At 43.5% G+C, this 144,179-nt stretch overlaps 2 protein-coding genes across 2 annotated transcripts; both read right to left on the minus strand.

Moving 5' to 3' along the window:
- Positions 1 to 38,736: 38,736 nt before the first annotated feature.
- Positions 38,737 to 64,622, minus strand: LOC136503931 (uncharacterized). The gene is made up of 8 exons (XM_066498850.1): positions 63,357 to 64,622; positions 63,225 to 63,272; positions 62,462 to 63,112; positions 62,349 to 62,362; positions 61,828 to 61,886; positions 39,235 to 39,304; positions 39,058 to 39,162; positions 38,737 to 38,938 (listed from the first exon to the last, which is right to left on the minus strand). The coding sequence occupies exons 1-8, from the start codon at positions 63,429 to 63,431 to the stop codon at positions 38,737 to 38,739; spliced, it is 1,224 nt and encodes a 407-aa protein (XP_066354947.1). The 5' UTR covers positions 63,432 to 64,622.
- Positions 64,623 to 66,701: 2,079 nt separating this feature from the next.
- On the minus strand, positions 66,702 to 74,912 carry LOC136504638 (uncharacterized). The gene is made up of 15 exons (XM_066499595.1): positions 74,652 to 74,912; positions 74,126 to 74,220; positions 73,907 to 74,020; positions 71,479 to 71,583; positions 71,318 to 71,389; positions 71,050 to 71,162; positions 70,808 to 70,942; positions 70,657 to 70,725; positions 70,466 to 70,553; positions 70,285 to 70,356; positions 70,114 to 70,214; positions 69,770 to 69,887; positions 69,616 to 69,675; positions 68,874 to 68,984; positions 66,702 to 67,050 (listed from the first exon to the last, which is right to left on the minus strand). Exons 1-15 carry the CDS (start codon positions 74,806 to 74,808, stop codon positions 66,943 to 66,945), a joined length of 1,518 nt encoding a protein of 505 aa, XP_066355692.1. The 5' UTR covers positions 74,809 to 74,912; the 3' UTR covers positions 66,702 to 66,942.
- Positions 74,913 to 144,179: the final 69,267 nt, after the last annotated feature.

Below are 144,179 nucleotides of genomic sequence, written 5' to 3' on the forward strand. Positions count from 1 at the left end.
TGACGGCAGAGGGCACGTGCGGGTGATACCAGCGGCTGCACAGTGACACCGGCGAGGGCACCATGGCCGGCGGCGTCGGGCGCTTGCGGATACGGAGTTCTAGCGCGCTAGTTGACGAACGGAGTACACCGGGAGGCGGAGAAGCTCACCGCGGGGTCGACGGTGGTGGTCGCGGCGTCCAGGAGGGCTCCAAAGCGGGTCGTCGACGGCGGCCACGACTGGAGAGAGAAAAGGCGCGTGGGTGAGGAGAAATCCGATCAAAACGAGACCAAAAAGCGAAATTAGCGATGCTTACGGCTGCGGAAGAACACGTCGGAACTCCTGGTGGCATCGCCGATGGCGTTTGCGGCACTGGAGCGGTGAATCGCAGCGGCGCTGGTGAGCTTGACTGCGGACGGGGAAAAAGGGAGAGATGGAGAGGGTCTGGCTGGGGCTTTATAGGCGGGCAGGGCTGCGGCGTAGAAGGAGAGGAATCTGGGCGCTCGGGCGGATTCGGAGCTTTCCTTGCAGGTGCGATGGACCGGCGGCTTGCCGTGCTTGCAGCGCCATTGGCGGGCAGAGGAAAGGAAAGGGGTGTGAGGAAGAAGGAAAGGGAAGGGGACGGTGGCGGCTGACGGGTGGGGCCGGCAGCGCGGTGAGGGAGAAGCGACGCGTGCGGTGCGGGTGTAGGCCAAGCAGGCTGCGTTGGTGGGCTGGCGCGCTGAGCGGGCCGCAGCGTCGAGCAGACGGGGCGCCAGCTGGGCCACGGTGCTATGGGCGAGCCGAGCGGTGGGCCGGGAAGGAGCAGGCCGGCGCGCTGGAAAAGGAGAAGGGAGGAGCGGGCCACCGAGCGGTGGGCCGGTGCGCTGGAAGGAAGAGAAAGAGGGGGGGAAGGGACTGGGCCGGCCAAAACCTATGCTGGGCTGGTTCCGAGGTTGAGCCAAAAAGGGCAGAAAAGAATATTTTTCAAATAAAAATCCTTTTCTATTTCTGAATTCTATTTCTTAATTCAAAACCATTTCAAATGTTATCCAAACAAGTATAAATATGATTTAAAATACACTTTCTAATTCCAACATAGATGAACCAATTTTTGGGTATGTTTTCCAAAAATAACTTTTTAAGTTCTTACATTTTCCAATTCCTTTTCTTTTTCTAATCTTCCAATTCTAAGCTAAATTCAAATCCAATTCGAGTTTGGTTTCAAATATACTTTCCGTTCAATAAAAATAGACAATTCTATTAGGCTTTCCAAGATAAACTTTACAACTTTAAAAATACTTTTATTTTTCTAATTTTCTTTCCTTTCTTTTCTTTTATTTCAAAGCCATTTTCAAACTCTTTTAAAAAACATTCCAATTTACTTTGGAGTTTTGAATCCACACCATCCATCACAATAAATAAGATGCAATAGCATGTATGCTCACACATGTTACTACCTTATGTTGAATTTTAAATTAATGAAAAATTTATTTCCTATATTTCATGTGCACAATATTCCAACTTAAATCATTTTAACTCTATTTCAAAAGAGGTAATTTTTAGGGTGTTACAATTCTACCCCCCTTAAGATGAATCTCGTCCTCGAGATTCGGAAGACGTCGACTAAGAGATGGGAATACTTTGTCCTTGGATTCTTCTTTACTTTCTCGTGCAGTTCCATTGTCTTGATAAAGATCCACTTTACCTTACATACCTGTTGACCTTACTCCAGGTAACCTGCCTAACTAATTCCAAAATTTTAACAGGTACCTTGAACAACTCTCAGGTAATCCCTAATCACTATGCCATAATTCTCTTTTACTCATATGTTCACCATCCAACAAGGCTTCCTTATGTTCTTGGTCCTAAAGAGAATCTACCACCAATCTTCAAAACATTAATGATCCTAGTGATGTTGCTTGAACTGGGAATACAACTCTTAATCCTTGGTGTTACTCAAACCTTCTTAGCACAATTCTCTGTTGCTAAGGGCATCAGCCATGACTTTGCTTCTCGAAGTGATAACACTTTTCCAAGTCACAATCAATCTCATTCCATCGAGGTTATCACAAGCTCGAGACCAACTTGGTGAAGGTATCCTATATATTCTTGTGATCCTCCTAGATATTACTTTTACTTTTAAGAAGATGGTACTTCCATGCATCGTAATGGATAACTCCAGATAATAGGTTAGTTCAACTCACGCTTATAAGGACACATCCTACACCTTCACAAGATGCATTATTATAGATACAAAGCTCTCATCCTGATCTACAAGCTAATACCTAGGTTTTACTTCGACCTCTTGGACTCCTTCAATCACTTGACTGCAGTCTCTTGATCCAAACTAACTTAAAAGCTTTTCCAATAGATTTATCAATGTCTTGCTAGTCTTGGATAGACCTTTCCTGGACTTCTAACCAAAACTCATTGAAACTCTGAGTTCTCTCTTACATCCTTGAGTACCACCACGCTTCCGCTGCGCACTCTGATTTCCGCTGTGCAAACTCGAACGTACGATACTTCATCTTACCAATTCAACTTGGCTACCCCCCTTAAGATAAGGTAAAGTAGGGGATACCAAAGTATAGCTTGCATCGTCTTGTGATTACAGTCTACTGTTGTTCAGGATTTCCTTAGGGTTTTTGATCGTCCAAACTCAGAGATGTGAACCGATAAAGACAGGCTGCTCTAAAGACAAGATAGGGTAAACAGAAGAAAATCGTAACCCAACTATTTATTTTAGTAATCCTTATACCTTAGGCCAATAAACTAAATGAAATTGCAGGAACACCCAACAAGATCATTGCAATCATTACAAAGATGCAAAACAAGCATAACATAATGACAAATCAACAAAGCACTTAAAGATGCACAACTCAATTATTGACTCACTTGCGATACTATCGTTTTTATTACATAAGGGGCACAAATTCCTAATTCTTATCTAAGGATCTTGGATAGTCTAGCATGACTTCTTCATTCACCACTCTCACCAGTTGCTTCTTTTAGGTTGGTTATCACTGACACTTTCTGATAACAGTCTAGTAGTGATCTGACTTTGACTACTTCCTTGGTGTAATTGTTGATTCTTCTATGGGCAAGATTTAATATAATGTCCTTTCTACTGATAATGATAACACTTTCTCTTAGCTGGATCCTTTGTGATGTCATACTCCACAGAATTGTTGCTTAGAGTATTATTAGCTTGCTGATTCTATAAGTTCATCTTTGTTTGACTAGACTGCTTTTTAGCTCGCTTGATCTTTCGGGGTTGAAACTCCATGTAGGTGATTGTCCACCCATCTATGCATACCTCATGTGGAAAGATGGAGTAACCTTAGCTTGAGAAAGTTCCAATTCTTTAGAGTCTGAGTTTAACTGACTAGGGATTGGAGCTGGATGTGACAATGTAATAGAACTCGAATGTTGATTTCTTCCTGATTCTGACTCTGGTGAGATCTCCTTTCTCTTCTTATCCACATTGTCCTCAGGTACAGGCTGAATACCTTCATACTCAATTCTTTCTCCTGACAGTGCGGTTAGAAGCACCGAACGCTGGGCATACTTGATCACTCCTTTACAAGCAGATAGCCATCCTATTCCAAGAATGACATCAATGTCCACTAACTCTAATACAATAAGATTTGCTTCAAATTTCACCCCTTTGATGTTAAGACTAACTGTTGGGCATTTGTGGTTTGCCTTCATTTCTCCTTCTGGGGTCTTAACTATCACTAGTCTCCTCATTGGAAGCATAGTTATCGTATGTTCCTTTACGTATGCACTAGAGATAAATGAATGTGAAGCTCTGGGGTCAAACAGCACTGTGGCGGAAGCTGAGTTCACTGAAATGAAACCATACACAACCTCCTTAGCTCCATGAGCGGTAGTCATATCCACATTATTCAGTCTTCCTTGGATGTAGTTTCTCTTTATTTTACTTCCTTGCTCCTGTTTCTTCTAGACCTTCTGTTCCTGCTTCTACTATGGTTGATCCTGGCATTCATGTGCCGTTCTTCCAATATCTTCATTGGACTTCGTATTCTTCCAAGCTTCTACTACTTGTCTCTTCACTAGTCCCTTTGGTATGTTGGTTTGACCTTGTGGCAAGCACTGCTGAAAACTCCTAGGTTGAGTCATACCTTCTGGTGCTTGTTGTTGTATAGCTACAAGCTTCTCCTTATTGAATGCAGTCAAGGACAACGTAGCTTGGTCCTCCTGACCTTTGATACCGGTGGTCTCCTCATTACGATCCATCTATATAGACAAAGATAGAGGATTGAGAATAGAGACAAAGTTTTCATAACAGACAGAGGCTGAAGTGAGCATAAATTTTAGCAAATAACAAGGTTGGAGAGAAAATAAGAACTAAGCAAGATAAAAGCATGCTAAAACGTCCAGTTCTATCTAGGCTTGCGTCCTACAGTCAGCATTGCTCTGATACCACTTTGTAGCACCTAGTTTTAAAGACAAAACCAGATACACACTATATGTGAGCCCCAGGAAGTCAAATCTCACATATAGCCACAAATAAGGGTAATATCAAAAGACAATACTTATTACATAACGTATTAGTAAAAGAAAAGTACCCTCAGAGTAAAGATAGCAGAAAGTTGACTCTGATCTTCTGGCGAAGACTCCAAATTCACAGGGACGACTGACTGGTTGACCACAAGCCTAACTCCTCCAAAACCAGCAATCTGGTACCCATCCAAGATTTTTATCCAAGTATAGAAAAATAAAGCAAGCATAAGTACATGTCGTACTTAACAATTATATCATGGGGTTTATGAGGCTCAAAAGGGCTGGCACTGGTTTAACTACAATTAGCTTTAATAGATCATGTTTTTAGCAATTGGCTGGCAACAAGTTTATCCATAAGCCCATAAACTCATGATCAAGTAAACATGAATAATGTATAGCATAAATGATTAATTATTAACATCATCATCCATTAGTGATCATCTCTATTCCATAAGGGTCCAAGGCCGCTCGTGTCCGTGAGCACGGCTGTTATAACAGTTTTATACTCTACAGAGTTTGTACATGTTCACTGTGAGTTGTGATTTACCCTTTCGCCCGAGGTAGCTATTCTCTTGACCCACTTCCAAGGAAGGTCAGCTGGGTTCACTATGAAGCCTTTCAAAGAATTCATCTAACATGTTAGGGCCGCCAGGCGTATGTGGCCCATCTCTAGGAGTGGCAAGCGTGGGCATCGCAGCACGGTACACACTTCCCAGCAGCAAAGGAAACATACCCCTCGCCTAAAAGGTAACCACTAACAAGCTAGAAAAGATCCTCATACTGAGCTAAAGCCAGAGCCATATGGCCCTTACAGCTGTACTGTAAGTCTCGGATGATCACTTACAGATAAGTCCTTAGGGAGAGGAATCTGAAGCATATAAACACTCCAGCCCCCTGTTTCCATGTTACTAAAAAGTCATATTTTAATGTTTATTGCATATATCATTAGTCAAGTTACAAGATCATGGTTTTGATTAAGCACTAGCAAAAACTATCCAATGCAATATCCTAAAGGTGTCAAGGTGCAAGATATCAAATATCTAGGATATCCTATTTGGCAATAAGGGAGACACATGCAATATGAATTAAGTGATTAAATGTGAATAGGTAACTAGGATAATCCCATGCTATACTTGCCTTACACACCGATCCTTCGGTAAGCTTTATTCTTTGATGTCTTTCTTCTTCTTCTGGATCACCATGTGTATCTCACCGACTGGACAATCGTAGAACACCACACAACATCCATACACATACATGCATAGCATACAATTGCATCTATACCAGAATAGTACACCAATCATAGAAAAATAAGTAAAAGAGATTGATATACGATTCTACGTATCACTACGAACACACAGTCGTGAGAAGCACGCTAATCGAAGCTACGATGAAAAAGATACATCTACCGAAAGATTTGCTTAATATGTGGAAAAGAAACAATAGGCTTCATTTATATTAACTATATGAATTCATATACAAAAGATATTTTATAAACAATATGGATTGAATCAAGTCAATCTTAGATTTAAATTATAAAACAAAAGTAAAACAAATCATATTTTATGTATAAAACATAGTTGCATAATTATTAATCAAGATATGATTTAAACTATGATTTTTATGAGATAGTAATATAGTAAACATTATTACTAATGCGTAGATCTCGTCGTTATGAAACAAACGCAACTTGAACGGACAATTTCGAAGTTGAAATGAGTAAGTTACGATTTAAACAAGTTTTACTTTAATTAAATAATAGATTAAATCTACTCATGAATTTCCAGTGTTGAAAACATGCCTAACAGTTGTATAAACACGTAGATAACGTAAATACGGTCCTAACGCAATTTGAACGGGTCAAATCGGACTTAAAACGCAAAAGTTACGCATGAAATAAGGTTCAGTGGCATTTCTATAAATATTTGAACTCAAATTTGAATTAAAACAATTAAAATTCTGAATTTAAATGTATTTTGGACTGGGCATACTATTTCTAGAAAACATAGGGACTTGAACGAATAAAAACAGGGCTGAAAAATAATTATTTTGAATTACACCATACTACGGGTTGATTACTGGTAAAAGCGTGGGCTTTTCTGCAAAACGTGCACGGTTGACTGCTGGTTGACTCGTAGCTGCTGACGGGTTGACACATGGCGGCACAGGATTGGTGCGGTGCACCACGTGGCTCAGTGGACCGGCTGACGCAGCGGGGTGGACCGGGTCTACGGCCCACGGTGGACCGGTTATGATCCAACCGGTATGGTTGGATCTGGGCCATTCCTTTTCAATCTGATGGCGGAGGGCGCGTGCGGGTGATACCGGCGGCTGCACAGTGACACCGGCGAGGGCACCATGGCCGGCGGCATTGGGCGCTTGCGGATACGGAGTTCTAGCGCGCTAGTTGACGAACGGAGTACACCGGGAGGCGCAGAAGCTCACCACGGGGTTGACGGTGGTGGTCGCGGCGTCCGGGAGGGCTCCGAAGTGGGTCGTCGACGGCGGCCGCGACTAGAGAGAGAAAAGGTGCGCGGGTGAGGAGAAATCCGATCAAAACGAGACCAAAACGTGAAATTAGCGATGCTTACGGCTGTGGAAGAACACGTCAGAACTCCTGGTGGTGTCGGCGATGGCATTTGCGGCACTGGAGCGGTGAATCACGGCGGCGCTGGCAAGCTTGAGTGCGGACAGGGAAAAAGGGAGAGATGGAGAGGGTCCGGCTGGGGCTTTATAGGCGGGCAGGGCTACGGTGTAGAAGGAAAGGAATCGGGGCGCTCGGGCGGATTCGGAGCTTTCCTTGCAGGTGCGATGGACCGGCGGCTTGCCGTGCTTGCAGCGCCGTTGGTGGGCAGAGGAAAGGAAAGGGTGCGAGGAAGAAGGAAAGGGAAGGGGATGGTGGCGGCTGACGGGTGGGGCCGGCAGCGCGGTGAGGGAGAAGCGACGCGTGCTGTGTGGGCGTAGGCCGAGCAGGCTGTGTTGGTGGGCTGGCGCGCTGAGCGGGCCGCAGTGTCGAGCAGACGGGGCGCCAGCTGGGCCACGATGCTATGGGCGAGCCGAGCGGTGGGCCGGGAAGGAGCAGGCCGGCGCACTGGAAAAGGAGAAGGGAGGAACGGGCCACCGAGCGGTGGGCCGGTGCGCCGGAAGGAAGAGAAAGAGGGGGGAAGGGACTGGGCCGGCCAAAACCTGTGCTGGGCTGGTTCCGAGGTTGAGCCAAAAAGGGCAGAAAAGAATATTTTTCAAATAAAAATCCTTTTCTATTTCTGAATTCTATTTCTTAATTCAAAACCATTTCAAATGTGATCCAAACAAGTATAAATATGATTTAAAATACACTTTCTAATTCCAACATAGATGAACCAATTTTTGGGTATGTTTTCCAAAAATAACTTTTTAAGTTCTTACATTTTCCAATTCCTTTTCTTTTTCTAATCTTCCAATTCTAAGCTAAATTCAAATCCAATTCGAGTTTGGTTTCAAATATACTTTCCGTTCAATAAAAATGGACAATTCTATTAGGCTTTCCAAGATAAACTTTATAACTTTAAAAATACTTTTATTTTTCTAATTTTCTTTCCTTTCTTTTCTTTTATTTCAAAGCCATTTTCAAACTCTTTTAAAAAACATTCCAATTTACTTTGGAGTTTTGAATCCACACCATCCATCACAATAAATAAGATGCAACAGCATGTATGCTCACACATGTTACTACCTTATGTTGAATTTTAAATTAATGAAAAATTTATTTCCTATATTTCATGTGCACAATATTCCAACTTAAATCATTTTAACTCTATTTCAAAAGAGGTAATTTTTAGGGTGTTATAACCATCAAGATAGTTAGAAGTGACAATGGTAGTGAATTCAAGAACACTAGAATTGATGAGTTATGTGATGAATTTAGAATTAGACATCAATTCTAGGCCAAGTACACTCCATAATGAAATGGCCTTGTTGAGAGGAAGAATAGAACACTCATTGACATAGCAAGGTCTATGCTTAGTGAGTACAATGTGAGTCAATCTTTTTAGGCTGAAGCAATCAACATGGCTTGCTATTGTAGCAACCACCTCTATTGTCACCCATTGAAAGAGAAGACACAATATGAGCTTTTGAATGATAGAAAGCCCAATATTGCATATTTTCAGGTTTTTGGTTGCAAATGCTACATATTGAAGAAAGACACTAGATGGGGCAAGTTTGACAAGAAATATGATGAAGGATTTCTAGTTGGCTACTCCACTACAAGCAAAGCATATAGAGTTTGGAATTTGGCTAGTGGTACTCTTGAGGAGGTACATGATGTTGAATTTGGTGAAACCAAAGGTTCTCAAGATGAAGATGAGAACTTAGATGATGTTAGAGGCATTAAACTTTCAATTACCATGAAGAACATGGACGTTGGTGATATTAGGCCAAGACAAGTGGAAGATGAAGAAGATGACAATGCTCAAGTGCTCTCTAACTCAAATGTGCAAGTTGATACAAATCAAGCTAGTTCATCATCTCAAGTGCAAGATCAACAAGTGGCTAGTACATCATCTTAACCGAATGCAAGTAATCAAGTGCAAGTGCTTGAACCAACAAATATTGCAAGGGATCATCCATTGGACACTATAATTGGAGATATTTCTAGAGTTGTACAAACAAGACCAAGATTGGCTTCATTTTGTGAGCACTTCTGTCGATAAAAGATGCTCGACGGTCCTCCGAGGTGTATCCCATGAAGGTAGATTGATCGGTGGAGGTGTGCGTGATAGGAACCGGATGGTGACACAAGGCGCAGAGACAGTGATTTAGACGGGTTCGGGCCATCTGATCGACGTAATACCCTACGTCATGTGCCTTTGGTGTATTGTATTGAATATGAGATCTATGGAGATTGATGTATCTGGTGACTAGGGGACCCCTGCCTCTCCTTATATACTCTAGAGGGGTAGGGTTATAAGGAAAGTATCCTATTTGGTACTATACAATATCTTGCGGTGCACTTCGACCAGTGCCGTGCACGCCTTAATCTTGTGGGCTAGGCCACCTCTGAGGGTGCGGCCCATGTCTTGTCTTGTGGATACTAGGGGCCATACCCCCATAGCTACTCCCCAAGCCTGATAGTAGGTGATGTAGTCACATGGTGTCAGGGTCAGAAAGTAGAAGAAAGGCAGAAGAGCGCCCGAATAGGCAACTGGTCCACAAGCGAAGCCTTGAATTGAAAAGAGCACATTCACCGCAAGGTGAAGTGTGCCCACTTAGTCCCTGAGCCTACTGGAAGATGAAGAATGAATCTTGTAGTAGGGTCAAAGAAAAAGAAGTCTGAAAGCTTGCCGACATTGTCTGACATGCGCGTATCAAGACCCCAGACATGCTGCCCAAGATCAGCACCCTGATCCGAACAGCATGGAGCAGCTTGATAGCATACCGATGAGATGTAGCAAGATCCGACCACCAAGGGAGTCCCCCGCATAGCTGGCGATGTTCGAGCACCGAGGAGTCCTCGGTGTAGCTAGAGATGTCTGAGCACCAAGGAGTCCCCGATGTAGCTAGCAATGTACGAGCACCGAGGAGTCCCCGGCGTAGCTGGCGATGTCCGAACACCAAGGAGTCCCCGACATAGCTGGCGATGTCCGAGCACCGAGGAGTCCCCGATGTAGATGGTAATGTCTGAGCATTGAGGAGTCCTCGACGTAGCTGACAATGTCCACAAGTTGAAGTGGGGTGAAGTGTGCCCACTTAGTCCCCGAGCATGAAGAATCCGAGCGCCGAGGAGTAATCGACATAGCTGGTGATGAAGCACGAGCGATGAACAGTCTAGTCAACTGGTCGGCGGCGAAGTGAGCATTGAGTAGAAGTGACCGATGAACAGTCTGATCAACTGGTCGGCGATGAAGTCCATGAACCTAGCGGTCTGACCAGTTGATCGGTGGAGAAGTCTGAGCACCAGGTGATCCGATCACCTGGATGATGATCATGCAATACAAAAATGTAGAATGGGTAGTACATGATGTAAAAATATATGAACTCCAAAGAAAAATCAGCAATGACAATGAAATAGCATATGCAGCTCGATGATCAGTTGGTGTGAAGATGTATTTATATTTAATATAAATAGTCCGACAAGTTAGTGTGTAGCTGAGTCTCTAGCCCTGGCTAGCCTGTTAACCGTAACGCGGAGCGCGGAGCCCGTGTGCATGTAGGAAGAACAAAGCATCGCTAAGGAGCCGCTGCCGACCACCCATAACATAGAGGGCAGACGCTCGTGCATGTGTAGGGAGGAGCCAGAGACAGGGCCGTCTGTGGGGACATCCGAGCGTCAACATGACTGTTCGAGGGTTCAAAAAATCATTTGGAGAGCAAACACGGAGAAAATAGCTCAGAGAAACATTATGGCGATATATGAAGATTGGAGAATATTTAGAAGAATATTAAAGCATGACTTAGCTTTAGACAAAATGTCTGGTCGGCGGCATATGGCCTTATCTAGTCGGCGTTGATGAAATTGCCCGGTCCTAGAGCTTTCCGAACTATCGTCATGGCGGTGGTCGTGGTTGTCACGATGTCGTTCTTCATGACGATCATCATTGCGACGCGGTAGGTGGTTGGAGTAAGTAGTTCGGACGACATCGTCCTTATATTAGTGATCGGACTTAGGAGATTCGGGGAGATCATTGACTGGTTGGAGAAACAATGTTGTATGGTAGAGTAGATGGGGCATGGCCGAAGCATGCTTGATGCGTGTGTTGTCTTCATAGTTGTCGTTGGAGTAGATAAATCCATGGCCTTGACGCTGAGTACATGCAGCATACATGCATGAATACATACAACTCTTGATTGCTTGCATGCCGGATTGGGTCATGTCGTGAAGACATCAGACTCTTGTCGTAGCGGAGGCAATTAACGCGGAAGCCAAAGCCCCCATTGTGTCTGAGTTAGAGTCGAACCCAATCGTCAAAGACAGATTTAGCAGGGTCTGGTAGTCGGATGTGGTTTGGATGACCTGTTCATGCGTGTATATACCCATATATGCCTTGGCCTTGCTTGCTTGTGAAAGCTATAATTAGCTTGCATGATGATCATGAACCCATGCATGCATGCTGGAATTAGCCAGCATGCCTTTCAGATCTTGAATGCTCCTTTATTTACTAGATGGATGATTCTAGAATCATCGGTTGGTGGCGTACCACGACGTGATGATGCGTACTTCCCCGTGCCGGATGCTGCATTCTCCAGGTGAGGACGCGGTGGATACTGAGCTGGAACCCATCGTGGCGTTGGATGTAGGAGCAGAGGGATGCCGTGAAGACCATGTGTCACATCCGCCGCTGGCCACAGCCGAACACCACTGCCGTGATGATCTAAGCCACCACGAACGACGTTGTTGGTAAAGAAATTTCCATCTGGTTTGCCAGGGATAAGCACGCACAGCCCCTATCTGGTGCGCCAACTGTCGACAAAATATGCTCGGCAGTCCTCCGAGGGGTATCCCACAAAGGTAGATTGATCGGTGGAGGTGCGCGTGATAGGAACTGGATGGTGACACAAGGCGCAGAGACAACGATTTAGATAGGTTCGGGCCATCTGATCGACGTAATACCCTACATCCTATGTCTTTGGTGTATTGTATTGAATATGAGATCTATGGAGATCGATGTATCTGGTGACTAGGGGACCCCTACCTCTCCTTATATACTCTAGAGGGGTAGGGTTACAAGGAAAGTATCCTATTTGGTACTATACAATATCTTGTGGTGCACATCGATTAGTGCCGTGCACGCCTTGATCTTGTGAGCTGGGCCACCTCTGAGGGTGCGACCCATGTCTTGTCTTGTGGATACCAGGGGCCATACCCCCACAACTTCTCATTTGTATCATTCATTGAACCAAAAAAGATAGAAGAAGCATTCAAGGATATTGATTGGGTCAATGCTATGCATGAAGAGTTAAACAATTTCACTAGAAATCAAGTATGGGAGTTAGTTGAGACGCCAAAGGGACACAATGTGATTGGAATCAAATGGGTCTTTCGTAACAAGGAATATCAAGATGGGATAGTTGTAAGGAACAAATCAAGATTGGTAGCTCAAGGTTATACTCAAGTTGAAGGTCTTGACTTTGGTGAAACATATGCCCTGGTTGCAAGATTGGAAGCAATTAGGATCTTGTTAGCCTATGCTTGTGCCCATAACATCAAGCTCTATCAAATGGATGTCAAGAGTGCATTTCTCAATGCCTACATCAATGAAGAAGTTTATGTTGGGCATCCAGCTAGTTTTGAAGATGACAAGAAGTCCAACCATGTTTACAAAATGAAGAAGGCATTGTATGGCTTGAAGCAAGCACCTAGAGCATGGTATGAGAGGTTAATGGACTTTCTACTCTTTAAAGGGTTCGTTATGGGAAAGGTTGACACCACTCTTTTCACCAAGAAGATTGGCAAGGACTTGTTTGTGTTGCAAATCTATGTTGATGACATTGGCCCTATTTGCTTCGCTGAAAAGCCATGGCTGAAAGTACTGTTCGTTGATCTGTTGTGAGAAAAAACACTATTCATTCACTGAAAAAGTATGACTCATAAGACAAGCGAACAGGGCCATTATCTTTGGATCAACTAATCAAGACTTTTGTGAAGAGTTTGGAAAGATGATGGCTAATGAGTTTGAAATGTCCATGATTGAAGAGTTGAGTTACTTCGTTGGTCTTCAAATCAAACAATTGAAGAATGGTACATTTGTGAGTCAAGGCAAGTACATCAATGACATGCTCAAGAAGTTTGGAATGGTTGATGCCAAGCAAATTAGTACACCCATGGGAACAAATGGCAATTTGGATAGTGATGCAAGTGGCAACATGGTGGATGAAAAGTTGTATCGTTCTATGATTGGAAGCCTACTCTATGTGACCGCATCAAGACTAGATGTTATGTTTAGCTTATGTATGTGTGCAAGATTCCAAGCCTCACCAAGAGAAAGTCATTTGAAGGTAACAAAGAGAATATTGAGGTACTTGAAGCATACACAAAATGTTGGTTTGTGGTATCCCAAAGGAGCAAAGTTTGAGATAGTTGGGCACTCTGAGTCGGATTATGCAGGATGCAAAGTTGAGTGAAAGAGCACATCGAGCACATGTCAACTATTGGGAAGGTTACTTGTATCTTGGTCATCAAAGAAGCAAAATAGTGTTGCATTATTAACCACCGAAGCCGAATACATATCCGCCGGTAGTTGTTGTGCACAAATTCTTTGGATGAAGGCCACTTTGAATGATTTTGGAATAAGATTCAAACAAGTGCCATTGCTATGTGACAATGAGAGTGCTATCAAGCTCACCAACAATCTAGTTCAACATGCATGAACAATGCACATTGATGTCCGCCACCATTTCATTAGAGAGCATCAACAAAAAGGAGACATTTCAATTGAGAGTGTGGGCACCGAAGATCAACTTGCTAATATATTCACCAAGCCACTTGATGAGAAGAGGTTTTGCAAGCTTAGGAATGAGTTGAACATATTAGATTTCCCAAATATGGTTGATGCACCCCCACTTCTATGACATGCCTCTCCTTCGAGCAATCCAAGGTAAAATTGTTTGGCATGCATACATTCTTTTCTAAGGATATGTTTAGTGCATCAAGTCATTCCTCATGTTTTATAGGCTCATTCATCAAAATTAAATGAATTTGATGCTTCTATGGTGCCACTATTGCTTCTATGCTTGACTTGATCTAGTGGTAGCATATGACTTGTTTGTGGGCATGTGAACCTAGTGTTTGATCTAGAAAATGAATTATAAGTGTTTAACTCAACATGGTCAAGATAACCCTTGAAACGAGGTGTGAAGAAGCTTGACCTTGGAGCAAACCAAGTTAACTATCTTTGGCAAGTGTTCTAGATTGAACCAAATTTAGGAAAATGATCCTCACCCTATTGATTGCTATTGACAATCTTAACCTATCTAAAATTGACCGAGGGACGATGTGGCTTTTGCAATTTCGCTTGGGGAAGCATTAGACCTATGGTGAGGGTCCAGATGCTGGGTCCAGAAAGAGTCCAAAGGGATTTTCCTGGAGCTCTCTGTATAAATCCATACCTAGAGTTGAGATGGTCTAGATCAGGGTCCAGTTGTAGGGTCTGGTTCCACGCAAACAACACAATGATTAAGTAACCGTTGGGATCTAACGGGCACGGTTGAACATGGGGACACATGGCATGATCCTAGGGTCTAGACCTTCACTATTGATTGTCTAGAACCTGGGTCTAGACCCTGGGTCCAGACCTCCCCGAGGGCATAATAGCTATAACTTTTCAGGGGCTCTATAAATAGAGCTTGGGCATGTTTGGCTCTCTCTTGGTCATTCTTACATGTGATAGCAACCTTTGAGATGAGCAAAGACCCTCCCACTCATCTCCTTGTTTGATAGTGCAAATCAAAGTGAGATTGAGTGATTCCAAGTGTATTTGCTTGAGTGATTGCATCTAGTGGCACTTGGGGATCGATTTGCTATGTTTTTTTGTTACTCTTGGCTTTTCTCGATGCCTAGATGGCTTGGAGCAGCAGAGGAGTTGTGGCAAGAGTTTTTTATTGTTCTTAACCACCTCCCAGTGATTTGTGAGGGGTTCTTGTGCCTTCCCCAGCAGAGCACCAAAGGTAACTCTAGTGGATTGCTCGTACCTTGTGGATCCTCATCTTGTGTTGGTTGTGTGGCACCCGATTGCGGGTTAGGCATGTGATGCCTATTAGCACGTGTACCTCTAAGTGGGTGAATCGCTACAACAAGGACGTAGCTTGCCAGACAAGCAAATGAACCTCAGGGATAAATAATTGTGTCATCTTTGTCTCTAAGATTCTTATTATGATTGATTGTATTTCTCTTGCCACGGTGGTATAAACCTCACTACCTCTCTTGTATTTACTTTCCTAGTGTGGCTAAGCTGTTTAGTGAAACTAGTTTTGAGAGCTAGCTTGTGTCTTGTTAGTGGTTAGTTAGGTTCTTTAGTTAGTCTTTGAGAGCTCACTAACTTAGAGTGTAGTGACATAGCCTTTGTGTGAATTAGAGATTATAGCAAACAGAATTGTGGATTGGTGACTTGAATTTTTAGTAGGCTAGCGCAACACTTGATTTGCCTCATAATTATCTAACCACTTGGCTTAGTGTTGTTTTAGATTTTTTAATAGGCTATTATCGAGGTTATAACCCTAGGATGTCTCAAGGCATCGATTAGTTAGAAGGCATTGCGGGCCATAACATATCAGCTAGCGAAAGCCCAAATGATCGAGGCCTAGCTAAGCCAAGAAAACCAGGCCAGACGATATGGCCAGGGTCATCCATGACCCCTCCTGCCTTAGCCACATGATGCTAGAAAGGCGCATGACCTCTCCCCCATCATGATCCTAGGAAGGAATGGGGAGAGGTCTAGCCTAGCCAAGCATGCCTACTCTGACAAGAACAAGCACGCTGCACTGACCCCACAAGGACCGAGGGGACAACAGTCACCTCGGTCCAGTCAGATGCCATCCCTATGCCACGCCACACAGACAAGACAATACCACCCAAAGCGATGATGACAGGTACGATGACCACTGGCTAGATACGGCTCGACGAGACGAGAGTACGATCCTACCCACTATGGGATGGGATCCACAACGAGGGCCTTGACTTAGAGGCCATCTAGGCTAGCAGGAACCATGATCCCAATGGTAGGAATCATGGCCCCCTACTCCTCAAGACCACAAGGTGATCAATGATCTAGGGGCGGCCACCATCTTCTGTATGATGTCCTAGAAAACTAGGAGACAATGATGAAGACCATGGCGAAGACCACGTCGCATAGGAGGGCTGGCGAACTACATGGTGACATGGCTACAAGACCATGATGAGAGCCATGCCCGGACGTGCTCCACAAGATGGCATAGCTTACAAGACAAGTTAGCTAGGCCCTCCCTTAGGCTCATGACCCTTTGGTCAGGAGAGCTATTTCTTTGTATGCGCTCTGGCCCCAAACTCTATATAAGGGCAGCCAGGGCACCCATCTGAGGACACATTCTCATCCTCTACCATTTCATTCATTCTCCATAGTAGTAGGGCTCCTAGAGCTTCTCTTCAGGCTGTCCATCTCCTAGCTCTAGCTCTCCATCCTCTTTCACCATTCTTGCACCCCCCACTATTAAGAACTTTAGAACATTCAAGCAAGGAACACGCACTCGATTATCTTTTAGACTGGACGTCGGGGCCCTAGCCTAAACAAGTATAAATCCTTGTGTCTTTTGGATGCTACCATCATCTTTCTAGAGTAGTGCGGCAATCATATAAATTTACTAGTCCGATTTACAAAACATCGACAGTTGGCACGCTAGGTAGGGGATAGTCGTGCACTCTCGTTTGTTGAGAAGGAAGCGACGACCTCTTGCACCGCTGGTGGACTCACTCACGGAATGGCCCACGATGGCTACATCCACCACAAAAACTATGAGTTCATCGGCATCAAAGGGCCAACACCAACGTTGACTTTCAGCCGTGGCCTGGACCTCCAACCTAGAGATCTAGATTCTGCGATCCATGGTGGACACACTCTTGGAACTGCCCTCGGGGGCTGCATCCCAGAGTCCACCTACATAAGGGGGCCAATAACCTCACTCATCACCGGCCATGGCCAGGTCTTCTATCTAGGAAACCAGAGGTCCATGGCTCATAATGAACTCACCCGAGGAATGGCCATGACCAGCCACATCCTTCTGGGAAACCACACGGTTAACCACGCCAAAGGGCCAGCGCCCACGTCCACCTTTAGCCATAGCCTGGACTTTTGCCCTGAAGGTCTGGATCCCATGGTCCATGGCAGACACACTCTCAGAACTGCCCTCGGGGGCTACATCCTAGATTTCACCTACATAGGGGGACCACCACCCTTTCACATCACTAGCCATGGCGGAGACTTCTATCCTAGGAGCCGAAGGCCCATGGCTCATGGCAAGCTTGCCCGAGGGGTGGCCACATCCTTCTAGGGAAACATGAGATCGCTCAAACCAATGGATCAATGCCCGTCACCGGCTCCTACCCCATCCAGGTCAACCGCATGGGAAACCTAGGTCCAACAGTAGAACCACGCCCTGAACAGCATCTCCACAACCAGCGGGACGCCCCGTGTCAGGGCACGCACGAGCAACAAAACTACCCACCGCCACACAGCATCGATGCTAATGATCCAATAGCTAGCTAGTGCCACGCCACTTAGACCCAAGCCTAGAACCAGAGCCCAGCCCTAGCCAATGGAGAAACCATCCATCATGCCCCAACGAACTGCCAGCTGTCACTCAGAGGCGCATGCATACAAGGAAGTGGGCCTCCTGAGCGCACCACACGCCACGACAAGCGGACCAAACTCAGTTGCACTCAGAACCCACTTCGGCAGCGATGGGTCACACTAGCTCCCCGTTGAGAGCTACAACTACACCCAAAGGCAGGGACGCGACAATCACGATGTCATCGTGCCGTGAGGGCTCAAGCACCACAATGCACAGGTCCTCCTGGCCAAAAGCTATAGTAGTCTAAACTCGAAGAAGTCACCCTTGGAGGCTCACAGGCCCTTCGAGGATGGCAAGCCAGCAAAGGTCAACCTAGAGCATCGGCTATGACTATTCCATGCACTGAAGAAGCGCCCTCATCAACTCGTGGCCCGAAGGTCGCCGCAGCTTTGCCACGAGCAAATGCTCGAGGGCTCACCGCACCCCGAGTGACAGCAATCAGTCCCGCTATAGCTTCTAGCACTTGGTCAGTCACATCCACTTTGACCTTAACCTCTCTACCTAAGCATGTCCACATACACACACAAGCCCACCAATAGTTTTGGAAACTTAGGGCCGACCCATAGAGCAATCCAGATAGCATGAAGCCCACGCACTGTATCCTAGTAGCGCTTAACTCCCAAGTGACTCAATCCGACTCACGCTCGAGGTCGGACACAACTCACTTGCGGGGCTACACACATGAGTATATAAGCGCAACCTACAGCACAACACTGCTTGTCATCGTCCCAGCGACCGGTCCATTTCAAACTCCTTCCAATCGTGCCTCTCGTCATGACTGTTGACGGTCGTTAACGTTCATCATAAACCGTCAACATAATTTGTATAAATGCATAAAAATGATCACCAATATAGTTTTAGGGGTTTAAACTAATAAATTACATAAGTTTTGGTGAATCTATGTTTTCAGCAGGGTTTATCCAGAAAACCATCAAGGTGGACCCAAATGTCAGACTTAATCGCGCTTAACCATGGCGTAAACAACTCTAGAAGGTTCCAGAGGACACCACATCGAAGAAGCTAGCCCCACCTATAGGTCGATCGGTCTATGGGGCCACCTATTAGCCTCCCCTTCGAATATCGGTTCTCCACTGTTTCCTAGATTGCATCTACGTCATTTGTCCAAGTCGGTTTGATCCGAGAGTTCATAATTGATGCTACCCCCTATATATATGGCCCTATACCCCCCTCCATGAGATCATATTATAAACCATAATTCATATCTTGGATTCAGATCAAGACACACCAAGAGGAATAGGTCTAGAACTTTCCAATGTAGTAGATTAGTAGCTTAGGAGTGAGGATTGAGTTGGGCTCATGCTTAAGTTCTGGATCTAGTCTTGGAGGCTTGGAAAAGCCTTGTATCTTCACTTCTATATCTTGTAAGACATTATGAATTCATCATATTCCAATCTACATGGCTATGCTTACTTTTAATATGTATCTTGCTTAGTTGAGGTTATCATTACTTTTGTGTGTGGGTTCATAGAGTGCTTAGCCTGCTAGTTTACCATGGTTGGGCTAAGTAGCCAAGCCGCGTGTAAGCATGGTACTTATATGATGCTCTGCTTATGAGTATACCATGTTCTCTGGTTGTATGGTAGCAGTGAGAGGTGATTACCCCATGTATCCTTCGTAGTCCATATCGAATTGAGTAGGTTCTTAAATTGTAGGACCGTAGCCGCGTCAGTAGAGTTATCCTTTTTCCTTGCTCCACTGTCTAAGCGGCATCCCAAAGTGCACAAGAGTAGAGTTAGTCTTAGCTATAGTCGGGTATATATATATACTTTGATCCTGTAATAAGAATATCATAGGAATCTACCTCACCCGTTGTTCTTCTGAGTTGACTAGTTTACATTATCTTAGTGATCTATCCCCTGAGTGTCATTATGCTTTATTCCTATCATTACATTCACCCCTACTCTAGCTATGGTAGTATGTTGATTAGTAGATACTCCTTTGTTATTCAATAATCTTTACTCCATTGTTTCCCTGTGGTAAAATATAAGTAACTATACCTGGAATACTCCTGGTAAAATGCTACAATGGTATTCTGTGCGCTTGTGGAATCCTTCATATTCTATTTGTGTTAATAAATACCAAGAAGCATTTTTGGCGCCGTTCCTGGGGAAATAATTGGCGTAAAGATTTAGATCATTAACATACCACTAGCTTTGGTAGGAGTACCCTTGTTCTATTGAATTGTGGAATAAGACATGCAATAGACGCTGTTTCGACCTTTTGGCAAGCTTCCATAAGAAAAGAAGAAACATTGAAGAACCCTAGGGTGCCTGAACATTCAAGATCTATCAACACTGGAACCCTGCCATCTAACAGGTTTGTATAGACATATATATTCTAACCATGTGTAGATTGGAGAAAAAGGTCAACATCGCAAAGATTCAAATCACATCTCAAGTGACGAATACAGACGCTGCACTACTCAAATTCCATCATGTGAGTCATAGTAAGTATGATCAAGGAAGGTGAGACAACCTTGCTCATGGACTTTAAACTTGATAAGTAGTTATCTCTTAATTTTTGCATACCATTGCATGTTTACTTTAAATGATTCATGCATCCACTCCATTTAGTTTGAATTCTCTCATATCAAATCCACAGCATATTTAGTTACCCACATATATCCATCCCATTTGCGTCTTTATTAAACAAAAAATATGGACACATGAAGGTCCAAGTATAGAAAAGAAAAACATGTGAGCACATGAAGGCTCATGCTTAGTAAAAAAATATGTCACCATGATCATGCTCTTTCATCTCTAAATTGAAAAAATCTCAATAGTGCTTTCATGCTACTTTTGCCTTCCATAGTAAGTTTTGGTTTTGAAGTACTACACATACTTCAAAAGGCTTTTTAAATTAAGCGTGGTGCTTAGGTTAAATAGTCTTCCTTAATCAAATTAGACATGGAGTTTAGTTTGGTGATTGAACTTAAAATTGCTTGTGTAGACAATGGATATTTTGTTGGACTAACCCCTACAGAAAACTCTCAAATTCAATCAGGGTAAGTCAAGAGATAAATTCACATCAAAGATGAATCAAGGCATGTGATAAACTCCAATAACTTTGCACAAAGAAGACCTAGCTCATTGTTCATGGAAGGAAGAACTGTGAGTATCAAAAGTTTATTCACTTATCTTTTGTTGCAAGTTACATGTTCCTTGAACCATGTTAGAATGTAGCAACCACATAAAATTTGCTAATAAACAAAATCTATGCTAAAGTAATCCTAAAACCATCCTTTCATTAGCATAGAGGAAAATTACAAAAGTTATGGACAACAACCCGTGTTTTAAGTTCATTGTATTCCCTCGGGTATGTGTCAACTAACATTTTACAGGAAGAATAAATATAAGCTATGCATGTTCAAGGTTTGGTATGAACCTACCAAATCACCACTATGGCTGTGGAAGTGGATGAACAAATCGACAGGCTAAGAGCAACATCAAAAGACAACCTAACATGAAGCTTTTCCAAGACTCAAGCTTGGATGCTGATGAGAAGCATGATGCAACCCACCTTGTATTATCCAGAATACGTCTACTCCCATCATCTTCGGAGACACTGATTCACACATCGACAGCAAGAACAAGGACAATGAGATGCTAGTACATCATGGCGTGCAATTTCGTGCCAACAAAATGTCATCAATTAGTGGTGGTCTATCGACAGTGTCTCGTGGAATCATGAACAACCATGGGCACGAGAAGACATCCCTAAGTCATTAGAGATGAAGCTTTCATCCAAGTACCAATGAGGTTCCTTCCTCGACTATCAAGATGACTGGCGTATCACTAACAAACAAAGAAGAACAACTCTTCGCCACGTCGTTAGACAATCATGGAGAAAGTTGAGTTTGCATTTCCAATGAACACCAATTCGTCAACCAAGAATCAACATAAATCAAAGAAGGGTTGACGGGAGAAGATCATGCAACCGTCCAAATGCTACAAAGAAAAGCTTAATACAAGAAAAGGTCCTGCTCAACGGATGACAAGCTCTCGCCCAAAGGTAAATTGGATAAGCCTCCTTCATGTATGTTTGTCACTAATCATTTGAATTAAACAAAGGAAAACACAAGGTATATCCAACCAAGCATTATGCAACATAAAATCACATTCACAAGAGAATTCTACCATCCAAACTTGATTCTGTATTATGCAAAATTCAAGTATGGGGGATGGAGTTCTTCAAAATCATCTCATGTCATGTTGTTAGTTTATCTTGGTCATCCCTACCTTTATGATGAGCTCAACTTGCTTAATCACTAACAAGTAAAAAATTAAATAATCATGCTCCTTTGGTTCACCATACATATTCTTGTTTCTACTTGAATAAATCTCTTAAAGCTTCCTTGTTCTGTTATAAGTATGCTTTGGAATACTATTCCAACATAACTATTGAATCAAAACATATTTGTATAGAATTTGGTTGTATATGTGGACTAACCCTTGTAGGAAAATATTCAAATTCTATTGGGAATGTTACGAGATCAATTGTAGAAACAAATCAAGGTTTGAGGTATTCTTCAGAACAATCTCACACATCTTTGCCTTAACCTTGTTGAAAATTTGAAGTAGTGGTGAATAATAAGGCACATTATTTAAAACATAGAATAAATATTTTATGCTAACTGAAAAGTTAAATCCAACTCTTTTTAGCATAGAGGATGACCTTTAGCTCTATGACAACATTATCCTTGCTTTGAATCATTTGTATATTCCTTCGGGTATGTGTTGTCCACTAATCTTTTGCAAAGAAGAAACAATGAGTAAAGCAAAAGGTCCAAACAGAATGACAAGATCCACAAAAGAAAGAACAAAAAGATGGCATGAGAAAAGAATGAGAAAGGATCAAAGGAGTATGACATAGGAGACAAGATGCTCATGAACAGCTCAAGCAAGGAAAGCTTCAAGCAGGAAGAGAAGACTACCACAAGTCATCTACCCTTCATCACATGGTGACATCACGCTCCAATAATGAAGGTAACATCTTAAGGTAAGTGGTCATCATTTTCCTCTTGATCTCGGTATGCACATAAATGAAGACACAAACACGTTTGAGTTACAACTTTGCTTGATTCAACTTGATTAACTCAACATGTTTTGTTCTTTAAGTTTGTGCGTAGCACCACTTTCTTGATCCTATAGTCTTAACGAAATGAGCTAAAATATTGCATATCTTATCTTTGGAAGATGATAGTTATAATCATGTAATGTTTGATACATTATAAAGATGGACAATCCTTCCATAGGTTAAGCAACTCCACTCTTTTTGTCGTCCTTCTGATCTTATCACCGATGTTATAAGAATAAATAATGCAGATAACATTAACTCTATCATGATTCAATGTACCTAAGGCTAGAAAAGAGTAAATAAAGTTTTGGTTCTATTGGTGTTTTTCCACCAACAGAGCCCATGCACTTGATCTCTACCTTGTGTTTATAAGCAGAACACACTTCTAGTAAAGTGTAGGGGAGTCAATCCCCCAAATTCTACAAGTGGAAGTTCTAAATTTGACAATAGACTCATAACCATTGATGAGAGGATAGCTGCCATCCAAGGTATGTTACATAATCACACACAATGGCAAGCTACTTTGGGACACGAGGTGGCAAGCCTCTAGCAACAATAGCAACAATGAAAATCAAAATTTGGAGACTCTGTTCCCACACCTTCACATCTGGCCACTTTGTTGAGCAACCACGACAACAACTAGCTTGGGGGAGAAGGCATCCCTATGTATCTAGATAAGTATTTCTTTTCCTTTTATTATTCTTAGTTTACTTTATATATATTAGAAAAAAATATGAATAACTAAAAACAAAATAAAAAGTTATCTTTATAGAAATATATATAGTGATAATGTGTGATCTAAAAAATGAAAACAAAATAAAGAGAGTGCATCTAGTTTGCTTTAATTTTTTTTAAGAGCTAAATAAATAAAAAGGGACTCTAAAGATAATTCTCTTAAAATGGAAATGATGAATAGTTGCTCTATTGTAATTCCTTTCAAGTACCTTGTTTTCAGCCTTCAATTCTCCTAAGTTTTGGATAAGATTGTTTTGATATAAGGATTTACTCTAAACTTGAAACTCGTGGGTAGCATATGCTTGATCTAAGTCTAGGAAATTGACGGATATGATATGAGAAGGTCTGAGATGTTGTTTATCTTAATCTAAGTGACACTAAAATTCTAGGGATTTATCTTTTGAAAACTCAAATGTTGTATGATGAGTTCCTGTATGACAAAGCTTGAATTCCCACCAGAGCCATACATGTTATTTAGTTTAGAAAAACTTCCACATATATGCTGCTTGTTTTGCATTGAGTTTTGTCAAGCTTTGTGACCCTTATGAGAGGTTTGTCATGCTCTTAAAATCAAGATCATGTACACACCACATATACCTGTTGCTCCTACACTGGGGGTAGGCGCAAAAACATGCCATTCCATTTAGATGCACCCAAAAATGTTTTACTCCTACACTGGGAGTGACACACCAAAAATATGCTTGATAGGTTTTTCCATCCACCAAATAAATGCTCCAAAGTTCTTATTTCTATCTCTCAAAAGTTTTGTTGCAGAGAAGAGATATGGGGCTATGCAAAAGTTATTCATAAAAAAAGAAAAAATGGACAAGTGTCCAAAATATTGAAAACAATGGGTACTCAGATGTCCGCTCGAAAAAAGAGAAGAAAGAAGAGATGAATAGGATAGCCCATGTTCTCTTGCAAAATTATTTCCAAATTTCAAGAGAGAGATATGTTTTCAAGGAGTAAAGTAGAATTAGGTTAGCCACCACATATATCTACCTCATATATCCACACACATGCACATCTTGATTTGATTGTATGACTCAACTCTCTTTAGATCCGAGGTCTGACTTTACAATATATGCATTGCAAGTATGCTCTAGCTTTCTCCCTACCGATTAACTCCATATAAGCCTTAGTGGTAGGAAGAGAAAAGGCATAACATCACTATTGCCTTGGTGAGGATCCACAAACATATATTGAGGGACTTGAGAGTGTCATACAATGGAATCTCTGAGTTTTATTTTGAAAACTTATAAAAACTCTAGAATAATGGTGGGACAAAGAACTTGAGACATAGTGCTTGACTTGATTGTTCTATCTTTCAATTACTCAAGACCCAAGTGAGGGCTAAGAAGCCCCTTGGTTGAAAGTAATATGGGTAAGTTTGAAAGTTAGATCAATTTATTCTAATCCGGAGGAGAATTTTTTATTAAACACCTGTGTACTTTTGAGGAGTGAAAACATTGTAGCAACTACTGATCCATTGTTGAGTTTAGCTTTGCTAAGGGACTAGCAAAGGTTAAGCGTGCGGGAGCTTATTGATGGTCGTTAACGTTCATCATAAACCGTCAACATAACTTGTATAAATGCATAAAAATGATCACCAACATAGGTTTAGGGGTTTAAACTAATAAATTCCATAAGTTTTGGTGAATCTTTGTTTTCAACAGGGTTTATCCAGAAAACCGTCAAGGTGGACCGAAATGTCACACTTAATCGTGCTTAACCGCTGCGTAAACAACTCTAGAAGGTTCCAGAGGACACTAGAGGACTCCACACCGAAGAAGACTGCGAGAGGCTTCTAGGTGGGGCCAGCCAACCCCACTTGCAGGTCGGCTGGCCAATGGAGCCACCTGTTAGCCTCCCCTTCGAATGACGGTTCTCCACCGCCTCCTAGGTTGCATCTACTGTATTTAGCCAAGTCGGTTTGATTCGAGGGTCCAAAATTGACGCTATCCCTAGATAAAGGAAAGCTCCTCTAGCGGATCCATCAAGGGATTCCATGGAGTCCTTGCTAAGACTCATGTAAAAATGTTGAAGAAGTATAGGGTCTTGAATGGCAAGGTCTAGGCCAGTGATGATGAGTTCATTAAAATGATCCCACGATGTACCAAGAGATTCTTCTTCTAGTTGTCTAAAATTTAGAACTTCTCTCCGAAGGCTAACCACTTTAGAGATGGGAAACAAACATAAACAAAATTTAGAGCATAACGTTTCCTAATCTCCTTGCATACTTCCTATGGTTTGACTGTACCAATGTTTAGTTCTTCCCGTCAACGAGAACGGAAACAACTTCCATCTTACAGTTTTGTTAGACATGCCAGCAATATGCAAGCATGCATAGGTCTATTCAAACTCTTGTAGGTGTGAGTATGGGTTCTCATCGCCTTCTCCTGAGAAGGATTATTCCTGAATTAGTTTTATAAAGCACGGGCGTAGCTCATAGCCAGGTGTTAGGATAGGCTCTAAAGATTTTGGCGGCTTTAGGCTTGCACTCATGGGTTTAGAATATTGATAGATGGGAGTGGAATCCATGCTAAAAGAAAAGGTAAAATAAAAGAAAGAATAAAAGATAAAATGTTAAGCTAGGCTCGAACTTAATTCAGCAATCGTTTCCCTGGCAACGGTGCCAGAAAGCTTGTTGGTATATTTTAACGGACACAGATAAATCCACAAGCGTATAGATACCGCTGTAGTTTCACCACAAGTATTCCAAGTATTGTATCCATAGGGAAACAATGAGACTAACTACGGTCTAACTTAACTAGGGGTAGCAACAAGGTTAGGATAAATAGGAGCGTAGAGAGAAAAACTAAGGTTCTCTAGTTCTGACTTGGGTAAGCTATGTCTTTTACTATTCAACTGGGGACATTACTAGGGAATGACACCAGCAGAGGATGCTTTCCTTCTTAACTGTGTCCTACTTGCGCCTATAGACGGGAGGTGGACTACAAAGGATCAATAAAGCTATATAGTATAGGCTATATAGAACTGATGTCACACACGTGATCTACCACCATTCGAAATGCAGGGTGCATCCACAATTAACCTAAGTCTAAGCACCACACTTATACCTACGATTAATAATTTAACCTAGAGCATCTATAGATTAAAGCACTCAAAAGAGAGTTGTGATCCTAATGAACAATATAAACAATTACTTACTTGAATCAGAAGTTAATTACCAGAGAAATCTCGAAGGCAAGCTCAGATATAACTTAGATCCACCAAGGTACAAGCCATAGAGAGGGCACCAACTGGCCGGCAGCTCGTCCAAACTCTTCCCTCACTCTCCATCTCACTATTATTTATAAGACTAGATCCTATGGAGGACTAATCTTCTCTTGATAGCTGGCTCTGATCCTGATGAGGAGAATATGAATTATGGTTTTAGGATGGCTCCCGGGGGGTGGCAGGCGCTGGTATATATAGCCTGGAGCGTCCATATAATATTTAGGTTCTAATATGAAGTATCCTAATTTCATGTTTTAGGTTTTAAATGTTACTTGCATTTGATTTTCTTGTACTGATGTTGTTGTATATGTTTGCTTCCCTATGCCCACCTCATTATTCTGCATTACACACGTTCTAATAATTTTAACTTGTTAATCAATACATAAATTTAGATATGGATTTTTTAATCTATCCTTGTCATTGTATCAGAATTGTGGCATCATATACATCATGGGTGTAATACATCTATCTAAGGGCACATAGATATTTATAGCATGAACTTAGATTTAACTACATAAAAAATACGAGCATGAACTTAGATTATGCTAATCTACCAGATGATGACTGCTTATTTAGAATTTTGGCACTAGTTCTTGTCTATTTGCAAGTAATTTACACGATGATTCATCATGTCTACTAGATTGTATAGATTCTTGAGCTTACTTGTGTTTTTTCTCCAGGTTCATCCGCAGGAAGCTGCCAGGACTGATCTAGTGGTTGCATCCTTCTTTCTCTTCTACAGTATTTTAGTTACATCTGATCTGTGCTCTCTTGTTGATGCTGCAGAGTGTTCTCTATTGGCTTCGTGTTTTAGAGTAGCAGGTAAGTATTGTCTTTTTAAAATTTTTGTCCTTTGTTTCCCTTTTCCCAGATTCCTTTTGATCATCTTGGTGCCTGTTTAGTTCCCAAAATTTTGCAAAATTTTTCAAGATTCCCCATCACATAGAATCTTTGGACGCATGCATGAAGCATTAAATATAAATAAAAAATAAAACTAATTACACAGTTTAGACGAAATTCACGAGACGAATCTTTTAAGCCTAATTAGACTATGATTGGACACTAATTGTCAAATAACAACGAAAGTGCTACAATACCATTTTCTAAAAAATTTCGCCAACTAAACGAGGCCTTGGAATGCAAGTCTGTCTGTTTTGCACTTTAACCCTTCTTTTGTTTCTGACTTAAAGTATTGTTTCTTTTGTCTTCTTTTTTGGCCTAGTATAGACGTGTTTCTGCGTTGGGCTTTTATTGTACTATATTAACTTGTTCAAACTCGTGGCTTTATTGCTTTTGGGCCCACTACAAGAATGTTTTTGGACTAGGACTTTATTGAAAGTCTGTGTTTTGTGGAACTAGTAGGATTTCTTTTATTTATGGGTCTTTTATGTTTTGGGCTATTAGATAATCAATATTCCTTGATATTTTGGTCATTTCTTTCTCTTGTTTACTCCTTTGAGAAAGATTTGTGCACGTATGTGTCTTTCATCCTCTGTTCACCCTATTTTTTCACCTTATTTTGGTTTCCTAAACTGCTTTCATCCGTTTGTTCCTGCCATGTTATTATTGATTGTGTATTACAACTTTGGCCCCGTTCGGCTTACCTCATATTCGGCTTGTTCGGCTTGTTTTTTCAGCCGGAACAGTGTTTTTCTCTCACAACAATTTAGCCAGAACAGTGTTTTTCAGCCAGTTTCAGTCAAGATTCAGACCAGCGAACGGGGCCTTTGTTGTAAATAGGTTGTGCTCTAGGCAAACCAATGGTTTGAAGGGGACTGCTACTTCAATACAGCTTCTAAGTAAGGAGATAGTTAAATTTGAATTTCATATATATGGCCAATGTGGCATTTATGTGCATTTTTTTTATGCTTCCACCATCACTCTAGTTACATTTCTTGAGCAAAAATATGGTGATTCCTTAGTTTGGTATTGAGCTTAGCATAGTTGTTCCTAGTATGCTGTTTTAGTTTTTTTTTTTTGCACAGTACATATAAGCTTGGTACTGACCATATCATAATGCTGCTATATATGACTGTGAGCATCAGATTATGATAAGAGGATCTATAATTGATGTGTTCATTGCTATTGTAACAACATTCCATATTTCTCTGTGGTTTTTGCATTGCATAGAAAAAATTTAAAAATATTTATTCTTAACTCCTTGCTGTTCGCCCAAGTTCTAAAGCTCTGAGATCCTAGCATAACTCAGCTTCCAGCCAAGTTCGCCCAAGTTCTCCTCGATATGTCTGAGCTATTTTAACTCCTAGTATATGAAATGTGCTTTTGCAGATGCAATAGTTGTTAGCCACCTGTGATCTGCATTCTTTTGCAAAATTTGTCTTGAAAAAATTGTTTATTTTCTGAACAATGTGCCATATTTCTCTCTGTGTTCTGCGTTCCACAGAAAAATTTGATAAAATTTTCAATATTTTGAATAATGTGGCGTATGTGTTATGTGATTTTGCAATACATATGTGTTATGTGATTTTTAATTTTTCTTATTTTAATTTTTATTCTTTTCTGGCCTTTTGTATCTTTGGACCTTGTTAAATCAAGTCCTTGTTATGTTGGACTTTTCATTGGGCCTTTAAGTAGTATATGGCCTGTTAGATCCATTTGTTTTGATCAACTCCTGGGTAGTTCCGCATTTACTCCAACCGTGTGGAGTTTCATTGGTCTCAGTGGTTTTTTCTTGATTCCCACAACATCCATTTACTCCAAACATGTGGAGTTACTTCATGTTTTCTCGGCTATCACGATGGCCATTAGGGTTTTGCCTTTTCAATCACTCCTTCCTTTCAATATAAAGCATTCACCTTCCTCTCACACTTCTGTTCTTTTATTTATGTCTCTTTCTCCTCTGGGATTCTCCGGCTGTTTTGGATCCTGCATGTAAATTTTTCCTTCTTATTGTGTATGTTTTTTTTTTGTTTAGTTCTTCAATCATTGTCGGTGCGGGACCCATGGGATACCCCGCAAGGAAGGGAGAAGATCTAGTCTAACTAGGATCCTTCCCCTGTAATCTTAGTAGTAGTATTATTCTGTAATCCTACTAGGAACTCTCACTGTAAACCGACTAGGATTCTGACCTCCTGACTATATAAAGGAAGGCAGGGATCCTAGAAACGCAACGCGACTCTAGCAACACAACACTTTACAATCAATCCAACGCAAAGGCTAACGCCGACTGGACGTAGGGCTATTACTCGATCAACGATCGTGGGTCCGAACCAGGATAAATTGACTGTCTCTTGCGTTAACCGTCAAGTTCCGCATACGCTAAAACCCAAACATACTGCCCCGGGGACCCCGTGGCAGGCTATCGGTGGTCAAACATCAACAGCTGGCGCGCCAGGTAGGGGCTTTTGGCGACTTTGCATCCAAGAGCTTGATGGACCTCGACAACATGATCTTCTCGATAGGATCAACCTTCATCTTCGGTTCATGGATCTACGAGGCAGGTGACAATGGCAAGCTCCAAAGCCGTCTCCTCGAAGATTCAGATCATCATCAGGACTTTTCCATTTCGGTGACAACGACAGATCAACTTGCTGGAAGATTCGCGCAGCTCGCAATGTCCGATCCAACTTAGATTTCGCGGCTTCATGCATCTGATTCAAACTCAGTTTCCGCTTCCGAGATAGAGTCTTGTCCGGGTTCTTTCGGAAAACCGAGTTCTTTTCTGACAAGGCTCCGGAACACGACATCAACCTATCAAGAATACAACTCAGAATACACTCAAAGTACTTTAAAGAAGTTGGGTCCTCTTCCATTCGGACTCCACAACATGGCAACATCTTATCGGACACGGCCCAAAGGATCCACCAATCTGGTGCTTAGAATGCCACTGAAAGGAGCCCAGGAAGGTCTCGTCTTAACTATAACATCTCAAGACTGCATCGTCCACTGGCCAGGTTCCGTTCCTGAGGATAGCGGCACCCAACTAGTCGACAATGCGACAACAACAATTCTACCCTACCAAGAAGGACACTCGATCTGCGACCTTGAAGCCTCTACTGAAGTTATCAACAACTCTGACAGTACGGAAGCCAACGCCGATGACAGAATAACTCATGCTCGAGAAGTATTCATGATTCGCCGTCCTCGATCACCATTGGTCCCCCCAGAAGCGCCCGATGTTAGGTCTTCAGATGAATCTGAGTCCAACATATCACCATTTACCCAGGGGCACGATGGTGAGACCAAGAATCAGAGGCAAGCCAGAGAAAGAACAAATTGAAACAAGGATGTTAGCGTCGTGCTAAGCAGCGCAAGGAAGCTTGGATCAAATATGAGTCAGACCTAGCCGAGTACAATAGAAGAAAATCAGAGCGAGAGGTTGAAGAAGGACGAGCAATGAATACACCCTATGATAAGATCCGAGAAGCACTAGAAGAACTCAGGGCGACTTCACATCCCAATGAAACACAAGAACAGCTCCGGGACTTCCTCCGATCAACAGTCCTAAGGACGCACGACGGAAGGGCCCGCTCAAGACTACCTGATAGATCAACATCTCATGAGCAAGAAGATCAAAATCAAAGGAAGTCCACTTTCGAGAGACTTGGACCAAGTGGAAGTCACAACAGAGAAAGTAGAAGAAATCATAGTCAAAACGACCGGGTCGAACAACCAAGAAAGGCCAGAAGCAAAGCACCTACTCGGATAGTCACGCAAAACTACTCTCGCCAAGACAACAGTTGGCAAGAAGGGGGCGCTGAATCAGAATACACAGAAGCCAGAACACACGATAGATTCCCCTATTTTGCAAACAGACTTGCTTCAATACGACTGCCTCACAAGTTCAAGCCATCCAACCACTCCAAGTATGATGGCAAGACCAAACCAAAGCAATGGCTCAGGATTTACTCACAATCGATTGAATTGGCCAGAGGAGATGATGACATCAAGACCTTGTTCTTTCCCATGGCCCTAGAAACCATGCCACTTCAATGGTTTGACAAATTGAATCCAGGATCAATCAGAAATTAGGAGGACTTGCAAAGAGCTTTCTGTGAAAATTTCGCGAGTATCATTACACACCCAATCAACCACGTAGAGTTAAAAGGACTCAAGCAGAAAGGAGGTGAAAGTCTCAGAAATTACTATCGACGATTTGGCAAATTACGAGCTCAAGTACATGACATCACCCAACGAGAAGTAATCGAAGCTTTCTCTCACAGAATCATGGCTAGGTGTCAATTTCAAGACTTCTACAAAGAAAACCCAAGAAACAATGAAGAATTTAGATGAATAGTGGAAAAGATGATTACTACGGAAGAAAAGACACGAGAAAGATTCCTGGATAGAAACAACCGAGGCAACCCGGACAAGCAAAATCATTGAAACAATAGACAACAGGAAAGAAAACGTGGACCAGACAACATCGTAGCAGTGACTGACAAATCAAGGAAGTTTTTCAAGCCAAGAAGGTATGACAACATCGAAAACATGCGTTGCATCTTGCACCCCAAAGGAAATCACACCATCAGAGATTGCTACACCTTCAAAGATCGATATACAAGGAAAGATAGTAAGGAGAATACCAAAGAAGGCAATCAGAAAAAAGAAGAAGACAACCACGAAGACAAGGGATTCCAAAAATCCAGGGGGCGGTAGAAGTAATCTTTGTCTAGGTTCCAGATTCCAGAAGCAAACATCAAGAAAAGCTAGCGTTACGAACCATCATGGCAGCAGAACCTGCTACACCAAGATATCTCAATTGGTCATAGTACCCAATCCAATTTTCAAGAGAAGACCAATGGACTAGCGTAGGAAACACAGGCCATTACCCACTGGTTCTAGATCCAACCATTGCCAGTATGACTGTCACGAAAGTACTAATCGACGGGGGAGCCGAACTCAACATCATTTTTTCAGAAACTCTAAGGAAGATGGGACTACAACTCGCCAGGATGATTACACCAACAAGCACACCTTTTTATGGCATAGTACCCGGCAAGGCAGCAATGCCACTTGGACAAATCACTCTACCGGTTACTTTTGGGACTCCCTCGAACTACCGTATAGAGTTCATCAAGTTTGAAGTTGCAGACTTCAATTCATCATATCATGTAATCCTCGGACGCCCAGCACTAGCAAAATTCATGGCGATACCGCACTATCTGTACCTGTTGCTTAAGATGCCAGGGCCTAACGGTATCCTTTCTCTTCGGAGTGATTTGAAGCACACTTTTGACTGCGATGTTTAGGCAATCGATGGATGAAAAAGCACAGGCCACCGATGGATGAAAAGAAATAGCCACTATTGCAGCAGAAATGAGCACAGAAGAGCTAGTGATACCGGCTAAAAAACCAAGCATCCTAGCACCACCAAAAGAAGCAGACATCAAGCAAATTGACCTGGGCACCGGTGATCCCTCTAAAACGGCAACCATCAGTGCCCACCTCTCAGCAAAATAGGAACTCGCGCTCACCAATTTTCTTCGGGACAACAAAGATATCTTCGCTTGGAAGCCGACTGACATGCCAGAGGTCCCAAGAGAGTTGGCTGAGCACAGAATTGATATCAATGAAGGCTCCAAGCCCGTGAAGCAACGACTACGACGATTCTCACCCGACAAGAAGGCAACAATTAAAAAAGAAATCACAAAACTAATGGCAGTCGGATTCATCAGAGAAATCCTCCATCTAGATTGGCTAGCAAACCTAGTTCTGGTACAGAAAAAGAATACGGACGAGTGGCACATGTGTGTCGACTACACAGATCTCAACAAACACTGCCCAAAAGATCCATTCGGGCTACCACGCATTGATCAGATAGTTGATTCAACAGCAGGATCTGCCCTCTTATCCTTCCTTGATTGCTATTCAGGATATCACCAGATTGCATTAAAGGAACAAGACCAGAGCAAGACATCTTTCATCACCCCATTCGGTGCCAACTACTACAAAACAATGTCATTTGGACTCAAGAATGCTGGTGACACTTACCAAAGAGCTATCCAAACGTGCCTCGGTGATCAGATTGGCGAAAATGTAGAAGCATACGTGGATGACGTAGTAGTAAAGACAAAGAACCCGGATACACTAATTGAATACTTAAAGCAAACCTTCAAAAACCTAAAAAGGTGGAGGTGGAAATTGAACCCAAACAAGTGTGTATTCGAAGTTCTTTCAGGACAACTACTCGGATTCTTGGTCAATCATCGCGGAATCGAAGCAAGCGCCAAGTAGATTCGAACCAAAATAGAGATGGGCCCTCCTCGAAGTGTCAGAGATGGGCCCAACTAACAGGCTGCATGGTGGCCCTCAATTGTTTCATATCAAGACTAGGCGAAAAAGGGTTACCTTTCTTTAAATTGCTAAAGAAGACAGACAAGTTCGAGTGGACAGAAGAAGCCAACGAAGCTTTCAAGAAGCTCAAGGCATACCTCACCTCCTCACCCATTCTCACACATCCGAAGAAATACGAAGACATGATGCTATACATTGCGGCAACTTCTATTATGATCAGCACTGCGATTATTGTAGAAAGAGAAGAAGAAGGATGTGTATATAAAGTACAATGCCCCGTATACTACATCAGCGAAGTACTGTCAGAATCAAAAATCCGGTACCTGCATGTGCAAAAACTACTCTACGCCCTCCTGATCACTTCACGCAAGCTTCACCACTATTTTGAAAGCCACAAGATTACCGTGGTGACAGATTTCCCACTCGGAGACATCCTACACAACAGAGATGCAACAGGGCGCATATCTAAGTGGGCAGTTGAACTTGGTGCTCTCAATATCGATTTCACCCCACGGAAGGCAATTAAATCTCAAGCCCTGGCCGATTTTGTTGCCGAGTGGATAGAAATTCAACAACCTATGTCAAATACCATCCTTGATCATTGGAAGATGTACTTTGATGGATCACTCAAGCTAGGTGGAGCCGGTGCAGGTGTCGTCCTCATTTCTCTAGATGGAAAACAACTCAAGTATGTCCTTTAGATATTATGGCAAGCTACAAACAATGAAGCAGAATACGAAGCCCTCATCCACGGGCTATGAGTGGCAATTACCCTCGGAATCAAGCGTTTACTCGTATACGACGATTCAGCAGTAGTCATCAATCAAGTCAACAAAGATTGGGACTGCACCAAAGAAAACATGGGCACCTACAGTGCTGAAATACGAAAGCTCAAAAAACATTTTCAAGGATTAGAAATTCTACACGTCCTACGCGATTCTAATGTTGCGGCAGACGTCCTCGCCAAGCTTGGATCAGACAAGGCGAAGGTCCCACCCAGTGTATTCATAGAGGAGTTATCAGCTCCCTCTATCAAACAACCCGATGAGATAACCCCTGAAATCTCAGCCAAAGGCACCTAGATTTTGGTAATCACCACTTCATGGACCTAGGTTTTTATTGATTACATCAAAGAGAATAAGTTGCCAGCAGAAAAAGAGGAAGCTACCCGAGTTGTTCGTAGAAGCAAGAATTACGTCCTAGTAGGAGACAAGCTCTACAGGATAGCCGCATCATCAGGAGTACTCCTAAAATGCATCTCATTTGAAGAGGGCAAAGAGATCCTAGACGAAATACACTCAGGATACTGTGGAAATCACACCGCTTCAAGAACACTAGTCGGTAAAGCATTCCGCACCGGTTACTACTGGCCAACCGCTTTGAAAGACACAGAAGAACTCATCAGAAGATGCAAAGGTTGTCAAATGTTCGCAAGACAAGCTCATGTGCTAGCTCACAACCTCATCTGCATCCCACCCGTTTGGCCTTTCTCCTGCTAGGGGCTGGATCAAGTAGGACCTCTCAAGAAAGCAAAAGGCGGTTTTGAGTACATCTTCGTAGCAATTGACAAGTTCACCAAGTGGATTGAATACAAACCACTCACAAAATATAGCGCAGCCAAAGCAGTCGAGTTCATCCAAGACATTATGCACCGCTTCGGCATGCCTAATCGAAACATCATAGATTTGGGTTCTCCCTTCACAGCCGTTGAATTCCAAAGTTGGGCACAGGACTATGGCTTCAGAATAGATTATGCATCAGTCGCACATCCAGAGGCCAATGGATAGGTAGAAAGGGCTAATGGACTCATACTAGCCGGATTAAAACCAAGATTGTATGAAGAACTAGTGGACTATGGATCAAAATGGATTGAAGAATTACCCAAGGTCATATGGGGGCTACAGACTCAAATAAGCAGAGCCACCGGATACTCACCTTTCTTCCTAGTTTACGGATCAGAAGCCGTACTACCTACTGACTTGATCTAGACGTCACCAAGGATAGAACAATATGATGAAGGAGAAGCAGAACGCACCCGAAGGTTAGAACTCGACAGTGCAGAAGAAGTCAGAGTAAATGCTACCCTTCAATCAGCAAGATACCTCCAAGGATTAAGACACCACTACAACAAGAATACCCAGTCTCGATCATTACAAGTCGAAGACCTAGTACTAAGAAGAATACAAAAAACTGACAGACGCCATAAATTACTCAGTCCATGGGAAGGTCCTTTTATCGTCACAAAAGTCACCGGACCAGGCACATACAAGTTGACAACCAAAGATGGAAAAGAAGTCAACAATACATGGCACATCAGTCAGCTAAGAAGATTCTACGCATGAAAACAACTCAAGGGAAAATATATATACAAGCTACAAGAGATCAATGTTCATGATCAATAAAGATGGTGCTCATCGACAACATATGTACTATTATGACTTATCAGTGTTCATGATCAATAAACATGGTTCTTTCTAGACAACATATGTCTTATTATGGCTCTCCCCGAGTTGTTTCCAAAGAGCATACCAGCCGAGAGCAAAAGAGCTAAAAACATGCTTAAGGCCACCGATGAGGGTAGCTAACAAGTTAACACCCGAACCAAAAAGTAAAATGGCTAAAAGACGCCTGAGCATACCAGCCGAGAGCAAAAGAGCTGAAAACATGCTTGAGCCCGCCGATGAGGGTAGCTAACAAGCTAACACCCGAACCAAAAAGCAAAATGGCTGAAAAGACGCCTGAGCATACCAGCCGAGAGCAAAAGAGCTGAAAAGATGCTTGAGCCCGCCGATGAGGGTAGCTAATAAGCTAACACCCGAACCAAAAAGCAAAACAATTGAAACTAAGCCTAAGCATAAATTAGAGCAATTTCAAGGCAAAACCCTCCAGCCCCTTGTTCCAAATACAAGAGGCTCGAGGGCTACACTCAGAAGATCCCAAGAAGCGCTACATGGTTTCACTCAAGAAAGCACTCGGACGACGATTGTTCCTGCTCAACAAGACTTGAAGGAACAAGACGAGGCTTCCAGAACTCAACCATGAAGTGCTCGAGGGCTTGTCGATCCTAGGATGTTTTTGCAACTAGAGATAGGACTAGATGCTAACCACACTCCGAGTTAAGCCAAAAAGAAGAAGCTGGAGATGTCCTAAGTCTTTTCAGTACTAACAAGAACACAAAGTTTGTCGAGACAACGATCTATACCAAGTTGTTTACAAGTCACAGACAAAAGCCAGACAAGCACTCGACAAATCAAGGAAGTCTATCAAGACATCAATCTACATATACCGAGTTGTTTACAAGGCACAAATGAAAGCCAGAAAAGCACTTGACAGATCAAGAAAGTTTGTCAAGACAATGATTTACCTAAGCCAAGTTGTTTACGAGACAAAGAAATACAGACAAAGAAGACATCAACAAAAAATAAAGAATCTCCACTCAGTTTTCAAGTATAGTGTTTTGTTACAGAAGCTGTAATACAAAGGTCGATTACATCAGGCATTGTCATTAGGAGAAGAAACATCTGTGTTAAGATTATCTACAATCTTCCTGGCTAAATCATCAACCTCAGGCTCCAACTTCTCAATAGCATCTAGATACTCTTGGCTCTCAGCTTCATCAGCAACCTTGGACAAAGGAAAGTTCGGAGAAAGAACCCAGACCTGGGCGAGAACATTCCTGGTACAAAGATGGGCACACCGCTTCATGAACTCCTGGAAATGGGTCGGCACTTGGGGAATGAACTGAGCCCAAGAATGACCATCATCTGCTGGAGTCCAGAGAAGGTCAGCTACTGACCGAAAAGACTTCCACAAAGCTTTCTAGTTTTCAGTAGCCGTTGCCAACTTGCCAGTCAAGTCCTCAATGCTTTTTGGGCCTGCACAAGATCTCTGTCAGCTCCACGCCTAATCAACTTAGCAAGCGCGAGTTCTTCTTCAGCTTGAGTAATTACCTCCTTAGCCTTATTGTGGCTAGTATGAACGAGTGTCTTCATCTCCTTGATACCCTCCGAGAGCTTCTGCTTTTCAACTCGGAGAGCTAGACCAAGCAACAAAAGACAAGTCAGCAGAAAATCAAATTTGAATACAAAGGCAAACGAAAAAGAACTCACGATACCATGGCACTCTTTCTTCATGGCCTCCACATTTTTCAAGGCCTCTTGGGCAGCTGCATCCCTCTATTTTTTGCCTCAACTACCCAGTCACGGAGAGCCTTCTCCTCATTCTGATGCGTCTGACGCTTGGTCTCCAACTTGGCCCAACAGAGGTCAAGCTCAGCCTTCAGAGTACTCACCTTAGAAGACAACTTTTTCTCATTCTCAGACGAGAAAAAGAAGCCGGTATGATCATGAGAAAAAGACTAAGCAAAAAGAGAGAGAAACAAGACATAAGGATAGAAGAAAAACAAACATCCAAAGAAAGAACTACAGAAAAACTTACCTGGAGCTTTTCCCCAAAAGAAGTCGCAAGGGTCGACAAGCTTCCCCAGGCGGTGGTTAGCTCCGACAATCGATGAGTGGCATCAAATTGTTGCACCACATCATCAGCCAAAGGCGGACCACCGGAAGCAAGAAGAGGAGAGGGAGAAGCCGGCCGAGGCAAAGAAGGCACGACCAGGGCAATCTCCTAGGAAGCCACGGCCAATCCCTCAAATGAACCCACCGCCATGGCCATAGACACCTCGGGAGCTAGCAAATCAGCAACTGCGGACTCTATCTCCCTCACAGCCACCTCAGCAACCGTGCATTCAGAGTCCTGAGACTCAATACGCAAGGGCGCACCAGAGGTTTGACAAGAAGTTGATTGGAGGCTTAGGGAAGACGAAGGCCTGAAAGTTGACAAGGAAACTCATCAATAAGAATAAGAAAAAAGGAGAACAGAAGCAGAGAAATAAAACCAGAATTCACTCACTCAGCTATCTTCTTCTTCATAAAACCAAAAGAAGACCTCGTAGGGGGAACCACGGCAGCAAAAACATCACCACCACCCTGCGACAGGAGCGGTGCGGCCGGTACTAGAGCCTCAGAAGAACTCGAACCCGATGTCCACTTGCTACAAGAGAACAAGACCAAAGTCAAAACAAAAAGAGGAGTTCAACAACAGGAAAACAAGAAAAGAACTCACCGACGAGTAACGAGGGCAGCATCATCATCCTCTTCCTCCTCACTCTCAACCAAGGCCACCATAGCTCCAGCTGAAAAGAGGACAAAAGTACTCGGTCAATAAATAAAAACAAACAGCAAAAGGACAGAGCATATTAATATGCTCACCTAAGAGCATGCTAGCTACAAATTAGACGCGATTCGAACCCTACAACCGTTACACCACTACTCTGTTGGTTATCAACCAATCACAACTTGATTGACCTCGCTAAGAAGGCTTTTCCTGCAAGCGAATCGAAGAGCACAAGCAAGAAGGTAAAACACGCAATCTGATATTGCAAATATGAATGACGCGAATATCAATAGAGGGTTCTAGAACTCAGTTCCAAAGGACTAATCGACATAGTGGAGGAGATCAAGAATGGGGGCCCTGGATCACTGTAAAAGGATTTGTCACCACAGTTACAATGAACGATTCAGTTTCTCGATGGAAAACTAAACTCTAAACAAAACCCAATTGTGTAGCAGCGGTGGCGGCTGTGTTTATAGTCTAAGACTCGACCTAGGGTTGGGGACGGCCAGGGGTTGGGCGCCCACAACTTGGGCTTAAGGCCCGACACGATACATGGCCAAGTTGGCCCAAATAGGTGACGCAGCACCTTGCCGTGGTCACACAGAATGATCCACGGATCTTCTGGAGCTGGGACCAGATCCAAAACGATGACGACATGTCTGCTGAATCCGAGGGTGACGTGGCAGCTGAGTTGGGAACGAATTGCAACTTGGGGAAGACCATGGCGTCGGTGTGTCCAGCGTGGCGATGTCCTCATCATCCTCCCCTTCTCGAATTGGAGTCGTCCTCGACTCCATCTTGGCGATGTCCTCATCATCCCCTCCTTCTGGAATTGGAGTCGTCCTCGACTCCATCCCATCATCAGCGAACTCCTGCAAAAGGTTAGTGACAGCAGGCAATGCACCAGACATAAAAGGTTGACAAAACATAGTATAACATGGTGCATCAGGATTATCACATAACTCAGCAGTAGCAGAAGTTGTAGCAAGAAAAGCACCTCCTTTTAACTTAATCCCATTATTTTTAGCAATGTCTGTTGGAGGTTTATTTTTAATCTCATTAGCATGTTTAATAATATCCGTAGGAGACAAAGGCAGCAATGTAATTTTCTTGTCCTTATGTATGATAGTGTATGTATTAGTTCTACCATGGTGTAAAGCATCATTATCAAATTCCCATGGTCGACCTAACAAAATGGAACAAGCTTGCATAGGGACAACATCAAAATCAGCAGTATCATGATAAGAGCCTGTGAAAAAGCTAATGCGTGCTGATTTAGTTACCTTAGTCTTACCACTATTATTGAACCATTGAAGTTTATATGGATACGAATGTTGTCGTGTGGTCAAGCCAAGCTTGTCAACCAAATCTGAACTCACCAAGTTGTTGCAACTCCCGCCATCAATGATAGTGAGAACACGACAACCCTGCACAATGAGATACATGTGGAACAAATTATGGCGTTGGATCTTCATCTCTTCTTCATGTCCCATACGTGTACTCAACACACGCTGCACAAGAAGGCTAGGGTAGTCCGCGGCAGCAGCCACGGAGTCAATGGTGATGGCCTCCTTGTCTTGATCGCCCTCGGTGGGATCTGCATCAATGTTAGCAGCAAGGGCTAAATCATCTTCAACATCACTAGCACTTACATATCCATCCTCGGTAGCAATGAAAGCGCGACGACTGGGGCACTCCTTCATGACATGTCCCATGCCTTTGCATCGGTGGCAAATGATTTTAGAGCTAGACGAGGAGGAGCTAGTAGAAGCACCCGGAGTTCCACCTTTCTTCAGCTGTGGAAACTGCACATTAGACAATTTACTTACCCCGGAAGGAAATGGAGGTGTAGATGGCTGTGGTGCAACAGGAAGCTTGGGCGTCTTCGGCTCGGAACGCTGCTGAAAATTCCTCCCATTGTGAGACCTGAAAGGCTGGTGTTGTTTGCGTCCCTGTACTTCTCGTTCTGCCTTAATAGCAAGATGATACAATTGGGAAAAATTGCGCCATTCTTTGTAATCAAGTATGTTCTGTATATCATGGTTTAAACCACCAAAAAATCTAGCACTAGCATCATCATCATCTTCATTTATACCACAACGTGCTAAACCAATAAGCAATTCTTGATAGTATGCTTCTACTCCTTTATCACCTTGTTTTAAAGTTTGTAGTTTGAAACGTAAATCACGTTGGTAATAAGGAGGAACAAAACGAGATTTCATACGTTGCTTTAAAACATTCCAAGTTTGAGGCACAGCAGCAGCATTATTAGCATTGCAAAGATCACTCCACCAGAACAAAGCAAAATTAGTAAACTCACTAGTAGCAAGTCTAACTCTATGCTCAGGAGGAACATTATGAGAATCAAATTTTTGTTGAACAGCAAGCTCCCAATCTAAATATGCCTCTGGATCAACATTACCAGCAAAAGGAGGTAGACTAAATTTAATTTTAGCAAAAGGATCATTATTACCATGATTATTACCTCCCATGCCGCGACGATTGAAGTTGAGGCGGCGACGGGCACCACCGTCAGCATACGCATCTTCATCACCAAAAGCATCCGCATCTTCATCATCAGCACGATAAGGCGGAGGGCGTTGCTCAAGCTGTTCAATGCGGGTGACCAGATTGTTCACGTTGCGCGTTAGCTCGGTCATAAGATTGCGTTGTTCAGTCATGAACGTTGCAAGCTCGCCCTTGGACATGCACTCATTGAAGTCCGTCGGAGTTCCTGCCATGGTTAGAAGATAGAAAAAGACAACACCAAAGTATTATCCCTATCAACTAAAAGGAAACAAGTGGTGGTGATGGTGGTGAAAGTGGAATGCAAAATCACAAGCGGCTTACCACCGTCTTGCCTGTATTCTTACCAATGCCAAACAGGAGCAAAACCAAAGTGGCGAAGCAATCTGTTGTGGAGCGTGGGTAAAAGTTGCAAGATGAACCTGTGCTGACAGAAGAATATGTGGAGCTATGGGTAGGCACACAATATGACAGCAAGGATTAGCAATTAACGAATGCAGATTAATGATTGTTCAATCCGGATCCAAAGTACAAATCACAGGTGCTGGCTAAGACGTGTCGAGACGTAGCGCAACAAGGTGAAAAACAAAGGACGATCGAAAGAACTCACAGAACAAGCAAATAGCCCGGATTTCTCCTTTTTCCTGAATTTTTCCAAACGGCACTAGTAGGAAACAAAATTTTTTTTACTATTTTTTTATACTTTTCTCTGAACAAGGATCACAAAAGATGCAACCACAAAAATTGGCACCTACAACTGAGGTGGGATGTGGTCTACAGAAATTCAGCACGTTCTCTGAAAAGCGTGCAAAAACTTTGACAATTTTTTTTCTATATTTTCCCGATTTTTTTTGGCAATTTTGATGAAACCAAACAGGGCGAAGCCGAGTTTGGGTCGGCCCCAAATGGTGTCAAGCAGCTGCTGAAAAAATTTCAGATTTTTCGGATAAACGAGCGAAAAGTTATGCCTGTTTTACCAAAGGTATCTCAAGGTAGGTTTTCCGGGAGGCACAACACGGCGGCGGCAGTTAGGGCAAAGCGTCCCTAAACTCTAACACCGATCACAGGATCGTCACTATGACTAATAGCAGTAGGTATTCGCCTGATGATGTAAGGAGGGTTGCGATGCAGGCAAAATAAGAGCGGCTGGCAACCTATCTAGGGTTTGCGCAGCGGCGAGAAGTTACACAAGGCGGCTAGCGGGGCAAGTCGAGTAATGTGTGGCTTCGACTTGTTGTTTGGAAACGGTGGATGGGATAGCGGCGGAAAACAAAAATCACAGCAACGGGCGATTGAACTACGACCACGAACACAATCCTAAACCAGCAACAAGACTCGACCACGGACACAAACTCAACAACACGAATCTGAAACGAAATTTCAAAGGCACAAAGGGCGATAGGACAGCGGAAATTGAAATATTTTTGGGCTTTTTGTGGACTCTAGGTAATGAACAAATATGAATCTAAGGCAAACGAGATTATACCTCGTGGTAAACCTGAAATATCTGATACCAATTGATGAGTACAGGCCCGATCTTCCGAGAGGTAGCCGATAAGTTTGATTTTGTGGAGATCTCGACGTTGGCGATCCGGCTTCAAATCAGACGCGATTCGAACCCTGCAACCGTTACACCACTGCTCCGTTGGTTATCAACCAAGCACAACTTGATTGACCTCGCCAAGAAGGCTTTTCCTGCAAGCGAATCGAAGAGCACAAGCAAGAAGGTAAAACACGCAATCTGATATTGCAAATATGAATGATGCGAATATCAATAGAGGGTTCTAGAACTCGATTCCAAAGGACTAATCGACACAGTGGAGGAGATCAAGAACGGGGGCCCTGGATCACTGTAAAAGGATTTGTCACCACAGTTACAATGAACGATTCAGTTTCTCGATGGAAAACTAAACTCTAAACAAAACCCAATTGTGTAGCAGCAGCGGCGGCTGTGTTTATAGTCTAAGACTCGACCTAGGGTTGGGGATGGCCAGGGGTTGGGCACCCACAACTTGGGCTTAAGGCCCAACACGATACATGGCCAAGTTGGCCCAAATAGGTGATGCAGCACCTTGCCGTGGTCACACAGAATGATCCACGGATCTTCTGGAGCAGGGACCAGATCCAAAACGACGGCGTCGTCGTCCCCTTTCCAACGCATCCAAGAATGGCCCGTTTCGATGTCGTATGAGAAAGTTATGACCGAAACAGTGACGACGTGTCTGCTGAATCCGAGGGTGACGTGGCAGCTGAGTTGGGAACGAATTGCAACTTAGGGAAGACCATGGTGTCGGTGTGTCCAGCGTGGTGATGTCCTCATCACACTTAGAGTAGTTTAACACTTTATTTTTCATTTGGCCATACTATTAAGGGGGTATGAACTAGTAGCTTGACCTAGGTGAGTCTAATGGGTTAGGTGTGGTGCACAATTATCAAACTTAGCACTAGGTAGCTCAGGAATAGCCTAAAGATCAATTCGAGTCAACCTCATTCACAAAGGATTCTGAATTGGAAGTGAATGGAGGGTCAAATGTTGACCGGACGCTGTTTTAGTGATGACTGGACTCACAAGTGCTACGTCCGGTCAGTGATCAAGGCACACAATAGAAGTCGAGGAGCGACCAGACATTGCATAGTGATTGGAACCGGACACACCTCTAGTTGTATCTATAGCAGTAGGGCCTTACTGTCAGGGAGGACTAGACGCTGAATAGTTAATGACCGGATGCTGAGTTTGTAGCATCAGATCAACATCAGAGAGGGTCCGGAGACCAAACTTCCTAATCAGACGTGTCTAGTGGATGTTGACTGGACGCTGGCTAGCGTCAGGTCACTCCTACAGCCTTCTTTGATAGGTTGATGCCACGTAGCCATTGCCTACTAACCAGACGCGTCCGGTCACTTCAACCGGTGCATCCGGTCACCCTGAAAACTGTTGAGTTGGACAACAATGGTCATGTTTTAAAGTGGGGAGTATATATGCTTCTCCTACTCGTCCAACTTAGCACTCTTGCATATTTGTTCAGCTAAGAAACACCTTTGGAGTGTAAGGGAGAGCAAGAGCCTAGTGGGGTGATTGAGATTTGATAATCCAAGATTAAGGACCTCATTAGTGCATGGGGAGTAGCAAGTGTGCATCCACCTTTCTCATTGGGCTTGTCTTGGTCAAGTGAGAGTTTGTGCTTGTTACTCTTGGTGATCATCATCACCTAGATGGCTTGGTGGTGATTGGAAACTTGGTGATCATCCGATGGAGCTTGTGGATGACCGAAGTCATGGTGTGAGCGGTTGTGGTGATTCACGATGATAGAGTGTCAAAGAATTAGCCCATTGAGAGCACTTGATCCTTACGTGGATCAAGGGAGAGCTATACCCTTGCGTGGGTGCTCCAACGAGGACTAGTGGGGAGTGGCGACTCTCCGATACCTCAGAAAAACATCACCGCATTTCTGTCCTTCTCTTTACTTTGAACATTTACATTTGAGCAATTCAATTCATGTCTTTACATTCTTAGAATTGCAATGCTAGAGTAGGATTAGAACCTAGGGTGCAAAAATTTTGTGTGGTAGAACAATAGAAACACTTCTAGGCACAAAGGGGTGAAATGAACTAAGTGTAAGGCTTAATTATTGAAAGAAATTTAGAATTAGCCCAATTCACCCCCTCTTGGGCTTCTTGATCCTTTCAATTGGTATTAGAGCCTCGTGCTCCTTAAATTAGGCTTAACCGCCTAGAGCAAGATGTCACACGGGGATGGACCCCCTCCCGTCTTTGACAAAGTGATTTTCCTTATTGGAAAATTCGCCTGAAGGCGCACCTAGAGGCTTTAGATGTTGGAGTTCTCAGAGCCGCCTCACAAGGTATCCCAACACCTAGGGATCCCGCTAACCTTCAAGGTGATGAGGTTCACTAATAGAAGTGGAATGCAAAGGCTAGAAACACTCTTTTTAGAGGCCTTTGCAAGGATGTCTTTAACCGTGTGTGGAACCACAAAGACGCCCATTCACTATGGTCAGACATTTGTGTGCTTCATGAGAGAACCAAGAGTGAGCGTGAGGAATGCTATCACCTTGTAATGAGGAAGCTTACTTCATTTGAAATGCTTCCTAGTGAAAGTGCTAATGAAATATATTCATGCTTGAATGTTCTTGTAGAGGAGGTCAATGGGTTTGGACTCACTCAAATGCAACCATCCGATGTTGTGAGAAAGATCTTGAGTGTCCTCGCCATTGACAAGTATGGGCATATTGTGATGGTGCTTCATCAAGGTGATCTTTCCATCACTATGCCAACTCAAATATTGGAGAAGATCAATGCACGTGAGATGTACATGCACATCACTCCACAAGATGGCTCTTTTTCCACCAAGAAGAAAGATTTGGCATTCAAGGGTAGCCAAGAGAAGAGGGGCAAAGCAAAAGTTGATCATGATAGCTCAAGTGATGATGAGATTGATGATGCAAGCCTTGCCCTCATGGTGAGAAGAACCGACAAGATGCTCAAGAAGCTGAGCAAGAACGGTGTCAAGTTTGATGGCAATAAGAAGAAATTCTTCACTAGTAGTAGAAGGAAGCCCATCTCTGAAATAGATTGCCACAATTGTGGAGATCTTGGTCATCTAGCCCATCAATGCTCCAAACCCAAGAAAGATGACTCAAGTGATGATGATGATGATGAGAAGAAGAAGAACAAGCCATACAAGAAGAAAGATGGCAAGAAGAAGGAATTTTACAAGAAGAAGAGGAATGGCAAGGCCTATATTGTTGGTGATTGGCTCATGGACATTGAATCATCAAGTGGCTTATCCGATGATGAAAGTGAAAATGAGAAGGAGAAGGAGGTCGCTCTTGTGATTGGCTCTTCACTATCTCCATTGACACCACCATCATCATCCTCTATACAACGAAAGGTACAAAAAGATGATGATAGTAGTGGTGATGACAATGCTAGTGATGATGAGAATGGTAGTGATAGTGATGAAGAATTTGAATCACCTTCTTATGATGATCTTGTCAAATTATTAAACCAATACACTAAAATCATTAGAAAGACAAGAGCTAAAAAGGAGAAGCTAGAACTTGAGAATGACTCACTCTTAGCAAAGTATGACATAGCCAAAAAAGCTAATGATGAGCTTAGAGAAGAGAATAAAATTGTGTCATCCAAACTCAAGGAGCTCAAAACCTCTAAAAGGGAGCTTAGAGAAAAATATGATAAACTTGAGGAGATACACAATGAGCTCACCACTAGTTACAACTTGCTAAAAGAAGAGTACACCAATCTCAAGATTAATCATGATAATCTTGTTCTTTCTCATGAGTTATTGTCCAATGAGCCACATGATGCTACTAACAATGTTTTTAAGATTGATATAGCCACATCATGTGATGACTTGATTGTTGAGAGCATTGAGCAAGGTTCTAGTAGCAAAGGCAAGAAAGTGGTTGAATCCGACAACTATGATGATTATGTCAAGCTCAAGAATGAAAATGAAAAGCTCAAGAAGGATCTTGAAAAGCTATCAACCATCAACACAATTGTGGTAGAGAATCTTGACAATAATCATGATATGGATCTTGAGAATGAGATGCTTAGAGAAGAGAACAAGAGACTTAAGATGGAGAAGAACCATGATGAACTTAGAGAAGAAAACAAGAAACTTAAGTTGGAGAAAGAGCATCTCAAGATCGGTTTGAGCAAGTTCACAAGAGGCCAATATCTCCAAAGTGAGATACTTATGAACACCGTGATGAAGATGGATAGAAGTGGTATTGGGTTCTTAGCAAATCAAGAGAAGAAAGCTCAAGCTCAGCACCAACAACAATACAAGTCAAAGCCTAAGCCAAAGAGATGCTTTGAGTGTGGACAAGAAGGTCACTTTGCTCATGAGTGTGAAACTCCACCACCACAACCCTTGCCCAAGCATGCTAGACCCTTTGACTTCAATGCTCACTACATGCTTAGAAAATATTCTAGTAGAAAGATGAAAGTCATGTTCTTAGGTCCACCCAACAAGAATAGGCCTAAGCAAATTTAGGTGCCTAAGTCACTAGTTGAGAAAGTCAAGGGCCCTCATCAAGTTTGGGTCCCTAAACAACAAGCTTGATCTCTTGTGTGTGTAGGTGAACTATAAGACCGGTGGAAGTCATTGGGTTATTGATAGTGGTTGCACTCAACATATGACCGGTGATCCTCGTATGTTCACCTCACTAGATGAAGAAGTAGATGGTCAAGAAAGGATTACATTTGGTGACAATTCAAAGGGCAAAGTACAAGGGTTGGGCAAAGTTGTAATGTCAAATGATCACTCAATATCAAATGTGCTATATGTTGCTTCATTGAGTTTTAACTTGCTATCCGTTGGACAATTGTGTGATCTTGGCTTTCAATGTTTATTTACCGAGAAGGAAGTGGTTGTGTCAAAGAAAGATGATGATCAAGTTATATTCAAGGGCTTTAGATACAACAACCTATATCTAGTGGATTTCACCTATGAAGATGCAAACTTGAAGACATGCTTATTCACCAAAACATCACTTGGGTGGCTTTGGCATAGAAGACTTGCACATGTTGGGATGAGTTCACTCAAGAAGTTAATGAAAAATGAATTGGTAAGAGGTTTGAAGGATGTGAAATTTGAGAAGGATAAGCTTTATAGTGCATGTCAAGCCAGCAAGCAAGTTGCCAACACTCATCCAACCAAAGCTTACATGACAACAACAAGAGTGATAGAGCTTCTCCACATGGATCTATTTGGACCAACAACTTATAAGAGTTTGGGAGGCAACCTCTATTGTCTTGTGATAGTTAATGACTACTCTAGATACACTTGGGTGTTCTTCCTTCATGATAAGACCGAAGTGGCCGCATGTTTCAAGAAGTTTGCCAAGAGAGCACAAAATGAATTTGAAGTGAAGCTGAAGAAGATAAGAAGCGACAATGAGAAAGAATTTGACAACACAAACATTGAAGCATATTGTGATGAAGTTGGGATCAAGCATGAGGTCTCCTCAACCTACACACCTCAACAAAATGGTGTAGTAGAGAGAAAGAACCGGACACTAATCACCCTTGCAAGAACAATGTTGGATGAGTACAATACACCTCAAGATCTATGGGTGGAAGCCATCAACACTGCATGCTATGCATCCAACCGCCTATTTCTTCAAAAATTTCTTGGCAAGACCCCTTATGAGTTACTCAATGGGAAGAAGTCGGGCGTCTCATTCATTCGGGTGTTTGGTTGCAAATGCTACATCTATAAGAAGTGGCAACACCTAGGGAAGTTCCAAAGATGTTGTGATATTAGTTTTCTTGTTGGTTACTCATCAAAGTCCAAAGCATATCGAGTATTTAATCATGCCACCGGCTTGGTTGAAGAAATATATGATGTAGAATTTGATGAATCTAACGGCTCCCAAGGAGCACATGAGAATCTTGATGATGTACGTGATGAACCATTGAGGGAGGCTATGAAGAACATTCTGGTTGGAGACATCAAGCCCAAAGATGATGAAGATGATGTTCAAGTGATTGATCCACCCTCTTCATCAAATGTGCCACAAGATGATGATAAAGATGAGAGAATAGAAAATGAAGATACTTATATCTCTCATGACCAAATGGTGACACAAGCTCAAGATGTTGATGCTCCACAACCTCCTCTTCAAGTAGTTGATAGAAGAAATTCTCCTATACTTCAAGCACATCCACAAGATCTCATCATAGGCAGTCTTTCTAAGGGTGTAATGACTCGCTCTCAAAAACTTGCTTCCTTGATTGAACATCACTCGTTTGTTTCTTGCATTGAGCCTAAGAATGTAGAAGAAGCTCTTTAAAATCCGGATTGGATAAATGCCATGCATGAAGAATTGAACAACTTCACCTGCAATGAAGTTCAGACACTTGAATAGCGCCCACAAGATGCAAGAGTCACTAGAACAAAGTGGGTGTTTCGCAACAAGCAAGATGATCAAGGCATCATTGTGAGGAACAAGGCAAGGCTAGTTACAAAGGGGTTCTCTCAAGTTGAAGGGTTGGATTTTGGAGAGACCTTTGCACTGGTTGCAAGACTTGAAATGATTCATATCCTTCTTGCCTATGCATCTCATCATGAAATGAAATTATATCAAATAGATGTTAAAAGTGCATTTTTAAATGGCTTCATAAATGAACTAGTCTATGATGATCAACCTCCCAGGTTTGAAGACCCTAGATATCCTAATCATGTTTATAGGTTATCCAAGGTGCTATATGGGCTAAAGCAAGCCCCAAGAGCTTGGTATGAGCGCCTTCGAGACTTACTCATTGAGAAGGGCTTCACCATTGGGAAGGTCAACACCACGCTATTCACCAAGAAGCTTGAGGGAGAGATCTTCATTTGTCAAGTATATGTTGATGATATCATATTTGGCTCATCAAATGAAGACTATTGCAAAGAGTTTGGTGAATTGATATCGAAGGAGTTCGATATGTCTATGATTGGAGAGCTTACATTCTTTCTTGGTTTTCAAGGCATGCAAATGAGAGAAGGGATTTTCATCTCTCAAGAAAAATATACCAAGGATCTTCTCAAGAGGTTTAAAATGGATGAATGTAAGTCAATCAAGACACCAATTCCATCTAATAAACATCTCAACCTAGATGAGGGAGGTAAATTGGTTGATCAAACTCTCTACCTTTTTATGATTGGTAGCTTGTTATACTTGACCAAATCTAGGCCCAACATCATATTTAGTGTGTGTATGTGTGCTAGATTTCAAGCTAATCCTAACGAGGCTCACATGGTTGCTGTTAAAAGAATCCTTAGGTACCTTAAGCACACACCAAGCATTGGTCTTTGGTATCCCAAAGGAGCTAGATTCCAACTAGTTGGCTATTCTGATTCGGATTATGCCGGTTGCAAAATTGATAGAAAAAGCACATCTAGAGGGTACCATTTGCTTGGTAGATCACTAGTGTCTTGGATCACTAAGAAGCAAAATAGTGTGGCCTTGTCCACCGCCGAGGCGAAGTACATTGTCGTGGGTGCTTGTTGTGCACAAATCCTTTACATGAAGCAAACTCTTCTAGACTATGGTGTAGTTCTAGAAAAGGTACCTCTTTTGTGTGACAATGAGAGCATGGTAGAAGTTGATAATAACCCAGTTCAACACTCTCACACCAATCACATAGATATATGTCATCACTTTCTTAGAGATCATGTTGCTAAAAATGATATATCACTAGAAGGTGTAAGGACCGAGGATCAATTGGCGGATATCTTCACAAAACCGCTAGATGAGGCTACTTTTTGTCAGTTGAGGAATGAGCTCAATGTGCTTGACCTAAGTAACTTCACTAAAAATGAGCTTGTGTTGTCTCTTGCATTGCATTGTAATATAAAACATGTTTAATTTTTAGTAATGCACTTAGGGCTTGTCTAACATGGTTAAGATAACTGCCGAAAAGCATATGAAAAAGCTTAACCTTGGATCAAATTTGATAAGCAACTAGATTTTTTTTCAAATATTGCATTGCATTGCATATGCATGTGTGTTGCTTTGTTGTTTCTTTTCGGTTATCTTTTGAGTATCCACTGTGTTCATCAACAAATAGGGAGAGCATTTGAAGCTCATATTGGTTATAAACCCTATTGAGTAGCCACATGTTGCTCCTTGACTCTCTTGTTGCCTATTTTTCTAGAAAGAACTATAACCGAAGGCAAATTATTTTGAAAATTGGAGGGTTTGAGAGAGGTCTCTCATATATGTCCCAATTGGTGTTTATTTTGGTCCTATCAAAGTTGGGACTTGATTGGGAAAAAACATCACGGAGAAAGGACAAACTACAGCTAAAGAGGGAATGAACACAGGGACCGGACTCACCCTTTGCAGCGTCTGGTCAGTACATCTGGAGGATACAGTAACTGATGAGGGACTGGACAAGTGTCTCACGTGCGTTCGGTGACAAGTTGAAATTCACATCCGGTCAGTGAGAGATGGAACACATGATTGACCGGATTCAGCTATGCGTCCGGTCATAGCGCCACGGACACGTCCGATCGCTGTCAACGACGTTCTAGAGCTCTCTGTTTGTGATCAGACTATGGAGGAGCAGTGTCAGGTCTTTTCCGTCTGCGTGTCTGGTCGCAACTGTGTTCACGAGCTCTGTTTCAAAACCCAATTGATGCATGGGGTCCACCCTCCTCTTTCTCTTGACCGCTCCATTTTTCTCTGCTTTGTATGTCATCCTACCATTGCTCTAACCCTAAACGCCGCCGCCATTGCGCCTCTCCAGTTACTGTGCCCTCTCCGGTCACCGCGTTTCCCCCATTGTTCCTATGCCGCCGCTCCACCGTGACCACCTACACCTGCACGCTCACATTTGCATCACCGTGCCATGACTTCACCAAGGTCACGCCATCTGCGTTGCAGCAGCATATGCCATCAGTGCCTCCCTCGCCATGCCCACGGCCACGCCCACACTCGCCGTGCCCGCAGCCACACTGCTCTGGCCACCATGCCAACCATCACCGCTCACGCAACCCTAGCCGACACGCTTGCCACTCTGTCCACTGCGCGCCATCACCAGCTCTACCCACCCCATCCGCACACCTGCAAGCAGCACCGTCACCACGACCACCTGTTCACCCCATGCTCGTGCCACCCTCACGCCCACGTTCTGCCGCGTCCCTGCTTATCATGACAAGGGCAGTCACCACCACCACTAGGATCCACTACCACAACTGGTCGTGCCATCTCCTTACTCGACCATGATAACTCAGTGCTCGTGTTCCCAGTGTCTGGTGCTCCGTGTCCGGTGTTTCCTCGGTTCACTGCCGATTTCTCCAGGATCCTTTGTCGTGATTGTGTGGTGCCCCGATGTGCTTAGTTCTCACCTTTTCATAGGTCTCGGCTATGATCTAAGGTAGCAAGTCATCTCCTCTTTTCTTATCTAATTGCTTGCTTATTCTAAGGACCATCGCTTCTCTAGAATATATAATGCTTATATACATCATTCCAATCTATCTTGTGCAGCAAGTTGGGCAGTGAGGCAGTGGAAGTTGAGTAGTGACAGATAAACTTGGGGCCAAGCCCGCGAGTAAGGATTGAGGCCAAGGCTCAGCAAGTGTCAGTTGGGCGGTGATTCTCAGTGCTAGGGGGAGTCCGTGATAGTTGGCCTTTGTCAGTGGCAGTTGTCCTTTGCTAGTCAGTTGAGTTCTTTGCAGTGTCAGTTATGGCTTATTGCAAGAATGTCAGGGGGTGGTTCTAGCGATGATGAGACATGTCCGCCTCTCCTGATAGAGTAGGAAAAGGGAAAGGGGCCGAAGAAGACCACTTCAAAGAACAAGCGTAAGAGAGGTGACATAGAGGCAGAGAGAGCAGCAATAGTGGCCACTGCCACAGAGCTTGCTGAGAGAGGTGGAAGAGGCAGTGGTATTCGCATTGGTGATCAATTGTCACCAGCTCAGAGGACCGTAGTTGAGCAGCTTGAGTCCAGTCTTGGTAGTCCACATGATACTATCATGCTTGGAGGTCGGTGTGTATCTCTGGAGGATGCACTAGAGGGTGCTCGGGTGGAGGAGATTGAGCCTCAGGAGGAGACCGAGCAGCACCAAGAGCAGGCAGAGCAGCCATGGCTTCGACCATCTAGTCGTACTTGCACCTAGGTGTCACCGAGTCCTGAGACACAGAGATGTGGTTCTCATCCACCTCCCAGACCATAGGGTCTGCCTCCAGTCGTACACTTGGACTTGCAGGCAGCCACAGTTAGATAGGTGCAGCAGCTCCATTTTGTGGACTTTGAGCAGTGGTTTCCGTCGAGGTGGGATGAGTGTGCTTCAGAGCAGTTTTACACAGTGCTACAGGAGGACTTCTACAATGCCTACCTCAATAGTGGTGTGGCATTTAGATCTCAGAGAGTATGCTCCTTAGAGGCTATAGTTGTAGTTGCAGGAGAGCAGATCTATCCCCACCTCAGCTACCTGCTAGATCTAGCAAATCTCCTAGGATGGACTGGTTGGTACATTCCATCATGGGTTAGAGAGTTCTATGCTTCTTTGTGGATTGACCTGGGGCATACGTATATTCACTTTGCTTTCAGAGGTCATCACTACAGGCTATAGAGCTCAAGGGCTAGGAGATATTGAGGATTCTAGAGTCTCTTGTTTGGATTCATGAGATCTGTTATGGAGAGACAGAGCCACCGAGACGCCCCCATGGCAGACTGGTACCACCCATAGACTTGGTTAGAACTTGCTTCACTAAGCCATTTGGAGAAGGATCGAGCCACACACCATGCAACCTTACACCTATAGCTCATTTCCTTGATGCAGTCATGAGGAGGTCTTTGCTCCTGAGGAGTGGCTATCGAGCGGGGTCGACACGTATTCAGCTTTGGCTGGTCCACCACTTGATCTCTTAGACTGTGTTTGATATTTGGGATGTGATGCTCTCAGAGATAGAGGACACCTTAGTAGAGGCTTTTAGAGGCCATCGTAGTTGCTATATGCTCACTGGATCACATTTCTTATCTTACAGGTAGTTTCATAGATGTCCCCAGAGATAGTGGCTGAGTGGAGTTGTGCTACTATAGAGTTCCCACAGTATGGCATGAGCCAGCTATTATGTCATAGTCATGGGAGGACTCCCAGCCAGCCTAGCCATATACTAGAGGTGCCAGAGACTGTAGCTGAGCAGGACGAGGCCATCAGGGCCATTGCTGAGACCGAGTTAGAGCATCTAGAGGCACAGCAGGAGGACATGGTTGAGAGTGACCCAACTAGTAGCTTAGATGAGGACTACTAGCCCATCATGCATATGCCACCATGTGCACACGATAGAGAGGCTGGTGCCTCCATCTTAGCTCCACCACAGCCACAACCATCGCAGACAGACCCCGCCTTCCTAGCTATACTTGAGCGCATGCGGTAGGACCAGGCTTGTCAGGCACAGGAGATAGTAGCTACCATTGCTTAGGTGCAGGCATGTTAGGATCAGCTCTAGCAGCAACAGCAGGCCATACAACAACAGCAGCTTCTTGGATTCATGCAGCATGCCTTTTCGGCTATGGGGATTACTCCTCACCAGCTCACATCATAGCTCGGTCAGCCTGCTACTACTACCCAGTGACTCTAGCTATATAGCCTAGTGGGCTTCAGAGTCAAGGACAGCCAGCTGCACAGTTTGCCTCCCCTACCGAGTAGGTGTCTTAGTGGTTTGCTTCACCAAGGACAGACTAGGCTCAGCACTTCACTATGGGTTTCACTCCTACTCAGTCCATGTCAGTGCTAGTGACAGACACCCCTATTTTCAGGAGTCTTGGTGCTACTTTCAGTGAGCACACAGGACAGCCTACACCTCCTGAGTTAAGAATCCTTGCTCCTACCACTATTGCTCCGATCATAGGGACTACTAAGATGATCTCATCCTCTGTTGCTTCATCTGAGCCGCCTCTGACAGTCTCTCCTACCCTTGAGGTTTCAGCGATAGCGACAGCGGCAGTTGTGGCTCCACTTCCCATATTGCCACCTTCTGAGCCATAGGATTAGGCTACTACCACAGCTTCAGCGTTACCACAGGTCGACCCAGCTATCGAGTCCACCGAGCAGACCTAGACCGCTTCACCGCCACTTCAGTGATAGAGGGTCCGACCACTCAGAGGTTAGGGTCCGAGGATGATGCAGCTCGGTTTCAGATCTCTCACCACACCTCAGTGCCGGGCTCGTCTGCTTCTACCCCGCCATCCAACCCTTAGGTCTTGGTGCTTGATGCCAAAGGATGAGAGGGAGCGAGTATGTTTGATTTAGGGGGAGCTTGTGGGATCTTTTGTGTGTGATACTTCATGCATTCATGTTTACTGTCAAGCATTGTGTTATATGTGATATATGTGTGATTGTGAAACTTATGTGACATATGTGCTCTCTACTTTGATATATATGTCATGTCGCTTTGTTATACTCTTTTGCTTTGCTTTCGTGTTTTACTCTGATACAAATGAGCTTTACTTTGTGTACTCATACGTATTTCATATCTTGTGAGTACATTGCGTTGGCTTGGATCATATAAGCATGCCTAACCCCTTTTGTTCTTATTGTCAATTGCTTATATGAACCAAGCATGTTGAAAACCTCACTCATCTCTTATATATAATCAAGGTTGTGTTGTCATCAATCACCAAAAAGGGGGAGATTGAAAGCATCTAGACCCCTAGTTGGGTTTCGGTGATTAATGACGACATGAGATTACTATGACTAATGTGTATTTTGTAGAGGCAACTTGAGTTAGGTCATAGTAATGATGATTGTTTGGGTAATTATGGTTTTCATGCCCCTATCGATGGAAATTGTTTCGATTTTTAAAGGATGGGCGACAAGGTTAAGGACGGACTAGTTCTAAGTGTCATTTGACATTGGAGAGACACTTAAAGTATTTTACGACTTTGTTTTTCATTTGGCCATACTATTAAGGGGGGTATGAACTAGTAGCTTGACCTAGGTGAGTCTAATGGGTTAGGTGTGGTGCACACTTGTCAAACTTAGCACTAGGTAGCTCAGGAATAGCCCAAAGATCAATTCAAGTCAACCTCATTCACAAAGGATTCTGCATTGGAAGTGAATGGAGGTTTAAATGTTTATTGGATGCTGTTTTAGTGATGACCGGACTCACAGGTGTTGCATAATAGAAGCCGAGGAGCGATCGGACGCTGCACAGTGATTGGAACCGGACGTGGCTCTAGTCGTATCTGTAGCAATAGGGCCTCACTATCAGGGAGGATCAGACATTGAATAGTAAACGACCGGATGCTGAGTTTGCAGCATTAGGTCAACATCAGAGAGGGTCCAGAGACCAAAATTCTTGATCGGACGCGTCCAGTGGATGTTGACCAGACGCTGGCCAGTGTCAGGTCACTCCTACGGCCTTTTTTGATAGGTTGATGCCATGTAGCCATTGGCTACTAACCAGACACGTCCGGTCACTTCAATCGGTGCGTCCGGTCACCCCAAAAACTGCTGAGTTAGACAATAATGGTTATGTTTTAAAGTGGAGAGTATATATACTTCTCCTACTCATCCAACTTAGCACTCTTGCCCATTTATTCAGCTGAGAAACACCTTTGGAGTGCAAGGGAGAGCAAGAGCCAAGTGGGGTGATTGAGATTTGATAATCCAAGATTAAGGACCTCATTAGTGCATAGGAAGTAACAAGTATGCATCCACCTTTCTTATTAGGCTTGTCTTGGTCAAGTGAGAGTTTGTGCTTGTTACTCTTGGTCATCGCCATCACCTAGATGGCTTGGTGGTGATTGGAAACTTGGTGATCATTCGGTGGAGCTTGTGGATGACCCAAGTCATGGTGTGAGCGGTTGTGGGTGATTCACCGCGATAGAGGGTCAAAGAATCAGCCCGTAGAGAGCACTTGATCCTTGCACGGATCTAGGGGAGCTACACACCTACGTGGGTGCTCCAACAAGGACTAATGGGGAGTGGTGACTCTCTGATACCTCAGAAAAACAACACCGCGTTCCTCTCCTTCTCTTTACTTTGATTATTTACATTTGAGCAATTTAATTCATGTCTTTATATTCTTAATATTGCAATGCTAGAGTAGGATTGGAACCTAGGTTGCAAAACTTTTGTGCGGTAGAACAACAGAAACACTTCTAGGCACAAAGGGTTGAAATGGGCTATGTGTAGGGCTTAATTATTAAAAGAAATTTAGAATTAGTCCAATTCACCCCCCCTCTTGGACATCTTGATCCTTTCTAGCGGGTTCGTCATGCTCTTGCGAGCTCGTAGAGCCTAAGAGGAGCAGTGGAGATGGCCGAAGTGACAAGATTGGAAGCTCGGGCTAGGATCGTCCATGGTGGCGAGGGCTGCCATAGGAGGCAGTAGGGAAGCAGAGGGAGTCCAAGAGAGATGGGGCGACAGCGACACGAAGATGCGATGCCGAGGCCATGCTTTTATAGGCCAGAGATGGAGCGGAGAGGGGCTGGGTCGCAAGCTCAGAGGCATGCCACCCATGGTGGCTGAGATCGACGCGCACGAGCGGATCATGTGGGGAGGAGCAAATGAGGGTGAAACAGGGACCGGGTAGGCGCGGTTGGGTCCTAGCGGGGCGCGGTGGGCATGGGTGGGGGCATGGATGGCGCTCGGTCAGCGGGTGCCGGCAATGGCGGGCGGATAGGGCCAGCGTACTGAGGTGGAAGATGGGCCTGATGTGTGGGCTCTATGCGTCAGCGACTGAGAGGGGAAGTGAGAGGTGGGATCTAGCTGTCAGCGACTGGAGGAAGAGCTGACGCGACTAATAGACGGGGCCCACATGGCGTTGAGAGGCAGAGGGAAGAGCTACAGGCTGGCTAGCTTCCATGTAGAGAAGCGCCTTAGCCCAGGTGAGGAAGGGAGATGGGTGCAGGAGAGATAGGGAGTGGGCCAGAATTGGCCCAGCCGCCTAGGACAGCTGGAGGTTTTGTTCTTTTTATTTTCTTTTTGTAAATTCATTTTGAACCTAAACTTTTAAACCCTTTTGAAATCCATTGAAGTTTGGACTCATTTGAAAATTTTGAGGTGTCAAAGATATTCACTTTTCAAACTTAGTTTTAAAACTTACAACTAAATTTATTTTTAAAACAAAACTTAATACTTAATTTTATAAATAGAACAAAACCCATTTGAGGCTTAACTTGAATTTTTTTCAATTCACTTTTCATGCAATAAAATTAAATACAAAGGCATGAATGCAACAAACAAACTAAATTAATTATAAAAGTTTTTATAAAATCACATTTTCTACTTGTTTACACCAAAATTTGGGAAGAAGAACGTGCGAACTCGAATCTTTCAAGATTGTGTCATCAAAGAATCGATTATATGTGAATCGGTATCAGCTGATTTAGATGCGACGTCAGAATTGGCTATTTTATAGATGACATCAACAGACGGCGTTAATGGGCTATGCTTGAATGGCGCTAGGAAGATGTGTCGGACTCTACAAATGAGGAATATTAGGGTCCAAGTAATTATTAAGTTAGGAAGTTTTCTTTTATTTCAAGAATTGTAATGAGTCGTATTTGAGTATGATTTATATTTAGGTTCCGAGTATAAATATTAGACCCTGGTTATTGTAAAAAAAACAAACATGCAATCAATACAATCTTTCAAGCTTTCGCCATCGCATTAAGAGTAGGAGTATTGTAGATTTCAGCGAGTTCTTCAGCAAACAGGGTTGCATCAACTAATCGACCTCCAGCTTGCTTGTGAGTACCGTCACGACTTGTATTATGCTTATAAAGCTGCATCAGCTGATTGATCTTTTATGAGCTATAATATAAGTTAGTTATCGATTCATATCGTTGTTTGTAAGGCTACATCAGCTAATTGATCTCTTATGAATCATAATATAGATCAAAGTTATCGATCTTGTGTTAAATAACTTGTTTAATACAATATCACCAGTTATCGAATCTACTAAGATTAGTAAGATTTTCCTTGCTGTTTTTTATTGATTCAGCAGTTATCGATCTTGTTATAATTAATATTTTATTAATTATAACAAAATCACCCGATTGAGATAGAGATAGATCTTGATCATATCATCTTAATTGGTCGTCCTTTGATCTGGTCACGCTTCAAATCTTATAATTAATGGCTTAATTCCGCTAGATCGGTTGTTTTATCTCTATTCCAATCAAACATAGTATGCATCCAAAGACATGTTTCAATCTTGAAAAAACTCACTAGTTAATAAGATCTAATCTAATGACACTACTATAGCTGCATCGATCCGGTCGAACCTTACTGGTAAGACTTTAGATTAGAAATTATCGATTAGTGGTCTTGTTCATGATCAAGATATGTACTCTGTTTATTTGCTATGACTGCATCGGCTATTTTAGCCGATTTATCTATACTCTCACGTATATAGCATATTTTCATGAATCTGTCGACATATAAATGGTTTTATAGATTTTTTGGCTTTAGTTTGTTATTATTATCATAGCTGCATCGATCTGATCTAACCTCACTGTTGATGATAATAGATTATATTTAAATTGTTTGTAGATTAATTTATATTAGACAGTCGATTTGTTCATATGTTATACTCTTTTCATCAAAGTTATCGGCTCGACGCTTTATATCGATCATGTTCCATTTAGCCGATGATGCTTTCTGATGTTCCATAAACATTGGTTATTTTGATTCATATCATTATCATTTAATATTAGCCGATAATCCTTGATTTAAAGATCTTCATTTCATGGATACGCCGGATATCGACTATTTAGTCGATAGCCTTATTGAATTGGTTATCTAGCCATACATTTGGAGCTGTCTGGTGCAACACCGATATATTCTACCTTAAATTACTGATAAGATTTTCTCTTCTTATCAATTGTAGGTCAAATTAACTGACACGTCATTGGGTTTTCAGAATTGGTTGGTTTTGTGTTGAAGCCAAGCAGATCTCTGGTCTCGTTACACTCAGATCATCTGGCTTGCTGTGTGTTGATCACATCGCCACATTTTTGTGTCAACATTATTGTTTAAATTGTTATCAATCTAATTAAATCTTAGAAATTTTAATAAAAATATGAATATTTTTTATTTAGTATTTTATATTCACAACCTAAAATAGAAATTTTGAGGTGTGACACTTCTCAAGAAATGTAACTACAGTGATGGTGGAAACAAAAAAAAGTAATGAACATAAATGCCACATTGGTCATCGTTGACGGTCACTAACACCAATTATAAACCGTCAACATAACCTGTATTTATACTTAATTCCATCACCAAACATAGGTATAGGGGTTTAAACTAATAAATTCTATGAGTTTTGGTGAATCTGTGTTTTCAGCGGGGTTTATCCAGAAAACCATCAAGGTGGACCTAGATGTCAGATTTAATTACGTTTATCCGCGGCGTAAACAACACTAGAAGACCCCAGAAGACTCTCCACCGAATATCGAGCGGAGACACTGACATGGGGGCTGGCCGGCCCCACCTGCAGGCTGACCGGCCTGTGGGACCCACGTGTCAGCCTTCCCTTCGAATGTCAGTTCTCCACCACTTAAGGATTGCATCTCTGTCCCTACCCCCTCCTTGGAGGCATCCCTAAAATCCTAATTCATATCCCTCAATCAGATCAACACACATCAGGAGGATTAGGTCTAGAGCTCTCCAATGTAGTAGATTAGTAGCTAGTTGGGCTCATGCTCAAGTTCCGGATCTAGTCTTGGAGGCTAGGCAAAGCCTTGTATCTTCACTTCTACATCTTGTAAGACTTATTATCAATTTATCATATTCTTATCTACATGGCTATGCTTACTTTGAATATATATCTTGCTTATCTATGGTTATCATTACTTTTATGTGCGGGTTGATAGAGCGCTTAGCCTACTAGTTTATCGATTGGACTAAGTAGTCGAGCCTCGTGTAAACATGGTGCTTATACGATGCTCTGTCTATGAGTGCACCATGTTCTTTGGTTGAGTGGTAGCAGCAGGAGGTGACAGCCCCATCTATCCTTTGTAGTCCACTTCAAATTGAGCAGGTTCTTAAATTGTAGGACCGTAATCGTGTCAGTAGAGTTATCTATTGTGGGTACTCTACTATCTAAGCGGCGTCCCAAAGTGCATAAGAGTAGAGTTAGTCTTAGCTATATATATACTTTGATCATGTAATAGGAATATCATAGGAATCTATCTCACCCGTTGTTCTTCCGAGTTGACTAGTTTCCGAGTTGACTAGTTTATATTATCTTAGTGATCTATCCCCTGAATGTCATTATGTTTTATTCCTATCATTACATTCACCCCTGCTTTAGCTATGCTGGTATGTTGATTAGTAGGCATTCCTTTGTTATCTAATAAATCTTTACTCCATTGTTTCCCTATAGTAAAATATAAATAACGATACCTAAAATACTCTTGGTAAAATACTACAATGATATTATGTACGCTCGCGGAATCCTGCATATTCTATTTGCACTTAATAAATAACAACAGCCATATGAAATACAAATCAACTCTCCTTACCCAGAATCTGTATTGAACTAGCAGTCCCCTTCAAACTATTGGTTTGTCCAGAACACAACCTATTTACAAAAAAGTTGTAATACGCAACCAATAATAACATGGCAAGAAGAAACACACGAAAGCAATTTAGGAAACCAAACTAGGGCGAAAAAATAGAGTGAACAGAGGATCAAGCTCGAGAAGGCAGGAATTTTATTACATAGAAAAAGACGAAGACAAGCCGAGGAGAGAAAAATAACTTACTAAATGCGTTTTCAGAACTTTACACACTCACAACATAAAGTCAAATAACAAGCAAACATCACATTATCCAAACGTTCGTCAAATTAATTTAGAAAATCTTGAAAAAAAATCACATTTTTTCTATAACTAAATTTGCAAAGACTTAAACCAATCTTGTCAAGTTTTATACAAATATTTAAATCATTTATTTTTTTTAGTGTTTTCTATTCACAACCCAAAGTTGAAAATTTTAGGGTGTGACAGTAAATAACCTTAGGAGAAACCAATAAAAGAAATACATTATAACCTGCACCTGATATACATACCAAAGACAGATAAGAAAAAAAGAAAGCTATGTTCCTAAGACACTATTATGACAAATTTGTTTACAATTGACAAAAAATAAACTTACCACAAGATAGTATATGCAACCTCCAAGAGCTTGACAGCGTCTGACTTTCTCATTTTTGCCTCTATTGAATGCTTTGATATGATGAAGCAACCATTGTAACACATAACCACACCAATTAAACTCATTGATGTGCTTAGTATCTTCGAATATACCAAAATATTTGGGGCTGGGAACAATATTCGAATTCAAGCATAAGAAACTGCTCAAAACAACTAACATAAAGCAAATAAACAAGTCTTCATCTGATAGATCTTCCTTCTTTATCAACTTATTAGCAAAGAAACAAACGAGAGGAATCTTATCCTTTCCAAACTTGAATAAAACAACATCCATGCCAGCACTTCTATCAGATGGGAATGCTCTTCTACCCATAGGAAGGTCAAGAACAAGATGAACTAACTCCTTAGTAAGCGAGATAACCTTTCCAGCACGTATAATATCACCAGATTTGCAGTCAACTAACCGTACAACCAACTTAGCAAACTTGTTCGACACAGAGCATTTATTGAACATCGGCAAAGAACCAAATCGATAGCTATCAATAACGACCTTCTTCTCAAGGGACAAAGCAGAGATCACATTCATGAAAGCAGTGGCCGAAAATCTTGTGAATCCCTCTGTAGTCTTCTTTTCAGATTTCATCCTCTTGGACTAAAATAAAATAAAAAACTTCACAAACCATATGTTCCAGAGCTCACAAAACAGTAATAAGCCAAAAACAATTAACATGATCCAATAACTAAACAAACAAAGAAACGATAACATTATGCTTCAATGCCATTTGAAGCCTTCTCTTCAAATGCTTAATCTTCTGATATTGAAAAATACAAAACAAAATTAATGCAAAAAAGAAAGACATTGTACATGGTACATGAAAAAAAGTATATAAAAAGACAAGTACATCTTTTAGACACTTTTGGTATAAATGATTCTTGATACTTGAATTATCGCTGGAAGAATCATCCTGCATTGACCAACAAAAAATAAGTACATGCAAATATAGAGCATATAAAAATTTTGGAAATACAATGAAAAAACCTGGGTTTCTGAAAATGGTTGATAGGAATCGTAATCCATAGAAGGAAGCTAAGAACACTGGACATCTTCAAAATCACCATTTTCAGAATCACCAGGGTAGATAAATCAACTACACTAGTAGGCCTTTTCCAAGCCATCTAGAAAATAGCAAACAAAATATGAACAAAGAATAAAAAAAAATATAAAACTTGATGACTGATGAACCAAGCAGTAAAACTGCAACAGACACATAAGAACCTGCTATCATAAAAAAAACTAGTAATTTAACATCAAACTAACAGACCATTTCTATGAACTATAGAACTGAGATAACTAGCAGACCATTTATAAGACTATAAGTAATTAAACATCAAACTAACATACCATTTATAAGAACATTCCTAAAAATAAATAAATAGCCGTTCCAATCCAAAAATAAGCATACAACTACAATCTAGGTAGGTAGATAAGCTAGAAGACTTACTCTTCAAAGCAGATTCATAATGAGTTGAACACACCTGAATATATCAGTCATGCTATAGGTCTCACAAAACAGTAACAGGCCTTACAGATAGAGAGTATCATGCTAGATAGGTAATGATTTGAACACAACTGAATATTCAGTCATGCTACATCAGGGAGAACTGCAACTATTTGCAGACTAAATACAGCTACAAATTGTACACCTACAAGAACTTGCTGTTTGGACTTTGGAATATGACCACACTATTTTCAGACTACTTATAGCTTGCACACAGATAGTTATTTTTCAGAAAAAAAAAAACAGATTGCGGCCTGTGCAAACAAGATAACATGTCACACTGGAAATATTAATCTCAAATGCAAAACAATCCACGAGCATAGAACAATCCAAGAACAGTAATAAAGATGTCAGATGATCATAGTCAGTTTTCTGACGTTGACTGCCCTGCTAGTAATGGTATCCACACCCACACATAGTAGAGGGATCAGAGAAGACACGGATGACGCGTTCAGTATGTGAGGGGAGCTGATGCTGCTGAGCCAGAGCAGAGGGAAGGCGACGAAGGACTGGGAAACATCTCAACAAGTCTGGGGAAAGAGAAAATTGACAGATCAGCGGAAGGGAAGCTCACGGATCCTCTCCTATACCTCTACATCCTCCCATCCCCGTCCCCCCCCCCCCCCCCCCCCCCCCCCCCCCCGGCCAACACAGGACACCAATGGCCAGCATCAACCAACCAACAGCCCTATGAATCGGGTCTCATGACCGCATACCCGCATGCGCAGAACACGGCGGCAGAGACCCCGCATCCGCGCTGGATCAAAACCTAGAATGAGCAAGGCATCCAACTACCTCCACCAATCACAGATTCAAAACAAATAAACACAAACCAATCATCCAAAGACATGAATAATGCGACAACCAACTCTAACAACAAAGATTTTCTAGCACCACATAGAAAGCGGACACAACGTGCCTCGCCAAACCCTAGAAATCGCCAGTCACCGCCAACAGGGAACAATAGTACCGAGAGGAAGACGAGAGGAAATGAACATGAGCAAAAAGAGAAACAGACACTACACATTCAGACACGACTCCCAAAAAAATCAAATAGTAGCGCCATGCGAACCCCACATGACAGACACAAAGCAGACCGCCGGAGAAAGATGAGGACCAACACGTGTCAGATCCAAAGGCCATGAAACCGAGCGTTAACGGGTGTTTGGTTTCTCCGTGCCCTCCTAAAATTCTTGTCACATCGAATGTTTAGGCACATGCATAAAGTATTAAATATAGACTAATTACACAACTTGTGACTAATTTGCGAGACGAATCTTTTAAGCCTAATTAGTCCATGATTTGACAACGTGGTGCTACAGTAACACATATGCTAATAACAGATTAATTAGGTTTAAAAAATCATCTCGTAAATTAGCCTCTATCTATGTAATTAGTTTTATAATTAATCTATATTTAATGCTCTTTATTAGTATCTAAATATTTAATGTGACATAAATTTTAAAAACGACTAAAAAACCAAACACCCTCTTCTTAGACGCCAGCAAAACAACCGAGTGTTGTTTAGCTTTTCTATTTAGTTATAGTAGATTATGAAGTTGGCCAATGTTTCAACAGGCTTTGCTCCTCGGCATAACCCGCCGCTGTGCTCATCCCTGGAGGGACAACTGCGATCAAGGAAATCAGTATGTGTGGGCCATGCAAATCTAAGGTCACACTGAAGCACGTGGGAACACTGGTGTCTGGTGGGTCCCTAAGACGAATGTGACTAGAACAAACAGCAACACCACCCACGATGTGTAAGGTTTAGCAACATTGATAGCCTCAATGCCCCCGCAGATTCATCTCGGGTAGAAATTAGACCAACCTCTGGGTAGAAATTAGACCAACCTCAACAGGGGTTTATAGAATTTCATAGACATTAAATATGCTGATATGACATTGTATTGATGAAGAGACAGATGATAAAAGTTTTATGATAAAACTCTTCCGCACTGTTTCTAAAATATGAGCATGTTGAAAACTGAAACATAAAACCCAATCATATTGACCTTAGAATCCTGAAAACGACGGCATCCACGTTTCGCACACTGACGGCACAACAAATTGAGTGTGGCCTGGGACATGGACATGAGGTCAGCATCGGGAGCCTCAGCAACGGCAAAGACCAAGGCGAAAGTATCGAACATGACAACTGACGGGTGGCACTAGTGGAAGTTCATGTCTCTAGGACCGCTCGGTTCCTTGTTTGGGAACGCCTCTGTTTCAGTCAATGTGATGACTCTTTATTTGTACTCTTAGTGCCATATGTGTGTCTATTGGGACTAGTTATCCCAAGCCTTTGTAATCTGGTTTCTTTGTCTTAGTTAATATATTTGAAGTTATTATAAAAAAAAGACTTACTGGGTCATCAAGTTGAGTTGGCGACGCACAACGTGAACCAAAGATTATCTGATTCCACTGGAATAGAGAATGCGGCTATGCAATTCTTCGGGTCCTTTGGATGGCCTTTAATTTCACGAATTAAGTTATGACACAGTTTTGTTTAATAAACTCGTTTAGGACACTGCCGTATGGTATTTATACTGAGGTGTAAACATAGCTTCGGAGCCGGAAATGGAGAATATGAAGTCGACGGCTGGTGCTAGACGAGATGCAGAGGAAGCAGATGCAGTATGTAATAAGAATGTCTCCCTAGAAATACTAGGGAGAGAGAACATATTTGTACTGTTACATTTTTATTACATATCATTGTTATGTACACATCCCCTGTACCATTCTTAAACTGCAACAGCCAACTTTGAAATATACACTCCGTGTTAAACCAAACGAAAGGGAACACTGCAACATACACATGTACAGGCGAATAAACTTCCGGGATGATCAGATGCTACCTTTCTGGTGCGTGTTTTGCACAGAAATGAGAGGAAAGGTACAACCCATCGTGACTTGGAAATTGAACCTACGAAGCAGGGCTCTGTTGCGCTCGCATCACCAGTTCTTCAGTCGTTGTACCAATGATCTCGTTCGCACGCTTCAACGGAACGCACAAGATCCTTCCAATCGAGTCCTGCGATAAAAGGAAAAGTCTTACTGGTGCATATGGTGAACTGTGCGATTTAGTACACCATGCAACTTACTTTGAATGTCAACTATACCTATCCATTTGTTATTATTCAGTTATTAATGCACGTATCATGCTATTGACACAGTTGTCTACCCAGGACACGAAAACTAGAGTGCCAAGAGCAGTGAAAATATAAGTTTGAGATAGTAAAAATCAGATATTGCTCCTGCTCATTCTATGCCCTGTTCACTTGGCTGATAAGCCATGGCTGAAAATAGTGTTGGTTGATTTGTTGTAAGAGAAAAATGTTGTTCGTTGGCTAAAAAAATACGGCTTATAAGCCAAGCGAACAGGGCGGGCTAGTCATTTCTATTTGGGGGTGGGCTTTTGTGTTCATGCCCCAGCTCTAAGGACCAATGGTGATTTTGCCCTTACTTTTTCAACTTGGTGATTTTACCCCTGCCTTTTCAAATTGAAGATTGAGTTTGCCCCTATACCGTTAGAAGGACCTAATGGTGTCAATTCGATAGTAAAAAAAAGACAAATTCCCATTGCGGATTTGCCCCTTCATTTCAAAGATCTTTGTATTTTTACCCCCTGTTTTGACTTGAATAATTTGGAGAAATATTGACATATTTAAAAAGATCGACAAAACAATTGACAGAATCTTGTATATATATTTAAAATTTGACCACATTTTGACAAGGACCATTGACAGAATCTTCCCAGAGACTCCAGAGTTTATCTATTAATAGCAACAGATGACCTGCAGGACAGTGCAGAGTGCTTCTGCACAGTGGCACGCTCATCTGCTGGAAGGCAACTCATGCTGGGACCTGGGATGGCACGAGGAATCAACTCATCCTAGCACGCGCCGCTGCCGAAAGGGCCACCACCTGCCATTGTGCGTGTTGGGCTGTTGGCGCTGCAGGACGCGCTGCTGCCAACCGTCCTGCCCCACCCACGCTGTTGGCTTCCGCTTCAGAGCCTGCCCCACCTTTGCCCACATGCCAGTCCCACCGACAGCTGTCGGTCGCGAGTTTGCGACTGCCGTGGCGCTGCGCCCCGCATTTCAGGGCCCCACACGCACTTGAGTCAGCTGAACACGCGGCACGCCATCAGGCACCTGCCCCCACGTAGCCCCTACGCCCGTCCCCGCGCCGTGCGCCCCCCGTGCGCCTGGCTGCCGCCCGCGCCGTGCCTAGCCAAGTCTAACGCATCACCCAGCTTCCTTCCCTCACCATCGCTCATGCAATAAGAGGGGGAAACCAAGGAAGGGTCGCAAGGCCATGGCTTCTCGTGAGGTAGTGGGGTAGAATGGTCCTTTTTCCAATTTGCTAAAATGTTCATTTCTTTCCTTTTTTCTGCTCTAGCTAACGGAGTTAGAAATTGGGGTAAATGGGAAAAAAAATGTAGGGTAAAATCACGAAGTTAAAAAAATAGGGGCAAAATCACAATCAAACTCCACGGGAGAGTAAGCAAAATGTTCTGATCTCAGCGCTCCTTCAAATCCAAACAGCTTAAATATGTTGGATTTAAATAAAAATAGTTAAAATCATATGATAATTATCAGCCTGCGGTAACTAACTGGAATCACATGTAGTATCCCCCATGTTAGTGGAACCTATGAACCTCAAATTTCAAACAAAGATGCAGCCATGCATTTTTCATATAGCAAACATGGCTTACATGCTTGGCATCAAACAAGACCAATAAGTGTTAACCTATAAACTGAAGGTGATGCAGTTTGCAAACAATGATGACTGTGACTTAATGTGTGTAAAAGTTAGTAATATATACTTCAGCATTAGAAAGAATTGATTTACCCGATGAACAATGCTAAGCTTCTCTAACTTCTTTATAGCATCATGAACATCAAAATTGCACTCTGCGCCAAACTCTTCTTTGATAAGCTCTTCACAGCGTAAATCAAGATCCTGGTAGGAAGAAAAAATGAAAATAAAAATCGTAAGCTCCCTTAATTTGCAGTAATTTGTCCTAAGGCAAGGCAAAAAAAATAGCACAAGTAGCTGCTGTGCACTCCACTTGCATGGCTTTTGCTGGAACACATCTCGTAACCACGATTACACGATGTGTAATGTGTTTGAGCAAATGACATCCAAGTGGATCCAAATTTTCAAATTTTGTTGTCAAGCCCTCCTGACAGCTACAAGTCTACACACAGAAATTTCTTATCACAACTATTCTGCACAGATCAATTTTGTCTAACTATAATTGCTCATCTAACCTTCAGTCAAAACAGTGTATTTGAAGAATCACACAAAAGGTTTGGTTTTTCCCCCCATTGATAAATATTATGTATTGGTTTACCATCTGGATAGGATATGCTGCATTCTAACAAAAGGACAAAACAAACCTGAACAATGCTACTCAGCTACAGCTGTTAGCACAACTCCCAACAACCTAATAGTAAACAAGGGCTGAGTTGCTGAAATTTGTAATGAGTGAATCTAAAGAACAAGGTTATCTTGAGGACACAGATGCTCAATATGTTCAAAGCAATACAAAAGGAAAAAAATAATGTAGAGTGCAACACCAGTTACTTACTTGTATAGTGGCTTTTCCCTGCTCCATTAAAATGTAGTAACAAATTATGACCTCTTTAACCTACAACAAGGATGATGGGATATCAGTGAACAAAAGGCTTGTGGTTTGAAGTATGAGCTTGTGGTTTGAAGTACTGTTTTCAACTATTTCATACTTCTTGCTGTATCACGTCATCACATAAGTGAAGGAGAGTTCCTTTCCCACTATCAAGCTGTTTGTCATACATTGATTTTGTAATCAAATTCTGATAAATTGTCATATTTTGTTGAAATCTGTGTATAAACAAGAAAGAAATGTGTCATATATCACCAAAATATTAGAATCACTGCACTAGTATGGAAAAGGTAGCAAGATTATTAATAAGGGGAATTTAAAATTTATTACATAGCACTGGAGTTCAACAATTCATGGAATTACTTCACCTACAGAGAAATAACACTAACAACCAAATGGGGCTCAAGGTAAGAAGGAAAAGAAAGCTGTCAATTAAGCACTTACGTGAAGTATATCTTAGCACAGTATCCAATCACACCAGACAAGATTGCTATTACAACCCATACATCAGCCTTTGGCATTTCAAGAGAGCCAACTAGAGTGACCTGCAAGTAGTAAGCTATTGATATAGTAAAACATCACTGTAGCTGGATAGCCAAGACATTAGAAACATACCAAACCGATAACAGCAGAAATGAGAAACTTGACCCAATCCATTGGTGTTAGTGACGGATTTTTCTTCTCTGGCTACAAAATTATAATTCTGGTTATTATTGATAACAACCGTAGATGCAACTAAAATGATAATCAAACTGCTATATATCAATTTAATTTCTTGTGATCTATCTTATCTTACAAGAACAATTTCCATGTCAGCCATTGGGATATTCTTGAAGTGCTTTACAAATATTCCTTGATCAGGCTTAGTCTTTGTACCAGCCCTCCTGTACATATACAATCAGCCCAGCTAATATAGCTGCATCAAGAATAAAAACACCAGAGTCCATCATGAATTTGAAGGTTGAGCAAACAGAACATTGAATCTACCTGTACACCACAATCATCCTATCGAATGTAGGTTCTTGAATTGTCATCTTACTCATCAGATTTTTCAAACTGTCATCACATGGGTAAAGATACTGCATGTTAGATACTAAGTTTGGTAGCATAAATTTTTTTACTAAGAACATTGAGCAACCTTAATTCAATTTTTTCTAATCGAATTCTCTCAACAAACAATTCTGGATCTTCTTCATCTTCATTAATTTCATCAGTCTTCTTCGTATCATTCTTTGGCTTCAAATGTTGTTTCTTAGAAAACAATCGGTCAATCCTGTAATAAAAATAAGAATTCATTGGTATAACGCCATACAGTATTTTGGTATATTGGAGTAGATTGTGTTCAAAAAAACAAAAGGTTGCTGCAAAGAGTGCATATACCTGGTAACCCTGAGCAATGACCTCCAAGCTCGGGATATCATTACATCTACTTTCTCAATGAAAAAGTAGTCAGTTGTTCGATCAATTCCAATCCCCCGACGAAAGATGATATACTAAGAGATGTGGACAATGAAGAATGTGACTTAGGAAACCATGAGAAAAACAGAGGATGATGAAAACATCCAGATGCTATTGTAGATTTCTAATCATCACTCAGAAACATAAGTGTCGCCAGGATGAAAAGAAAAGCTGCAAGAACGAATAATACCTTGTCTGAAAATTCTGGTAGATTGTCATGTGGGTGCTCTTTAAAATATTTCGTCAACAACTTCTTGTCTAGCTACATTTCAAGGTTAGCAAATAGATCGTCAGCAAAATACTAGTTATGTAAGTTACTAAGTTTACTTTAAAATGTAAAAAAATTCAAACCTTAGATTCATCAACTTTGATTGGAAGATTCAACAAATATTTTCCAGATTGCGCAATATCGAACTCTTCATCTGATAACAACTTGAAGTTGCTCTTTTCCATCACCTGCTTGATACAGACCACAAATAGAAACGATTAAACAAAACTAGTTTTGCATGAAAATGCTAGTTGCTTTGGTTGAGGTCGTTATTTTGCTGTATACAAAGGCTGTGAATGCATTCTTAGAAATATGAGTGTGTGGGGTGTGTGTTGTAAGGGTTCTTGCCCCTTTTTCTTATTAATACAAAGATACGCAGCTCTCCTGCATGTTCGAGAAAAAAAATGGTAGCTGAACATCTCCTAGTCACCTAAGAAACAGGAATCTTATCTACATCCAAAGGACAAAAGGTAGTTTTATCAGTTATATATCAACATACTGCAAAACTGATCTGATCCAACTGAGTTCATAGGTGTTGCAGGTTCTCTTCAAAAGAAGGGCAAAATGGACGGGACACCGAAAATGACCTCTCTTATCTGGCGGACACTGAAAATAATCAGATTTGCTAAAAGACACTCTGTTTTTTGCAAAATTTGCTAGCGGACACTGCGCCTTTTAAAATATTCATTTCTGACTTTGGAGGAGAGAGAAGAGCGGTGAAATGTCATTTTTGCCCCTGCCTTCTTCTTCCCTCTCCCTTTTCTTCTCTCCCATGCACAGGTAGCACGCCAGCAACCGCTCCAGTTCCTCCGGCCTTGGTGGCGCATCGGGCAGGAGCATCCCGCAACGGCTGCTCGCCGGTCCTCGGCCAGGGCAGTGCTCCGGCGAGCGGGGCGCGCGGGCGGAGGCAGCGAGCCGGGCGGAGGCCGGCGGCCATGGCGGACGACGGAGGCTAGGGCGGCGCGCGGACGCAGCGGTCGGAGGACGAGCGCGAGACGCGCGGGCGGAGGCGCGGCCATGGCGGACGGTGGAGGCCTGGGCGGCACGTGGACGCGCAGGCGGAGGCCTGGGCGGCGCGCGGGTGGATGCCAGGGCGAAGGCGCGGCCATGTCGTACGGCGGAGGCCAGGGCAGTGCACGGACGCGCGGGCGGAGGATGAGCGCGAGACACACGGGCGGAGGCCAGGGCGGCGCGCGGACACGGCGGACGGTAGAGGCCAGGGCGGCACGTGGAAGCGCGGGCGCTACCTTGCCAGGGGCGCGGCCATGGCGGACGATCGCCCCTGCTGGCACTGGGCGCTGCCCAGGTCGCCGCCGACAACCAGCCCCCTACTGGCCTGCTTGACCGTCCACTGAACGACCAGAGGTTGAAGAAGACAAGGGCAGTTTAGACATTTCCCCCACCTTCTCTCTCCTCTAAACTGAAAAATGAATAAAATAATCGGTGCGGTGTCTTCCGGCAAAGAACCACGAATTTGTAATGTCTGCCAGCAAATTTTGACTTTGGCGGTGTTCACTGGCCAATTACGTGAATCATCTTATCTTAATAAATATAAAAGGGCGGATAGTGGCGTTCCAAATTCCTTCTTAGGAATAGCATGGAAGTCATGCCAAACGAGAATCTAAATCCTTTCTAAAGCACCATATTCAGTGAATTTTAAGTATGAGCTACATGGCAACCACTCAACAGTAAGGCAGTGGAGAATGTAGTATGCCAAGCAATTCATTTCCTAGGATTTAGGCATTGAGTCGAAAATCCATGTACTCTAGGCCAGACAGTCATAGCTCAGTGGTATGAATCAACGCATGGTAATAAATAGGAACTATAGTTTCTACCAGGTGGCTCTCACTGGTCCATACCATGGCATGTATCCGTGTTAAATATTTTTCACATATTTTCAATGCTTTTAGCACAAAGTAACAGTGAACATAATGTGCTAAGCAATCCATTTCCCATGAGGATTTAGGTCTTGAATCATAAACCATGTACTTAAGGCCAGAAAGTCAAAGTTCAGTGGTGCGCATCAATGTGTGGTACTCCCTCTGGTCCAGTTTGTAAGGCATTTCGCGTATGCTAAGAGTCAAACTTTACAATCTTTTACCATTAATTTAGCCAACAACTTTTAATTATTGTACTACAAACTTGATACTATTATATTTGTAATCAGATGTACTATCAAATAATCATATGTTTATAATCATACACAATATAATATAAATAAATGAATGGTCAAAGTGTAATTTAGGAGACCGTGATATGTCATATTACGCCTTATAAATTGGACCGGAGGGAGTACTAAATAGGAACGATTGTTGCCACCATGTGGCTCTTGTTGGTCCGTAGCCTGGATCAGTTACAGCTCCGTGTATCCATGATAAACATTTTTCATGTATTTTATGCATTCGGCATAAAGTAATAGGGAACAATTGTACATGAAGATGAGGAAGACGTTGGACCATATTAATAGTGTAAATGTGTAATGCTAAACAGAGGAACATGTACCTAACCGACCTGAAAAAGATATGTCATGAAATTGAATTCAAGGGTCTCAATTTCCTCTGATGTCAGGTTCTGTTGCTCTAACCTCTTCTCACCAGAAACAGGATCAAACAGTGAGTACAGTTGCTGCATCGAGAGCACAGAACAGACAATTAACCATCTGAATCAAAGTGCCCCTTGAGCAACCAAACAGAGAACTAATAAAAGAACGAAGTCAAAACGAAGGCTTGCCATGAGGTCTTCGAACTGGAGGAGGTACCAGGCCCGGATGGTGTACTCCACCTTCTTGCACAGCTTCAGGAACTCATTTCGATCAGCCTCATGCTCTGCGTGCAATTTTCAAACACGAAATAGTTAATCAAACGGGGAATCCTGGACAGAGAACATTGTTTGCACTACTGACTACACCCTTTTGGCTTTTGCAGCATAAGCCTCCATGGGAGCATCAGAAATCGTCTCCAACACACGATTAAGCATGACTAACAGTCGTGCCGATGGGCAGATAGAGGAAACTCCACTTCTGGGGTCCCAGAACCGACCAAATTGACCGCTGATGCTTCGAGCCGAATGAGCAGAGCACTACGCAGTACGTACAACTGAGTAGACGAAATCCAGCCGACACCACGCGCCGGTCCCCAGACTCCCGGTCAGTCATAGACACAGACCACGAGCGCCCCTCGCAGCACCACGCAACTGCTGCTGCTGCTATAGAAAGTAAAGAGAGAAATCGGGAGAAGCGGCGGCTGTGGTGGCTCACCTATGAGGTATGCGAGGCGCATGACGAGCTTGGGCTTGAGGATGGGGATGACGGCCTCCCGCTCCATCCGGATGACCTCCCGCGCCACCCCGTCCTTCCGCCCGTCCATCGCCACCTGCTTCTTCTCCCTCTCCGGCATCCTCCCATCCGCCGCCATCCGCGCCGGCCACCACTCTTTCTCAGGTGTAACCGTATCAATCGATTCGGCTTCGGCTGTGCGCGTTGCAAAAGCCAAAAAAGGTAACCGCTGCTGCTGGTGGTGGTGCGCGACGGGGTGGCCCTAGCGGAATTATTATCGGCTCGGCCTCGGGGGCGGAGCACGTGGCGACGGCGAACGCTGTCGGATGGGGTCCGTGGAGGGACGCGTGACTCGGTCGCTGACAGGTGGGACTGGGAAGGTATGGGACCCGTTGGCAGAGACCATTGCGGCGTCGGCAATTGTTGGCGTTACCGGATTAGGATTGGTCCGTCGGACGGGGCCGGGGAACAGTCAACCGGAAACCGTTAGCTGGGCTTTCTATTTCATCGAATCGACGAGAAGACGAGCCGCGTGGCGCGGTGGCTCGTTCTTTTGCAGCAGCCTTGCTAGTTGCCTCCTGCCTACGTGTTGCGTTGAGCTGTAAGGAAACGACCAAGGAGATCATCTTCTTCTTTAAACCTAAACTTCGTCGGCGTTTTTTTAGTGTAAAGTGTGAACAATACCAGCTGTGCTGAATGCTATTCCCTCAAGCAACTGCCTAGGTGGACCCAACTATGCACCTGATTCGAAAAAATAAATAGCCACTCTAGAGGTGTTTGGTACACATGACTACAAAATAGTTTTTGGTTTTCATACCAAAATAGAAGGATTAAACATATGCTAAATTATCACAAGATAAACCTAGTCTTGCGGATCCAAATGGCCCCCTTACATCACATCAGCTTCGTGACGATCAAGGCGAATTGCTTTATTAGTGATCAGCTTGTCCTTCACCGCCCAACTTGATAATTAAAGTAGCTATTATCCTCTTCGATTGCACGTCCAACTTCGGTGAATTGTTCCTCAACCTTCATCGTCACCTGAGGCCGCGTACGGTGATCGTGCGCTAGGATCTAGATGTCCAGCACCAGATGTTACCGTACAGTACTACGATTTCTACTATAGAAGTGGAATTTGTATCTGGGTACAAAATTGGTCGTCTCCGGGAAGTCGAGCAACAGCTCGTCGCAAACTTCTGACACCAACCACGACGAGTTCAGCTTCTCTCTCTCTGTGATACCCATTAGAGCTGTTCCCAACGGCGTTCACCTGATGCAACTGGGCCTAAACTATTTGCTCCACTATGGGCCTGCCATTCTTGGGTTTGGTTTAGTGGACCTCTTTCTTCTTGGGCTCCAAGATATTGCGGAGACAGGTTCCATGTCCGTGACAATTACCTAATTAAATTGAGTAAAGAAGGAGACCGGGTCGAATAAGCTTTAGTTCTCTCTCGATCGTAGCATTAATACAAGAGTGATGGAGATGTGGTGCTTGCTGGATGGGGCGAGTTGATCACTTGCTCAGCGCGCTCCAGGGTCCAGGCAGAGTTGATTGCTTGTCTCCATGGTGTTCAGGCGGCATGCAATTTGGGGATTGGGAATTTGATCCTGGAAACGGACGCACCGATGGTGAATAAATAAGCTCTGACGACCCATGTTTTGGCCAAGTCGATGCATGGAGGTTTGATAGTAGACGAACTAAAGTCTTTGGTGCCGTCAAACTTCATAAATTTCGAGTGTGTGTCTCGGTCAAGAGTTTGTAACAGGGCAGCTCATGAGCTTGCCGCTTTCGGCGTGGGTAGCTTTGAAGGGGAGGAGCACATAATGTGCATTGTCCCAGATAACATTCATGTAATTGTTGTTCAGGAACTCTCAACTCAGTTGGAATGAAAATCTACCCAGGTTTAAAAAAAAATACAAGCCTTACTTTAGAATTGAACAGTTCAAAATATATTGCACTCGGTCCTGTGCATGTAACTAAAATGGAATATTTACACTATCCGTTATAGCATATATGTCGAGTTTCATAGGATTTCAGGTCTAATACTCACTTATTTTGATGGAAGAAAATGCATAGCGTGATAGCACCGGTCGTCAAACTAGCTGCCAATACATATGGCCCAACAGTGTTATTTTGTCGCTCCGGGCTGGCGGGACTAAATGAGTTAGATCTAAAAGCTACTTTTGGAAGGTAGATTATTATTTTAAAATTATATCATTCTAAATAGAAAGAGTTATTTTTAAATAAAAAATCGAGCAGCTGAGAGCCCGCCTGGCCCATAAATGGAAGGCACTCCACAGGCGCAGGACGGCAGGAGTCAGGAGAGCTCAGAGAGCACAGACCGACAGACCAGGCCCGTACACCACCGGCGGGCGTCTCCGTTCTACGGCCTATTCGGTTGGCTGGTTCGTATCGTTGTTGGTTCGTGAAGAAATACTGCTGACTGATTTGTATGAGAGAAAAATACTGTTCTGGCTGAAAATTTATGATCGTTTACGACAAGCCACAGCTAAACGAACAAGCTGCTGGTCCTCCTTCCTCCTCGTGGCTAGTCTACTTTTTGGCACAGACGACGATGGTGAGACCCCGCCAGGCCGCCACTTCCCTCAATACACATGCGGCGCGTCGCTCTTCTCCCCCTCCACATTCGCGTGGTAAACATGGACCTGGACTAGGCAGCTGTCAGTTCGAAACTAAAACCTTCAGCATGTTCGGTTGGCTGTTTCGTATTGTGGCTGGTTTGTGAAGAAGTACTGTTGGCTAAGTTTATGTGAGAGAAAAATATTGTTTTAGCTGAAAATTTACGATCGTTTACGACAAGCCACAGCCAAACGAACAGGTTGCTTGTTCGCTTGATTATTTATTGGCTTATAAGTCAGCTCACGTAGTTTCGTTGTGATAGAAAAAATATTGTATCATGATTAATAAGTATTGCTGATACGATCAAGCGAACACGGTGTAACATTCGGTTAGACATTGATACCACAGCACTTGATGGTTGACCTGACCTCCCGACTCTCATAGTCTCGCCAACTCAACCGGCGTCCAGGCACCTCCTCGCGCTCGCGCTACGGCCGGCGGGTCTGACGCAACGCACTCCAGAAGTCCACATCACGTCCGCCCAGTCCGACCACGGCCACCGCTGAGGCACCGGCACCCACCTACCCTCCTCCTCCCTCTTGAGCTCCCCGTCGTGCTCTTCCCGTACCAGGAAGCGGGCGGGCGGCTTGCCTTTGCCTTTGCGGGCGAGATTTTTTTTTATTTTTAACATTTTTTTAAACTATTTTTAAAATTGACACTGTTTGTTTTTTTTCAAAACTAACACTTTTGGACACGCTAACCACTCTATCGCGCCATGCATGGTGGCGCGGCCAGGCTACCACCGTGGCAGCGATCGGTGACATGACCCAGCTCTGCCGCGCCACAGATCACGGCGTGGCACCGACGCGCCATCGTGCACGGCACGGTAGGCCCCAATAAAGGCCCGCGACGCGGCCCTCTCTCTCCATTCCTTTCTTTCCCTTTCACACGCCCGCCGTTGACAACCGCTGGTCGCACACTCCCTTGCCAGCCCCTTCCCTACCTTCCCCGAAGCTCCTCCTCGGTCTTGTCAAGGTAATGAAGCTCCTTTCTCGGCCTCAACGATGGATCGAAAGATTTGAATGAGTAGTTAGGGTATGAAAAAAAATATGAGTTCGTTAGAACGTTGGATTGAAGAATTAGGATTGTTAATGTTAAAGTCAATTGGTTAGTTAGAATTATGATTACCATGTATTCTAAGGTCAATTTTTATAAAAATTTTGCTTGTTTGAGTTTGCATCTCAACTTTTATATGTGAATAAATATATGGACACACTGTTGATGTACCAAATTTTATTTTTTACTAACCAAAGTATAGTTTTTATATAGTTTTCATGTTTGCATCTAAGATAGAGTTTGCACCAAAGTGTAGGTTATATTTTATTTGTTGTAATGCAAAAGGCTCTCAACACGGATGAATTGTGATATTTTGATTTTTGTTTGTTAAATTACATCCATTTTGTTAGACGCAAGAAATGTATCGGGTGGAGTTTTGGCGAAAACGAGGTCGTCCTCGAGAATTATACCCCGATGCGTCTAGCTAAGATTCCCCCGTCCCTTCTGACCTCCCTGTCCCTAACTATGACTGTGGTTTCCCGAACGGCGTGTTTCAATTGAGACATTCAGACACAGTGGCTCGTTGTTTCTATACATATAGTCATTTTAATGTAAGTAATTATTTCCACTATCTTTTTTCTTCATTTGTGTAAGTAGGTTACTAATATTTTGTTGGAATCTTGTTGTGTAGGCCCATGAGATGTGCTTTTTCTTTCAGTGGATCGACGGTGCAGACAAGTTTGACCCTAGGTACCTCTTTGTCGACGATTGGTGTAGAGAGAGACATCCACGTGAGCACTTTCAGCGATGGGTTCCACCCCCCTAACCCCCCGCCAATGATGGCTAAGGAGAAGCACCTAGCAACAGTTAGAAGACTCAAGGAACCTCCTCTATGCGAATGCGGAGATCGAGCTATGATAAACTCTAAGAATACGTTGGAGTTTGTGTGTCCCAACAAACACGAAACAAGTGGAAAGTATATCTGTTTAAATGTGTAAGGAAAATAGACCCTAGGCTCATTTACTTTTGATTTTGATGTTTGATGACCAACACAACCGAATTGGACTAATGAATTTGCAAGTGATTGTTTTGTAGTTCAATAGGATACAAGACGTGACTTGGACAAAGGCGACATGATGATCCGATGATCAACACCTCAAGCAAGACCTTAGGAGCACAAGAGAAGACCCAAGATATCAAGCAAAGTCCAAGCATAAAGATAGGAACCAAGCCACATGCAAGATCGTGAAGAAACGAGCTCATAGAGGTGACCGGATGCTGGACCGAACGCTGAAGGAAAATGACCAGACTCTCCGATCAGGAGGCTCAGCAATAGCAGCAATGACCGAACGCTCTGACCAGAGGCTTAGCAACAGCAGCAGCGACCGGACGCTGGCGGCAAACCAACCGGACGAAGGACAGCAGTGTCCGATCGAGTACAGAGAGGTTCTAGAGCGGCGAACTTGCGACCGGACGCGTCCAGTGGCATGTGACCGGACGCTGGCAGTGTCCAATCAGTTGTTCGTGGCTCCAACAGTTGAGACGACCGGACGCATCCGATCAGGACGACTCCAGCGTCCGGTCAGTAGCAGAAAAGCGGGACTTCATCTCCAACGGCTACTTTCTCAGTGGGGCTTATAAATACAACCCCCAACCACCCATTTGAGTCATGTGGAGCTGAGGAAACATACTAAGAGTGTTGATACACCATTTTAGTGATCTCCACTTGCATGGTGCTTAGTATTTTATTAGGTGATTAGCGTAGCTGCTTTGCGAAGTGCTTAGGTTGATTAGACCACCACTCATGCGCTTGCTCTAGGTTTTAGGCCTAGTGTTTAGTGAGGTTTGCATACCTCTTACCACTCGGTGTTTGCGAGCACAAATTGTTGTATATCGGAGGGGCTTGTAGTCTTGCGAGATCATACCAACCGTGTTTGTGGTGTGGCCGCCACCGTGTACTGGAGGGAACAAGACCCACGGCGTTTTGACCGGAAGCTTGATAGTGAAGACGGCGGGGAGCATCTGGGAGATGCTTGCTAGAAAGGCACGTCGGAGACCCACTTGCGCGTGGGGAAGGCTCGAGGCTATCCACGGAGTTACCTGACCGGGAGCTTAGCCCTTGCGAGGGGCTCTAACGAGGACTAGGGGGAAGCTTGCGCGCTTCTTGATAACTTGGTAAAAATACCAGAGTCATCGACGGGAGTTTGCATATCTCTACCTTGCTCTTTAGCTTTCGCATTTACATTGATTGTATACTTCTTTTATGGTAGAGAGAGCAACACACTAGCAAAACCGTAGTTGCACATTTAGATAGTTTATCTTTTGCATAGGTTTTGCTAAGGTTAGAAAAAGATGCCATAGGTCAGGAGTTAGATATTGAAGTTGCCTAATTCACACCCCCCCCTCTTAGGCGTCACGGTCCTCTTCAATTGGTATCAGAGCCAGGTTGGCTCAATTTTGGACCTTTGGCTTAACCACCATTGAGCCGATGCTATTTAGAGTAGTTGGGATGGATACCTCTAGGCCTCCATACTTTGATGGCACTAACTTCCTATACTATAGAGCTAGAATGGCTTGCTACCTTGAGGCAGTTGATTTGGGAGTTTGGAGAGTCACTCGTGATGGGATGAAACCCATTAAGAATCCCGATAAACCCACGAAGAGTGATGAAAAGGAAATTCATTTCAATGCTAGAGCAAAAAATTGCTTGTTTGAATCTTTTAGCATGGATGTGTTTAACCAAGTGTTCACTTTAAATACAGCACATGAAATTTGGTTAAAACTTCAAGAGCTTCATGACAACACAAGTAATGTCCGTGAGCAAAAACATTGTCTAGCTAAACAAAATTATGATTCCTTCAAAATAAAAGATGATGAGCTTGTTCGTGATATGTATTCTTGTTTGAATCTAATTATCAATTAGCTCCATTCTATAGGATTAACAAAGCTAGATGATGCGGACATCGTGAGGAAGATCATCTTCGTGCTACCATAAAAGAAATATGCAAGCATCATCACCATCCTTCACAACATGGCAGGACTTGAGCACCATGACCCCAACCATTGTCATTGGCAAGATAGTGGCATTTGAAATGTCACACAAGATGGGTCAAGAAGAAGCCTCTTCATCAAGCAAAGGCAAAGCTCTTGCATGTGGCAAGATAAAGAAGATGGAGGGCAAGCAAGTTGAGACAAGCTCAAGGTCCTCAAGTGAAGAAGAAGAAGAAGAAGATGATGATGATGATGATTCAAGTGATGATGATCAATCTTCCTCCTCCACCTCCGACCTTGATGAAGAATCAATCAAACGTATCAACAAGGTGGAGAAGATGATCCAAAGGCTCAATGTCAAGGGTGTGCCCATCTAAATTCAAGATATCATCTTCACCAATCAAAGAAATGAGCAAAGAAAAAGAGGATGTTATGGATGCGACGAGTTGGGGCACTTTGTGGAAGAATGTCCAAACAAGCCCACACCCAAGACAAAAGAAGAAGGCATGCAAGAACCAAGCCCTTACATCAATAAGGTCATGGGATGATTCTTCAAGTGAAGAAGAACACCATTACAAGAGGTGAGGGCGCAAGCACTCATCATCAAGCTCTTCACATGTGTGCCTTATGGCATGAGGTAACGAAAGCTCATCCTCTAGTGAGAGTGATAGTGATGATGAAATGCCTTCTTATGAAGAAATTATGCAACAAAATCTTAATTATGCTAAAGTTTGCACTAGTCAACAAAAGAAGCTTAGAAAGATTAAAGAAAAGCTAGATAGTTCACAAGAAGCATACAAAATGTTGCTTGAACAATATGAGAAGTTTGCTAATCTTAATGTTCAACTATCTACTAAAATTGAGCAACTTGAGGCTAGTGCAACAACTAATGTATGCACAATCAATGATGAGCAACTTGTAAAAAAATTAAAAAATTAAAAGAAAAGTTAGCTAGCTCACAAGATGCTTATAAAAGTTTGCTTGCTAAAATGGAAACCATGTGCAAACATTGTGATGAGCTAACTAATAAAGTTGCTAATCTTGAAGCTGTTAGTACACCCCCACCAAGGCATCTAAAAAGAAAAGTTCTAACATGTCTAAAAAGGATGCCTCTACTTCTTGTAATGATTTATGTTTAGACTCACCTTTGTGCAACCAAGTTTGTGTTGAGAAAGTTGTTGTAGATACATGCATACAAGATGTTGCAAAGGAGAATGAGCAACTCAAGCAAGAAGTAGCTCGCCTCAGCAAGGACTTGACTCAAGTGAAAGGCAAGGCGAAGCAAGCCCAACTTCATCAAGACAACACCATCAAGGGAGTGAAGAAGCTTGATGAAGGATAAACCATGGTTTGCTACGTATGCCACAAGGAAGGCCACAAGTCCTATGAGTTCAAGGTCAAGAATGGGGGAGGAGCAAAGAAGAAGGAGAAAAAGCAAACAAGCAAGCTCTCCAACACCTACACCAATAAGGTGGACAAGAAGGCCTCCACACCTTATCTCTTAAAGAAGAAGAAAAATGACAAGGTGGTGGCCATCAAGATGAACAAGCAAGCCAACAATGGGGTCAAACACTTTTGGGTGCCAAAGGAAATCATATCCAACATGAAGAGCACCAAGAAAGTTTGGATCCCGAAAGGGAAGTGAGAAGTCCAATGGACTTCGAGGAATTTGGTGACTTGGCAAAGTATGGATGCATTTCATGGGGTGCATTATGATGGACAAAATCATTGCCAAGTGGGTTAGTGAATACTATGGACCCAAATTCCCCTTCCCATGTTAGGTAACTAGATTCAATTTTCTTCAAATAGTATTAGATTTAATTTTTCCTACAATTGGCATCTTTTAGCATCTAGTTACTCTACATGCCTAGGTTTGCACTTGCATGCGTATATCTTTTGTCATGCATACACTAGGTATATCATATGGTAGGCTTGCTCGGTTTCATTCTTATTCCTTGGAGCAATTCTACATGGTTTAAAGTTGTTTAGAAGCACGACACATAGCTTGTCTTACAAGTGTTCATCTAATATGTGCCAAAGTCCAAATTATAGATAATCTCTCCTGAATATCACCTTCGAAAATGACTCTCACATTCATGTGATGTCATCTTTCAAGTGGTATTTTTTTATTCTAAAATCAATGTGCATGTGTCCTACAAGTATTTCACACTTATGTGCATAAATTTAGGGGGAGGTTACTCTACAAGTTGGATGCTTTGAGACTAACATCTTTTCAAGCTTATCATGTGTGTAGTAGTCTCATTGCAAAGAAAATGGAGTCCCCCGGAGTTAAGCATCATACTTCAAATATCCACCACCTATTGCAAGTGGTAGACATCAAATTGGTTTCCACATGTGGTATTTCTAAATCAATATCTTCATGTTGATTTTATTTTGATATTTATATGCTTTCTCCGTGCATTATATAGATTAAATTCCCTTGTGCAATACTTTGCCAATTTTGTATATGCTTTGCCTTCCATCACATGTATGCATATATTTAGGGGGAGCTTAGTCCATATAATGTGAGAGTCAAATTTTGTGATCTATTCCACTTTACACACAAAGGATCACAAAGTTTGACCCTCCCTTGTGCTACTAATGTCTCTCTTTTTGGTGTTTGATTCCAAAGGGGGAGAATTTAGAGGACCAGAAGCAAGCATTAATTTGTAGTAATGGTCCGAGAAAGAGAGGATAGTGGATTATGGATTAGCCTATGTAATGGGGAGAATTTGTAGGAAGCAAGGCTTAAATCCATAATACCACATGGGGACATTTGCAAGGGCAAGATAAGTTCTTATATAGTCTTACAAGTAGTATCTTTTAGCATCATATAACCTTGCTCCTTGCATTGCATCCTAGCAAGTAGATAGGTTTTAAATTCAAAAATTTTATTATTTGCTTGTTTTGGTCGTGTTGTCATCAATCACCAAAAAGGGGGAGATTATAAGGAAATGGACCCTAGGCCCATTTACTTTGGATTTTGGTGTTTGATGACCAACACAACCAAATTGGACTAATGAATTTACAAGTGATTGTTTTGTAGTTCAATAGGATGCAAGACGTGACTTGAACAAAGGCGACGTGATGATCCGATGATCAACACCTCAAGCAAGACCTTAGGAGTACAAGAGAAGACCCAAGATATCAAGCAAAGTCCAAGCATGAAGATAGGAACCAAGCAGCATGCAAGATCATGAAGAAACGAGCTCACAGAGGTGACCGAACGCTGGAGGAAAATGACCAGACGCTCCGATCAGGAGGCTCGGCAATAGCAGCAGCGACCGGACGCTGGACCGGACGCTGATGGAAAGTGACCGGATGCTCTGATCAGAGGCTCAGAAATAGCAAGCAGTGACCGGACGCTGGAGGCAAACCGACCGAACATAGGACTGTAGTGTTCGATCGAGTACAGAGAGGTTCCAGAGCAGGCAAACATGCGACCGGACGCGTCTGGTGGCATGTGACTAGACGCTGGTAGTGTTTGATCAATTGTTCACTGGCTCCAACAGGTCGGGACGACCGGACGCGTCCGATCAGGACTGACTCCAGCGTCCGGTCAGTAGCAGAAAAGCGAGACTTCGTCCCCAACTGCTACTTTCTCAGTGGGGCTTATAAATACAACCCCCAACCAGCCATTTGAGTCGTGTGGAGCTGAGGAAACATACCAAGGGTGTTGATACACCATTTTAGTGATCTCCACTTGCATAGTGCTTAGTGTTTTATTAGGTGATTAGCGTAGGTGCTTTGCGAAGTGCTTAGATTGATTAGACCACCACTCATGCGCTTGCTCTAGGTTTTAGGCCTAGTGTTTAGTGAAGTTTGCATATCTCTTATCACTCGATGCTTGCGAGCACAAATTGTTGCTACATCGGAGGGGCTTGTAGTCTTGCAAGATCACACTAACCGCGTTTGTGGTGTAGCCGCCACCATGTACCGAAGGGAACAAGGCCCTACGGCGTTTTGGCCGGAAGCTTGATAGTGAAGACGGCGGGGAGCATTCGGGAGAGGCTTACCGGAAGGCACGTCGGAGACCCACTTGTGCGTGGGGAAGGCCCGAGGCTATCCACGGAGTTATCCCGACCGGGAGCTTGGCCCTTGCGAGGGATTCCTTACGAGGGGCTCCAACTGAGGACTAGGAGGAAGCTTGCGCGCTTCTCGATACCTCGATAAAAATACCAGAGTCATCGACGGGAGTTTGCATATCTCTACCTTGCTCTTTAGCTTTCGCATTTATATTGATTGTATTACTCCTTTTGCGATAGAGATAGCAACACACTAGCAAAACTATAGTTGCACATTTAGATAGTTTATCTGTTGCGTAGGTTTTGCTAAGGTTAGAAAAAGAGGCCATAGTTCAGGAGTTAGATATTGAAGTTGCCTAATTCACCCCCCTCTTAGGCATCACGGTTGTAACACCCTAGGTGTTAAGCATAGCATTTAACCTTGGCATTGCATGATCATAAGCATCCATGAGCATGCATGTGCATGAGCATCTCAATTGCTATACCTTTGTTAGCTTATATTTCATGTGTATTACTTAATTACCTTACTTAAGTTAGGGTTTTCATGGAACCAAAGTATGAAAGGTGTGTGGGACCTTGGGAATGCTTTAAACATGTTTAGAATAGCCTAAGGAACCACATTGGTATTCATGACTAAGTCTAGTTTAGTCTCTAAGTCATTGATATGGTGTATGACATCTTTTCAAAGTGCTATGTTTGACCTAGTTTGAATTATGTCATAGAGTCTTTGCATGGCAGTGAACCTTTAAGCAAAGTTGTAGTATTTGAGTAGATGAACAACTTTTATTTTTGGGTCATGAGCTAATTAAGTGCATAGCTTTAGTCTTTTTGAGCTCACAAAAATCAATATTTCACTGATTTCCAACACTTGAAAATTTCCAAGTCTTTAGCGTGTTACAGTTTCGCTGGCTCAACTTTGAGATGATATTACTCGGTATTGGTTGAGAATTAGAATTCGATCCTTTAATAGAAATTGTAGACGGTATGAAGGGCTACAACTTTGATTTAGATTGTTTGCGCTATTGCTTCATGATTTAGGATATCGAGCGTCACCAACTTGCACTGTCAGGCTCTAGTGTCGCTCTGATGGCTTAACCGATCGCGTCTACAGTGATCCGACTGGTTTCAGAGTTTGAAAGCCATGTGGCGCCGCGTGTCGCCACCGGCCTGACCGGCCAGGCCATGTCGGCCCATTGCACGCCTTCACCCACCCGCACTCACCCGTGACCCCTCTGTGCTCGCATTTCCATTTCCTGCCACCTCTTTGCCTTCCCGCAGCAGTGCAGCAGCTCCGCCGACACCATTGCTGACACAAGCTCGCACCGCGTCATTCCTTCACCACCACAACAGCGTCGTCGTACTCCTACCACACCACCACGCCTGCATTTCTTGCTATCCGCGCTTGGTAAGGTCTCAGCGCCGCGCACGGCCTCACCGAAGTTTCACCGCCATGCCACAACACCATGGCCGGGACATTTCCGACCGCCTCTAGCTATGATAGTGGGTGCGTTAGCTTCGCCGTAGTATGTAGGAGCTCTACGTAGCAGTAGATCGAACTATCACGGTCACCTCCGACGTCTCACCATTGATCCGCACCGCCATGCCGCCATTGACACCACCGTTGTCGTTAGCTCTGGCGATTGGTCCAGTTAGTTAGCTCAATAGGTGCGGAACGTCATGTGGTCACTGTTGTGTCGGTGCCGTCGCCGGAAAAGCTCGCCGTCGGCGAACTCCGACCGATCCGCGTCGAGCAGCGCCGCCTCCCCTTTTTTGGTCACTGACGCGCGGGCCCATCTGATGCGTGAACCCCGTCCGTCAGCGACTGTGGATTAGAAAGATAGTTCATTTATTCAGATTTGAATGCCTACTTTGGAAAACCATAAGTGGAGTTTTAGAGGTCCAATTTTGGGGAACCAAATTTTGTTGTGTTCCTTAGTAAGTGTAGTTTTTTTTATAAAAATATGAAATGTACAGTTTCTTGTATTTTCTTGGTGATTAAAATGTATTTAAATAAATGCTTTTTGAATGTTAGTAAACTTGTAAAATAGATATCTTGAGCTATAAAAGTGATAAAATTGTGATTCCAATTTTATTGGTCTTGTGTTGACATGCTCTAGCTAGGAAAAATATTAAACTTACTGTAAACTTGTTTGGAGTAGGGTGTTTCTATTTATCTAGTAATAAATGGCATTTTCTGAGGAAAATTATAGGGATAAAAATATGTAACATATTGATATGAAAATTTTTGTACAGTAATATGGAACTATTATGATGCTAGAAAAAATATATAATCTGTTGCTTGATACTTTTCTATAGGGTTTACTATTTTTACTAAAATAGCCATTGCTAGTTTGTCATTTTTGTAAAGGATGCTATACATGGTCAAATGGTATGAAACTTTTACAGTAGTCTCTTGGTAGTACTAGGAGGCCACTGTAATTTTTGAAGAATTTATTATGCACATTTGATCTAGGTTTATTATTTAACCTAATTATCTAAATAAATTAATAAAGACATTTAAATAAATAGTTTGGGCTTTACCATTATGTTTTCTTGAGTGCAGTTGGTATTCTTGAACTGTTGGTAGACTTGGTGTTGTCAAATTTTGAATGCTTACATGTAGTAGAAATATTGTTGCTTTATAATTCGAGTTAGAAGGGTTTTCAGACATATTTTGTAGTTTGGTATGTTGCCTTGGGAAAATGATGTTTGCTGTAGAAATGGTTAATAACAAAGTTGTAGAGAACTTCTTCATATACCTTGTGTTAAAATTTCAGGGCAATAGGCCAAAGGGTTTAGGAGTTATAGCTGTTTAAAGTTAGTCTCTCGAAATACTTGCTCTCTGGAATTTCTGGACAGCACTGGATTGATTTCCTGTTTTGGTTAGGATAGAGTGTGAATTAGCTTTTGGTGATTAAATAAGAGTTGTAGAAAAATTTATAAGCTTTCTAGAAAGTCCAAGATCACAACATTTTGATACGTAGAACTTCAGTTATGATGTAAACTTGTAACTATCATGTGTAGCTTAGATATTGCATTGGGTGAAATTTGTAAGTAGATAGAGAGAAGATATGCACCTACTCAGTTAGTAAGGAGTTAGCATTGTTATCATTTTGCTACTTAACATCATTGTTGTAGCACATACATTCCTCTATCACATCCTCCGTGATCCTTCTTATGCATTCATGGGACTTACTTATGCATATGCATGCAATAGGTGCCACCGAGGAGATCACGCTAGTGGAGCTCGACGTCGATCCACAGGAGGTTCCCGGAGAAGGAGAGCCTGAAGTTGATCACCTTCCCGAGTGCCCGGATCACCAGCCTTCAACGTTCGTGAAAGGCAAGCCCCGGAGCATTATAAGTCTCCCTATTTTATTAATGTCACTTAAAGTTATTGTATTGCTGCATTACGTGACAGGAGTTGTTTGGAAACAATTGCTGCGTAATACCTTCCTTGACCAGAAATGTCTACCATGAATCCTATTTAAGTCCAAGAACATTTACATGCTTAGCTATGCTTAGACCGGTAGAAGTCGGGTGATTTTCTGTCACCTGCGAGCTATAGGTGATAACTTAATCACGGTTGGCTATATTGTGCTATCGTGGAATGTAACCTAGTATTGTGGAATAAATGGAGACCGGGCGGAGTCTTATATGTGGTATTGTAGTGATTCCGTCTGTGTCGTTTAAGGACCAGACGTTGGAGGTCATCTTGTCATGTTGAACGCAACCTCTCACATAGTTGGCCGGATAAGTCATTCCGACCGCGAAGCCGAGTAGCTCAATTCAGGTCGGGACCACGAGCAGTAAAAGTGCGCACTCTAGATGGTAGTAAGGATGTGCAGAGAGCTATTGGCGTAAGCCTAAGGGCGGGTTAGAGTCCCGATCGCCCTTGGCAGAGTGGTTCTCTGATTGTGCGGCGCTGGTCGTACCCGCGAATTTGGTTCCTGAGTTGTACCAAAGGTGGCCTAAGGCTACCTTCACGCGGTATGCTTGGGTGTGTGTTAGGAATAATTCCCCAGCTGGGTAGAAATCGATTCGAATCGCCGTCTCTCCCGGATAGTGAGAACTTGACTTGAGTTCCTTTCATCGTAGTAATTGATGGAAATGTTGGTTATGAGATTATGCAAGAACTCAACTGGATATGGTTATTATTGTGATGACTTAATGGTACCAACATGTTTGGCATAGGATAGATTCTAATCTAGTATGAGATAGGATTAATAACTGGTGATTCACAATAAATGATATGTTGGTTAACTTATGTTTTTTCTGCAAAATAATGTCTACCAGCTCTACTTATAAAGCCTTGCATACTCCTTGGTGTCTTAGTATATTAGTTGGACGGGTAAGTCTAGCTGAGTACCTTCTCATACTCAGGGTTTTATTCCCATTGTTGTAGATAACGTTATGTATCACGGCTACTGCAAGAACTACCTTGCTGCTGTAGTGGATGAGGACTAGGACCATGGGCAATGGTCATTCTGTATTTCTTCTCACCTTTGTGCTTTTGGTTGGAGATGACTATGACACTGGCTTTGTATTAAACTACGTGTGATGTTGATGTTAAACTACTTTGCTTCCACTACTTTCAAACTTGGTTTGTAATAATTATTCGAACTCTGATGTATGAGAAATATTTGTGAACTGTGATGTAACATGTGATGGGTTGTGTTGAATCTCTACGATCTTGGTTTGTATGTTGGTTGTTTGAGATCCTTCGTGATTTCATTGGACTACCGGGTTTATATGGGCTCAAGTATGACGGTTTGATCACTTCGGTGATTGCTATTGTACTTGTGCTCTTATAAATTAGACGGTTCTATGATAGCGGTCCCCTACAAAATGTTTATCTCTATATGTGTGCGTATACTAATGTATTCTCTTGTAGCGTTATGGATTTGCGAAGTGTCATTTCAATGAGTGGCTCTACGGTCCTAAGAATCAATGGCCGGAGCCACCAAAGGCAAAGGAAAAGAAGAAAAAAGGTTAATTTACAAAGCACCTCCAGTCAAGTGCGAATGTGGTGTTAAATCCAACTATGGTCTAGTCCCTTCGGAGCTTGGAATAGGCCATTATTGCAGCCATATGGTTGACTACGATGAGGTTGGTTATTTTTATGGTAAACATGAAATCGTATTTTATTTCTTTTGCTAAGACATATATTATATAATTTTTTGTTTGAACAGAGCACTAGGAAATGCAGGTGGGAATGTTATGATGGTCAAGCAAAGTTCTTGGATGAACTGATGGGGAGGCAAGTAATTGCACGGAAGAGGGGATATGGACCTGACTACGCCAACCTATTCGTTAAACATCACAAAACAAGATGCGTGAGTTTGCTAGACAGTGCGGTATTCGTAACCCGATCGATGTTGGGCTTGATAAATGGGGATTGGAGAGACGGAGGGCGTTAGAGGAGGAGAGGGCAAGGAATGAGGCAAGGGAGGAGATAAGAGTACAGATGCAGGTCTTGAATGACCATGTTATTGCATTGTGTGTCAGTGAGTGCTTGAAAGCCTTTTTATTTTCGTTGCCTGATTTTAAATGTAATATAATCGCGTTGCTAACTGGTTACATTTCATACATGAAGGGATTGGATGCAGTGAGGACCGTGCCATAGAGGTGGCCCATGTAAGGTATGGGAAAAAGAAGTTAGATCAGCACAGAATGTGACCTGGTCACATCGTCCAATCTACAATTGTGTTGGCTGATGATGGGGACGAGGATGAGGACGACACTGCCCAGTTGAGCGATTTCATCACTCTTGCTGAGGTGGGCTTGCAGATGGAGAAGGCTGAGGATAACACTGGTAGACTAAGCGAGCTCATCGCTCTAGCAGAGGCGGGCTTGCAGACGGAGGAGGATGACAATGTATTCTTCACTTAGGCCACAGAGGCCGTAGATGAAGCAGAGGCCGCTTACTACAGGCGATAGATAGATCAAGGCAATGCAGGTGAGCCTAGCCACATGAGCCAGACAGAGGAGGATGCGTTCTTGACTCAGGCCATAGAGGCCGCAGGTGAAGCGAAGGCAGCTTACTACAGGCGACAGGCAGATCAAGGCAATGCAGGTGAGCCTAGCCACAACAACGAGGTTGTGGTAGAGGATTGGTACTCGGATGACGAGTTGCTTACTCAGTATGTTTCAGACTGAGGATTGGTACAGGTGTGCTAGTTCAATGTTTTAGATTTGGTATTTGTATTGTAGTAGAACTTTCACGGTGCTACATTGTGTTTCATTTGAACTATTTATGTATTGTATCCATGTAATAAACACTGTTTATTTTTTGTAACGGACATTGTGTTATCTCATAAAACTTTACCCACGAGACATGGCACGCATATTCCTTTTAGTTTGGTGCCCCCAGACATAGCGCGGCGGTCAAAGCGGCAACAAATGAAACAAGGCACTTATGTTATGTTATCACATGAGCCAAGTTATTTCTTCGTGTCAGTTTAACAAATTGGTCAACAGTAAGGTTAAGTGCATGAGATAATCAATACAAAAGTTCAGCAATACTAACCTATACATGTCCCAAGTTCATCGCAAGTTCGACAATACCTCTGTTCGGCATAAGTTCAGCAAGTCATAACTACGACACAAGTTCATTAATACATAAGTTCGACATTACTTGACATGTCATCCTAAAGAACTCCTATGACCTAGGAGTATATGGGTACTGCCGATGTCGCTGCCTCTTCAGATGTGAAGGCAGCATGTTACGGGTGAACCCAACGTCAGTATGGTCTCGCTAGCGGTACACCCGGCAGTACTACTGAGTATAACTAGGACCCTGCAACTACAATATATAAATAGGCATCATTACTTACAATGTTCAAGTAATTGTGACGTATATGGTGAATGGTTGTTTCAAGTACCTGTTCATCGAACTGTGTAGAAAATGATGCATCACAAAGCTGAGACATCCTAATCTCATCGTAGTCCTCCCCCTTATCCTCGTCCTCGTCCTCCCCAATATCGTGCTCCGTAGGAACCTTGCCTGCATTACCGGGAGTACGAACATAAGAGGTCCCACCAGCTGCCATGTCGGAGGAACTTGCTCGTGTCAGCATAGTGCTTGAGCATAAGGAACTAGATAGGTCGGGGTCATAGGGCATCTCCCATGGAGTATCCATGCAGCTGAGCTTCTGTGCCAGCTTCTTGTAGTTCCTCCTCACTTTCTGCAAAAAAAGGAAACACGGGTGAATGAGTCATGGGAACCATTTAACCACTATCATGGCTTTGAGAATAGAATGTACATCGACGAAGATGTGTAGAATGTCGTGTGGCTCCCCTTTGGTCTTGTGAAGTCGCACAGCTGCTTCGTTGGACAGACTTGTCAACTATGATGCCTGCATACACAAGCGAGCTAAGTTCGTATCACTACAATTCATAGGAACGCCGACGTGCAGTTGTATTGAAATTATAATTTTTTACCACGTATCTCTGTAGCGGGGCTCTCTGAAGCTGTGTCTCCATCCTTGTCGACTCGTCATATGCATCAGCGATGTCATCCTCATCTTTGTCCTCATCAATTGGCTTGTTAGCGTAGGGGGTCTGCATTTGTGTGCGGGTACTCCTATGCAACCATTGGAGGTAGAGGTCAAAGTTGTGTTGGTCGTGCGGTGGTATCTCGGTGATCAGGACCCTTTGCCGACTGTCCTAGTCGTGGATGAACGTGGGGGTGCATCACAGCCCAATTCTTCTCCTTGTACCTGTTCCTTCTATTGTACCTACAAGTTTAACGTAAGTTAGTGGTTGTATGTATGCACATGACTGCTAAATTATTATGTTTTAGTTGTCGCACCCGTGCAACTTTTCTATTGGTTGTGTACAACGGCGGTGGGTATGGCTACAATCTTCCAAACTGCCTATACTCCCTTATAGGGTAGTGAATCTCGACCACGTGGAAGGAAAATAGTGGCCCGTTAAAAAGCCACTCGTCTGACTCTTCCTTAGTGCGAGGACTCATGTACCCCTCTAGCTCGAATCTAGACCAAGGACACCAATTCACCTAAAAGTTAGGTAACTATAGTTAGGTTTTTGGAATAATAAAAAAGCAATAACACCGACTAGCAGTATCAAAGTGGTCGTTACCTGGTGCTGTGTCAGGACGTCTAGCGTGTCTGAGTACTACCTGTACCGCCACTTTGGGTTCCTTCTAACTACCTCTGCTTCTTGCCAGATGTACAGAGCAGTCGGTCCTATGTCCACGTGATTCCATGCCTACATTGAATAGGATAGTCAGTCACAAGTGCGGCATCAAGTTTGAGGAAATTAAAAAATCGATGCACTTACAGGTAAACCATGAACAATGGGCCTCCCGATTGGCCATCACTCCCAACACCAAACCTGTAGTAGGTGGGAACAACCTCCTAGGTTGGCACCTCCTGTACTACATTGGCAGGCAACGCAGAGGTGATGATAGATCCATGCTAGGACCACGCTGCCCCAGCTGTACGCTTCTATATTCTCCCATGGCTAGCTTAGTATGTTGAGGAATGCCCAGTTGATGGTGTTACCCAACGTGTCGGGGAATAAGAAGGTGCCTAAGAAGTGCCATAGCCACACCCTAGCATACCTCTCGATCTCCTGCTCTAGAGCGTTTGGGTGCAGCGGCGCCCTAAAGTTTTCTGTTATCCAGACCGAACTGACACCGGATGTTTTCTAGAAATATTTTGCAAACATTAAATTAGAGCTAACACCGGATGTTACATGAGAGCTGAGGGAACAAAAACAAACATTAAATTAGACAAAGACAATATGTATCATTAAAGTTATGTACTACACCCGCCATCTAAATAGCAAAATAATTTACAGAATATGTGCTGGTGTCAAAATGGTAAATGTCTGGAACGTAGAAATTCTTACTTTGCTCTCTTAGCATCCTCTTCCTCAGGTGATCTTCTACCACAGAACTACTCCACCAAGTCCATCCAGTGATCGTTATCAAGGATCCCAGTCATTGGAAGACCCCCAACCATAGACATAGAATCATCTTCACTTCCTACATCGTGATAGTCATCTTGCCGCATGGAAGGTGGAAGGTGTGGGTCTCTGGCCTCCACCTATTGGTTTTTAATTCAATACAAGAAGTTTTTTAATTCAAACAATGAGACAAATCAATGCTTTGTAATGTCGCAAACGTGTATCAAATCATACCTATCGACTGCAGCAGTGAGAAGTGTAGGGTCGAGGATCGGTAGCCTAGTGTTGAAGACCCGGACGATCTCAAGGAAGCCGGCATGCTGTATGTACAACCGGTATCACTCGTCCCAGTGGTACAGCCGGTGCGTGCATAGTCTAAGAGGTACCAAGTCCTCCTAAAGCTCCGACAGGCGCTTGGCTTGATGGTCCTTGTCGTAGTGCACCTCAAGAATGGGGTACTGCAGATGATGATCCACCATCCTTGTTCAAATTTTAAATGGATATGTTAGAACAAACATTAAGAGTACTGTAATATGATGGAACATTAGTGCATAAAAACAAAGTAAATGTAAAAGAAATAAACTATTATGCAAAATTAGAGAATAAACATATATCATAATAAACATAGCTCCAAGGTTCCAATGTACTAACATAGTAGTTTTAAATAGCATAGCAAACAATTAACATTAATATAATCAAATGCATGCTATATGCACCTGCTGCCCTTGTCTTATATGCCTGCTAGCCTTGTGACCAGGTTCTTTGCAAACAGAGCAAAGATTCCTGCCTCGGGTCTCATTGAAGTCTCCCCCTCCGTACATGTCTTCGTCGTACCCTTTCATAGCGTCCATGTCCCCCTTGAGTCGCTTCTTCTTCCTCCTACCCTTGCCTATCTTCATTAGATCCGGATGTGGCACGTAGTCATACCATGATAAGGTGGCCACTATGTCAGGTCAAGGTATGGCTTGAAGCTCCTCTCCCAAATACTAACGGTGTTCGAACAAAGATACAAGGGTGACATATATGGCAGATCCTCATAGTTATACCCGTGAACCCTGTAGGCCATGATCATATGAGAGCAAGAGGCATACATGATCTGAGGGATGTTGCAACTACACTCTACTTTTTCAAGATCAACTTAGTAGTTTCGTCCACCATAACGTTCGCCACCCAAGCTTATGCCACCCTAGCCTCGTACACTAAAGATATGGTGGCAGGGTCCATACGGCTCGGCGGTGTGCTGCTTGGCCAATTCCTCAGCCTCCTTCAAATGTTCTGCTCTGGCCTTTCCAAAACATCCCTACTCAGCTATATTCCTCTGCGCAAGTTCCCACAACTTGATAAATTATTCGTCGCACTTATGAAAGGAGAACTCAACAATTCTAGACACAAGCAACGATCGAACTTCGATGGATACACGGTTGAAAGACTCTGAAGAGTTAGTGGTCATGATGCCATACATGAAACCCCCCTTGTCATATGCTAATGCCCACTTAGCCTTCTGTTCCATCTATGCCTCTAACCAGGCCTTTTCCACTTCATTTAGCATCTTGTCTAGTTCTCTCTTTGTCTCCTTGAACTGGTGCTCTGTACATACACAACATAGAGCCTTTACCTTGTCACGTACCTCCTTCTTCCTCTAATGCTGCCATAAATTAGCGACAAAGTGTCTCATGCACCATCTATACACTAGAGGCAGGAACCCATCTATATGCTTAGCTGTAGCATTAAGAAGCCCTGGGTGATGGTCTGAGATCAAACATATAGTGTGAGATGGGCCAAGCACTTGTACACATAGAACCCGCATGAACCATGACCACAATTCATTGTTCTCTCCCTCTACCAAAGCAAAAGCCATGGGTACTATCTGGTCCTTAGGATCAACAGCAGCAACCATCATCAAGGTGCCCCTATACTTTCCTGTCAGGAAAGTGCCATCAACAAGTACGACTGGCCAACAAAACTGGAATGCATGTTCCATTTGCGTGAACGACCAGAACACACAATAGAGGACATGCCTCAATGGGTCCCGAAAATACATCCCTTTGGTGTCCACAAACCATTTCAAGCCAGGGTTGTAGTAATGCATTGCACATCAGATGCGGGGCACCCTGTTGTACGCTTCCTCCCAACTACCCGAACAAATCGTCAGGGCAATTTGCTTAGCACGCCAAGCCTTTCTAAACTTCACATCATACTTAATGAATCCATATATGGACTGTTGTAACGACGACACCAAAATATCGTTATTGTCATCAATGAGCCCCAATATACGACGAGCAAGGTAACATACAATGAGCTGCTGATGATTTTTCTTCCCCCTATTTGTTAGGCAAGTGTGGAGTTCAACCACTTTTCTTATCCTCCACTTGCTATCACTTTGTCTCTTTTGTGCATTTAACCTCCACATACAACTGTTTTTACATATCACATGGTACCTCAACTCCTGGTCCGAATAAGTGACGTTGTACAGCCTATGGTGATACATAGCATAGTCATGAAGGAAGAGCTTCATCTCTGATATTGTATTGAATATCACCCCCTTACTAAGGATTTCTTTCTCATAGTCATACAATGATTTCCTACGCATATGAAGACCGGTGTCATAAATTGCCATATCCGTCTTGCTGACATCCCTATAGTTCGGAATGCCCCTAAAAGGTACATTCATCGACCTTAGTTGCTCAAGCTCAGTCACTGTGTAAGGTGGTGGTGGAACATACCGCTGCGCTTCGCTAATTCTACCCCATGAATCATAGGGGGTATTATCTGCTGGCAAATCTGTGACTAGTCTACCCTGAGCCTGGATAGCATGCAAAACCTCAGTTGGTACTGGTAATGGCATACCATGAATAGGTACTGGCATGGCATCAACCGGTGTGGGCATAGCATGTCTACCTCCCTGGTCATCATCTGAATCGTCCGAATCACTGCTAACTACATCACCGATCCTGTCCTCCTCCTCCTACTCCTCCTCTTCCAGTTTGAACTCATTCACATCGAAGTCATTGTTTATACAGCCTACTTGACTTGAATGAAACTGCTCCTGCGTCAACTGACCATCCAAATTCATGTTACCTAGAGTTGCTTCCCCTTCGACCCCCCAATTCTTGTTCATTGCCTCCAACACTGTCAATGGACGGCCCATCCAAGACACCCTGTATCCTGTACCCATTCTTCACCACCACCTCAGCCATGGGCACATTGGAACCTTGGAGCACCCTATTGTAGCAGGACCAGTGAGCAGGGTCGTGCAAGGGCATCAGGACATAGTGTGCCCTAGTCTTCCCAGTATCAAACCTCCCCTTCAGTGTGAAATCACCGCCAAACTTTACATTCAAACAGACACAAAGGTTGTTGAAACTAGGAGGTTCATCAAACCATTCCAATTCTTCTTCCATATACTCAAACATACCATCTTCTCTACTAACACTTCCTCCGTAAAAAACTCTAACACATCAATCCATCTATAAAAGCATTTCAAGAAACTTCATCAAGTCATTGAAATAGTCGTACGTATTGTCCAAAGTAATATTAATACCTATTCTAACTATAACTATACTAACCAATCTAATATTAACACCTATACAAGACTAACTACAACAACTAATTATACTAAATACAATAACTAACTAGATTCACTAACTAAACTAACTAACTTTACTAACTTACTATACTGGCTATACTAACTAAACTAACTAAGTTTACTAACTATACTAACTATACTTTACTAACAATACTAACTTTACTTATTGTACTAACTTACTATACTAACTAATCATTCAAACTAATTTTGCATCTTAACCCTAAGTAACAACAATTTTGATTCAATCAACAAATACACAAGGGGAGTACCTCGCGGCAGCAGCGTGCTCTCGTCCTCGCGGCAGCAGCGTATGCTCGTCCTCGCGGCGGCGGCGCTCGTCCTACCGGCACTACACCACAACATTAATATAGCATCACATGTGTGTCGTTATAAGTTCAGTAATAATGTTAAACGGTTGGTCGGTATAACTGCTCCACAGATTGAGTGTCGTTAAATGTACTTTTGTAGAGTAACCATCGGTCGCTAAAAGTATTTAGCTATAGCGTCGAATGAACAGTCGGCATAAAACGATAAAGAAAACCCACCGTGGGTTGGTATAGGGTCATGTCTATCGCGCGCGCTGGCAATGAAAAGAAAATTTTCGATGCTCGTCCTCTCCAAACCCTATCCCTTCACCTTTTTCATCTATCGCTACGGCACTGCCCGCACAACTCCCCAGCCGCCACCAGCCCGCCACCCTCCCCTCAAATCCTGCCGCCCTCCATGGTCTATGCCAACCCTGCCGCCACAATAACTCGTCTGCACAGCGCACGGTGCGCTGCCGCCCAAATCCCCGCCCGCCCACCCAAATTCCCCACTGCCCCTCCACTTGTTCCCAGCCCTTCATCTTCCTCCAAATGGAGCTCGATTCAGTGCGAGCTCAAAGCAATAGCCCAAGGAGAAGAAGAAAAGAGCAGTGCTCGAGAAGAGAAGCGCGCCACCGCTGCTTTGTTTGAGATGGCAACGAGGCACAGGGCGTGGTCGTACCCCACCTCCCCACTCACCCCATCCTCCGGCGCCAGGTAACCGACCGCCTACCACACCTTATTGCATTGTGCCTTTCTTCCTTCTATGCAGGCCCCCTTGGTCCTGATCTGATCCGCTGCAGGCGGGGGTGGGATTTTTCGTTGCTACTGCTACTTATTTGGGGATAGGGGATCCAGATGAGGATGTCATGGATTTATTCTCTCTTGATTCAATTACGATGTATTCAACTGCACTGCCGGCTGCTTGGTTATATACTTAGATTCTACTGGATCCCGCACCTGTAGGCGCACATATTATCCATGGGACTGATGTTGATGACCCCTGTTCTCTTCCAAGATCTGTGCGAATCTACTGATGCTATTGTTTTGTTCCTGCTCTATTCCTAAGTGTCACCGAGATCTTGACAAGTAGACGAGTCAATGGAAAAGAAAAACCATAACCAAACTTACTTTTCAGGCCTAATCTATTTACTGTACTATCCCCCCCCCCAATTTTAGGTATCAACTTACTTGCACTACTTTGTTTTCAAATAATCTGCAAATCCACAAAATTGCACTACTTTACAGTGTTTCTGAGTTTTTCATTACCTTTTTTGATAGAGTATTGCATATTTGCATATGTGAGTTGGTGTTAATTGTACAGAATTGTGATAGGTTGGTACCTTTGTAGGAACTTTTCTTCGAAGAATTTGAAAGGCCCAATTCCTGCAGAGATTGGTTAATTGACAGAGCTAAATAAAATGTATGTTTCATTATCTACTTTCATGTGAATTCATGCTTTTCATTTGCTGCAAGGTGTTGACTTGATTTTCTTACTTGGGTGCAGTTATATGCAGTATGATAACATCACTCGATGTATTCAGGCATCTTTTTCTGCCCTCGGACACATACTGATGCATTAAGAATATGCTATCCTCTCTTTTCTCCTTATGATATATACATAGATAGTTGAGTTGAGCGTGTAGGATTTCTTTATTATGTGTTTATATGTAGGAGAAAATTAAATTGTATAGACCTTGATCTGAAATGTAGGGCAGCATTTTATATTAGATCATAATGTGGGTAGCATTACATCTGTACACCTACATTAACAAGATTAGTTCGAACTATAGATATTACTAGTTCTTGTTCATTGCCATTTAAATGTATCTGTTGGGCTGTTTGTTAGGTAGCTAGTACCCCTGCCCCTATATAATCATCCATCTAGCTAGTTCTTGTTCGGCTGGAATGTGTGACTGCTTGTTTGTGCTTGGATTTTGGGGGCTTGGTTTGGTTTCATGTGCCTGTTATTTTCACTGGTTAATTCCGTGAGACCAAGCTTAATTCCAATTGCACAATAATTTAGTTATTATGCACAAGAGGTTGCATACTTGCATGTTCATTGCCTTTACTCCATCAGTTAAGAATTGAAGATACTGAGTTACTTGCATTGGGATTAAATTGAATGTTGACACATCATAGCTTATCTGTATGTTACCTTGCCACAAGAAAGGCTGCGGCACAATTTCACTTTGTTATAACATCTACAGTCTCTAGATTCATATCCCTACAGATGGATAAACGCTAACGTGGAGCTACTGATTCTTACAAGATATAGATCCTCCATAGCCAAACCTCCGCTTAGGCACTCAATACAAAATAAGTTTCCATGTCCACTGCAAGGTGCAAGCTCTCAGTTAATTTCTCTAGGCTTCTTTAGGCTTGCCCTTTATTTATAATGTGAGGTGAGCATCTCTTCTTTGCTTGTTTTATCAAATATGTTTGTTACATAGACAAATTAGAATGGAGTATGATTTTTTAGAGCCTATGCAATGATCTTGTGTAGCAGGATTTTTTTATGTAAGCACATATTGAAGTTCATACATTGCTTTCTCTGTTATTTTACTTAGAAAGTCTGTCCAACTAGCAAAACATTAAAAAGCACATCCATTTGTCGGGGCTCTACAGCCAGGGGTTCTCCCCTGCGTGAAACCTCTCCCCTCAGATTAGAAGCAATCCGGATGTTGATAGGTAGAGCGGCGCATGGATTTCTTCCCTGTTTTGTTCAGCGATTGCTGATGCCAAGATTGCTTCTTTGGCCCCCTTTTCTTGTTCGGTTTAATTGATTGATGATACTGTGATAGCTTTGACACTGATGATTCATTGGTTTGTTTGGTTTCTTGTGCAGTCAGTACTTGGCCGAGCTGCTTGCCGAACACCAGAAGCTGGGGCCTTTCATGCAGGTGCTACCCATATGCAACAAGCTGCTGAGCCAAGGTGAGATCCTTTGATCTCTGTCTTGCTGTTTCCTGCGGCCCCCGAATGCCAGATGAGAGTTTTCTTTGGTTACGAGTGAGCTTTTCATCTACAATCATGAATTGGGGACTGATGTCCCCAATGCTTGGATGAGTACTCAGTTTGGATGGCATTGGATTCTACCTCTATGCTTATGATCTTTGGCAGTCCTCATGATTCTATGCTTATGATCTTTGGTCCTCACGATTCCTTATGTTTCATTGGTTTAGATTTGTATTGCGAAGCTTAATCCATTGGTTAGAATAGATGGTCGAACTTCTAGGAGATAATGCCACCTTGCCGATCGATCTGACTGTTATAATCTATAATGTTGATGGTTGAGGTCAACTTCTTGGTCGAAACAACTGTGGCTTATGGCCCATTGATATTTTGTATGCTTCAAAGGATTAGAGACTGTAGTTGATCTTAACAGAAGCACACAAAAGCAATGACAAAGCTCCTGTATTGTGCAAGTGTTAGATGTTTTGGTGGTGATCATCATACGTTTTCCAGTGCACATTACCAGTAAGAGGGTGAATACATCACACAGCATACACATAACTACTTTGATTATTGGAAACAAAATTTCTGACCTATTATGAACAGTTTTTTTTGTGAACGAAATTATGCTTCTTATAATACAGTTTTTCCTGTTGCTGATACTGGAAATGTTGGAGCCTTTGTTTTTGCATTGAAATGCCCTTTCTTGATTGGGCAATTATGATCTGTCAACTGACTCTACTCTTTGTGTTCAATGCATATTACCAGACCAGTCTTTTAGGGGGTTCCCTTTATTTTAACATTGTAGATTGAATAATGCATTGACTGATCAAGTGTCCATTGATTGACTTCGGTGTTATTTAGTTGGACCATCCTGTAAAAATAATTTTCCATATAGCTAAGTGGCCATCTGTATATTGCAGGCATAATAAGGTGATTTATATCAATGTGCATGTCTTGGTATTTGCTGATAATTTTTCTCTTGTTGATTCTCGTGGTGTAGTGGGAGTGTCATCTTCTGACCTCTGTTAGCCTAGTTCTAATGAATGACTTATCTATTTCTTATTATATAAATGAAATGATCTTATGAGTTCTGACCTTTGTTGTACACCTAGAGATTATGTTCTGAGTTCTGACCTTTGTTGTACACTCGGAGATTATGCGGGTATCAAGCATTGTCCACAACCATGGATTTGGCGATTTCGACAGGCATCGGTTTAGAAGTCCTAGTTCGATGTCTTCTCCAAACCCTAGAGCTAATCTCCCTGGCAATGGGTTCAGTCCTTGGAGTGGACTACAAGAGGTAACACTTCATAATATATTTGCAATCAAGTGGGTGACTCTTCTATACTTCATACACAAATGGATGTGCTTTTTCCTCTGGGAGTCCTGGCCCTTATCATTGATAAAGATGAACCACATAGGACTTTTATGCTTGTGCAGGATTACATCATTACAACCTGCCAGATTTTTGGAGCTCAAATAATGAGTAATACTGTACGTATGCTATGGTACGCAGAAAAAGAACACTGGGCTGACCATTTGTGAGCCTCCCAGCATTCTGCCTGAAGAATCATGGCGTCATTTGTGAATTGACAAATATGACTGCTGCTTGCAACTATAGAAATGAAAGTTAGAATAATATTATTGGCAGCCTATCTCCAACTTTGCTAAAAGTTGTCGCTAATTGGATTCATATTGAATTTCAGGGCCATCCTACGAGGTGCTAGGCAGCATACCTGATGGTGTCAACAAGTTATTCTGCATATATGAGCATTATTCCTAGCTCTGCACCTGACACATATCAAAGTTTGAAGGATATTTTTCTACACTGTTTGAAGGATATTTTTATTCATTTTTCAGGTGTGGAGAAGGGGAAAGAAACATGGACAATCTGTTTATTGCAAGCTAAGATAAAGTTCAGTATTGTGGTTCTATTAGTGTTTGATCTGCTGCTACCTATGTGTTTGATCTGCTGCTGCCTACGTGTTTGGTACTGCTGCGTGCTGCTGCTCTCTGCGTGTGTTCATATGAATCATATGATTCTTCCTCTAGTACAAGGCAGGATCATTGGTACACATACTGCTGCTTGTGTGTTCATATGATTGTTCCTCCTATACAGCTGCACTGTTTGAAAAAATGAGGGTATACATCCTGTGAAACTGCTAGTTATGGTGCTCTCATAAACGTGTATGTTTTTGGCACTACATATTTAGTATTGACACGCTGATGGTTATTTTATTAGTTATATCAGTATGTATATGCTATGTTTAATTCATCATCTTATATGTTAACCTCCAGTGCCAGCCCATATACTAAATCTGTATAGTGCTTTGAGTTAGGTACTATTAGTTTACTTATTTATTTCATTTACAATGGTTTGCGATATTGAACTTTCCTTTTTATAAAATTTAGCTATTAATTTTAGAGAACCTCTTGGAGTTGATCTTATTGGCTGTCTTTCTCTAACTTTGGTAAAAATTGTCGCTAATTGGATATTCATATTGTATTTCAGCCATCCTGCAAGGCCTAGGCAGCATACCTGATGGTGTCGACAAGTTAAAAGGGCTCATCGAAGCTGTGTTTTGTTTTGAACCTATTAGAGACAAGACTCTAAGCTCACTGTTAGTGAAATTTGAGCAGTGAGCTTTAGGTGTTAGTGAGCTAAGCTTTTGGTTATAAGTGGTGGATGTATGACTTTTGGTCACATGAGGTAGATGTAGGGATGTTGATAACTTGCTCATGCACAAACTTCATGTTTGCGAGCTTCTAATCTATTTTGTACTTATGAACTTGAATCTGACCGACCTTACATTGGGCTACTCATATATGAATGAAACAGTTATGGTTAATATATCTTGTAATGAATGCGTGTGCATTGATAATAGATTATTTTTGGGTTATTATGTATTGCTGATTAGCAACATATATATTGTCTCTATGTGAATGATTCGCGTTGGATTGTTAGTTGCTAAAAGTATTTATAGCTTCAAACTATGTGTCGGTATATGTAGCCCCTAAGGCGTCAGACTGTGGGTCGCTAAAAACTTGTCGGTCGGTGTAGGCTATACCGACGCCACTTTCAGCGGCTGCAAGTAAGTGTCGGCATAGATCTATACCGACTGACGGAGCGTCGCTATATCGACCTATACCGACCGACGGTACGTCCCTAGTCTGGGCTGTGGTGTAGTGCGGGAGCAGCGTGCTCTCGTCCTCGCGGCGGCGGAGCTCGTCCTCGCGGCAGCAGCGTGCGCTCGTTCTTGTGGGGGCGACGCGCTAGACCGGGCTGGTAAGCAGGTGCCGCGGGGGGAGGCGCGGGCGCTGGCCTCGGCGGCGGCGGCGGTGGGTGGACGCAAGATAGATGGAGGGGCGCGCGATAGTGGGGAGCGGTGTACAGTGGCGGCGCGGCAGTGAGGGCGATGGCGGCAGTGAGGGCGGTGGCTGGCGGTGGGCGTGCGTGGTGCGACAGTGGCAGGGCGCGCGTGCGTGGCGCGGCAGTGGCGCGGCGGCGTGCGTGGGGCGGCGACCGTGCGTGCGCGGCGGCGGCATTCGCGGGTGCGACGGCGTGCGTGGCGCGGCAGTGGCACGACGGCGTGGGTGGCGCGGCGGCGAGGGCGGTGGCGGGCGCGTCGGCGGGTCGCGGGCCGCGGGCGTGCCTTTACTGGGGCCGAGTGAAAGAGATAGAGAAAGGGAAGAGAGAGCCGCGTCGTGGGCCTTTACTGTGGCCTGCCGCGCCGTGATCTGTGACGCGGCAGGCCCGCCACGTCACCGGTCGCGACCACCGTGGCAGCCTGGCCGCACCGTCATGCATAACGCGGTAGAGTGATTTGGTAGAATGGTTTGGCGGTGCCGTATCAGTTGACATGTCTAAAAATGCTAGTTAAAAAAAACAGTGTCAGTTTTAAAAATAGTTTTAAAAAATATTAAAAATAAAAAAAATCGTGGGCGAGGACTGCGGGCCCTCGACGCCCGGCGCTGTCGAGCGGACCGGGAATGGGGCAGCGACCGGTGGGCCACGTGCTGCCCGCGGCAGGGGGAGCACCTGCGCTGCGCCTGTGGACCACCTCTGGCCGTGGGCCCTTGTAGCCAGGCACCGCCCAGCGCCCACGCCCAGGATTCCAGGAACAACTGCCCTCTCGCTTTCCTGCCTGTCTCTCTCGTCTCGGGACACGAGACGAGCGAGCAGAGACCTGCATCTGCATATACGGAGTATGCACTGTTCGTATCTGATGACGGGGTTCTCCACACCACACCAGAGAGCAGGTCGGTGGGTTTTTCTAGGCTCAAATGCACAGTATGTTTTCGAAACAAATGCACAATTCTTCCATCAAATTTAATTCCGTGTCTCTTTGTCTCTTGCCATCTATTTTTACTTTTGAACCACATACTCCGTACTAGTCGAGGAGTCTTCATGGAAACATGTTTACGAATAATCAGTCGCGGATCCAGATATCAGACAAGGGGGCTAAATAATAGAAGGATAAAAAATTTACTAGCCATACACTAACACTAATATGCAATAGATATAACAAAGAACACAATTTTATAAACCGACCTTGAGATCCTATGTTCATCAAATAATTTCTCCTAAATTCACATGTACATTAGTGTGTTCAGGACATAAATGTTGCAGAGCTCAAATTCGGCTAAAAAAGTACTTGTAAATTTTGAACCATTCATTGCCGACTCAGGAAACTGGCGGCGAATCTTGCACGGCAGAGTAAAATACTACTTACAATACGCAGCAGTGCAAGCTGTAGCAGCCAGCAGGAGCGCCGCGAGGGCAGGTCGCGGTCATATCCCACGTCGCAGTCTCATGGCCATGGAGTGGAGGAGAAGCTGGAGGCCAGTCGCGCAGCTGCCAGTCCGGGCGCGAACGCTCGGTCACGGAGTCTGGACTGCCGGAGGCCGAGTAACACGTAACGTCCCTTCGGAGTCACGCTCTAAACAAACTACTAAATCATATTATAATATTATATTTATATAATAATACATATAATAAAGTATGTAGATAATTTTTTTGTAACCTAAAATAAATAATAAAAATGTTACATGAAAATTGATTTAATAGCTTAGGTTATGTTAAGTAGGGTTGAAAACCAATTTATATTGAGCAAAAATATTATAGAATATGCGTGTGACACCTAAATAAAATTTGAAGTACAAATTTTGTAGGTGACAATACAACTTTTGTCTTCGAAAAATAATATTGCTAGCTAGTACTTCTAATAGCTTAGAAATGGAAATTTAAATTAAATCTAGCTCAAGACTTAGAAAAATTCGTAAGTCCAATAATAGTATGATAATGCTAGGTTGGTGAATTAATTTTGGAAATTTTAACTAAAGGTCTAATGGAGACGGGTCCCGATTTTCCGTCAGGTTCAAGATAAACAACGATTTGTTCGGAGAGCGACACACCGATCCGGTTTCAGATCACAAAGACCCAAACCCTACAATCTTAGCACCACGTCTCCTCTGGTTATCAACCATGTCACAATCCGGTTGACCTCGCCAAGAAGGCAAATCCCTGCTGCGAATCGAAGAACACAAGCAAGAACAAGATAAAAAGCAACTCAATTAAAGTGACAATTGCAGATGAATAATTAAGCACTCAAAGTTGGGGTCTTGCAAACCGATAACGGCGACTGTTCAATGACAGATTGATCTAAAATAAAACCCCAAAACCTAATGTAGGTGGTGGCTACTGATTATATAGCCTAAGGGATGTCCAAGGATCCCTCTTCACGTCCTAAAGGTGTCCCAACACGTTAAAAGGCCCAACGGCCCAAAAGAAGGTGTCGCAGCACCCTGACAGATTCTGGACGCTGACTTGTTTCAACAATTCCCGTTGATTCCGAAGAGCTTTTGATGTGAAACCACTTGGATTGGCTTTCTTATGAAATTATCTTTCCATCCATATGTGGATCATCGAAAACGGAGTTTGGATGCGTCCTGGGCGTCCGTTTTTTGCAGACTGGTCCTGACGGCCGAGGCAGACTTGAACTCGGATTGGACTGGGCCTCTGGCTTGGCTTGGACGTCCTTGCTGGCCTCCTAAGGTGGTGGCCAAGGAGGAGGACGTCCAAGGCCATCTCTTAGGCGTTCTCCATCTTCTTGGGGCGTGCTCCAACTTAGGCCTGGGTCACAAGGATGTCTAACAAGCCCATGACGACAGTGTAGCTCCCGCCAGAAATAGCGACAGAATATATTGGTGATTTGGAGGCCTTACCGACGTGATATTGAGATGGAACCAGATCTATTTGAAAGCTTATCAAACAAGATTTCCATCAAGTGCTCATTGACCTCGATCGCACTCCGGATGAATGCGTTATGGCCTTCCCAATGAGACACTATCGGGCTGCCGACGAACCGAAAATTCAACTTTGATGAACTTCCATTATGAAACACATTTGAACCTACAATCAAATAGTGACATGTACATGTAGAACCAAGTGAATTATAACTAAAGCCACTATGCAAATGTAGGAACGAGCGCACCTTATAATCATTGTTCGTATCCGAAGGTGCCATGTCCTCATCATCCTCCCCTTCTTGACAACAAACCGTCCTCGGTTTGAGCTTAGCTGGTGGATAAGTTGTCGGTAGTAGCCAACATTGCTCCCCTTCTTGAAATTTAACCTGTTGCCTCATTACAAAACTTAGGGATTTTGACATGACAACATTATCGCTATTGGTGCCCTCTAGTTGATCATATTTTTGCACAATGAAAGGAGATTTCAGAGTTGAACAAATATAGACACGATGCACCATATACTCTCCTTTACAATTATATTTTCCAATAAAATGATATGTACAAGTAGACAACCATGGCAATTCAACACATTTAAGTTTCTCTTCTAAACTACTAAGATCATATAAAGTATCAAACTCAATATAACCCAAAGTATTTGAAGAATACAATAATTTCTTTTCTTTTTTTTCGGTAGCAATGGGAAGCAAACGTTTATGTTCAGCATAAGGAATTGGTTCCAAAACATGGAAAACTGAAGCATCATCAACTAATTCATCTTTATCACAAGGAACATCAAGCAAATTATCATGGGACAAAGATAAATCAAAAGAGGGTTCCACTAACAATTGCTCTATGATAACATGATTTGTGGAAAAATTTAGTACATTAAGACAATTTTCACCTTCCGTGAGTGTAGCACTATGGGCATTACCTGTGTTCTCAGCAGGAGTAATAGGTGCATTGTGAAGTGATGGTTCTGAATTTGCATATGAGGTTGTGAGCTCCTCATTTTCTTCCATGTCATCCTCTCGCTTATATACATTATCCTGCAGAAGGTTAGTCATAGCAAGAGGAATAACAACATACCCTTCCTCTAAATGGTGCACCTCATCAAATGAAGTCAAAACAGGAGGTGGATTAACAAAAGTTTCTCGCATAAGGAGTTTCATATCATTCCAAGTTTGAGGTTTATTAGAAGGATCTAAAGACTCCCACCAAGATAAAGCAGAATGTCGCAAAACACTAGCTGCATTGTTTACCTTTCTCCTTGGACACATAAAGCGAGTAGCAAATATGTTATCTATGGCAATTTCCCACTCCATGTACTCATCAGCACCTATACCATCATAAGTCGGTGGATACGAACAACCTATCATTGTAAACACAAAAACAAGGAACAAACGATGAAAGTTATCCCTACCAAATGACTACGTGGTTGCAGTGGTGTCACTTTTCACAGCAAATGAAAGCGTCTTACCAAGCTCTTACAAAGTTCTTACCAACACAAGCAGTGGACGGTACAACCGGTGGCTGATATGTGATACCTGTGAGGGTGTGACACCAAAATTGCAAGGGTCTTTTTCTATACCGATCTGAAGTATATGTGGAGCTTGGGAGGCACGCAAAAGAACAAATATGTATATGTGGCACACAAGTCAGTGACAGACAGCAATATTGAATAAATGTCCAGAGCACTTGTCCTAGTTGCTGGCCTATACGTGTTCCTATCACCAGTTATGATAAACAAGAGAGAAAACAAAGATGAAAGGAAACAAGTATCAAAGGTAGCAACGGATGTGAACAAGGCAAAAGGTATCACAAACAATAGAGCTATCGAGTGTTCCTTATGTGCTCCTTTTCGATATCTTCTATTCTCTTTTACTATTTTTTTCTTTTATTTTTTGTCCAATCTTTTTTTTCTTGCTTTTGCTCTTTTGATATTTTTTTCTCAGCAAGGAGCACACAAGAATAAACCACAAAAAAATTGAGCTCAATTAAATAAAAGATGTGGCGTATAGAAAATTAGGACTGTGCTCTAAAGAGCATACCAAAACTTGTGGGCCCAGAAACTCAATTTTCCTAATCGAATTTCGCAAATCTAATTTTTGCGAACCCAGCAACGCTGGGATGAAATAGATCTAAAATTTTCTGGCGTTCTCCGTAGATATAAAATTTGTCCCGTTTCAAGTTCGGATGCAAAAGTTATGACTGTTTTAAGGAAGCTGCTCGAATCAGGGATTTAGTGGACACAAGATGCAAACCGATGGTGATACGGAATAGCGGCGGGTGGAGGTATCAACACAAACTAGAAAAGAACATAATCTAAACCAGCAACAAGACTTTGACCTAGGACACAAACTCAACAAAGCGGACTCTGAAACTGAATCATGCAAAGGATATGGCGCGGAAGGTTCTAGGACAGGAAAAACGAGTATGGCACTGGACTATGGGACGAATGCGAAACACTCAAACTAGGGAATAAAAGTGAACCTAATGGTATACCTTAGCTCTGATTACCACTTAATGGAGATGGGGTCCCGATCTTCCGTCAGGTTCAAGATAAACAACGATTTGTTCAGAGAGCGACACATCGATCTGGCTTCAGATCACAAAGACCCAAACCCTGCAACCTTAGCACCACGTCTCCTCTGGTTATCAACCATGTCACAATCCAGTTGACCTCGCCAAGAAGGCAAATCCCTGCTGCGAATCGAAGAACACAAGCAAGAACAAGATAAAAAGCAACTCAATTAAAGTGACAATTGCAGATGAATGATTAAGCACTCAAAGTTGGGGTCTTGTAAACCGATAACGGCGACTGTTCAATGACAGATTGATCTAAAACAAAACCCCAAAACCTAATGTAGGTGGTGGCTACTGATTATATAGCCTAAGGGACGTCCAAGGATCCCTCTTCACGTCCTAAAGGTGTCCCAACACGTTACAAGGCCCAACGGCCCAAAAGGTGTCGCAGCACCCTTACAGATTCTGGATGCTGACTTGTTTTGATGATTCCTGTTGATTCCGAAGAGCTTTTGATGTGAAACCACTTAGATTGGCTTCCTTATGAAATTGTCTTTCCATCCATATGTGGATCATAAAAAACGGAGTTCGGATGCGTCCTGGGCGTCCGTTTTATTGCAGACTGGTCCTGATGGCCGAGGCAGACTCGAACTCGGATTGGACTGGGCCTTTGGCTTGGCTTGGACGTCCTTGCTGGCCTCCTAAGGTGGTGGCCAAGGAGGAGGACGTCCAAGGCCATCTCTTAGGCATTCTCCATCTTCTTGGGGCGTGCTCCAACTTGGGCCTGGGTCCCAAGGATGTCTAACAAGCCCATGACGACAGTGTAGCTCCCGCCAGAAATAGTGACAGAATATATTGGTGATTTGGAGGCCTTACCGATGTGATATTGAGATGGAACCAGACCTATTTGAAAGCTTATCAAACAAGCTTTCCATCAAGTGCTCATTGACCTCGATCGCACTCCGGATGGATGAGTTATGGTCTTCCCAATGAGGCACTGTCGGGCTGCCGATGAACCGAAAGTTCAACTTTGATGAACTTCCATTATGAAACACATTTGAACCTACAATCAAATAGTGACATGTACATGTGGAACCAAGTGAATTATAACCAAAGCCACTATGCAAATGTAGGAATGAGCGCACCTTATAATCGGCACTGTCGGGCTACCGACGAACCGAAAGTTCAACTTTGATGAACTTCCATTATGAAACACATTTGAACCTACAATCAAATAGTGACATGTACATGTGGAACCAAGTGAATTATAACCAAAGCCACTATGCAAATGTAGGAATGAGCGCACCTTATAATCATTGTTCGTATCCGAAGGTGCCATGTCCTCATCAAGGTCAGTGCTATCTTTTTGCTCCTTATGGTAGTCTGATGTACCTTTTTCGGCATGGTCAAGGTGGTTTAGCCTCAATCGAGTTAGATTAGTGTTGAGAGACGCTTTAAAATCTGTGCACGAACACCTTCTCGGGCTGCTCGGCCTATGCGCGTGGTCACCACGCGTGGCCGCTCTGCGTCGCCGTGCCGCGATCGCTCGCGCTAGTCGGCTAAGGCCAACCCGGCTTGGCTATGGTCTGGCTACGGCTAGCCGCCGCGCCTGTCGCTGGCCGCCTGCCCGGCCAGCCGCTGGCCACTACGCCCCGACAGCCGCCGCTGCCGCTCTGCCGATCTGCTGTCCCACCCACTGCCACACTGCTATTGTGCTGCTGCCCTCCCTGCCTCGCGCTGTGGCGCAACCGCTGCCGCTACTGCTCATCTCGCCGCGCACGTGGTCTTGTCCCTGCTGTCCGCGTCGTCGCCTCGCCATTTATGGCACTGTGGCCGCACATGTCATGCCTGGGAGGTATCAACACAAACTAGAAAAGAACATAATCTAAACCAGCAACAAGACTTTGACCTAGGACACAAACTCAACAAAGCGGACTCTGAAACTGAATCATGCAAAGGATATGGCGCGGAAGGTTCTAGGACAGGAAAAACGAGTATGGCACTGGACTATGGGACGAATGCGAAACACTCAAACTAGGGAATAAAAGTGAACCTAATGGTATACCTTAGCTCTGATTACCACTTAATGGAGATGGGGTCCCGATCTTCCGTCAGGTTCAAGATAAACAACGATTTGTTCAGAGAGCGACACATCGATCTGGCTTCAGATCACAAAGACCCAAACCCTGCAACCTTAGCACCACGTCTCCTCTGGTTATCAACCATGTCACAATCCAGTTGACCTCGCCAAGAAGGCAAATCCCTGCTGCGAATCGAAGAACACAAGCAAGAACAAGATAAAAAGCAACTCAATTAAAGTGACAATTGCAGATGAATGATTAAGCACTCAAAGTTGGGGTCTTGTAAACCGATAACGGCGACTGTTCAATGACAGATTGATCTAAAACAAAACCCCAAAACCTAATGTAGGTGGTGGCTACTGATTATATAGCCTAAGGGACGTCCAAGGATCCCTCTTCACGTCCTAAAGGTGTCCCAACACGTTACAAGGCCCAACGGCCCAAAAGGTGTCGCAGCACCCTTACAGATTCTGGATGCTGACTTGTTTTGATGATTCCTGTTGATTCCGAAGAGCTTTTGATGTGAAACCACTTAGATTGGCTTCCTTATGAAATTGTCTTTCCATCCATATGTGGATCATAAAAAACGGAGTTCGGATGCGTCCTGGGCGTCCGTTTTATTGCAGACTGGTCCTGATGGCCGAGGCAGACTCGAACTCGGATTGGACTGGGCCTTTGGCTTGGCTTGGACGTCCTTGCTGGCCTCCTAAGGTGGTGGCCAAGGAGGAGGACGTCCAAGGCCATCTCTTAGGCATTCTCCATCTTCTTGGGGCGTGCTCCAACTTGGGCCTGGGTCCCAAGGATGTCTAACAAGCCCATGACGACAGTGTAGCTCCCGCCAGAAATAGTGACAGAATATATTGGTGATTTGGAGGCCTTACCGATGTGATATTGAGATGGAACCAGACCTATTTGAAAGCTTATCAAACAAGCTTTCCATCAAGTGCTCATTGACCTCGATCGCACTCCGGATGGATGAGTTATGGTCTTCCCAATGAGGCACTGTCGGGCTGCCGATGAACCGAAAGTTCAACTTTGATGAACTTCCATTATGAAACACATTTGAACCTACAATCAAATAGTGACATGTACATGTGGAACCAAGTGAATTATAACCAAAGCCACTATGCAAATGTAGGAATGAGCGCACCTTATAATCGGCACTGTCGGGCTACCGACGAACCGAAAGTTCAACTTTGATGAACTTCCATTATGAAACACATTTGAACCTACAATCAAATAGTGACATGTACATGTGGAACCAAGTGAATTATAACCAAAGCCACTATGCAAATGTAGGAATGAGCGCACCTTATAATCATTGTTCGTATCCGAAGGTGCCATGTCCTCATCAAGGTCAGTGCTATCTTTTTGCTCCTTATGGTAGTCTGATGTACCTTTTTCGGCATGGTCAAGGTGGTTTAGCCTCAATCGAGTTAGATTAGTGTTGAGAGACGCTTTAAAATCTGTGCACGAACACCTTCTCGGGCTGCTCGGCCTATGCGCGTGGTCACCACGCGTGGCCGCTCTGCGTCGCCGTGCCGCGATCGCTCGCGCTAGTCGGCTAAGGCCAACCCGGCTTGGCTATGGTCTGGCTACGGCTAGCCGCCGCGCCTGCCACTGGCCGCCTGCCCAGCCAGCCGCTGGCCACTACGCCCCGACGGCCGTCGCTGTCGCTCTGCCGATCTGCTGTCCCACCCACTGCCACACTGCTATTGTGCTGCTGCCCTCCCTGCCTCGCGCTGTGGCGCAACCGCTGCCGCTACTGCTCATCTCGCCGCGCACGTGGTCTTGTCCCTGCTGTCCGCGTCGTCGCCTCGCCATTTATGGCACTGTGGCCGCACATGTCATGCCTGGTTATGGGCGCGTGGACGTTCCCTCTGGCCGTGATAGCCCGTAGCGCATGCACGTGTGCCGACTCGCTAGTGGCCAGTCGCGCCCCGCCAAGGCGTGGACGAGCCGAGCTCCGAACTACCCCCCCTCTCTTCTCTGCTGCCCTGGCGGACTGAGCCGCGCCATTAAAACCAGCAGGGAGAAATCAACATCGCCCGATTCATCGCGTCTCTGGCTCTGCCATTAAGCCACCTAACCGCTCGACCCCATCCCGCCTTGAATTGAGCCCGGCTAAGCTCCAATTTGGCACTTCCCTCGCCGCCAGGCCAATAAGGCCGCGTTTGTCCAAAGCCGATGATAGCTCCTCCATCTAACCACCCAAGGCCGGTCCAGCTGCACTATTAGCTCTGCATGAACTCCCTCTTCGCCCTGCGCTCATCAGCCGAACCGCTACTGTTACCCCGGCGCCGCTAACACGGCTGTGTCCGCCGCGGTGCGCTGCCGCACGATTCGGTCGCACAGGGCCAGCCATCCCCAGTTCCCCTCCGCTTCAACCACTACACCGGTCGAGTCCGCAGTAAGCTCCTAGTGCTCGTTCATTAGCTCGTTGATCGGTTATTAGTCTTAGCTGACTGGAACGGTCGCGCCGCCATCGCGGATGACCGCGCGCCATTGCCGTCCGCTCCAGCGAGTCCTGCTGCCCCGCATCGCCGCTTAGTGTAGGTGCTAGGGTTGTAGGTGAAGGTTGGCCTGACAGGTACGCGAGCCTCTGGTGGCCGGCGTAGCCGCTCAGTGCCACCGCTCGCCGCGCCGCCGTGCGCAGGGTTGCCCAGGGGGTGTGTGCAGGGAAATTAGGGAAAACGTAGGGGGTTAAAGAAATTTGTCAGAGAGAGGGAGGAATAGTGTTAGGGTTTAGGCGTAGTTCGGGAGAAGTCTGAGGGTCATCTTGCAAAAGCGCCAGCACGCATGGGTTCCCCCGCCATGGGCCGTGTCCGTGCGGGCCGCGCGGTTGAATTTGCCTTTTTCTTTTTCTTAGGAATCAGTAATAGTTTTCCATTTCAATTTTTGAGCTAGATTTGTATAATTAATATAAATTCGTATAGGTGTCAAAATTGTAAAACTAATTTTGTTAGGTTCCTAAAATTATTGCCTACCTGTTAGCATAGTTAGTTCATACATATCTATGTTGTTGCTAAGGACCATTAAAATATTTGAGATGCTTAGTATTATTTAGATTAATAATTATAGGAATTTTAGTGGTAGAATGGTGCTAGCATTAATCCTGAAATTTTTATAGTAGCTTCATGGTATTATTATGTGCTTACTGTAATTTTTGTAGCCCTAAGTTAGACTGTTTATTAGGGTAACTAAATGTCCTTTGCTTTGGTATATTAAACCTTAATAAGAATAAGAGAATAATATTGATCTATGAAATTTAGCACTTGTTAGGATGAGCTTGACATCTGATTTGATAAAGATGATTATTAAATTAGTATCTTAGTCATTAGAGCTAGCTTGTTAGTATAGCATATGTGTTCTTATTTTTTAAGAATTGTGGTTGCCTAAATACTAAATCGTTGCATCATCATCATCGCATGCATATAGAGAACGAGTCGGCGGAAATCGTGACCACCGACGAGCACGAGTTCGAGTAGATCGTCGACAAGTACGAGGAGGAGATTCTCATGTAGGAGGAGGTTCTAGAGCTGCCACTGACTGACTTAGCTGACACCGCGCCTACCCAAGGCAAGCCCCGGTGCATAACCTCTATTTTTCGTATTCACCATGTATATATATATGTGTGTGTGTGTTGTTCATTTACGTTGCAGGAGTTTTATGGAAACCACATGCATATATATATATATATATATATATATATATATATATCTATCCTAAGAGTCATACTAGTGCAGGTTCGAGTAGCTGCTATGCTTAGGCTGTCGGTAGCGTGGGTAACCTGTCGTTACTCACAAGTACGGAATATTATTATTATTCTCCTGATAAAATGATGGAAAGAAAATGGTGACCAGGCAGGGATAAAGAATAGGATATTGGTGTGTGTAACAAGTTTTATCCCACGGACAACAAGGCTTAGCTTAGTTACACTATTTTCCCTATCCATGTCGATTGAGGACCATCCATTGCTGTGGATGGTAGTCAGGTCACGGACTTATTATCCTAAGCACATACTTGCTTATGAGAGCAGGAAGGCTCGTTGCGCTCTTATTATGGGTTTCGGCTCTTTTCGGACCGACTGATTGGAGGCGGGGAAAGGTGGAGGTCTAAGCACCACACTAAGACCGGGTCTCAAGTGTGGGGGCTTGGAGTCTAAGTTTGGACGGAAACCTATACTCCTTGATAGGAGTGAAATGGGTTGGTCTCATTTGTGCCTAGGGTACAAGCGAGGCGTGTGTTTCGGGGACCCAGCTGGGATACATTGGTTCGTGAATCGCTGTTTCTGTGAGATGGTAGGACTTGGTTATGGTCTAGCACTATAGTAAGAACTAGAATATGAAAGATGGTAAAATGGTTCTGTTTGCTCAACCCTTGTTTGAAGGTAGAACATGTGCTTACCTAGAAAGGTTAGCTAATAAAATAATCATGACTGCTAGTAAAACTTGACCTTAAGGACGCACTATTAGTAATTGTAGGATCTCTTGTTGTAACACCCTTGGTGTTACACTATAAATCATTCACTAAAACATGTCATGAGCATCATGTTTATGTGTTAATGCATGGAATAAAGAGTGTAGGTCAATTTCCTGTAACTTAAAACGATCAACGGAAATGCGAAATAAAAGTTAATTCAATAGTCATGTTATATCACTTAAGGTTTAAAACCAATTTTTATTAAGCAAAAATGCTATAGAACATGTATGTGATACTTAAATAGGGTTCCAAGTGCCAACTTTGTAGATGATAATGAAATACTCACGGTCGAAAAATGATATTGCTAGCTAATATTTCCACTAGCTTAGAAATCGCAATTGGAAATCAAATTCAGCTCTAACACTTAGAAATTTTAAAGTCTGTCGACAGTTAGACACTGCTATGTTTGGCAATTTATTGGGTGAGATTGAGTTAAGTAGTAGGGTAGTATTATGGCTTGTTTTTGTAGACTAATATACCCTCTTTGGTATAGCAAAAGTGGTTTGGGTATTGGATCAACGGTTTAGTCGTGGTCGATGCCAGTGTTTTCCTAAACGCTAAAAGGTAAATAGTCGGTCACCTACCGTTTAGCCATTATTCGGGCAAAATGTCCCATTAAACTGGCTAAACGGCCAATTAAACAGGGTAAACAGGTGATTAAACAGAATCGGCGCACCACCGTGTAGCATTTACACGGTGTTTAAACGGGCTAAACGACCGTTTAGGCGAACGATGCTTTAAAATTCATGCACGACACTTGCTTCGGTTGCCTGGCCAAGTGTGCGCGGTCACCATCGCTCGGTGCCTCGGTTCACTGGGCTCGGAGGCACGCTCATGCACTACTGTGCGTGGTCGACTATGATTGTCCCGTCCTACCAGCCACCGCTGGCCGTCTGGCCTTGTCGTGCGGTGCCACCACGCCCGTCGCTCACCTGCCCCATCGTCATCCCACACGGTCAGCCATGCCACACTGTTGCCACTGCAGTCACACCACCTAGGCTTGGCTAAGGCTGGCCGTGGCCGTTTCTGGCTTGGCTAGGTCTTGGCTACAACTAGCCCCACCACGTGGAACCGCTGCAGCTACTGACAACTGCCTCGCATGTGTTGCGTCGGAGTCGCTACCGGCACCATTCACTCGTCGTCACGTTCGCACTGCCGCCCGCCTTGCATCGCGACGCTGACACTACCGACACCACTATAATGTTGTACTGTTGTCACTTGCCTTGTCCTAGTTCGCACGTGGGCTGCCCTGCGTCATCGTCCTGCCTTAATGGCGCTGTGGCCGCGCATGCCGCGTCCCCACCTGTCCGTAGTGTAGTGTAGCAGGTGCGTAGACACCACCTTAAGTCTGGTCGGTCGCATCTCACCAAGGTGTGGATGAGCCAAACCCACTACCGCGTCCGTCTCTCCCTCCCTCTGCTTTCAGTCATCGTCGTGTCGCGTTGCGGTGAAGCTAGAGAGCGAGCACCTCTCATCAATTCCTCGTGCTCGTGTCTCCACCTTCATGCCCCTTCTCCATCCAACCCCACCCCGCCTTGACTCGTGTCATGCCGAGCTCTAATTTTAGAATCCTGCCGCCGCCATGCCATTAAGGCCCGTCGCCGCCCATGTCGTGGCCAGTCTCCACGACTTTACCCCACGTCAATTCCTTGCACCATTAGCTCGCCTTGGCTTCCTCTTCATCATGCACATGCTTATCGTAGCTTTTGGGCTGCCTCCTCACCGCTGACGCAGCCGTGCCTTTGTGGTCCACCATTCACCTCACCACGCGCACGTGGCCTGCCTCGCTTGGGTCGTCTCTGACCGGTCTAGCTTCTTGGTAAGGTCACTGGTGAGTTGTTGTTGCTCACCCGTTGCCCTACTACCTTGATTGTTGCTACGGCTCATCTGAACGCCGTCGCCATTGCCGCAGGGTGTCCGCCGTCGTGGAGAGGTCATTCTACGGTGTCCTGGCTCGTGCAGTCATCGCCCATCATCTCGCGTCGAACCCTAGGTGAGCGTCGGCCTTGTAGCTAGGTCAGCAGGGGTCCTGTGTGGCCAGCATAGGCGCCTATGCCACTACTCGCCGCGCTAGAGCGCGTGGGGATGGCCGAGGGCCTCACCGTTGTAAAGAGGAGAAAGGTTCGAGGGTTCTTTTGCATAAGTGCTATCTCTAGGAATAGTAACATTGATTGCGGGTTGTTTTGCTCATAGTCTTGGGACTTTTTTGCATATGTGCCGGCGTGTGCAGGCCTCCACGCCATGGGTGTGCATCATCATTGCATGCATATAGAGAACGAGTTGGTGGAGTTCGTGACCGAGGGCGAGCAAGAGTACAAGGAGGTGATTGAAGAGTACGAGGAGGAGATCCTTGTGTAGGAGGAGGTCCTAGAGTCACCACGGACTGACTGAGCTAACACCGTGCCTGCCCAAGGCAAGCCCCAGTGCATAACCCTTATTTTGAATAAGCACTGAATATATATATCTATGATGTGCATTTACGTTACATGCATTTTATGGAAACCACCTACATAAATATATCTGTCCTATGAGTCTTACTAGTACAGGTGAGAGTAGCTGCTATGCTTAGGATTTTTGGTAGTGTGAGTAACCTGCCGTTACTCTCAATAGGTGATTATTATTATCACTCTTATAATAAAATGGTAAAAAGAAAATGGAGACTGGGCAGGGATATGGCATGTGTATTGGTGGGTGTAAGAGGTTGTATCCCACGGGCAATGGGGCATAGCTTGGTTACACTGTTTTCCCTGTCTGTGTCGGCTAAGGACTGGCCGTTGCATTGGGTTCTAGTCAAGTCATAGACTTATTATCCTAAGCACATACTTGTTTATGGGAGCAGGGAAGGCTCATTGCTCTCTTGCCGTGGGTTCCGGCTCTTTCTGGTCCAACTGATTGGAGGCGGGGATGGTGGAGGTCTAAGCACCATACTGAGTCTGGGACTCAGGTGTGGGGGCTTGGAGTCCAAGTTTGGACGAGGACCTAGACCCCTTGACAGGAGAGTGGTGGGTTGGTCCTGCTTGTGCCTAGGGTACAAGCGGGGCGTGTGTTTCGGGGTACCGAGCTGGGCACATTGATTCACGAATCATCGGGTAATCCAGTACGACTTGTCTATAGTCTAGCACCATAGTAAGAACTGGAAGATGAAAGATGGTGAAATGGATCTATTTGCTCAACTCTTGCTTGAAAGTAGAACAGGTGCTTACCGAGAATGGCTAGATAATGAACTAATCATGACTGCTAATAAGAAACATACATAAGGATTCACTACTAGTAATGCTTTTTGCGAAAAGGAAACCCAGTAACCCATAAAACTTATCATATCCTTTAGAGTCGGGAAATTATTCCCACTAGTGGGGTAAGTCTTGCGAGTACATCGTGTACTTAGGGTTTATTTACCCCTGTTGTAAGTGCAGTTTGAAGAGTAGCTGTTGTGTGGAGGATTCTTCTGGTGGGCACAGACGAATCCTTGTATTCTACCGTTAGATGTTTATTGAAATTCCGCTGTTTAAATTCTGTACTCTGAACTTTGTATTGTAATAGTGTATTTCTAAGAATTTTGGTTGTATGAAATGGACTAAGTATTGTAAACTCATTCTCATTATTGGATCCTAGAGGAAAAACATGCATTATTCGAGTTCTCCCTTAGGGTGTGCTCGACGGAACTGTCCGATGTAGCCAGCATTCACGGTGCTTAGTGTCTGGTGGAAGATGAGCGCCTCTGGAAGCGTGCTATTTCGGGCAGTTCTGCCACACTTGTACGCCTAGAGGGGGTGAATAGGGCTATAAAAATTCAACTCAAACCAAAGTCAAATTCACCCACGGCACTGCCGCTCTCTAAGCGTGGCACTGCCGCACCTATAGGAGAGATTAGTTCACAGTTCAAAATCTTCTCAATGAAATTTAGATAAGGTAAATTTCTTAGCTTCCTGCAGGGTAGTAGATCATAGATCGACAGCTGAAAGTGGTGCGAACACCACACACAAGTAGATCGGCCTCAATCCTAGAAATCATCTCAACAACAACAAGAACACAAGTGTAGCAACACAAGCACAAGATGACACAAGGATTTATCCCGTGGTTCAACTCACCACCAATGCTTGCCTAAGTCCACATTGTTGAGGTATACCACTAAGGTTTTAGGGCTGTGCAACCCTACCTCGTTCTCAAGTCAAGAGAGTGAACTCTTGAGATGAGGGGTGATTTTACCTGCTACAAGAGGTGGTTACAAACCTCCCGGGGCTGCCACACAAGTTGGCAAGCTTCACAGGCGACGCTCTAGCTGGCTAGGAGACAAGCTCCAAGAGTAACAAACACAACAGCAGACTAAAACGTGAACCAAGTGCTCTTTAGAATTTGGGAATCAATGGAGTTGCTCTTTAATCAAGTTTTGGACCCTTTTTCCCTCAAGGATTGATGGGAAAATCAATGGATTTGCTTGGGGGCTTTAGGTCAATAATGGAGTGAGAGAGCATGCTCCTGCTCTGTTTTGGGTGTGCTGAAGTGAGGAAGAAGAGAGCAGGTTGGTTACCATTGGGAAGGAAGGGGAAATGTATATATACCCCCAGCCCCCAATGGTCACTTTAAATCGCAGATAACCATTGGCGAGGAAAGGGAAAGGTATATATACCTCCCAGCCCCCAACGATCACTGCACCAAAGGGAGCCCGTGACCAAGGGGTCAGGCGAGCCAGATCTCGTGACCTTGGGGTCAGGTGAGATGGAGCCCTCGACCTTGGGTCGGGCGAGTCGAAGCCCGCGACCAAGGGGTTGGGCGAGATGATGCTTGCACCCAAGGGGTCGGGCGAGTCATAGCTTGCACCCAAGGGGTCAGGCGAGTTGGAGCTCACACCCCACAAGATAGCAAAGGTAATAGTGAAGTGTAGACTGTCTTGGCTATGAATCTGAGGATGCATGTGGTTGTTTGAGCACTTGGTAGCACATATTAGCTTAATCATTATGTCCCCCTTTATAGTACGGCTTTTACTATACTCAAATTCAAGATATAAAAGAATCTTAAACCTCTTTTGAGTTTGAAGCAATCTATATTTGTAATTGGGGGCTCCTCCATTTCATGTAGCATCCTTGAATATAAATTCCCTGTTTGTCATCTCGATAAATCTCATTAGTTATCTAATTGCGTGATCATTATCACCAAAACCCACAATTAGGGCTTGATTGCACTTTCAATCTCCCCCTTTTTGGTGATTGATGACAACCTAATTAGAGCTTACAAAAGATATGAAATAAATTCTAAGATTTTCGAGCCATGGGTGTAGAGCCTCACCCTAAGTATGTGAATAGAGAATTAAATTCTCAAATTGGCATAAGAAGCCAAGATTCACATTTTAGTGGAAGTGATGGGGCTCTTCCTACATCCATGCTCCTGTGGGGTACTGCATACTGTGTTAGGTATGTAAAATGTGATGCAAATGATAGTTTATGCACACATGTGCTTGCTGCTGTGCGATAGAACCGCACCTAACTGTACGAGCAAGACAGAGTCAAGCACCACACAGCTAGCTCAGATAAGAAAGATATACAACCTAGCACAATAAGATGGCTTCTAATCCACACAACGATACATGTCCATATCCCATACACAAAGAGTCAAATAGTAGCATTATTTCACAATTTAGAGTTTAGAGCGACTCTCAAACTTTCCACCTAGAGAAGACTAACACTCATCGAATAGGACATGAAGCGCAGCTGCTGCAAAAAGTTGTTGACCCCTCTAATTTTCTCCCCCTTTGGCATAAAGCACCAAAAAAGAAGAAAAGAAGAAAGATCAACACCTACTCATCATCTCCCTGGATGTCCGTCCAATCAATATCATCACCTCCTGCAGCAGTCCCGGCACCACCATCACAATCATCGTCATTGGAGTCAATACATGCATGGCCCTGACGGTGAGTAGCGGTGGTGTAGCGACTAGAACGAGTGGAACACCTCGGCTCCTATCTCTGACGGTATCCCTCTAGGGTCTCATTCCAATCTGCTGCTCGTCCCTGCTCCTCCTCCTCCTCATCATCATCATTATCATCCTCATCATCTGAATCTGTGTCTAAGAAACTCGGAAGGTCATACTGTGGAGGAGGTGGAATAGGAGGAAGTGGTGGAAGGTCCTATCCACACTGCTAACGCTGCTCAAGCTGTGTCTCATACGCTCTATCAGCTGCATAGGTGCACTTGCCAAAGATTGCCTTCAACCACTTGCCAAACGTCTTCATCTTGCCTCCTCTACGAGACCTAGTGTGGGAAAACTCAGGGATATCTACATGAGCATAAGAGCTCCCCGCTCCCTGAGTAGTTGTAGCTGGTTGGGTCTTCTCAATTTTGTAGACGGTGTGCATCCCATCCTTTGGAAAATAAAATCTAGTGACCCTCTCAATCATGAACATGTGGTAAGGGGCATAGGGCAGCCCCCTCCTCCCATCCTCCACTGCAAATCTCAACTTAGTCCACATGAATCTAGGGACATTGAACATGTCCTCACCTGGAGTAAATCTAGCTAACACATTTCTCACATAGCCATTAATATCTGAGGCTGCTCCATCCTTTGGGTTGATGGTGTTCCTGATGAGGTTGTTGAGGATGTAATAGAAGCTTTGTAGACCACTCCTCTTGCAATCTGCAATCCTTCTATCTCTCCACATGTAACTGATGTCACGGAACTCAGCTCGAGGCTCATCATGAATGTAATTGTAACCTCTGTGCTCCTCCCCAAAGCCAAGAATCTAGCTAAAAGTGACAAAGTTGACTCAGTTGTGCCGAACATCAGTCATCTAGTGAATCTCATCAGAGGTCTGGTCAAAGAAGTATGTGCATGAAACTGTGCAAGGACCTCCTCATTCTAGTTATACTGGAAACCCATGATGTCTGAAAGCTAGAACCAATCACAAATTTTGATTACCTTGTCAAACTCAGACTCCTCCTTCTCCTACATCTCATCCCAATCAATATACTACATCTTAATGATCTTGGTTTTCTTGGATGCAAGAATGGCAGTGGCATAAAAGTTGGAATGAAACTCATTCTAGAATCTATAATCAATGCACAAATCCTTGCGCACTGCATAGGGATTGATCCCCCTTGCCTCTTCCATCAGCTTCCAACTCTTGGAATAGTTGACAACTGCATGCTGGTGGGAGTCATCTGGAGGTCTCATGATGATCTCACCCTCAAAATCTCTCATATATCTGCCATCAAACTCAGAGAGATGTTGTGGTGTGTCAGGAATGGCATCAGTGGTATGACCTATCATCTCTAGGCTCTCCTCATCTTCAATGTATTGCACATGCCTCCCCTATCACCAAGTCCACTTGGAGCTGCACTACTGCCTGCTGCTGTTGACCTCCCTAGACCACGACGAGGTGGATCCTTGTCTCTTTGCTCATTCATCTTTCTTTTCCCCCTTCGGTCATTATTTTTGTGCTCCATCTTCTCAAACGAGGAATGGAGAGGAGAGGGAAGAAACTGCTTGGGCCTAGGGTAGTAGCAGCCATCAACGACGTTGAGGGAGTGCTGGTAGCTACCGTGGCACTACTAGAGATCGGCACCGCGTGGCCAAGTGACGACGGCAGCATGGGCGCAAGAGGAGAGAGAGGCACGGGCGTCGGCGTCGGGAGGGGGGAGAGGGAAAGAAGTTACTGTAGTCCTGAGGATAAGAGGAAGAATAAATGGGCCCCGCAGTAAAACTGTTTGGGTAGAATCTCAATTGAGATTCAAAGTGCGGCACTGCCGCACGGCAGGCGCGGCACTACCGCACTCCCCAAAATAGTGGGAGTTACCTATAATCTATATGACTCTTGTTGTATAAAATATGGACACATATCACCTATATACCATGACTAGAAATAAATAATCAATACAGACCATAATCATGATACATAAGTTGCCTTTTATAAATCATTTTCATGCACAATATGAAAATTTTCAACTCTTTTGCCTAGATACTAGTTTATCAAATAGAGGCATGCTAAAATTCAAACCATGTTACGAGAATCAAGTATATTTAGCTCACTATGCAAAGCACAAAACCTTGACTCATCGAGGGGCTTTGTGAAAATATCGGCTAGTTGCTTTTCGGTGCTCACATGGCGAATTTCGATATCTCCTTTGGTTTCGTGGTCTCTCAAAAAATAATGATGGATGTCTATGTGCTTAGTTCTAGAGTGGCTTACGAGATTGTTTGCAAGCTTAATGGCACTCTCATTGTCACATAATAATGGGATTTTGGTAAAATGACATCCAAAATCATGAAGAGTTTGCCTCATCCAAAGTAGTTGGGCACAACATGCACCGGCCACAATGTACTCAGCCTTGGCAGTGGAAAGGGCTACACAATTTTTGCTTTTTAGAACTCCAAGACACTAGGGATCGTCAAAGGAATTGACATGTCCCCGAAGTGCTTTTTTGATCTACTTTGCCATTGGCATAATCGGAATCCGAATACCCAAGTAGATCAAACTTAGAGCCCTTAGGATACCACAAACCAAGGTTAGGAGTGTGTACTAAATATCTCAAGATTCTCTTAACGACCACCAAGTGACACTCTTTCGGGTTGGTTTGAAATCTAGCACACATGCACACACTAAGCATAATATTGGGCCTAGATGCACACAAATAAAGTAGAGAGCCGATCATGGAATGATATACCTTGGTATCCATGGCTTTCCCTTCAATGTTGAGATCAAGATGTCCATTGGTTGGCATGGGAGTTTTGATAGGCTTGGCATTCACCATGTCAAACTTCTTGAGCATATCATGGGTGTACATCGTTTGACTAATAAAAGTTCCATCCTTCACTTGCTTGATTTGAAATCCGAAGAAGAACTTCAACTCTCCCATCATGGACATATCAAATCTCTTTGTCATGATCCTACTAAATTCCTCACAAAAAGTATGATTAGTACTACCAAATATTATATCATCGACATATATTTGGCACATAAATATATCTTTACCAACTTTGTGGTTGAAAAGGGTAGGGTCGGCTTTGCCTATTTCAAAGCCTTGTTTAAGCAAGAATTCCTTAAGGCATTCATACCATGCTCTTGGTGCTTGGTTAAGCCCATAGAGAGCCTTTTGGAGTTTGTAGACGTGGTTGGGGAACTTGAGATCTTTAAAACCCGGTGGTTGCTCAACATAGACAAGTTCTTGAATGGGGCCATTGAGGAATGCACTCTTCACATCCATTTGATATAGCTTGAAATTGTGATGAGCGGCATAGGCTAGAAGCATTCATATTGCTTCAAGTCTTGCCACCAGTGCATATATTTCCTCAAAGTCCAAGCCCTCTACTTGAGTGAAACCTTGAGCAACCAATCTTGCCTTGTGTTCTTGTCACCATGCCATTGTCATCTTGCTTGTTGCGAAAGACTCACTTGGTGCCAATGATATTGTTGTTGGGTCTCTCCACCAAGGTCCACACTTGATTTCTTTCGAAATTATTGAGCTCAGCTTCCATGGCCATCACCCAATCCAGATCACCAAGTGTTTGCTCAACCTTAAGAGGTTCCAAAGAGGAAACAAACGAGAAATATTGGCAAAAGTTTGCTAAATGTGAATGAGTTGTTATCCCCTTTCGAAGACTCCCAAGGATGTTGTCAATGGGATGATCCCATTGTATTGTTTGCCTTAGTCTTGGATGATCAATGGCCTCTTGTACATCTTCTGGATCTTCATTATCTTCTTGCTCGAATATAGATTGTAGGTTCTATCCTTGAATCAGAGTTGGACTTGCTGCTGCTATCAGAGGGAGTGCGGCACTACCGCTCTTATGTGTGGCACTACCGCTCTGCTAATTTGCAGCAGGGGTCGGCTCCCCCTCATTATCAGGTACATCAGTGGAACTTTGTTCATCAGCAGCTTGAGGAACCTCCATTTCAATGACTTCGTCTTCTTATGGTCTTATATCACCAATAGCCAATTGCTTGATTGCTTCACATGGTGGATCCTCCTTTCTTATAACACTTCAATTAACTTGCTCCACTTGGGAGCCATTTGATTCATCAAATGTCACGTCTACCGCTATTTCAACTTTCCCAGAGGTTTTGTTGAAAACACGATAAGCATGTGCATTTGATCCATAACCAAGAAGAAAACCTTCATCAACTTTAGGTGTAATCTTAGAGGTTTGGGTTTCTTATTAAGTATGAAACACTTACACCCAAACATCTGAAGTAAGACACATTAGTCTTGTTACTGGTTGATGGCATGGCAAGCGGTGTTAATGGCTTTGCACCAAAAGAGGTCCGATGTCTTGTACTCATCTAGCATTGTCCTTGCTATGTCAATTAGTGTATGGTTCTTCCTCTCTACTACACCATTTTGTTGAGGGGTGTATGAAGTTGAAAACTCATGCTTGATGCCCTCTTCATCAAGAAACTCCTCAACTTGGATGTTCTTTAATTCGGTCTCATTGTCGCTCCTCATTTTCTTGATGGGGAGACCGAACCACTTTTGAGCTCTTCTAACAAAAGTCTTCACTTTGTCTCTAACTTGACACTTATCAAACAAGAAAAATACCTAAGTGAAATGGGAATAATCATCAACAATAACAAGACCATATTTGTTACCCCTGATACTTTGGTAGGCGACCGGTCAAAAGAGATCCATGTGTATGAGCTCCAATGGTTGCGTCGTGGTCATGATGCTCTTTGGTGGGTGAGATACGCCAACTTGCTTTTTGGCTTGACAAACGCTACATATCCTATCTTTCTCAAAGTGAACTTTGTTAGTCCAAGGATGTGTTTGTCCTTTTGAAGTCTGGCCAAGTTCCTCATTCCAACATGGGCTAGTCAGCTGATGCCAAAGCCACCCCATGCTAGATTTTGCCACTAAACAAGTCTTAAGATTAAGTTTACTTTTGTTGAAATCAACTAGGTAAAGCTTGTTCTTTAAATGACCCATAAAGACAATAGAGGAATCCTCCCTTCTAAAGACTTTCACACCCTTATCCATAAAGAGACAATTGAAGCCCATCTTGCATAATTGAGAGACAGACAATAAATTGTTACCTAACGAATCAACATGTAAAGCATTTGTAATTGAATTCTCAAGGGTTATAGCAACTTTACCAAGACCAATCACATCCCCTTAGAGTTGTCTCCAAATAGAATATTTTCATTTGAGTCCATCTTCGGAGTATATGATGAGAATATACTCCTTTTTCCGGTCATATGATTTATACATCCACTATCAAGCACCCAACTTGACCCAACAGAGGCGTATGCCTGCAAAATAGATTTAGTTGCTTGATTTAGGTCCCTAATTTGACTTGGGGCCTTACATGTTAATCACAAGAAATTTAGAAACCCAAATAGAAGTATTTCTATATGTGTTGGCTTCCTTTCTGAAAGCATCTAGGCCCCTAGTTGGGTTTCGGTGATTAATGACGACACGAGATTACTATGACTATCGTGTGTTTTGTAGAGGCAATTTAGGTTAGGTCATGGTAATGGCAATTGATTGAGAAATCATGGTTGTCATGCCCCTGACGATGGAAATCATTTCGGTTTTCAAAGGATGGACGACAAGGTGAAGGATGGACTTGCCCTAAGTGTCATTTGGTGATGGAGACACACTTAGAGTAGTTTAGGACTTTCTTTTTCCTTTGGCCAGTACTATTAAGGGGGGTATGGACTAGTAGCTTGACCTAGGTGAGTCTAGGTGGGTTAGGTGTGGTGCACACTTATCAAAACTAGCGCTAGGTAGCTCAGGAATAGCCCTAAGATCAATTGGAGTAAACTTCATTCACATAGGATTTCGAGTTGAAAGTGAATGGAGGGTCAAATGATTGACCGAACACTGGTCTGGTTATGATCGGACGCTGAAGAGTGAGTCCGGTTAGTTCATTTGATCAACTAAAAGTACATTTGGTACTGACTGGACTGCTGAGTGGATGTTGGACCAGATGCTGGGTGCCGGTGTCCGGTCAACTCTAGAGAGGTTCTAGAGAAGGATTTTTTTGACTGGACAACTCCGATCAGTGCTGACCAGACGCTGGTCATGATCCGGTAACTGACCGAACACTGAATAGTGAAGTGACCAGACTCTGGGTGCCAGCGTCCAGGTCAACATCAGTAAGGTTCTATAGAGCATTTTTCTTAACCGGACGCTGGTCAGAGTCCGGTCAGAACTTAACTGCTCTTTCTAACACAGTGGCGGGGATAACTGACTGGAGCGTCCGATCACCCTGACCGGAGTGTTCGGTCACCCCACAGAGTGCTGACTCAACCTCCAAACATTATGTTTTAATGAGGGGGTATAAATACTTACTCCACTCATCCAAGGGAGGACTCTTGCCCATTTATTCAGCTAAGAAACACCTTGAGAGTGTAGGGGAGAGCAAGAGCCTAGTGAGGTGATCGAGATTTGAGAATCCAAGATTAAGGCCTCATTAGTGCTAAGGAGAGTAGCAAGTGTGCATCCACCCTTCTCATTAGGCTTGTTGTGGTCAAGTGAGAGTTTGTGCTTGTTACTCTTGGTGATCGCCATCACCTAGACAGCTCGGTGGTGATTGGGAGTTTGGTGATCATTCGGTGGAGCTTGTGGATGACCCAACTCAAGTTGTGAGCGGTTGTGGGCGATTCACCATAATGAAGTGTCAAAGAATCAGCCCCTGGAGAGCACTTGATCCTTGCATAGATCAAGGTGGAGCTACACCCTTGCATGGGTGCTCCAACGAGGACTAGTGGGGAGTGCTGACTCTCTGATACCTCAGCAAAACATCACCGTGTTCCTTTCTCTCTCTTTACTTTAAGCATTTATATTTGAGCAATTCATTTCATGTCTTTACATTTCTAGAATTGTCATGCTAGAGTAGGATTGGAACTTAGGGTGCAAAACTTTTATGTGGTAGAACAATAGAATCACATTCTAGGCACAAGGGATGAAGTGGGCTAAGTGTAGGGTTTAATTATTGCAAAAAAATTTAGAATTAGCCCAATTCACCCCTCCCCCCTTCTTGGGCATCTTGATCCTTTCAATTGGTATCAAAGCCTTGTGCTCACTAAATTAGGCTTAACTGCCCAGAAATAGATGTCCCATGGGGATGGACCTCCTCCTATCTTTGAGGGAGATGATTTTCCTTATTAGAAAATCCACATGGAGGCTTATTTAGAAGCTTTAGATGTTGGAATTCTTAGAGCCACCTCTCAAGGTTTCCCAAAACCTAAGGATCCCCCACAGCTTCAAGGCGATGAAGTTAATTATGAGAAATAGAACCATCTTTAGAGGCCTTTACAAAGATGTTTTTAACTGTGTGCAGAACCACAAGGACGCCCATGCACTATGGTCGTACATTTGTGCGCTCCATGAGGGAACTAAGAGTGAGCAGTGAGGAACGCTACCACCTTGTCATGAAAAAGCTTAATTCATTTGAGATGCTTCCTAGAGAAAGTGCTAATGAGATGTACTCACACTTGAATGTTCTTGTAGAGGAAGTCAATGGGCTAGGACTTACACAAATGCAACCCTCCAATGTTGTAAGAAAAATCTTGAGTGTCCTTCCCATTGATAAATATGGGCATATTGTGACCGTGCTTCATCAAGGTGATCTTTCCACCTAAAAGCTCTAGTTTGGTTTTGGTTAATTAATGAAACCCTAAGTGCTAACCTAGTTTATCAAAGTGATCATGAGATAGGTAGCACTATTCCAAGTGATGAAGCAATGACGAAGATCATGACAATGGTGATGGCATAGTTATGATCAAAGGCTTGAACTTAGAAAAGAAGAAAGAGAAAAACAAAAGGCTCAAGGCAAAGGTATAAAATGAAGAAGCCATTTTGTTTTAGTGATCAAGACACTTAGTGAGTGTGATCATATTTAGGATAGATAGCTGTACTATTAAGAGGAGGGAAACTCGTATCGAAATGCGGTTATCAAAGTGCCACTAGATGCTCTAATTCATTGCATATGCATTTAGGATCTAGTGGAGTACTAACACCCTTGAAAATATATGTGAAAATATGCTAACACATGTGCACAAGGTGATACACTTTGTGGTTGGCACATTCGAGCAAGGGTGAAGGAGATAGAGATGATAGAGAGCCAATCTTGCTATTTTACAACAGACCGGACACTGGTCTTAGGGGGACCGGCGTGTCCAGTCAAGCGTGGCAGTAATGACCTGATGTCGGTCTTATGACCGGACATTGGGCCTCTAACTGACCGGACGCTAGAAGGATGCATTCGATCAGAGCTGATGTGGCTGCACAGATGTCAGGGTAACTGACCGGACGCTGGATGTGTCTGGTCAAGGTCGACCGGACGCGTCCGGTCGAGTTTTTCTGTCTTTGGGAGCTTACTAGAAATGACCGGACTCTATGTGTTCGGCGTCCGGTCACTTATGATAGAGTGTTCGGTCATGTCATGACCGTTGAGATCAGACGACTCCTGTTGAACACAGGATGACACGTGGCTGCCATCGGGCGACCGGACGCTGAGCCCTGCATCCAGTCAGTTGGACCGGAGCATCCGGTCACCCCGATTAGTGCCCAGTGAAGGGGTACAATGGCTCTATTTCGTGGGGGCTTCTATTTAAGCCCCATGGCCGGCTCTAGCTCACTCTCTTGTACATTTTCATTGACATAGCAACCTTGTGAGCTTAGCCAAAGCACTCCCACTCATCTCCATCATTGATCCATCATCTTTGTGAGATTGGGAGAGAATCCAAGTGCATTGCTTGAGTGATTGCATCTAGAGGCACTTGGTATTCATGTTGCACTATGGATTTCACTTGTTACTCTTGGTGGTTGCCACCACCTAGATGGCTTGGTGCAGCGGTGGAGGATCGGACACGAGTTGGTGATTGTTCGTGGCCATCTCCTGGTGATTGTGAGGGGAGTTGTACCTTCCCCAGCGGAGTGCCGAAAGGTAACTCTAGTAAATTGCTCATGTCATTGAGTTACCTCACTTGTGGGTAGGTTCTTGTAGTGTCCAATCATGTGAACGAGGTTTGTGCAACACCTCTTAGCCGCCGAACCACCAAGTGTTGGTCGACACAACGGGGACGTAGCGTGTTGGCAAGCACGTGAACCTCGGGAGAAAATCGGTTGTCTCTTGTCATTTGCATTCTACCAGTGATTGGTGTAATCTTCATCTTGTGATTGGTTCATTCCTCTACACGGCGGTATAATCACCCTACTCACTCATTTATATTCTTGTAAACTAGTTGTGGCAAGCTCTTTAGTGTAATTAGAATTGAGAGCTTGCTTTGTTGTTTTAAGTTCATCTAGTGGAGCTCTTTAGAGTAGCAAGTTTGAGAGCTCTTAGTGAGTAGTAACATTGTAAGTTGTGCCTAGTAATCATTGTAACTAGAATTGTTGGATAGGTGGCTTGCAACCCTTATAGAGCTAGAGCAAGTTTGCATTTCACTATTTGTCATACTAATCAAATTGCTCTAGTTGATTTGTAGATTTTTAAATAGGCTATTCACCCCCCCTCTAGCCATATTAGGACCTTTCACCACCGCTACACCAACTTAAATATTGGAAAAGATCAATGCACATCACACCACAAGATGGCTCTTCTTCCACCAAGAAGAAAGACTTGGCATTCAAGGCTAGCCTAAGAGAAGAAGGGCAAAGTAAGAGTTGAACATGAGAGCTCAAGTGATGATGAAATTGATGATGCAAGTCTTGCTCTCATGGTGAGAAGAATTGCCAAGATTCTTAAGAAGCTCAATAAGAACGGTGTCAAGTTTGATGGCAAGAAGAAGAAATTTTAGAAGGAAGTCGATCTCCGAGATGGATTGCTATAATTATGGAGAACTTGGTCATCTAGCTCATCAATGCCCCAAGCCCAAGAAACACAAGTACAAGAAGAAGTACAAGGGCAAGAAAGATGACTCATGTGATGAAGATGATGATGAGAAGAAGAAAAACAAGCCATACAAGAAGAAGGATGGCAAGAAAAAGGATTTCCACAAGAAGAAGAAGAATGGCAAGGCATACATCATTGGTGATTGGCTCACGGATATTGATTCATCAAGTTGTTCATCTGATGATGAAAGTGAGAACGAGATGGTGACCGCCATTGTAATTGACTCTTCACTATATTCACCGACACCACCATCGTCATCCTCTACACACCTATGCCTTATGGCCAAGGGTGAATGAAAGGTACAAAATGATGATGATAGTAGTGGTGATGATCATGCTAGCAATGATAATAGTGATAGTGATGATGAATTTGAATCACCTTCTTATGATGATCTTGTCAAGTTGCTCAATCAATATACTAAAATCATTAGAAAGACAAGAGCTAAAAAAGAAAAGCTAGAACTTGAGAAGGACTCACTCTTAGCAAAATGTGACATAGCCGAAAAAGCTAGTGTTGAGCTTAGAGAAGAAAATAAAATTATGTCATCCAAACTCAAGGAGCTCAAATCCTCTAAAAAGGAGCTTAAAGAAAAACATGATAAACTTGAGGGGATACATAATGAGCTCACCACTAGCTATAATATGCTAAAAGAAGAGTACACAAATCTCAAGGTTAATCATGATAATCTTGTTGTCTCTCATGAGTTATTATCCAATGAACCACATGATGCTACTAACCATGTTGTTAAGATTGATATAGCTACATCATGTGATGACTTAATTGTTGAGAGCATTGAGTAAAAATCTAGTAGCAAAGTCAAGCAAGTGGTTGAGTTCAACAACTATGATGAGTATGTCAAGATCAAGAATGAGAATGAGAAGCTCAAGAAGGATCTCAAAAAGCTATCAACCACCAACACAATTGTGATAGAGAACATTGATCATGATTGTGATATAGCTCTTGAGAATGAGAAGCTCAAAGAAGAGAATAAGAGACTCAAGATGGACCTATTTGGAGTGCTAGAGCTCCTTCACATGGACCTATTTGGACCAACAACTTATAAGAGTTTGAGAGGAAATCTCTATTGTCTTGTGATTGTTGATGACTACTCTAGATATACTTGGGTGTTCTTCCTTCATGACAAGACCGAAGTTGCATCATGTTTTAAGAAGTTTGCCAAGAGAGCACAAAATGAATTTGAAGTGAAGCTCAAGAAGATAAGAAGTGATAATGAAAAAGAATTTGACAACACAAACATTGAAGTATATTGTGATGAAGTTGGAATCAAGCATGAGGTCTCCGCAACATATACTCCTCAACAAAATGGTGTAGTAGAGAGAAAGAACCAGACACTTATCACACTTGCAAGAACAATACTTGATGAGTACAATACACTCGAAGCTCTATGGGTGGAAGCTATCAACACCGCATGTTATGCATCCAACCGCCCATTCCTTTAAAAGTTTCTTGGCAAGACCCCTTATGAGTTGCTCAATGGGAAGAAGTCGGATGTATCATTCTTCTGGGTGTTTGGTTGCAAATGCTACACCTACAAGAAGCGGCAACACCTATGGAAGTTTTAAAGATGTTGTGATATTAGCTTTCTTGTTGGTTACTCATCAAAGTCCAAAGCATATCGAGTATTTAATCATGCCACCAGCTTGGTTGAAGAAACATATGATGTAGAATTTGATGAATCTAATGGCTCCCACGGAGCACATGAGAATCTTAATGATGTAGGTGATGAACCATTGAGGGAGGCCATGAAGAACATTCTAGTTGGAGACATCAAGCCCAAAGATGATGAAAATGATGTACAAGTGATTGATCCACCTTCTTCATCAAATGTGCCACAAGATGGTGATAAAGATGGGAGAGTAGAAAATGAAGATACTCATGTCTCTCATGATCAAATGGTGGCACAAGCTCAAGATGTTGATGCTCCACAACCTCCCCCTCAAGTGGTTGATAGAAGAAATTCACCTCTACTACAAGCACATCCACAAGATCTCATCATAGGGAGTCCTTCAAATGGTGTAATGACTCACTCTCAAAAACTTGCTTTATTTATTGAACATCACTCTTTTGTCTCTTGTGTTGAACCTAAGAATGTAGAAGAAGCTCTTCAAGATTCAGATTTGATAAATGTCATGCATGAAGAGTTGAACAATGTCACTCATAATGAAGTTTGAAATCTTGAAGAGCGACCACAAGGTGCAAGAGTCATTGGAACAAAGTGGGTGTTCCGCAACAAGCAAGATTATCAAGGCATTATAGTGAGGAACAAGGCAAGACTAGTTGCAAAGGGGTTCTCTCAAGTTGAAGGGTTGAATTTTGGAGAGACCTTTGCACCAGTTGCAAGACTTGAAGCATTTCATATCCTCCTTGCATATGCATCGCATCATGAAATGAAACTATATCAAATGGATGTTAAAAGTGCATTTTAAAATGGCTTCATAAATGAACTAGTCTATGTTGATCAACCTCCCGGGTTTGAAGACCCTAGATATCCCAATCATATTTATAGGTTGTCCAAGGCGCTATATGGGCTCAAGCAAACCCCAAGAGCTTGGTATGAGCACCTTCGGGATTTCCTCATTGAGAAGGGCTTCACTATTGGGAAGGTCAACACCACACTATTCACCAAGAAGCTTGATGGAGAGATCTTCATTTGTCAAGTAAATGTTGATGATATTATATTTGGCTCATCAAATAAAGATTATTGCAAAGAGTTTGGTGAATTGATGTCGAAAGAGTTTGAGATGTCTATGATTGGAGAGCTTACATTCTTTCTTGGTTTTCAAGTCAAGCAAATGAGAGAAGGTGTTTTCATCTTTCAAGAAAAGTATACCAAGGATCTTCTCAAGAGGTTCAAAATGGATGAATGTAAGCCAATCAAGACACCAATGCCATCTAATGGACATCTCAACCTTGATGAGGGAGGTAAAACCGTTGATCATACTCTCTACCACTCTATGATTGGTAGCTTATTATATTTGACCGCATCTAGGCCCGACATCATGTTTAGTGTGTGTATGTGTGCTAGATTTCAAGCTAATCCTAAGGAAGCTCATTTGGTTGCCGTTAAAAGAATCCTTAGGTACCTTAAGTACACACCAAGCATTGGTCTTTGGTATCCCAAAGGAGCTAGATTTCAACTAGTTGGCTATTCTGATTTGGATTATGCTGGTTGCAAAATTGATAGAAAAAAGCACATTCGGAGGGTGCCATTTGCTTGGTCGATCTCTAGTGTCTTGGACCTCCAAGAAGCAAAATAGTGTGGCTTTGTCCACCGCCGAAGCGGAATACATTATCGCGGGTGCTTGTTGTGCACAAATTCTTTACATGAAGCAAACTTTGCTAGACTATGGTGTAGTTCTAGAAAAGGTACCTCTTTTGTGTGACAATGAGAGCATGGTAAAGCTTGCTAATAATCTGGTTCAACACTCTCGCACCAAGCACATAGATATCCTCCATCACTTTCTTAGAGATCATGTTGCTAAAAATGATATATCACTAGAAGGTGTAAGGACCGAGGATCAATTGGCGGATATCTTCAATAAACCGCTAGATGAGGCTACATTTGATCGGTTGAGGAATGAGCTCAATGTGCTTGCTTTAGTAACTTCACTAGAAAAAAGAGCTTGTGTTGTCCCTTGCATTGCATTGTAATATACAACATGTTTAATTTTTGGTAATGCACTTAGGGCTTGTCTAATATGGTTAAGATAACCGCCAAAAAGCGTGTGAAGAAGCTTAACCTTGGATCAAACTTGACAAGCAACTAGAATTACTTTACAAGTATTGCATTGCATATGCATGTGTTGCTTTGTCATTTCTTTTCGGTCATCTTTTGAGAACCCGCTGTGGTTGTCCACAAATAGGGTGAGCATTTGAAGCTTCAATTGATCATAAAACCCTATTGTGTGACCACATGTTGCTCCTCACCCTTTTATTGCATATTTTCTTAAAAAGAATTATAGCCTAAGGCAAAATATTTTGACAAATTTAAGGGTTTGAGAGAGGTCACTCATATCTGTCTCAATTGGTATTTATTTGGGTCTTATAGAAGTTGGGACTTGATTGGGAACATGCGGCGCAAAGGAACTTTGAAGATTCGCTAAAAAATAGTGACCGGACGCTACTCCGAACACTGCTTCTAGTGTCCGGTTAGTTCACAGGAGGTGAACCGATGCTGCATAGGAGTGACCGGACGCTGCACAGTATTCATCCTGTGTCCGGTGTGAAGGTATCCCTATGTTCGGTCAAAAGAAGGAAGAAGTTGTTAGGGCCAACCGGACTCTACGTGCGTCCGATCACATGACACCGGACGCATCCGGTCACAACTTGAGGGGTTTTGGACCTCTCTGTTGTTGACTGGACTCTAGGTGGCAGCGTCCGGTTGTTGCCCCCGATGCATCCGGTCAGTGGAAACCAAGTGGATCTAGATTTGTTTCCTTTTCTTATCCGTCATGTGGGGGCCACCTTAAATAGTTCCTCTTCCCGCACCTGTGCCGCCAGTGCCTATCTCTCTAGCACTCATGCTGCCCTAATCCCACACCGCCACATCTCCCACCGTCGTGCAGCCACAGCGCCCATGCCGACCTCATCTGTGCCCGCACTGCTTGCGTCGTCAAACCAGCATCGCCATCTACCCCAGCTGGGCCCATTCCATGCCTGCTTCATGCCGCCATGCCCACGCCCATCTTAGCCGTCACACTGCCACATCCATGCCTGCACAGCTGCATCACCTGGCCACGCCACTGTGGCCCCTGCCGTCATGCTTCACGCCATGCACCAGCGTCATCCACTGCCTCGTGTGCCTACATTGCACTACCACCTTGTTTCCTTGGCCGCCGCACCACTTCACGCCGGAACCCTCACCCTAGCCCTTGCCGATCCTGGTGGTGCCCCGTGGTCCTTTCCTTGCTAACTGGTCGCCGAATCATCAGATTTCATCAGGTAGCAAGCCATCATTTTCAATTTCTTATCTACTACTTGCTTCTTAGGGTTTCGCACCTCTAGATGAATATAGTGATTATTTATATATCATGTCTATTCTATCATGCAGCGAGTCAGTGCTCTTGTAGTTGTCTTTGCAGTTGTTAGTAAACTCGAGGCTAAGCCTATGAGTATGGATAGAGGCCAAGCCTGGCAAGTATCAGTTGGCATTGTCAGTGGCAGTAATTCTCTTTAGCTACAGCAATGGCATGTTGCAAGAATGCCAGAGGTGGTCCCGACAATGAGGATCCAAGGCCTCTGCCTTGCCTGGCTGCTCAGGAAAAAAGGGAAGGCAAAAAAGACCACAACGAAGAAACGCAAGTTTGCTGATGCTAAGACAGAGAGAGTAGTAGCAGTGGCAGCTACTGCAGAGCAAGCGGAGAGAGGTGGAGCTAGGAGTAGTATCCGTATTGTTGATTAGCTATCACCAGCTCAGAGGGACGCTATTGAGAGGGTTGAGAGTCATCATAGTAGTCCATCTGGGACTGTCATGCTTGGAGGATGGTGTGTCACTTTAGAGGAGGGTCAGCCTTAGGGGGAGACTATTGTGTAGCAGACACAGTCAATAGAGCAGATAGAGGACACTCAGCAGGCAGAGTAGATCGAGGAGACAGAGTAGGCAACATAGCCATAGCTTCGACACTCTGGTCGTACACACACTTAGGTGTCACCAAGGTCTGAGACATAGAGGAGGGGCTCTTGTCCACCTCCCAGACCATAGGGTCCGCCTCCGGTGGTTCACCTTGACCTAAGGGTAGCCATAGCCAGATAGGTGCAGCAGCTCTGCTTTGTGCAGTTTGAGGACTGGTTTCCGCCGAGGCGGGATGAGCGTGCTTTAGAGCACTTCTATACTATGTTGTAGGAGGACTTTTATAATACTTATCTAAACAGTAGCGTTGCCTTCAGATCTTAGAGAGTCTGCTATACAGAGTCTATAGTTGTAGCTGCAGGTGAGCAGATCTGTCCCCACCTTTCCTATCTGCCAGGCTTGATAGATCTCCTTGGATGGACTGGCTGCTTTGTTCCATCATGGGTCCATGAGTTCTACTCCTCTCTTTGGATTAACCCGAGGCACAGATTTATTCACTTTGCATTCAGAGGCCATGACTACAGGCTCTAGAGCTTGAGGGTCAGAGAGATTCTTAGGATTCCAGAGTCACCTAGTCACCTTCATGAGGTATGTTATGGTCAGACAGAGCCTCCGAGATGCTCTCATGGTGGACTTGTGCCACCTACAGACCTTGTCAGACCTTGCTTCACGGATGGGTTACCATGAGGGTCGAGCAGGACACCATGTGATCTTACACCTATAGCTCGACTCCTTGATGCTATTATGAGAAGGACTCTGCTCTCGAGGATGGGTTATCGCGAGGGTTTGACTCGCATTCAGTTGTGGTTAGTGCATTCTCTAGTGTCTTAGACCATATTTGATATTTGGGATGTCATACTTTTAGAGATGGAGGATACACTAGTAGAGGGGTTCAGAGGTCATCGTCAGCTGCCTTATGCTCATTAGATCACATTCCTAATCAGAAAGGCAGTTACAAAGAAGTCCCTAGAGATGATCGCAAAATACATAGGTACTACTACTGAGTTTCCATCACATGACATGACCCAAATGCTATGTCATAGTCATACGAGGACACCTCATTAGCTGAGCCATCGCCTAGAGGTCCTAGTGACAGCAGCCCAGTAGGATGAGATCATCAGGGGCATTGCAGCGACAGAGGAGCAGTTTGTTGCTCAGTAGGAAGATGTGGTGGAGAGCAACCTGAGTGACAGCTTTGATGATGATTATCAGCCGATTCCATAGATGGCTCCTCGACCACATGATAGAGAGGCCAGTGGCTCCAACTCCACACCACCATAGCCACCACAGATAGATCTAGCACTTCTTGCAGTACTTGAGCGGATGAGATAGGACCAGGCACGCTAGGCATAGGAGATAGCAGCTGCACTTGCATAGGTTCAGGCTTGATAGGATGAGTTCTAGAGGCAGCAGTAGGCCATGCAGCAGCAGCAACTTGTGATTCAGCAGTAGTTACTTGGCTTCATGCAGCATGTATTCACTGGTATTGGGGTTGCTCCTCAGCAGTCTACACCTCAGATAGGCCAGCCTGCTACCACCACTTCAGTGACTCCAGTTGTACAACCTAGTGGGCTTCAGAGTTAGGGACCACTAGCTACTTAGTTTCCTTCACCTATAGAGCAGGTGTCCTAGTGGTTTGCTTCCCCAGTGACTGTGCAAGGTCCACACATTACCCCTATTGTTACAGGCTTCACTCTGACTCAAAGTTCTTTAGGGTTAGTGACGGACACCCTAGTCTTTAGGAGTCTTAGTGCTACTTTCAATGAGCTTACAGGGTAGCCTACACCTCTAGTATTCTGAGTTCCAACTCCTACCACAGCTGCTCTAGTTACCGAGACTACTGAGATAATCCCGTCATCTATTGCATCATCCGAGCCACCTCAGACAATCACTCCTATCCTTGAGGCTTCAGCGACAGCGACAGAGGCAGATGTGGCTCCACTTCCTATAGTGATACTTCTAGAGTCATAGGCCATGCTAGTTACTAAGCAGGTCTAGACTGCTTCACCTTCACTTCTAGCGATAGAGGGTCAGATCGCTCAGAGTTCAAGGTCAGAGGATGATGTTGCTCAGTTCTAGATCTCTCAATGCACCTCAGTGCCCAACTCGTCTGCTCCTATCCCACCGTCCGACCCTTAGGTTTTGGTGCTTGACGCCAAAGGGGAGAGGGAGCGAGTATGTTAGATCTAGGGGGAGCATGTGATTCGTTACTATTGGTTCTTTATGTGTGATACTTTGTGCATTCAAGTTTTCTTTCATGCATTGCATTACATACTTGTGATGGTGAGACTTATGTGACATGTGTGCTCTTTACATTGATATCTTTATATATGTCATATCACTTGCTTATGCCCATTTGCTTTGCTTCCGAGTTTTACTTCGATTCAAATGAGCTTTACTTCATGTACTCATGCCTACTTCATATCTATTGAGTACGCCATGTTGGCTTGGGTCATATAAGCATGTCTAACCCCTTTGCTCTTATTGTCAAAAGCTTATATGAACCAAGCATGTTGAAAACCTCACTCATCTCTTCTAAATACTCGAGGTTGTGTTGTCATCAATCACTAAAAAGGGGGAGATTGAAAGCATATAGGCCCCCTAGTTGGGTTTTGGTGATTAATGACGACACATGATTACTATGACTAACAGTGTGTTTTGTAGAGGCAATTTAAGTTAGGTCATGGTAATGGCAATTAATTAGGCAATCATGGTTGTCATGCCCCTGATGATGGAAATCATTTCGGCTTTCAAAGGATGGACGACAATGTTAACGATGCACTAGCCCTCAGTGTCATTTGGTGATGGAGAGACACTTAGAGTAGTTTAGGACTTTGTTTTTCCTTTGGTCAGTACTATTAAGGGGGTATGGACTAGTAGCTTGACCTAGGTGAGTCTAGTGGGTTAGGTGTGGTGCACACTTGTCAAAACTAGCGCTAGGTAGCTCAGGAATAACCCTAAGATCAATTGGAGTAAACTTCATTCACATAGGATTTCGAGTTGAAAGTGAATGGAGGGTCAAATGACTGACCGGATGCTAGTCTGGTTGTGACCAGACTGTTGAAGGGTGAGTCTGATCAGTTCATTTGATCAATAGAAGTTGTCTAGTACTGACCGGACACTGAATGGAGGTTGGACCAGACGTGGGGTGCCATCATACGGTCAACTCCAGAGAGGTTCTAGAGAAGGATTTTCTTGACCGGACAAGTCCGGTCAGTGCTGACCAGACAGCTGGTCAGGATCCGGTAACTGACCGGACGCTGAATAGTGAAGTGACCGAACTCTGGGTGCCAGCATCCAGTCAACATCAGTAAGGTTCCAGAGAGCGTTTTTCTTGACCGAATGCATCCGGTCAGTGCTGACCAAACACTGGTTAGAGTCCGGTCAGAACTTAATGGCTCTTTCTGACATAGTGGCAGGGATAACTGACCGGAGCGTCCAGTCACCCTAACCAGAGCGTCTGGTCACCCCACAGAGTGCTGACACAACCTCTAAATGTTATGTTTTGAATGAGGGGGTATAAATACTTACTCCTCTCATCCAAGGGAGGACTCTTGCCCATTTGTTCAACTGAAGAAACACCTTGAGAGTGTAAGGGAGAACAAGAGCCTAGTGAGGTGATTAAGATTTGAGAATCCAAGATTAAGGTCTCATTAGTGCAAGGAGAGTAGAAAATGTGCATCCACCCTTCTCATTAGGCTTGTCGTGGTCAAGTGAGAGTTTGTGCTTGTTACTCTTGGTGATTGCCATCACCTAGATGGCTCGGTGGTGATTGTGAGTTTGGTGATCATTCAGCAGAGCTTGTGGATAACCCAACTCAAGTTGTGAGCAGGTTGTGGGCGATTCACCACGACTGGAGTGTCAAAGATTCAGCCCGTAGAGAGCACTTGATCCTTGTGTGGATCAAGGGGGAGCTACACCCTTGTGCGAGTGCTCCAATGAGGACTAGTGGGGAGTGGCGACACTCCTGATACCTTGGCAAAACATCGCCGTGTTCCTTTCCCTCTCTTTACTTTAAGCATTTACATTTGAGCAATTCATTTCATGTCTTTACATTCCTAGAATTGCCATGCTAGAGTAGGATTGGAACTTAGGGTGCAAAACTTTTGTGTGGTAGAACAATAGAATCACATTCTAGGCACAAGGGGTGAAGTGGGCTAAGTGTAGGGTTTAATTATTGCAAAGAATTTAGAAGTAGCCCAATTCACCCCCCCCCCTCTTGGGCATCTTGATCCTTTCACTTTCCAACATATTTGGCAACCACTTTTCCACTACTATTGTTCCTTAAAATAAAACACGAAGTCAAACTTTGTCGAGGTGGTTGAAACTTTGGTTGGTAAGCATACTTGTTGATAGTGCCCCACACTGATTCCTTTGGCTTCTGCTAAACCTGTTTCTGCTTGGACACCTTCTTCTTGGGTTTAGTTTGATCAGGAGTAGAATTGATAGCCTTCCCATTTTTGCGGGGAGTGGCATAGCCGGCCTTCACTGCAGGCACTACCTATGGACTGGCACTGCCGCTCTAGACTACGACACTGCCACTGTCTGTGCAGGCTGATCTGTACCAACTCTTTCCTTCCTCTCAAACTTGACACACTCATAGTCATTTATGATCTTTCTTCCATTTGTCTTGGCTCCTGCAGTGTGCCCAAGCCCATGCTTGATTGAGGGGTGTCTCCCTTGCTTGAATTGAGGCACTTTTGGATCATTTGCCTTCTTGTCACTTACTTGAGTCTTACCACTCAAGCAGCCATTGCTAATGATCTCATTGAGTCTAGCAATTTTTTTCTCATTGCCTCCATGTTTGCAAGGTTAGTGGAATAAGCATTCAAATTAATATTATAACATTTTCCACAACCTTGACTAGTGAAGGTAGTAGAGGCATCCTTTGTCTTAGAGGGATGTGAGTTGCTATCCTAAAGAATGTTATATTGCAGCTCAAGTTCTTTGTGCTTTTCATCTAAGTCACAATACTTTTTCTTGAGAGCAATATTTTCTTTCTTTGTGATACCATGGTCCCCTTGTTCTTTGGCCAAGGCCTTACGCAAGGATTCCACCTCACTTCTCTCTAATGCAAGAGCTTCCTTGCTAGCAATGTAGAGATCCTCTTGTTGGATAAGAGTTTCCTCTCTAGATTCTAGCTCGGCTTGGACACTCTCTAAGTCCTCCATTAGTTTAGTGATGAATAGTTTAGTCTTTCCATCTAAGTTCTTAGTTAATTCACTAGATTCATCATCACTAGAGCTATCACTATTATCACTACTAGAGATATCACTAGGAGGTGGAGGTGGCGGAGCTTTTGCCTTGGATTTAGATTTTACCTTCTCACCCTTTGCCATAAGACAAATGTGAGGGAGAGTAGTAGTCATCATCGGACATGTTGGTGAAGAAGATGGATCATGGATAGCAATGGTTGCAACTTTCTCTTCTTCTTCACTTGAGCTTTCAATAGATGAATCCCATTCATGCCCAATGTGAGCTTCTCCCATGTTTTTCATGCTCTTTCTCTGGTCGGCCTTGTCCTCCTTCTTCTCTTTCTTATACTTGTTCTCCTTGATCTCATGTGGGCACTTGGCAATAAAATGATCGGTGCTTCCACAATTGTAGCATGTCCTCTTCTTCTTGTTTGGAAACTTCCTCTTTACTACCTTGTACCCTTGCTTCTTCAACCCTTTGTGAAAGCTCCTCATAAAGAGAGCAACATCATCCATTTTCTCATATTGGTCATCATCATGTTCACTCTCACTAGAGGATGAGGTGGTCTCTACTCTTTCTTGAACTTGCTTGATTGCTTTGGGCTTGCCTAATTGAAGCTTGCTTGTTGGTCTTGGACTTGCTTGTAGAGCCTTGCTTGCTTGATTTGTTGGCCTTGAGAGCTACATCCTTGTTGATATTGATGCCTTCTAGCTTTGGTTGCAATTCTCCAAGCTTCTTACTCTCATTTGCTTCTTCTCTTTGCATGTCAAAGGTCAAGATCCTCCTAAGTACATCATTTGGTGTGAAGTACTCAAACTTCTTTTTGTCTCTAATTAGAGTTACTACTGGTCTCATTTCTTGGTGAATAAGCTTCCAACATAATCTTGACAACTTTGTGATCATCTAGCTCATCACAACCATAGCCTCTAATCTTGCCCACCATGGTCATCAACCAATCAAACATCTCTTGTGGCCCTTCTCCATCCAAGATAACAAATCGGTTGAGTTTGGACATCAACAAATCAATTCTTGCTTTTCTCACTTTGTCAACCCCTTCATGTGCAAGATGCAAAGTATCCCAAATTTGCTTGGCAACATCCACACCAATCACTCTATTATACTCATCAC

Source organism: Miscanthus floridulus, chromosome 14 (genome assembly GCF_019320115.1).
Source record: "Miscanthus floridulus cultivar M001 chromosome 14, ASM1932011v1, whole genome shotgun sequence".
Classification (NCBI taxonomy): Eukaryota; Viridiplantae; Streptophyta; class Magnoliopsida; order Poales; family Poaceae; genus Miscanthus; species Miscanthus floridulus.

What these genes read in the sequence shown, in the direction of transcription:
- LOC136503931 (XM_066498850.1), bottom strand. Translation starts at nt 63,431, where the DNA reads ATGCAGGATGATTCTTCCAGCGATAATTCAAGTATCAAGAATCATTTA. An exon ending in AGTGTCTAAAAGATGTACTT is followed by an intron (nt 63,273 to 63,356) that starts GTCTTTTTATAT and finishes TTTCAATATCAG; the next exon opens with AAGATTAAGCATTTGAAGAG. An exon ending in GCCGTGGTTCCCCCTACGAG is followed by an intron (nt 38,939 to 39,057) that starts GTCTTCTTTTGG and finishes GTCAACTTTCAG; the next exon opens with GCCTTCGTCTTCCCTAAGCC.
- LOC136504638 (XM_066499595.1), bottom strand. Translation starts at nt 74,808, where the DNA reads ATGGCGGCGGATGGGAGGATGCCGGAGAGGGAGAAGAAGCAGGTGGCG. An exon ending in GCGCCTCGCATACCTCATAG is followed by an intron (nt 74,221 to 74,651) that starts GTGAGCCACCAC and finishes AATTGCACGCAG; the next exon opens with AGCATGAGGCTGATCGAAAT. An exon ending in ATGACGTGATACAGCAAGAA is followed by an intron (nt 69,676 to 69,769) that starts GTATGAAATAGT and finishes TCCTTGTTGTAG; the next exon opens with GTTAAAGAGGTCATAATTTG.